This window comes from Dermochelys coriacea, chromosome 10 (genome assembly GCF_009764565.3).
Source record: "Dermochelys coriacea isolate rDerCor1 chromosome 10, rDerCor1.pri.v4, whole genome shotgun sequence".
NCBI lineage: Eukaryota > Metazoa > Chordata > Testudines > Dermochelyidae > Dermochelys > Dermochelys coriacea.
The window spans coordinates 85,698,254-85,820,149 of NC_050077.1; the positions used below are offsets into that span (position 1 = coordinate 85,698,254).

At 56.0% G+C, this 121,896-nt stretch overlaps 7 protein-coding genes across 13 annotated transcripts; 3 read left to right on the forward strand and 4 right to left on the reverse strand.

The window, feature by feature from the left end:
* The first annotated feature begins 12,826 nt into the window (after positions 1–12,826).
* On the forward strand, positions 12,827–39,310 carry SERINC4 (serine incorporator 4). The gene is made up of 12 exons (XM_038420797.2): positions 12,827–13,120; positions 20,419–20,586; positions 20,794–20,972; positions 21,093–21,172; positions 21,909–22,002; positions 22,230–22,441; positions 24,173–24,268; positions 25,308–25,434; positions 34,514–34,586; positions 35,180–35,231; positions 36,055–36,205; positions 38,256–39,310. Exons 1-12 carry the CDS (start codon positions 13,094–13,096, stop codon positions 38,470–38,472), a joined length of 1,476 nt encoding a protein of 491 aa, XP_038276725.1. The 5' UTR covers positions 12,827–13,093; the 3' UTR covers positions 38,473–39,310.
* Positions 39,311–41,101: 1,791 nt separating this feature from the next.
* On the reverse strand, positions 41,102–43,667 carry SERF2 (small EDRK-rich factor 2). 2 transcript variants are annotated; one of them, XM_038420799.2, is made up of 3 exons: positions 43,512–43,667; positions 42,354–42,462; positions 41,102–41,476 (listed from the first exon to the last, which is right to left on the reverse strand). In XM_038420799.2, the coding sequence occupies exons 1-3, from the start codon at positions 43,582–43,584 to the stop codon at positions 41,413–41,415; spliced, it is 246 nt and encodes an 81-aa protein (XP_038276727.1). In that variant the 5' UTR covers positions 43,585–43,667; the 3' UTR covers positions 41,102–41,412. The 2 variants fall into 2 exon arrangements, with proteins under 2 accessions (XP_038276727.1, XP_043350086.1); XM_043494151.1 differs by having other exon boundaries at positions 42,354–42,566; positions 43,512–43,658.
* A 4,164-nt stretch (positions 43,668–47,831) lies between these two features.
* Positions 47,832–58,181, reverse strand: LOC119862025 (peptidyl-prolyl cis-trans isomerase FKBP8-like). Of its 6 annotated transcripts, none has more exons than XM_038417870.2 (8): positions 57,363–58,181; positions 56,011–56,180; positions 52,524–52,612; positions 52,022–52,239; positions 51,216–51,388; positions 50,481–50,558; positions 49,890–50,003; positions 47,832–48,327 (listed from the first exon to the last, which is right to left on the reverse strand). In XM_038417870.2, exons 1-8 carry the CDS (start codon positions 57,841–57,843, stop codon positions 48,241–48,243), a joined length of 1,410 nt encoding a protein of 469 aa, XP_038273798.1. In that variant the 5' UTR covers positions 57,844–58,181; the 3' UTR covers positions 47,832–48,240. The 6 variants fall into 6 exon arrangements, with proteins under 6 accessions (XP_038273798.1, XP_038273799.1, XP_038273800.1 ...); XM_038417871.2 differs by having other exon boundaries at positions 47,832–48,390; XM_038417872.2 differs by lacking the exon at positions 49,890–50,003.
* A 232-nt stretch (positions 58,182–58,413) lies between these two features.
* Positions 58,414–75,116, forward strand: ELL3 (elongation factor for RNA polymerase II 3). The gene is made up of 13 exons (XM_038419750.2): positions 58,414–58,577; positions 59,276–59,317; positions 61,065–61,192; positions 69,011–69,174; positions 69,834–70,078; positions 70,157–70,281; positions 70,630–70,720; positions 71,765–72,035; positions 72,555–72,612; positions 73,075–73,246; positions 73,317–73,361; positions 73,442–73,646; positions 73,829–75,116. Exons 1-12 carry the CDS (start codon positions 58,443–58,445, stop codon positions 73,547–73,549), a joined length of 1,584 nt encoding a protein of 527 aa, XP_038275678.1. The 5' UTR covers positions 58,414–58,442; the 3' UTR covers positions 73,550–73,646; positions 73,829–75,116.
* A 1,257-nt stretch (positions 75,117–76,373) lies between these two features.
* Positions 76,374–90,082, reverse strand: PDIA3 (protein disulfide isomerase family A member 3). The gene is made up of 13 exons (XM_038418976.2): positions 89,812–90,082; positions 87,371–87,449; positions 85,811–85,928; positions 84,487–84,594; positions 82,779–82,908; positions 81,997–82,113; positions 81,265–81,390; positions 80,238–80,420; positions 79,527–79,635; positions 79,167–79,295; positions 77,870–77,949; positions 77,172–77,229; positions 76,374–76,796 (listed from the first exon to the last, which is right to left on the reverse strand). The coding sequence occupies exons 1-13, from the start codon at positions 89,958–89,960 to the stop codon at positions 76,680–76,682; spliced, it is 1,503 nt and encodes a 500-aa protein (XP_038274904.1). The 5' UTR covers positions 89,961–90,082; the 3' UTR covers positions 76,374–76,679.
* Positions 90,083–90,200: 118 nt separating this feature from the next.
* Positions 90,201–106,205, forward strand: CATSPER2 (cation channel sperm associated 2). Its single transcript, XM_043494157.1, has 11 exons — positions 90,201–93,199; positions 93,793–94,006; positions 94,668–94,736; positions 95,828–96,000; positions 96,693–96,848; positions 97,350–97,474; positions 98,228–98,406; positions 99,119–99,218; positions 103,461–103,564; positions 103,935–104,096; positions 105,123–106,205. The coding sequence occupies exons 1-11, from the start codon at positions 93,053–93,055 to the stop codon at positions 105,152–105,154; spliced, it is 1,461 nt and encodes a 486-aa protein (XP_043350092.1). The 5' UTR covers positions 90,201–93,052; the 3' UTR covers positions 105,155–106,205.
* A 435-nt stretch (positions 106,206–106,640) lies between these two features.
* Positions 106,641–108,761, reverse strand: LOC119862357 (zinc transporter ZIP1-like). Its single transcript, XM_038418987.2, has 3 exons — positions 108,629–108,761; positions 107,891–108,021; positions 106,641–107,713 (listed from the first exon to the last, which is right to left on the reverse strand). The coding sequence occupies exons 1-3, from the start codon at positions 108,723–108,725 to the stop codon at positions 107,057–107,059; spliced, it is 885 nt and encodes a 294-aa protein (XP_038274915.1). The 5' UTR covers positions 108,726–108,761; the 3' UTR covers positions 106,641–107,056.
* Between the last annotated feature and the right edge of the window lie 13,135 nt (positions 108,762–121,896).

A 121,896-nucleotide genomic window follows, 5' to 3' on the forward strand; every position in this document is an offset into this window, starting at 1 on the left:
CCACCGCTTCCAGCCGGTCTCCCAACCGGTCTCCCAACGCTCCCAACCGCTCTCCCACCGCTCCCAGCCTCTCCCACCGCTCCGACTCGGTCTCCCACCGCTCCCAGCCGCTCCCACCGCTCCGACTCGGTCTCCCACCGCTCCCACCGCTCCCACTGCTCCGACTCGGTCTCCCACCGCTCCCAGCCGCTCCCACCGCTCCGACTCGGTCCCCCACCGCACCGAGCCAGTCTCCCACCGCTCCGACTCTGTCTCCCACCGCTCCCAGCGGCTCCCACCGCTCCGACTCGGTCTCCCACCGCTCCCACCGCTCCAACTCGGTCTCCCACCGCTCCCAGCCTCTCCCACCGCTCTGACTCGGTCTCCCACCGCTCCCAGCCGCTCCCACCGCTCCGACTCGGTCTCCCACCGCACCGAGCCAGTCTCCCACCGCTCCGACTCGGTCTCCCACCGCTCCCAGCCGCTCCGACTTGGTCTCCCACTGCTCCGACTCGGTCTCCCACCGCTCCCACGGCTCCCAGCTGCTCTCCCACCGCTCCGACTCGGTCTCCCACCGCTCCCAGCCGCTCTCCCACCGCTCCGACTCGGTCTGCCACCGCTCCCAGCCGCTCTCACTCGGTCTCCCACCGCACCGAGCCGGGCTCCCACCGCTCCGACTCGGTCTCCCACCGCTCCCACGGCTCCCAGCCGCTCTCCCACCGCTCCCTCCGATCCGACTCGGTCTCCCACCGCACCGAGCCAGTCTCCGACCGCTCCGACTCGGTCTCCCACCGCTCCCACCGCTCCAGCCGCTCTCCCACCACTCCGACTCGGTCTCCCACCGCTCCCACCGCTCCCACCGCTCCGACTCGGTCTCCCACTGCTCCCAGCCACTCCCACCACTGCGACTCGGTCTCCCACCGCTCCCACCGCTCGCACCGCTCCGACTCGGTCTCCCACCGCACCGAGCCAGTCTCCCACCGCTCCGACTCGGTCTCCCACCGCTCCCAGCCGCTCCCACTCGGTCTCCCACCGCTCCGACTCGGTCTCCCACTGCTCCCAGCCGCTCTCCAACCGCTCCAACTGCTCCCAGCCGGTCTCCCACCGCTCCCAGCCGGTCTCCCAGCCGGTCTCCCACCGCTCCCAGCTGGTCTCCCAACACTCCCAACGCTCCCAGCCGGTCTCCCACCACTCCGAGCCGGTCGTCCACCACTCCCACCGCTCCGAGCCTGTCTCCCACCGCTCCCACCGCTCCCAGCCGGTCTCCCACCACTCCGAGCCGGTCGTCCACTGCTCCCACCGCTCTGACTCGGTCTCCCACCGCTCCCACAGCTCCCACCGCTCCGAGCCGGTACCCACCCCTCCCAGCCGGTCTCCCACCGCTCCCACCGCTCCGATCCGGTCTCCCAGCGCTCCGAGCCATTCTCCCACCGCTCCCACGGCTCTGAGCTGGTCTCCACCTCTCCCACCGCTCTGAAACGGTCTCCCACCACTCCCACCGCTCCCAGCTGGTCTCCGACCGCTTCCGAGCCGGTCTCCCACCGCTCCAACCGCTCCCAGCCGGTCTCCCAACCGGTCTCCCAACGCTCCCAACCGCTCTCCCACCGCTCCCAGCCTCTCCCACCGCTCCGACTCGGTCTCCCACCGCTCCCAGCCGCTCCCACCGCTCCGACTCGGTCTCCCACCGCTCCCACCACTCCCACTGCTCCGACTCGGTCTCCCACCGCTCCCAGCCGCTCCCACCGCTCCGACTCGGTCCCCCACCGCACCGAGCCAGTCTCCCACCGCTCCGACTCTGTCTCCCACCGCTCCCAGCCGCTCCCACCGCTCCGACTCGGTCTCCCACCGCTCCCACCGCTCCAACTCGGTCTCCCACCGCTCCCAGCCTCTCCCACCGCTCTGACTCGGTCTCCCACCGCTCCCAGCCGCTCCCACCGCTCCGACTCGGTCTCCCACCGCACCGAGCCAGTCTCCCACCGCTCCGACTCGGTCTCCCACCGCTCCCAGCCGCTCCGACTTGGTCTCCCACTGCTCCGACTCGGTCTCCCACCGCTCCCACGGCTCCCAGCTGCTCTCCCACCGCTCCGACTCGGTCTCCCACCGCACCGAGCCAGTCTCCCACCGCTCCGACTCGGTCTCCCACCGCTCCCAGCCGCTCTCCCACCGCTCCGACTCGGTCTGCCACCGCTCCCAGCCGCTCCCACTCGGTCTCCCACCGCACCGAGCCGGGCTCCCACCGCTCCGACTCGGTCTCCCACCGCTCCCACGGCTCCCAGCCGCTCTCCCACCGCTCCCTCCGATCCGACTCGGTCTCCCACCGCACCGAGCCAGTCTCCGACCGCTCCGACTCGGTCTCCCACCGCTCCCAGCCGCTCCCACTCGGTCTCCCACCGCACCAAGCTGGGCTCCCACCGCTCCGACTCGGTCTCCCACCGCTCCCACCGCTCCCAGCCGCTCTCCCACCACTCCGACTCGGTCTCCCACCGCTCCCACCGCTCCCACCGCTCCGACTCGGTCTCCCACTGCTCCCAGCCACTCCCACCGCTGCGACTCGGTCTCCCACCGCTCCCACCGCTCCCACCGCTCCGACTCGGTCTCCCACCGCACCGAGCCAGTCTCCCACCGCTCCGACTCGGTCTCCCACCGCTCCCAGCCGCTCCCACTCGGTCTCCCACTGCTCCCAGCCGCTCTCCAACCGCTCCAACTGCTCCCAGCCGGTCTCCCACCGCTCCCAGCCGGTCTCCCAGCCGGTCTCCCACCGCTCCCAGCTGGTCTCCCAACACTCCCAACGCTCCCAGCCGGTCTCCCACCACTCCGAGCCGGTCGTCCACCACTCCCACCGCTCCGAGCCTGTCTCCCACCGCTCCCACCGCTCCCAGCCGGTCTCCCACCACTCCGAGCCGGTCGTCCACTGCTCCCACCGCTCTGACTCGGTCTCCCACCCCTCCCACAGCTCCCACCGCTCCGAGCCGGTACCCACCCCTCCCAGCCGGTCTCCCACCGCTCCCACCGCTCCGATCTGGTCTCCCAGCGCTCCGAGCCATTCTCCCACCGCTCCCACGGCTCTGAGCTGGTCTCCCACCTCTCCCACCGCTCTGAAACGGTCTCCCACCACTCCCACCGCTCCCAGCTGGTCTCCGACCGCTTCCAGCCGTTCTCCCACCGCTCCTACCGTTCCGAGCCGGTCTCCCACCGCTCCAACCGCTCCCAGCCGGTCTCCCAACCGGTCTCCCAACACTCCCAGCCGGTCTCCCACCGCTCCCAGCCGCTCTCCCACCGCTTCCACCGCTCCGAATCAGTCTCGCACTGCTCCCAACGCTCTGACTCGATCTCCCACCGCTCCCAGCCGCTCTCCCACCGCTCCGACTCGGTCTCCCACCGCTCCCAGCCGCTCCCACTCGGTCTCCCACCGCACCGAGCCGGGCTCCCACCGCTCCAACTCGGTCTCCCACCGCTCCCACCGCTCCCAGCTGCTCCCACCGCTCCGACTCGGTCTCCCACCGCACCGAGCCGGTCTCCCACCGCTCCCACCGCTCCGAGCCGGTCTCCCACCGCTCTGACTCGGTCTACCACTGATCCCACCACTCCGAGCCGGTCTCCCACCGCTCCCAGCCAGTCTCTCACTGCTCCCAGACGGTCGCCCACCGCTCCCACCGCTCCGAGCCAGTCTCCCACCGCTCCCACAGCTCCCAGCCGGTCTCCCACCACTCCGAGCCGGTTGCCCACCGCTCCCACCTCTCTGACTCGGTCTCCCACCGCTCCCATAGCTCCCACCGCTCCGAGCCGGTACCCACCGCTCCCAGCCGGTCTCCCAGAGCTGCCACCGCTCCCAGCTGGTCTCCCACCGCTCCCACCGCTCCCAGCTGGTCTCCCACCCGGTCTCCCAACGCTCCCAGCCGGTCTGCCAACACTCCCACGGCTCCCAGCCGCTCTCCCACCGCTCCGAATTAGTCTCGCACTGCTCCCACCGCTCTGACTCAATCTCCCACCGCTCCCAGCCGGTCTCCCACCGCTCCCAGCGCTCCAAGCCGCTCTCCCACTGCTCCCACCGCTCCCAGCCGGTCTCCCACCACTCTGACTTGGTCTCCCACCACTCCCACCGCTCCCACCACTCCGACTCGATCTCCCACCGCACCGAGCCGGTCTCCCACCACTCCCAGCCCGTCTCCCACCACTCCCAGCTGGTCTCCCAGCGCTCCCACTGCTCCCAGCCGGTCGCCCACCGCTCCCAGCGCTCCCCGCCGGTCTCCCACCGCTCCCAGCTGGTCTACCACCGCTCTCAACCGCTCTCCCACTGCTCCCACCGCTCCGAGCCGGTCTCCCACCGCTCCCAACGCTCCCAGCCGGTCTCCCAACGCTCCCAGCCGGTGTCCCACCGCTCCCAGCCGGTCTCCAAACACTCCCACCGCTCCCAGCCGCTCTCCCACCGCTCCCACCGCTCCCACCAATCCGAATCAGTCTCGCACTACTCCTACCGCTCTGACTCGATCTCCCACCGCTCCCAGCCAGTCTCCCACTGCTCCCAGCGCTCCGAGCCGTTCTCCCACCGCTCCCACTGCTCCCAGCCGGTCTCCCACTGCTCCGAGCCAGTCTCCCACCGCTCCCACCGCTCCCAGCGATCCGACTCGATCTCCCACCGCTCCGAGCTGGTCTCCCACCACTCCCAGCCAGTCTCCAACCGCTCCCACCGCTCCCAGCCGGTCTCCCACCGCTCCCAGCTGGTCTCCCACTGCTCCCAGCCGCTCTCCCACCGCTCCCACCACTCTGACTCGGTCTCCCACCGCTCCCACCGCTCCCAGCCGGTCTCCCACCGCTCCCAGCCGCTCTCCCACCACTCCCACCACACAGAGCCGGTCTCCCACCGCTCCCACCACTCCCACCGCTCCCAGCCGGTCTCCCACCGCTCCCACCGCTCCCAGCCGGTCTCCCACCACTCCCACTGCTCCGAGCCGGTCTCCCACCGCTCCCACTGCTCCGAACCGGTCTCCCACCACTCCCACCGCTCCGACTCGGTCTCCCACTGCTCCCAGCCGCTCTCCAACCGCTCCAACTGCTCCCAGCCGGTCTCCCACCGCTCCCAGCCGGTCTCCCAGCCAGGCTCCCACCGCTCCCAGCTGGTCTCCCAACACTCCCACCGCTCCCAGCCGGTCTCCCACCGCTCCGAACTCCCCCAGCCGGTCTCCCACCACTCCGAGCCGGTCGTCCACCACTCCCACCGCTCCGAGCCGGTCTCCCACCGCTCCCATCGCTCCCAGCCGGTCTCCCACCACTCCGAGCCGGTCGTCCACCGCTCTGACTCGGTCTCCCACTGCTCCCACAGCTCCCACCGCTCCGAGTCGGTACCCACCCCTCCCAGCCGGTCTCCCACCGCTCCCACCGCTCCGAGCCGTTCTCCCACCGCTCCCAGCAGATCTCCCACCGCTCCCATGGCTCCGATCTGGTCTCCCACCGCTCCCACCGCTCTGACACGGTCTCCCACCACTCCCACCGCTCCGAGCTGGTCTTCCACCGCTCCCAGCTGGTCTCTGACCGCTTCCAGCCGGTCTCCCACCGCTCCCATCGTTCCGAGCCGGTCTCCCACCGCTCCCACCACTCCCAGCCGGTCTCCCAACCGGTCTCCCAACACTCCCAGCCGGTCTCCCACCACTCCCAGTCGCTCTCCCACCGCTTCCACCGCTCCGAATCAGTCTCGCACTGCTCCCAACGCTCTGACTCGATCTGCCACCGTTCCCAGCCGGTCTCCCACTGCGCCCAGCCGCTCTCCCACGGCTCCCACCGCTCCGAGCCGCTCTCCCACCGCTCCCACAACTCCCACCGCTCCGACTCAGTCTCCCACCACTCCCAGCCGGTCTCCCACTGCTCCCACCACTCAGAGCCGGTCTCCCACCGCTCCCACCACTCCCACCACTCTGACTCGGTCTCCCACCGCTCCCACTGCTCCAAGCCGTTCTCCCACCGCTCCGAGCCGGTCTCTCACCGCTCCCACTCAGTCTCCCAGCGCTCCCAGTGCTCCCACCGCTGCGAGTCGGTCTCCCACCTATTTGACTCGGTCTCCCAATGCTCCGTACCGGTCTCCCAGTGCTCCCACCACTCCCACCGCTCCGAGCCGGTCTCCCACCACTCCCACCGCTCCAAGCCGGTCTTCCACCGCTCCCACCACTCAGAGCCAGTCTCCCAGCGCTCCCACCACTCCGAGCCAGTCTCCGACCACTCCCAGCGCTCCCACCACTCCGTACTGGTCTCCCAGCGCTCCTACCGCTCCTTATCGGTCTCCCACCGCTCCCACCGCTCCCACCACTCTGAATCAGTCTCCCACCGCTCCGACTGCTCCGACTCGGTCTCCCACTGATCCCACCGCTCTGTACCGGTCTCCAGTGCTCCCACCGCTCCCACCGCTCCGAGCCGGCCTCCCACCGCTCCGAGCCGGTCTCTCACTGCTCCCACTCAGTCTCCCAGCGCTCCCAGTGCTCCCACCGCTGCGAGTCGGTCTCCCACCTATCTGACTCGGTCTCCCAATGCTCCGTACCGGTCTCCCAGCGCTCCCACCACTCCCACCACTCCGAGCCGGTCTCCCACGGCTCCCACCGCTCCGAGACGGTCTTCCACCGCTCCCACCACTCCGAGCCGGTCTCCCACCGCTCCCACCACTCCAAGCCGGTCTCCCACCGCTACGTACTGGTCTCCCACTGCTCCCACTGCTCCCACCGTTCCGAGCCGGTCTCCCGCTGCTCCCACCGCTCCGAGCCGGTCTTCCACTGCTCTGACTCAGTCTCCCAGCGCTCCCACCACTCCGTAATGGTCTCCCAGCACTCCCAGCACACCCACCACTCTGAGCCGGTCTCCCACCGCTCCGAATCAGTCTCCCACCGCTCCCACAGCTCCAACTCGGTCTCCCACCGCTCCCACCGCTCCGTACCGGTCTCCCAGCTTTCTGACCACTCCGAGCCGCTATCCCAGCGCTCCCACCGCTCCGTACTGGTCTCCCAGTGCTCCCACCGCTCCGAGCTGGTTTTCCACCGCTCCGTACCTGTCTCCCACCACTCCCACCACTCCGAGCCAGTCTCCCACCACTCCGAGCCGGTCTCCCACCTCTCCCACTGCTCCGACTCGGTCTCCCAGTGCTTCCACCACTCCAAGCTGGTCTCCCACCGCTCCCACCGCTCCGACTTGGTCTCCCACCACTCCGAGCCGGTCTCCCACCACTCCCACTGCTCCGACTCGGTCTCCCACTACTCCCACCGCTCCGAGCCCGTCTCCCACCACTCCCACTGCTCCGACTCAGTCTCCCACCGTTCCCACCGCTCCGAGCCGGTCTCCCACCGCTCCCACTGCTCGAACTCGGTCTCCCTTTACTCCCACCACTCCAACTCAGTCTCCCACCAATCCTACCACTCCGAGCCGGTCTCCCTCTACTCCCACTGCTGCGACTCAGTCTCCCACCGCTCCCACTACTCCAAGACGGTCTCACACCACTCCTACCACTGCGACTCGGTCTGCCACTGCTCCCACTACTCCGAGCCTGGCTCGTACGACTCCTACCACTCCCTCCACTCCGAGCCGGTTTCCACCACTCTCACACTGCAACTTGGTATCCCACCTTTCCCACCACTGCGACTAGGTATCCCACCTCTGCCACCACTCCCACTGCTCCGACTCAGTCTCCCACCACTCCCACTGCTCTGAGCCGGTCTCCCACTGCTCCATGCCGGTCTTTTGCTGCTCCCACCACTCCGACCGCTGCTACTCGGTCTCCCACCACTGCGACTCGGTCTTCCCTGGCTCCCACCACGCCGAGCCAGGCTCCCACCACTCCCACCGCTGCGACTCGGTCTCCCACCACTCCCACCACTCTGAGCCGGTTTCCCACTGCTGCATGCCAGTCTTTCTCTACTCCATGCCGGTCTCCCACCACTCTGTGCGAGCATCCCACTGCTCCGTTCTGGTCTCCCACTGCTCTATTCCATTCTCCCACTGTTCCATGCCGGGCCTTGTTCCTCTCCCAGGGTATGACTGAGGCTACGACTTGTTCATGGAGGTCATGGAATCCATGACTTCCAAAGACCTCCTTGACTTCAGCCCCAGTGGCTGAGAACTGTGAGGTACCCCTCCACCTGAGGCAGTGGGCCCCCAAGCTCCCAGCTGCCATTGGCAATGGGTGTACCTCGCAGTTCCCAGCCCCCACAGATGGGGGTGTGCCCCACAACTCCTGGCCGCTGCTGCAGGGCAGGTGGATCCCAGCAGCTCCCTAGCCACAGCCACATGGCAGAGGGACCCTGGCAGCTCCCCACCAGCACTGTGGGGCAGTGGGACCCGGCAGCTCCCCTCTGGGGTGTGGGGCTGGAGACACTGGAGCTCTGAGACCCCATGGATGGTGGGGACCCCAGAGCTCTCAGGTGCCCCACAGCTGCCCAGTCCCTTCCCATTTTATCATGGATAATTTTAGTAAAAGTTAGAGACAGATCACAGGCTTCCATGAATTTTTCTTTATTGCCTGTGACATGTCCCTGACCTTTATTAAAAATATCCATGGCAAAATCGTAGCCTTAGCTATGACCAGTGTGTTGCCAGTAATTACAAGTTACCACATGGCTCTTTGTAAGCAAGCACCTTTATTCTTAAAGTAAAAGCATCACATATCAAAACACAAACCAGATTTAAACACACCAGGAATTACCCATCCTCCTGAGGAGTCTCATAGGCCAGTGTCCCTTCCAACCCTTCAGCAAGGACTGGGCCCTCCCAAGGGACGCAGTTGTAGTAAGATGAAGCCCTGAAACATAAACGCTTATATCAGAGGCCTGGTATGAAGCCTAAAGCCTGAGCTAAAGTAATGGTCAAGACTTTGCTAACAAAGCAAAGTTAAGCTGTGGGCCAGAGGCAGGCCCTGCTCGCAGAAGCTAGCAAGGAAAGGGCTGATGTTGCATAAATATATGCTGTTGCACAAACATATCTAAAGTGTATTGGATACCAGAGCCGTACACAAATGGTACAAGAACATTCTTATACCATCCGCATAGATAACAAGGACAGGGGCAAAAGGCTAGGATGAGGGATAGAGTTGTTTTGTTCGAACCAACATGTACAAGGTGAGAGGCGGCACTTTACTGTGTAGAGGGGTTGCACCTCAATACGTCAGGAGTGATGTGTAACTTGTTTATACCTGTGTATAAGATGCATCCCTGGGGCGGTGTCTCTGTCTGGCCTAGGGGGCAATGGAGTGTCCCGCCAGTGACTGAGCCGGTCCATTGCCGGGGGCACATATTGGTAGTACGTCCTGTAGAGTCAGTGGGAAACTATTAGTGTGCTTTGTTTGACAATAAACCTGGCCGGGTGCCTTTGTACCTTACTAGAGTCTGTGGTCTTTGGGGTTCTCTTGGGGTCTGCTCTGTCGGCTATCTGCGCAGAGCCAGGGCAGCACACAGAGGAAACACACAGGCAGCCAACTGTTATTAACTTTGGATAGAGCAGAGCACCACACCGGTAGTTCTGACAAAAGCAGTCACGTCCATATGCTGAATCAAAATGAAGGCCCCATCCCGTGTCAGTTCAAGCTCATCCTTTTATACTGTCACACTGTCTGGAGTGGGAGTGCCAACCTCAGGGCAGACTGGCAAAAAGCAGCACAGACTCCCCAAACTGGTGGTGTGTTCTATCATTAGATGTGAATTCCTGAATCACTGTGACAGTCTTACCACGGAGTCCCAGTCCCAGTCCCCATGGACACTCCAGTCTGTCTTGCCACCCAGGTGAGCCCATCTTTGTTATAAATGGTCATTTACACCAAAAATCACAAAATATTCAGGTTGTTCCCAGTCCCAAGAGACCAGTCACTTATCCCAGGTCAATTTATACCTTAGATTTCACACCAAAGGCAATGCTGGTAGCCTATCCTATAATAAACTAATTAAGGATTTATTAACTATGAAAAATAAATAAAAGTTTATTTACAGATTAAAGCAGTCAACATATATACCCAAATGAGTTCAGTCTATAGTCCTAAGAGATAACAGAGATGTAGCAATCTGTCAACACTGAGTCTCTTTAGGGCTGGGGATCTCTGCTTTTTGTTTCTTAGCTCCAACGCTTGTAAGCATTAAAACAGAAAAGAGATGAAAATTCTTCATGTCCACTATCTTTATTTCCTTCTTCCGAACTCAAGCTGGTGGGACATGATCTCTCGCACATAGCACCTTGGTGGGTGTAAGAGGGCCATTAAGCCAGCCTTTGTGTTGTGATGTTCCAGAGTGGCCCATTTAGTCTCGATACAGAGTAGCAGCCGTGTTAGTCTGTATTCGCAAAAAGAAAAGGAGTACTTGTGGCATCTTAGAGACTAACAAATTTATTAGAGCATAAGCTTTCGTGAGCTACAGCTCACTTCATCGGATGGATTTGAAGTGAGCTGTAGCTCACGAAAGCTTATGCTCTAATAAATTTGTTAGTCTCTAAGGTGCCACAAGTACTCCTTTTCTTTTAGTCTTGATAGTTATGGATGGGCAGAGGAACCACTTTTCCTGCCTGGATTCACAAGTTCAGAGCAGGCACTTTTTACCAATGTGATATATGCCATCATGAGCCAGCAATGCCCCTCTGCCATGTACATTGGTCAAACTGGACAGTCTCTACGTAAAAGAATAAATGGACACAAATCAGACGTCAAGAATTATAACATTCAAAAACCAATTGGAGAACACTTCAATCTCTCTGGTCACTCGATTACAGACCTGAGGGTGGCTCTACTTCAACAAAAAAACTTCAAAAACAGACTCCAACAAGAGACTGCTGAATTGGAATTAATTTGCAAACTGGATACAATTAACTTAGGCTTGAATAGAGACTGGGAATGGATGAGTCATTACACAAAGTAAAACTATTTCCCCATGTTATTTCTCCCCCACACCCCAACCCCCACTGTTCCTCAGATGTTCTTGTTAACTGCTGGAAATAGCCTACCTTGCTTGTCACCATGAAAGGTTTTCTTCCCTCCCCCCTGCTGCTGGTGATGGCTCATCTTAAGTGATCACTCTCCTTACAGTGTGTATGATAAAACCCATTGTTTCATGTTCTCTATGTGTGTATATAAATCTCCCCTCTGTATTTTCCACCAAATGCATCCGATGAAGTGAGCTGTAGCTCACGAAAGCTTATGCTCAAATAAATTTGTTAGTCTCTAAGGTGCCACAAGTACTCCTTTTCTTTTTGCACTTTTTATAGTTATTTAAAGCAAACCTTACATGTTACCTTGTAGCGCAGGATACAGACATTACAAGTAAGATTAATGCATGCAGCAATTTACAAGCAGTCTAAATACTAAACACATTCTTACAAGTTCAACACTCATCTTGAACAATATATGAACTACTCTGGTCTCCAGCTATGAATTTGTCAGTGCTCAGCGGATGCCTACAGCCTTGGCAAGGGCTGGCCCCTGGTTTACTAACCTCATATATACCAAAAGCCCTTTGTCTCCTACTCTCTGGCAAATCCAGCTTGCACCAGTGTATGCAACCCAGCCTGGGGGTGGAACTTCCAGGCTCAGGTGTAATCAGCCCTGATGTTATTTCCTGGAGGAGCAATGCTAGCCCTCCCCCATTGGGTAGAACACAACCCTACATAAACTGTCATCAGTTTCATACTGTGGTTCCAATATTGGTCCCCCGCATAGATCCAGTCTGATCCTTAATAGGTGGAGACTGGCTTAAGCCTTGGAGCAGGACGTGTACCGCTTAGTATTCCCTTTGGTTGCATTAACTAGGGTAACTGAATATTCTTGTTCTCCATAGAAATGCCCAACCCCTTCTTAGCCACAATGACTTCCTGTGGCCATGAGTTCCTCAATCTAATTACAGGTTAGGTGACATAAGTTGTTTCCTTGCCTGGGTTTTAAATTACTCACCTTTCAGTGTCACTAGGGTGTCCCCTCTTTGTTGTGTTACAAGATAGGAGAACAGATGCTCCCAATCTGTCTGCTATGAACTTTTATCACAGCCTTTCTTATTGGTCTCCTCTCTGTATCAGTCCAGTCTCTTCAATCTGCATTTATAGGGCAATTTCTCCAGGCCCCAAATGTTCTCACCACCCTTCTCTGAGCCCCTCTAGTTCTGCTAGACCCTTTCTGTAATGGGGTGACTCAGGATGTGCACAGGATCCAAATGAGGCTGGTCCAGAGAGATATATATATAAAAGTATTAGAATATTCTCTGTATTATTTTCCATCCCATTCCATCCAAACATCTTTGCTCTTCTGACTGCAGCTACACACTGAGCAAGGTGCTTAGACCCCAGGTCTCTTTCTTGCATTGATACTGGTAATTTAGAACCCGGTCAGGTGTAAGCCTGAGTAAGTAACCTCTGGGTACTTTACTTTGCACTGATCACTGTGGCTTTGTGTGCCTGGTGCTGTCCGTTTCCCAGGCTGGAGGGGCACAGGGAGGGGAGAGCTGGCACTGCTAAAACGATTGTTGTAACGGGTTGAAATGGCAGCTGCTGACCCTGGGTTCAGGGCTGTTGGTCCTTGACCCACGGAGCTGACTTAGTGACTATTTCTCTAGTGCTGATGTGGGACTGGGACCTCCATCGGCAGCTCTCAGATGGGCAGCATATGCGTCCCTGTTCCACAGGGCTCAGCCAGGCACAGCGCAGGGGGAGGCCAAAAGAGGCTCTGTTCTCCCTGCCTGCACTGGGCATCTCATATGGTCCTTTGCATTCTTCGCACTTTCTGGAGGTGACAAAATGCCTCCCGCGCTCGCTGTCTGTGCTGGCAGGAGCAGACTCCTTTCCCGGATTGCTAATCTCTCTATTTCTGCTGGGTAAGAGGGTTAAAGAGACTGGTTTGGTTCCCAATTTAATCACTCTTGATGGAAAGACAAGAGTCATCCAGAGATCATGGAAGGGGGAGGGTCTACCAAGCCTCAGCCAATCACAGGCTGCTCTCTAATTGGCTTCCACTTTGGATAGTTTTTCAGAAGCAGGGAGGGGCTGGGGGCATTTGCCAGTCTCCACCTGTTTTACAGGGATGTGCTGTTAGCAGGATAGTCAGGCCCAGGACTGATGACCTGGGGGCTAGAGCAGCACATTTGGCATCTGGGGAGCTGGTGGCTTCAGGCCTGCAGAGGGGATGGTAGCCAGCTGCTGTAAGGCACAGGTAAGCTGGAGTGTGGCCCCCTTCCAGGAGCCACAAGGAATACCCTGCTGGTATTTACAGGGCTTGTCTCTGAACCACCCCAGGGATCACTGCTCTCAATGAATTGCAGCCACTTCTGGGGTGTGATGTGGCAACTGTTTTAACAGCCATGCAGCACCATTGCTTAGCCAGTTAGGACTCACACAAATGGGGTTCTGGCCTGGATGCCAGATTAAACAAAGACTGTGACTGTCTCGCCAACTACAAAAGCAGTTTTTCCTCCCTTGGTGTTCACACCTCAGCTGCTAGAAGAGGGCTTCATCCTCCCTGATTGAACTAACCTTGTTATCCCTAGCCTGATTCTTGCTTGCCCATTTATATCTGCCTCTGGAAATTTCCACGCCATGCATCTGATGAAGTGGGTGTTCACCCACGAAAGCTCCTGGTCCAATACGTCTGTTAGTCTCTAAGGTGCCACAGGACTCTCTGCCGTTTCTATTGTCTGGTGGTTTATTCTTAATCCCATTACCCCAGCCCTCCCCATGGTGTGTGCCTGCTTCCCTGACCCTGCCCCAGTTTGTGCCCCTCTCCTCCCCATGTGGTGCCCCAGGAGCCCACCATTGGCTCTCTCTGCCCTGAGGCGCCAGGTGCTCTGCCTGCCCCAGTGCCAGCTGATACCTCGTGTGGTGAGGCTGGTGCCTGTGCCCCAGGGCTGTTTCAGACCCAGAGCCCCAGCACATTAGGGACCTGCCTGTGCTCCTTCCCTGTTGGCCCTTGGGAGCCTGAGCCCTATGCCTGCGGCTAGCAAGCCGGGCTGAGAACCAATCGCCTCCTTTCCCAGATGTGACCAGCGTGTCCCCGCCCAGCCGTGCCCTGTGCCCTGGGTGGCCCAACAGCTTTGGGGTGGGCAGCCAGTTCCATGACTCCTTGGATGCAGTGTGTGTAGGAGGATGCAGGTGCCACAGGCAGCCAGGATATGCTGCTGGGGATGACCATTGTTGCTATGTGTGGGCACACATCCTTTCCCCAGGGCATCCTGCCCAACACCCACTCCCCACCTGTCCTGCTCTACCACTCAACCTGCCTTTCTGCTTAGAGCCATCCAGGCCAGCCACCGTGTAGATGCTCCCAGTGCAATGTGCTGAGAAGGGGGCCATGTTCGGCGCAAAGGGGGAGCGCTGCATGCAGCCGGAGGTGTGGGAGTTTAGTGCTCTCCAACTCTGCCGCCCGCCCTAGAGACTGATCTTCCTATCACAGCCTGGACTCAGGCCCTCTTGTGCATGGTCAGCAGCCTGATGCAATTGGCTCCCACACACTCCCAAGCTGGCTAGGTCTGTGCAGCGTTCAGGCCCCGTCTCTGGCTTTGCTCATGTGCAGACTCCCTGTCTGAAACCCTTCCCTGGGATGTGAGCCTCTGCAGTGCAGCTGCCCCAACCCCACGACCTGTGCGGAGACTTCCCCAGCCTTCCCACTGCGCGTGCCTGGCGCCTAGGTTCACCCTTCGGGGACACCTGGAAGGTAAGTCAGGAACGTGGGCTTTGCATGGGAACGTCTCATGTATGCATGTACTGTGAGACAGCACAGGGATGGCCAAGCACTGCTTGTGAAAGTGACTCACCGCATTCCCTCCTGAGAGCCCTCCTGCCCTCTCCTCTAGCTGGGTCCCCTCCTTCAGGTGCTGGAGAGCACCAGCCCGCAGTCTCTTCTGTTCAGTTCCTGCTTCCAGCCAGCTGGCTGTTGAGCAGAACCACCAGACGTCCATGGCTCTCTGGTGAAGTCAGGGGTTACTACCAGTGCAGAGCTACTTAGTGGGGATGCCCCTTGATGGTCTTGTTTCAGCTGCTGCTTGTCACTTTGTGGCCCTGTCTGTCCCTCTGTGTGTCTGTCCTGGCTGTCTCTTGTCCTATGCTCTGGCTGTAGCTCTGTGGGGCAGAGCAGTCTCTTGTCTCTACAGTGCCCAACACAGTGAGGCCCTGGGACTGCAGCCAGGCATAGAGTACAGAGCAATGAAAAGAGCCCTTGGCAGCCTGGAGGGCAAGGTTGTGTCTTACTGCACCGTTTCACTTTGGCTCAGCATGGACAGCGGCTGGTTTGAGTTTGGCTGAGTAGCTGCCAGCCATCGGTCTGGTTCTATCCTTCACCGCTGGGTCAAACAGCCTTATAGCAGCTGGTATGTTCTGAGTCGCCTCCCTCCTCAGCTGTTTATATATCCAAAGCATCACATTGGCTGTGTTGCTACTGCCTCGCCTTGGGAGAGCCTGTGGATGTCCTCACCCACTACCCCACCTACCATCAGTACATTTCTTCCCCCATTACTGGAGTGGCTGAGCACCTGGCAGTCCTTGATGTGTTCATCCTCACAACCCCTGTGCAGCAAGGCCAGGCTGTCAGCCCCCTGCACAGATGCCAAGTGACTGTCCCAGGGTCACACTCGGAATCTATGGCACAGCCAGGAACTGAACCCAGGTCTCCCTAGTCTGAGGCTAGCACCTGAACAGCGGGACCATCCTCTGTCACCCCACAAGCCTTCTTGGAGACCCATCTTCCCAGGAGACAGCTCCCCATCCTGCAGGCACAGCTGGCAGTCCTTCCTGGATGCGTTCTCTTGTATTCGGCTGGATTAAGATGCAATTAGTTTGAATGGGCCCAGGTTACCAAGCAATCCCGATGGCTCTGTCCTCCCTGTTCATTACCACTCCACCAACCCTTGTTCATCCGCAGATGTGATCAGCAGGGATTTTATATTTACGTCCCGATCACTGATCAACATGTGGAGCCCCATCAGGCTGAGTACTTACCCCTGTGGAGCCTCCCTAAAAACTCCCAGTTAGCCAGTTCTTCATGCATTTACCACATGATAGATTAATATTGTGTAGAGCTCGTTATTTAATCAGAGTAGCATGAAGGCAGTATGAAATGCCTCACTAAAGTTGAAGTACATTTGCTTGATAAAGGTAACCATGGTGATGTGATGTAATCTCATCAAAGAAAGAAATCGGGTTTGTTGGACATGACCAGTTTTTCATAAAACCATGTTGACTGACATTAATTCTATTTCTATACTTTAATTCTTTATTGATTGAATCCCATATCAGCGTTTCCATTATTTTGCCTAGGATTGATGTCAAGCTAACTGGCCGTTGGTTATCCAGGTCATCCCATTTTCCCCTCTTGAATATTGGCACCACATTAGCACTCTTCTAATCTTCCGGAATTTCCCCAGTATTCCAAGATGTATTAAACATTAACATCAGCAGGCCAGAGATCTCCTCAGCCACCGCTTTTAGGACTCTTAGGTGTAAGTTATCTTAGCTTGATAACGTCTACTGGGTATAAATATTTTAAATTATTTGAAATCCACATATAATTACAAATGGACTGGAAAATACTTAATCATCCTCACATGATATGAGTGTCATTCTGCTGCTTTCCAGATACAGAATAGAAATTCTTACAACTAGAATACCCACCTGCTGAAGTGAAGAAACAGATTGACAGAGCCAGAAGAGTACCCAGAAGTCACCTACTACAGGACAGGCCCAACAAAGAAAATAACAGAACGTCACTAGCCATCACCTTCAGCCCCCAACTAAAACCTCTCCAACGCATCATCAAGGATCTACAACCTATCCTGAAGGATGACCCATCACTGTCAAAGATCTTGGGAGACAGGCCAGTCCTTGCTTATTGACAGACCCCCAATCTGAAGCAAATACTCACCAGCAACCACACACCACACAACAGAACCACTAACCCAGGAACCTATCCTTGCAACAAAGCCCGTTGCCAACTCTGTCCACATATCTATTCAGGGGACATCATCATAGGGCCTAATCACATCAGCCACACTATCAGAGGCTCGTTCACCTGCACATCTACCAATGTGATATATGCCATCATGTGCCAGCAATGCCCCTCTGCCATGTACATTGGTCAAACTGGACAGTCTCTACATAAAAGAATAAATGGACACAAATCAGAGGACAAGAATTATAACATTCAAAAACCAGTTGGAGAACCCTTCAATCTCTCTGGTCACTCGATTACAGACCTAAGAGTGGCAATTCTTCAACAAAAAAACCTTCAAAAACAGACTCCAAGGAGAGACTGCTGAATTGGAATTAATTTGCAAACTGGACACCATTAATTTAGGCTTAGAGACTGGAAGTGGATGGGTCATTACACAAAGTAAAACTATTTCTCCCCCCCCCCGCACTGTTCCTCAGATGTACTTGTCAACTGCTGGAAATGGCCCACCTTGATTATCACTACTAAAGGTTTTCTTCCTCCCCCTCTTTCCCTCCCCCCCCCCCCCCCGCTGGTAATAGCTCATCTTAAGTGATCATTCTCCTTACAGTGTGTATGGTAACACCCATTGTTTCATGTTCTCTGTGTATATAAATCTCCCCACTGTATTTTTCACTGAATGCATCTGATGAAGTGAGCTGTAGCTCACGAAAGCTTTATGCTCAAATAAATTTGTTAGTCTCTAAGGTGCCACAAGTACTCCTTTTTCTGTTTTGAGAATAGAAATATGTATTGAACACTTCTGCCTTTGCGGTATCATTAACTAATTTACCATCTCCGTCTAGTGATGGGCCTATGCCATTATTTGGATTTTACTTTTTCTGATATAGTTTAAAAAAGACCTAGTTGTCTTTAGCCTGCCAGACATAGATTTTTCTCCCCCATGATGTCTTCTTCTTCCCTTAGAAATTTTCTATACTGAATTTCTTTTAGTTTATATAGATTGCTATTTACTTCCCATTTTTCCATTTGTTACATTTTGCTTTGTTTCTAATTGCTACCTTCACTTCCCCTCTGAACGAGGATGGGTTTTTAACCAAAGTTGTCCTCTTTCTCTATTGTGGAATCGTGTCTTTTCGGCCATGTAATAAACTCTTTTTAAAGAGCTCTCTATGTTCATTCACATTTTTCCTCTCAATTAATTTCACATACATACAATATTCCTCAGCTTGGGGAAAGCACCATGTATGTATGTATGTGTATGTATATGTATAATTTTTATGAGTTCATTCAATACGGCCAAATGGAGCACAGTCCCAACTGAGGATAGATAGATATAGATTAGATTATTGAATGTAATCAAATTATGATCACTGGTCCCTAGGCAACCACCAACTTCCAGTCCAGTGATTGATTCATATTTATCCAAAGGTCCAAAATTGGGTTGCTCTGCATTGGCTGCACTACCATTTGTGTTACCATCATTTATAAAAACTCCAGTGATGTTTACTAATGGCTGCATGAGCTCTCTGACATGTCTCCCTGACTGAAGTCCTCTGCCATAACAGAGCATTTATTTCCCCACATTACAGATGTGTTTAAGCAGCATCCTGGTCTCTGGTTTGATTCCATGATCTGTAACAGATGTCCACCAGTATGGCCAGCTGGGCTTTATTAGTTAGCACATTGATCCATATGCATTAGAGATGCTGTGGTCAGATTATCAGTAAATCTGAACAGCAAATGGTGTTTGAGGCTGAGTGCCCCCCACCCCGTTACCCACTCTTGCCTTCCTGAGCAGGTCAGAACCAGTGATTTTTTGAATGTTCCAATCATGCAGACATCCTACCAGGTTTCAGTGATGCCAGCTGAGTCATGGGCATACACATCACTCATCCAAATCCCACTGCATCCCAGAGCTGTCCCAGCCGCCTAGAAGGCTGATCCTGCTTGCCCCAAACCCATCTGTGGAGCTTCGGCAAAGACAAACCAGCAGCAGAGCCTGTTGTGTGTCACAGCTCAAGAACCTGGTTTGCTGCTCTGGCCAGCTGGAAGAGCTCTCTGAAGTATAGCTAGGAGCTCACTGCATCCCAGCGCTGCTACACCTTTAGGGTCCAGGAAGCCAAGGAGGTGGCCCCCTAGGGTGGGGCATACAGCCCGATGACTAGCAAACACATCAAAGCTCCAGGTAGGAGCCAAAGGGTGCCCATGCCCTCTGCCTGGCCCAACTGCATTGCAGGGGCTGGGTGATGTAACCTCTCCCTTCCCCTCCCCTAGACCACACTGCCTGGGCCTTCTGGTGGGGTCCATGTGGCCAGCCCTGGGGAGGTCCAGCCCATTCTGTATGCCCTGCCCTTCCAGGTGAGAGCATTGGGCACAAGAGGGGCTCTGAGGAGCTGCAGCTTGTAGTGTGGCCTGAACGAATCTGGGTTTGCTGTCCATGCCCCTTGTGGCCAGGGCTTGGGCTACTGGGAGAGGTAGTTCTCAGCTACCTGGCCTGGACTTCTCCATGAGGAGGCTGGGGGCAGGGCCTTTCCCATCTCCTGGGCTCTGGCCACCCACTAGGAGGTGAGTCTGGAAATCCTGAGCCAATTAGCAGCCCTAATCCCTCCCAGAGCAGGGGCTGCCTCCCCCCTGGAAGGCCTGGGGCAGTCAGTGGCACTTGGGATGGGGAGGGGGCTGTGTTCTGCTGGAGAGGCACGGTGGGGAGCTGTCCAGGGCAGCAGGTTGGATCAGCTGCGGATGGGCCCGGGGCAGCTCTGTGTCTCTGTCTGGCATCAGCTGGGGACAAGGAGCCTGTGCAGGCTGGGTATCCCATCAGGAGAGTCTTGGGCTTGGCCCTGCCCTGCAGCGCTGCCCCCGGCCCGCCGGCAGGAACAGATGGCCAGGGCTGGCCAGAGCCTCCCAATCCCCCACTAATCCCATTGAGGAGCAGCTCAGCTCAGCTCCCCCTTCGCGCTGGCCATTCGACAGGGACCTGTCCAGGAAAGACACAGGAGGTAGCTGCCTCAGTGCAGCCCTTTGGGCCTCCTCTGGGGCAGGAAAGCCCCTTCCCCTGGCGCTGGTGCCAACATGAGGCGTCCCTGAGCCTGCCTCCTTGCCACCGCCGGAGGCGCAGAGCCCCTTGATGCTGCCAGCCATGTTCTTCCCCCAAATGCTGAGGCGCAGCCACCTCTGCAGCTGCCTCATGAACTCGCTCTTCAACCAGGTGAGCCTGGCCCCAGCACCCCTTTCCAGGCCCCTTGCTATGCCTGGCACAGCCCCATGGCCTCCCTCCGAGACGGTCTGGCTGTGGAACCCCCTCCCACTGGGGTCGCTTCCTGTAGGGCAGGGGCCTGCTACCAGTGGGGCCCAGCTCCCCCCTTGAAGGTGGCTGGGCCGGTGAGTCAGTGTCCGCACAGTGCTGCCCAATAATCCCCAGGCCTGTGGCACAGCTCAGCGGCCTCTTGGCTCACACCCTCTTCTGCCCCATCACCCCAGCCAGCATCGCGGTGACCCCCAGCCCCTACACCTCGCCCTGGGCAGCCGGGATGCAGGCCCACGGTGTGACTCCGCTGTCTTTCATCCCTCAGATCTGCTGCTGTTGCGGCCCAGCCCCCTGCGGCTTCTGCTGCTCCTGCTGCCCCAGCATTAAGGTCTCCACGGGAAGCCGCATCCTCTACACCCTCTTCCACGTCCTGGCCTCCACGGTGTGCTGCCTCATGCTCTCCCGCACCATCTCCGAAGCCGTCAAGGAGAACGTGAGTGGAGCCTGGCTGCTGGCCCCCGTGCTGGCGTCTGGCTCTGCGACTCGTAGGTCTGCTCTCTCCAGCTCCCCGGAGTATCGCCCTGGCTGTGGGCCAGGCAGAGTGAACCCCAAGGGGCAGGTGTGGCCCTGCATTGTCCCAGGCTGTCTCAGGCAGGTGGCAGCGCCGGCTGATCTGTCCCTGTGATTCCCACCTCTGCAGGTGCCTTTCTACGCCCTGCTCTGTGAGCACCTCCCCCGGGGCATGGACTGTGACCTCCTGGTGGGCTACTCGGCAGTCTACAGGGTCTGCTTCGGCACCGCCTGCTTCTACCTGATGCAGGCTGTCTTCCTGATCAACGTGAAATCCAGCAGCAGCTTCCGCGCCCTGCTGCACAATGGGTAAGAGACCCCCACGCCCATGGGCCTGGCTCTGCGCACTGAGCTGGAGCTGGCCCCAGCTGGAAGGAGCTGGGGCTTGGGCTGGGCCAGGGGCTCCCTGACTTCTGACCTTCATTGCAGGTTCTGGTTCCTGAAGCTGCTGATTCTGGTTGGGCTTTGTGCAGCAGCCTTCTTCATCCCTGATGACCGCTTCCTGCAAGGTACCAGCCCATGGACACGAACCCAGCCCCACCCTGGATTGGGGCCATAGGGACTGCCCCAGCAGCACGCCCAGGAAAGCAGCCGCCTTCAGTTACTACGGACCTGGGGCCGGGTGGGAGCCAGCGCCCGCTAGCAGGGAAGGGCCCCAGGTCCCATTCTCCACCCCCCTGAGCCAGCCAGTCCCTGCCCTGGGACTGGATTGGAGTCGATACTCCCAGAGGAGAAAGCCCCTAGGGCCACTGCTGGTCCCAGCTCCTGGGCCTGGCTTGGGGCTAGAGCCCTCAAGGCGAGGGGTCAAGCGCAGAGAACTGGGGCCTGGCACATAGCCCCACTTTCTCCAGGTCAGCGGCTTGAGCTCACTCCCCTTTGTTTAGGAATTAGAGATGGGAAAGGCCTAACAGCCATCCCAGAGCCAGTGCCTGGCCAGACCCTGTTGACTGCTCTGCAAAGCTGGGCAGGTGTCCTGTGTGCCCCTCGGCTCCACCTTGCCCCAGTGAGCTAGTCTCCCACCCCATGAAGTTCACCACCTCACTCAGCTGCTCAGGCCCCTCCTCCTGGCGGGGAGGGGGTGTTATCTGCCCGTGGGTAGGGACTGGGTGAGGTGGAGCACAGTTGGGCTGGCTATGTGGCATGGCCGGGTCCTGGTGGATCTGTACGACAGGCAGGGATGGGCTCGGCCATGGCCAGGCGTGTGTCTGACCTTGCTCCCTCTCTCACTGCTTCACCTACTGATAGCCTGGCACTATGTGGGCATCTGTGGCGGTTTTGCCTTCATCCTCATCCAGCTGGTGCTGATCACAGCCTTTGCCCATACCTGGAACAAGAACTGGTGAGTCCGCTCCCCCGGCGCACGGTGGGGTATCCTGGGGCTGGGCCATGGGGACTCTTCCAGGTACCTTTTTCTAGCTCCTCTGCAGCTGTGGTTTCTCCCATTGCCTCTGGGAGTCTGTGCCCTGCAGGGAGACTCTGTATGCCAGGCTTGCTGGCCCTGTGCCCTTCCCAAGCTGCTAAAGATTTGCATTAGCCCCTCACTCAGCTTGTTCCCTCTCTCTGCAGGCTGCTGGGCGCGTCCCAGGACAAGCGCTGGTACCTGGCCGTGCTGCTGGCCACGCTCGGATTCTACGCCATCGCCTCCATCGCCGTCTCCTTCCTGTACAAGTACTACACCCACCCAGCTGGCTGCCTGCTCAACAAGGCCCTGCTCACCCTCAATGTCAGCCTGTGTGGGCTCCTGTCCTTCCTCTCCATCACACCCTGCGTGCGGCTCAGTGAGTGCCTCGGGTGGGGTTCCTCCCCGCTGAGACGCTGCCTGCCATGTGGGCTGCCACTCAGATTTCTAACACCTCTCTGGGTGGGTGGCTGTAAGCTGGGCCTGGAATGTCCACCTGCCCCCGGGCTGCGCTGGGTGGGGTGCTTTTCACTGCACCCCCAAGGGGGAGGTGGTAGCTCCAGGACCCAGGATTGGGACTGAAACAGAACTGTCAGCCGTAACTCTGGATTGTTCTGTGTGTGCGATGCCGTGTGTGTGCAAATCACACTCTGTGAGTGCAGCCATGTGTGTGCGTGTGTGTGTGTATGCAAACAATGACTTGTGTGCCTGTGCAAGTGACAATGTGTGCTGTCAAAACAGATCTTTTATGGCCCACAGCTGGGCAGATGTTTATCGGTACCAGTGAAGACCTGGCTACAGTATGGTTAATGCACAGTTCATTTATTTGAGAGAGAATCACACAAGCAATTAAGGTTACATGGTCTACATCCTTTCCTACAAGCCTTAGCTTCCCAAGGATAAACCCTCAGTAACTGTTACTGACAAAGCAGACGTATCTACCACTTCTAGATGAAGACTTCTTCTCTTCTTTCCTCTCTCAGGTACTTGTCTGTCCCCCGAAGCAGAGTCTTGGTCACTCTGAGCCCTCTGATTCTAGGATGACACAAACGTCCCCCGAGGCAGGGTCTCCGTTACCCCGACAACTTCTGTCTCCGTCTCAAACCTCTTCAGATGTTAAATGGGGAAATTAGTCTTGACTCATTTACTTTGCTTAGCACTTATACTGTTTTATTCTCCAAGAAGTCACATGTCTCAGAAATATGCCTCGTAGGCATTTATTACTGGTATATTCTCATTAATATTTTGGAAGGGATTGCAAAGCAGACACACAGACCAATGCTCAGCCATCGTTTACCCTCTCATAAATCATTCACTTAAGCTCTTAGCGTGATGTTATCCAAAAAGGGTCATTTTGACCCATGTCAACTTGCGCTAAACCCACTGATCACATGATTTTATGTGTTCTTTACTTTGTGAGCTAATGTTCTGCTGTTTTCCAAAATTCAGGGTTAAAACATACACACCTATTGAGCTGTTATTAACCATTCCAGTGCAGTTTCAGCACCTCCAGTAAATTTGCACTCCATTTATCTAATGCTTAGAGAATCCTGCTCCCAGAATCCTCTCACACATTCAGACATGCCAAGCTATACCAAACTCATGCTTGTCACATTTATTCATATCAGTCACAGCAATTCATAATCATTTGGCACCGTCTCAACATGTGCGGGTGTGAAGCCATGTACATGTGTGAGCAATACCATGTGTGAGTGACACTGTGTGCAAGTGAGTGTGTGAAGCTACGTGTGTGTGTGTGTGCGCGCTAGTGATGTTGTGTATGTTTGCAAATGACACCAGGCACATGTGTGCGAGTGACTGTGTGAAGTCATGCATGTGTGATCAACACTGTATGTACATGTGCAAGCAACAGTGTACGCAAGTGAAGCCACGTGTGTGTGCGAGCATAGCATGTGTGCATGCAAGAGATGCTGTGTGTCCTGCATGCCCAACCTCTCCCAGCCTGCCTGAGCCCTGCATGGGGGGCTGGGCAGTGGGTTCTGGGGCTGCTGGAGGACTGGTGTAAGAGGGAGGGCTGCTCTGGCCAGTTTTGGGCTGTAGTTGGCCTCTGACCTGTGGGAAAGCAGCTGACTCTCCCTTCTCCATGCAGAACAGCCCCGCTCGGGTCTCCTGCAAGCATCTATCATCAGCTGCTATGTCATGTACCTCACCTTCTCGGCCCTGTCCAGCCGCCCACCCGAAAAAGGTCAGTGCAGCCTAGGGCTGCCAACTTTCTACTCACACTAAACCAAACACCCTTGCCCTGCCCCTCCGCTGAGGCCTCACCCCTGCTCACTCCACTCTCCCATCGCTCGCTCTCCCCCACCCTCACTCACTTTCATGGGGCTGGGGCAGGGGGGTGAGTGCGGGAGGGGGTGAGGGCTCCAGCTGGGGGTATGGGCTCTGGGGTGGGGTCAGAAATGAGGAGTTCAGAGTGTGTGTGGGAGCTTCAGGCTGGGGCAGGGGGTTGGGATGCGCGAGGGGGTGAGGACTCTGGCTGAGAGTGCGGGTTCTGGGGTGGGGCCAGGGATGAGGAGTTTAGGATGCAGGAGGGCTCTTGGGGTTGGGGTGTGAGGGCTCTGGCTGGGGGGCAGACTCTGGGGCTCAGGAGGGTGCTCCGGACTGGGACTGAGGGGTTCAGAGGGTGGGAAGGGGAACAGGGTTGGGGTGTGTGGAGGTGGAGCGAGGACTCCAGTTGGGGGTGAGGGCTTTGGGGTGTGGAACCTTTTTTTTTTTTTTTTTTTTTTTTTTTTTTTTTTTTTTCCTGCCATAGGCTATTGACCCACAGAAAAAAATCAATTGCGGGCCACTCACCCGCCCGGAGGGATGCGGAGGCTCAGGGCTTCCCCCTGCAGCGGGATGAACTGGCACTCGCAGCTCCTGCCCCAGAGGGGGGTGCCATGAGCTGGATGAAATTAATCACGGGCCCGGATCTGGCCCATGGGCCTTAGGTTCCCCGCCCCTGCCCTATGCGTCGGAGCCAGAGGAGGGACATGCCAGCTGCTTCCTGGGAACTGTGTGGAGTGGAGGCTAGCAAGGAGTCTGCCAGCCCTGCTGCACCACCAACCAGATAGTCAATGGCCTGGCCAGCCAGGATCCCTTTTCGACTGGATGTCGGGAACTGGACACCTGGTCATCATAGTGCAGCCCCATGCGCCTGCCTTGGCAAGGCAGCTGGGAGCCCAGCCAGGGATCCAGGCCTGCAGCTCCCTCACTACCTGTCTTGCTGTCTCCCCACCCTGCAGTGCTGTACAAGGGGCAGAACCTCACCATCTGTTTCCCTAGCGTCAGCAAGGACGGGCTGCAGACAGAAGACACCACAGTTGCCATCCTGGGAGCCACCATCATGTACGCCTGTGTTCTCTTGGCGTGGTGCGTATGCTCATCTACTGTTCTGGTCAGCTGTAGGGGCCGCCTGAGGCAGGCTGTCAGGGGAGGTTCCCACAGACCCTGGGGCTCCATTTCCACTTCAGAGCTTCTGGAGTGTTTGTCACGGTGTCCCTGGGCGATGCTCTGGAGCTGCTCCCCATGACGCCAGGCAGGACTCTGGGGAAGTCTCCTTTCTGTGAGCAGCCTGTCTGCAGGACACAGCTCACCCGGCTTCCCCCTTCCTGGGTCTGACTTTGGAGCATTCAGCATCCTCTGCCCCTCCGTGCGCTTTCCACAGCGAGTCCGCCCAGGCGGGGTCCTGGGGAAGCCAGAGGGTCCTGCACCCCAACTTTGCAGTCAGCCAGTAAAACAGAGGTTTATTAGATGACAGGAACATGGTCTAACACAGAGCTTGTAGGTACAGAGAACAGGACCCCTCAGCTGGGTCCATTTTGGGGGCAGTGAGCCAGACAACCACGTCTGCACTTCACTCCGTGTCCCCAGCCAGCCCCAAACTGAAACTCTCTCCAGCCCCCCCTCCTCTGGGCTTTGTCCCTTTCCCGGGCCAGGAAGTCACCGGATTCCTTTGTTCTCCAACCCTTTAGCTCTCACCTTGCAGGGGGGAAGGGCCCAGGCCATCAGTGGCCAGGAGACAGAGTGTCGCCATTTATGTACCCTGGCCCTTTGCTCTGCAACAATTACATCCCCTATCCCACCACCTAGATACTTAAGACCTGCACAGGGGAAACTGAAAAAAGAAAAGGAGTACTTGTGGCACCTTAGAGACTAACAAATTTATTAGAGCATAAGCTTTCGTGAGCTACAGCTCACTTCATCGGATGCATTTGGTGGAAAAAACAGAGGAGAGATTTATATACACACACACAGAGAACATGAAACAATGGGTTTATCATACACACTGTAAGGAGAGTGATCACTTAAGATAAGCCATCACCAACAGCAGGGGGGGGAAGGAGGAAAACCTTTCATGGTGACAAGCAAGGTAGGCTAATTCCAGCAGTTAACAAGAATATCAGAGGAACAGTGGGGGGTGGGGTGGGAGGGAGAAATACCATGGGGAAATAGTTTTACTTTGTGTAATGACTCATCCATTCCCAGTCTCTATTCAAGCCTAAGTTAATTGTATCCAGTTTGCAAATTAATTCCAATTCAGCAGTCTCTCGTTGGAGTCTGTTTTTGAAGCTTTTTTGTTGAAGTATAGCCACTCTTAGGTCTGTGATCGAGTGACCAGAGAGATTGAAGTGTTCTCCAACTGGTTTTTGAATGTTATAATTCTTGACGTCTGATTTGTGTCCATTCATTCTTTTACGTAGAGACTGTCCAGTTTGGCCAATGTACATGGCTGAGGGGCATTGCTGGCACATGATGGCATATATCACATTGGTAGATGCGCAGGTGAACGAGCCTCTGATAGTGTGGCTGATGTGATTAGGCCCTATGATGGTATCCCCTGAATAGATATGTGGACAGAGTTGGCAACGGGCTTTGTTGCAAGGATAGGTTCCTGGGTTAGTGGTTCTGTTGTGTGGTGTGTGGTTGCTGGTGAGTATTTGCTTCAGATTGGGGGGCTGTCTGTAAGCAAGGACTGGTCTGTCTCCCAAGATCTGAGAGAGCGATGGCTCGTCCTTCAGGATAGGTTGTAGATCCTTGATGATGCGTTGGAGGGGTTTTAGTTGGGGGCTGAAGGTGATGGCTAGTGGCGTTCTGTTGTTTTCTTTGTTGGGCCTGTCCTGTAGTAGGTGACTTCTGGGTACTCTTCTGGCTCTGCCAATCTGTTTCTTCACTTCAGCAGGTGGGTACTGTAGTTGTAGGAATGCATGATAGAGATCTTGTAGGTGTTTGTCTCTGTCTGAGGGGTTGGAGCAAATGCGGTTATATCGTAGCGCTTGGCTGTAGACAATGGATCGAGTGGTATGATCTGGATGAAAGCTAGAGGCATGTAGGTAGGAATAGCGGTCAGTAGGTTTCCGATATAGGGTGGTGTTTATGTGACCATCGCTTATTAGCACCGTAGTGTCCAGGAAGTGGATCTCTTGTGTGGACTGGTCCAGGCTGAGGTTGATGGTGGGATGGAAATTGTTGAAATCATGGTGGAATTCCTCAAGAGCTTCTTTTCCATGGGTCCAGATGATGAAGATGTCATCAATGTAGCGCAAGTAGAGTAGGGGCATTAGGGAACGAGAGCTGAGGAAGCGTTGTTCTAAGTCAGCCATAAAAATGTTGGCATACTGTGGGGCCATGCGGGTACCCATCGCAGTGCCGCTGATTTGAAGGTATACATTGTCACCAAATGTGAAATAGTTATGGGTCAGGACAAAGTCACAAAGTTCTGCCACCAGGTTAGCCGTGACAGTATCGGGGATACTGTTCCTGACGGCTTGTAGTCCATCTTTGTGTGGAATGTTGGTGTAGAGGGCTTCTACATCCATAGTGGCTAGGATGGTGTTTTTAGGAAGATCACCAATGGACTGTAGTTTCCTCAGGAAATCGGTGGTGTCTCGAAGATAGCTGGGAGTGCTGGTAACGAAGGGCCTGAGGAGGGAGTCTACATAGCCAGACAATCCTGCTGTCAGGGTGCCAATGCCTGAGATGATGGGGCGTCCAGGATTTCCAGGTTTATGGATCTTGGGTAGCAGATAGAATACCCCAGGTCCTGGCTCCAGGGGTGTGTCTGTGCGGATTTGTTCTTGTGCTTTTTCAGGGAGTTTCTTGAGCAAATGCTGTAGTTTCTTTTGGTAACTCTCAGTGGGATCAGAGGGTAATGGCTTGTAGAAAGTGGTGTTGGAGAGCTGCCTAGTAGCCTCTTGTTCATACTCTGACCTATTCATGATGACGACAGCACCTCCTTTGTCAGCCTTTTTGATTATGATGTCAGAGTTGTTTCTGAGGCTGTGGATGGCACTGTGTTCTGCATGGCTGAGGTTATGGGGTAAGCGATGCTGCTTTTCCACAATTTCAGCTCGTGCACGTCGGCGGAAGCAGTCTATGTAGAAATCCAGGCTGCTGTTTCGACCTTCAGGAGGAGTCCACCTAGAATCCTTCTTTTTGTAGTGTTGGCAGGAAGGTCTCTGTGGGTTAATATGTTGGTCAGAGGTGTGTTGGAAATATTCCTTGAGTCTGAGACGTCGAAAATAGGATTCTAGGTCACCACAGAACTGTATCATGTTCGTGGGGGTGGAGGGGCAAAAGGAGAGGCCCCGAGATAGGACAGATTCTTCCGCTGGGCTAAGAGTATAGTTGGATAGATTAACAATATTGCTGGGTGGGTTACGGGAACCATTGTTGTGGCCCCTTGTGGCATATAGTAGTTTAGATAGCTTAGTGTCCTTTTTCTTTTGTAGAGAATCAAAGTGTGTTTTGTAAATGGCTTGTCTAGTTTTTGTAAAGTCCAGCCACGAGGAAGTTTGTGTGGAAGGTTGGTTCTTTATGAGAGTATCCAGTTTTGAGAGCTCATTCTTAATCTTTCCCTGTTTGCTGTAGAGGATGTTGATCAGGTGGTTCCGCAGTTTCCTTGAGAGTGTGTGGCACAAGCTGTCAGCATAGTCTGTAAAAAATCCATTACAATCTACATACCACACAGACTATGCTGACAGCTTGTGCCACACACTCTCAAGGAAACTGCGGAACCACCTGATCAACATCCTCTACAGCAAACAGGGAAAGATTAAGAATGAGCTCTCAAAACTGGATACTCTCATAAAGAACCAACCTTCCACACAAACTTCCTCGTGGCTGGACTTTACAAAAACTAGACAAGCCATTTACAAAACACACTTTGATTCTCTACAAAAGAAAAAGGACACTAAGCTATCTAAACTACTATATGCCACAAGGGGCCACAACAATGGTTCCCGTAACCCACCCAGCAATATTGTTAATCTATCCAACTATACTCTTAGCCCAGCGGAAGAATCTGTCCTATCTCGGGGCCTCTCCTTTTGCCCCTCCACCCCCACGAACATGATACAGTTCTGTGGTGACCTAGAATCCTATTTTCGACGTCTCAGACTCAAGGAATATTTCCAACACACCTCTGACCAACATATTAACCCACAGAGACCTTCCTGCCAACACTACAAAAAGAAGGATTCTAGGTGGACTCCTCCTGAAGGTCGAAACAGCAGCCTGGATTTCTACATAGACTGCTTCCGCCGACGTGCACGAGCTGAAATTGTGGAAAAGCAGCATCGCTTACCCCATAACCTCAGCCATGCAGAACACAGTGCCATCCACAGCCTCAGAAACAACTCTGACATCATAATCAAAAAGGCTGACAAAGGAGGTGCTGTCGTCATCATGAATAGGTCAGAGTATGAACAAGAGGCTACTAGGCAGCTCTCCAACACCACTTTCTACAAGCCATTACCCTCTGATCCCACTGAGAGTTACCAAAAGAAACTACAGCATTTGCTCAAGAAACTCCCTGAAAAAGCACAAGAACAAATCCGCACAGACACACCCCTGGAGCCAGGACCTGGGGTATTCTATCTGCTACCCAAGATCCATAAACCTGGAAATCCTGGACGCCCCATCATCTCAGGCATTGGCACCCTGACAGCAGGATTGTCTGGCTATGTAGACTCCCTCCTCAGGCCCTTCGTTACCAGCACTCCCAGCTATCTTCGAGACACCACCGATTTCCTGAGGAAACTACAGTCCATTGGTGATCTTCCTAAAAACACCATCCTAGCCACTATGGATGTAGAAGCCCTCTACACCAACATTCCACACAAAGATGGACTACAAGCCGTCAGGAACAGTATCCCCGATACTGTCACGGCTAACCTGGTGGCAGAACTTTGTGACTTTGTCCTGACCCATAACTATTTCACATTTGGTGACAATGTATACCTTCAAATCAGCGGCACTGCGATGGGTACCCGCATGGCCCCACAGTATGCCAACATTTTTATGGCTGACTTAGAACAACGCTTCCTCAGCTCTCGTTCCCTAATGCCCCTACTCTACTTGCGCTACATTGATGACATCTTCATCATCTGGACCCATGGAAAAGAAGCTCTTGAGGAATTCCACCATGATTTCAACAATTTCCATCCCACCATCAACCTCAGCCTGGACCAGTCCACACAAGAGATCCACTTCCTGGACACTACGGTGCTAATAAGCGATGGTCACATAAACACCACCCTATATCGGAAACCTACTGACCGCTATTCCTACCTACATGCCTCTAGCTTTCATCCAGATCATACCACTCGATCCATTGTCTACAGCCAAGCGCTACGATATAACCGCATTTGCTCCAACCCCTCAGACAGAGACAAACACCTACAAGATCTCTATCATGCATTCCTACAACTACAGTACCCACCTGCTGAAGTGAAGAAACAGATTGGCAGAGCCAGAAGAGTACCCAGAAGTCACCTACTACAGGACAGGCCCAACAAAGAAAACAACAGAACGCCACTAGCCATCACCTTCAGCCCCCAACTAAAACCCCTCCAACGCATCATCAAGGATCTACAACCTATCCTGAAGGACGAGCCATCGCTCTCTCAGATCTTGGGAGACAGACCAGTCCTTGCTTACAGACAGCCCCCCAATCTGAAGCAAATACTCACCAGCAACCACACACCACACAACAGAACCACTAACCCAGGAACCTATCCTTGCAACAAAGCCCGTTGCCAACTCTGTCCACATATCTATTCAGGGGATACCATCATAGGGCCTAATCACATCAGCCACACTATCAGAGGCTCGTTCACCTGCGCATCTACCAATGTGATATATGCCATCATGTGCCAGCAATGCCCCTCTGCCATGTACATTGGCCAAACTGGACAGTCTCTACGTAAAAGAATGAATGGACACAAATCAGACGTCAAGAATTATAACATTCAAAAACCAGTTGGAGAACACTTCAATCTCTCTGGTCACTCGATCACAGACCTAAGAGTGGCTATACTTCAACAAAAAAGCTTCAAAAACAGACTCCAACGAGAGACTGCTGAATTGGAATTAATTTGCAAACTGGATACAATTAACTTAGGCTTGAATAGAGACTGGGAATGGATGAGTCATTACACAAAGTAAAACTATTTCCCCATGGTATTTCTCCCTCCCACCCCACCCCCCACTGTTCCTCTGATATTCTTGTTAACTGCTGGAATTAGCCTACCTTGCTTGTCACCATGAAAGGTTTTCCTCCTTCCCCCCCCTGCTGTTGGTGATGGCTTATCTTAAGTGATCACTCTCCTTACAGTGTGTATGATAAACCCATTGTTTCATGTTCTCTGTGTGTGTGTATATAAATCTCTCCTCTGTTTTTTCCACCAAATGCATCCGATGAAGTGAGCTGTAGCTCACGAAAGCTTATGCTCTAATAAATTTGTTAGTCTCTAAGGTGCCACAAGTACTCCTTTTCTTTTTGCGAATACAGACTAACACGGCTGCTACTCTGAAACAGGGGAAACTGAGACACCCCCACAATATTCAGAGGAAACATTAAGAACAGTCCCACTTTGTCAGTGTCACAGATTGTAAGGCCAGAAGGGACCCCCTGTGACCTCCAATCTGCCCCACTCAGCACAGCCCAGAGGCCCTCCCCTCACTGCCAGTTGGACTACAGAGAGACACCTAGTCAGGACTGTGAGACTCCAAGTGAGGGAGAATTCACCACATTCCCAGGGACCTTGTTCCTCCCTGGCACCTCTTCTCTAGCCTGGCTTCAGCTTCCAGCCGCTGGATCTTGTTTTGCCTTGGACATTAAATTAAACAGCTCTCAGAAACCTCTTTGTGTGAGGGTTCTTCTAGACCAGGAGCACATCACCTCGTAATCATCTCTTGGGCAAATGAAACCCATTAGTGCCACTGGGGCTGTCTTTGTCAGACCTTCCAGACTAACCCTGGCGATGTGAGTCAGTCCTGGAGGGGAACCGGCCAAGCAATGGCCAGGGGCTCCATGGAGCGTGGGTGACGTAGTCGTGGTGCTGGCACCATGCCCAGGGAGTGCTGCTGCCTCTCAGGTTAGGAGATAGAAGGGGACCCCCCGCCCACCCAATTAAACTGCTGTGCAGACAGCTAGGGAATAGCTGTAAGCCCTGGTCTTCTGGCCTGATTCCATTCTGCCGTGTGTTTGTTCGAAGCCAGTGGGATACGTGCAATGACGCTGCATGCTGTTAAGTGTAGGGTGGCCAACAGCCCCTTAGTACAAGGGACGTCCCTTATTTCTTCCTTTCTGGACAACAAGTTGGGGAGTTGCTGAGCGCTACAAAAAGCGGCAAGAAATACCCCAGCAAATGGAGGGGAGTCCTGATTAGTATTAATGTTGACTATAACAACAGTAATAATAGTATTAGGAGATGGCAGGGGGTGGGGGTGCAAGGAAAACAGTCCCTTATTTTTGAAATACAGTGTTGGCAGCCCTAGTTAAGCTGGTCTTGTGTTCCACCCCAGAGGCAGGTGCATTGCAGTGGAGGACGAAGGGATCCCTGTTACAGGCTTATGGAAAACAGATCTTGTCACGCTGATTTGAAATCTTTTTTGCTGAGATTACAAGTTTTGGTTCATAGATTCTATGATTCTATTCTATGGTCTTTAAGGGTTGGAAGAGCGCTCAGGAGGTCATCTAGTCCAACCCCCTGCTCAAAGCAGGACCAATCCCAACTAAATCATCCTAGCCAGGGTTTTGTCAAGCCTGACCTTAAAAACCTCTGAGGAAGGAGATTCCACCACCTCCCTAGGTAACCCATTCCAGTGCTTCACCACCCTCCCAGTGAAAACGTTTTTCCTAATTTCCAACCTAAACCTCCCCCACTGCAACTTGAGACCATTACTCCTCGTTCTGTCATCTGCTTCCACTGAGAACAGTTAGATCCATCCTCTTTGGAACCCCCTTTCAGGTAGTTGAAAGCAGCTATCAAATCCCCCCCCATTTTTCTCTTCTGCAGACTAAATATTCCCAGTTCCCTCAGCCTCTCCTCATAAATCATGTGCTCCAGTCCCCTAATCATTTTTGTTGCCCTTTGCTGGACTCTTTCCAATTTTTCCACATCCTTCTTGTAGTGTGGGGCCCAAAACTGGACACAGTACTCCAGATGAGACCTCACCATATTGAATAGAGGGGAACAATCAAGTCCCTCGATTGCTGGCAACACTCCTACTTATTCAGCCCAAAATGCCATTAGCCTTCTTGGCAACAAGGGCACAATGCTGACTCATATCCAGCTTCTTGTCCACTGTAACCCTTAGGTCCTTTTCTGCAGAACTGCTGCCTAGCCGCTCGGTCCCTCTTCTGTAGCAGTGCATAGTAGTACATAGTGCTGATGTAATAGTTTTTTGTAAGACTTTTTGATTAAAAATTAAAACAGTACAAAATTAGCATGGCACAGTGAAAAGGGATTAAAAACTGGCTAACTGCTACACTGACTTTTTAAGACTTATGTGGGGAATCATCACTGAGTGGGAGTGTTTCTAGCGGTGTGCTGCAGGGACTGGGACATGACCCTATACTGTTTAACCTTTTTTTAATGACCTGGAAGAAAACTTCACCCTGATAACATTTGCAGAAGCCACAAAGGCTGTGGGCGTGGGAAATAATGGCAAGGACAGGGCACTGTTCAGAGCCATCTGGATTGCTTGATGAGTGCAAGCAAATAATAAGTATTGAGCTGCAGCTAAAGGTAAATGTAGACATCTAGGAACACCGAATGCAGGCCACAGGTGCCGGATGGGGACTCTATCCTGGGAAGCAGGAACTGAAAAAGATTTGGGCGGAGGTGATGTGTGGGGGGACATGCAGGGTGACTTGCTCCCCCAGATTTCTGCCTTCCATTTCGCAATAGCTTTGGCTCGAGCCAGGCCTGTGCAGCGGGGCCTGGGGAATGAGTGACGCTTCTACCCCCTGACTCAATGCTGGCCCAAGCCTGGCAGCAGCACAGTGGCCCCGGTGGTAAGTGGGATGCTACATCCCTGGCAGCAGCAGAGCGCCCCATAGCAGTAGGTGGTGGTGGCGGCGCATCCCTGAGGGCTGAGTAGACCATACAGGAGAATGAATTGCTACTGAGTTACAGATTCTACCTCTCTATTGATGCTGCAGTAACGAGGCCTCCTACCTTGCCGAGATGTTTGGGCCCCTGTGGATGATCAAAGTCTATAGCTTTGAGTTCAAAGTGAGTAGGAATTCTACCTGCACCTGTCTGGGGTCCTTGTCCCCGTACCTCATCTCATCCCCCTCTCATCCTCACACCCATTTCAGCTTTGCACCTAGCCTTGTCCCTCATCTTCTGCCTGTCTGCGGGCTGTGGATGGGCTATCCACCCCAAGACAATCCTGTCTGAAACCCTAGGAACCTGCCCGGCACCCTGCAGCTGCTTGTACCATGGTGGTTACATTGCTATTTTTAGCATGCTAGCACGCTAGGCCTACCCAAGCTGGAAAGTACCCACCAGCTCCCATGCAGTCTGAGTACAGCTAGCCGACAGCAGGCAGGGGACGCAGACTGTGTCTAGGCCTGGCCAAGGGGCTTCTGTTTTCTTTGCATGACCCACTATTAGAAATGAAATGTTCTTTTGGAGGTGAACCCCCGGCTCTGCCTCTGAAGCCGTTCTGTCCCAGACAGCCCAGCCTAGTCCAGATGAAGTTCCACCCTGGTCTGGTTCTGATTCCAATTCCAGCCCTGTAGCAATGTGGCTCCAGCCCAGTCCCTGTGCTCTGATAACTGTTCCCCTTCCAGCTGCCACAAACCTTCTGTTTTTCTTTACAGAAACCCTCCTGTTGCTTCTGTTGTTCTGACAAGACAGGGGAAGAGCTGGAAGGTGAGTGCCTGGGCTAGGGGAGGTGGGACAGGCCTGGGGAAGGTGAGTGTGAGCCCTTAAGGAGCATGGCCTGGAGCAGGGGGCATGGGCTCTAAGGAAGCATGGCTTTGGGAGGTGGGCCCTCGGGATGCAGGCCCTAGGGTGTAATCTAGGAGTGTCCTGTCCTCCAAAGGGGGAAGCCTCGGATATGGAAATGTGCGTAAAGAGCATATGAGGGCCTTGACAAAAAAGCCCTGAAAGATTTGTGCTGCAGGGGACAGGTTCTGTTGTACGGCAAGCGTCCCTGTCACCAGAGTGCATGCATCACTCACATGTAGGTATCGTGGTGTTGGTCCCACTCACAGTATGTGTAACAGCAGCAGCGCTTTCCTGTTGATGAGAACAGCAGGAAAGCTCATTTCCTTGGGGGGGGGGGCAGACCTGTGGCCCCCACAGAACCTGAACCAGCCCCTTAGTAAATAGTGAGATGGGGCTGAGCAGAAAAGGAACCTCTATCCCTGACAGAATCCCTGGGTCTGGAGTTAGGGGTGTGGGTATCCAAGGCTCCTGCACCCCCACCTCATCAGCCTGGTAGCTCCCTGGTAACCGGGTGCTCTCATTGGACGCAGAGCGGGTATGTGAGCGGGAAGGGTCACTGGGGGGCAGAGTTGTAGGTAACCGGGCGCTCTCATTGGACAAAGAGCGGGTTTGTGAGCGGGAAGGGTCACTGGGGGGTAGAGTTGTAGGTAACCGGGCGCTCTCATTGGACAAAGAGTGGGTTTGTGAGCGGGAAGGGTCACTGGGGGCAGGGCTGTAGGTAACCAGGCGTTCTCATTGGACGCAGAGCAGGTACGTGAGCAGGAGGAGGGGCCTGCAGGGGGGCAGAGGATCATCTACAATGAGCATCAGCATGTCGTTTACAGCTACTCGACCTTCCACTTAGTCTTCTTCCTCGCCTCGCTCTACGTCATGATGACCCTCACCAACTGGTTCAGGTAAGGCCCTTGCCCTGCTGCGTGGCCCCAGCCAGCCTGGCACATCCAACAGCAAGGACCCTGGGTCTCCAGGGCATCTACCTTCAGGGGATGGACCTGCCTCTCCTTTCCCCATTCTCGGCCTGTTATGGCTCCAGGCTGTGATCTCAGCAGTGCTGCCAGCAGACAGGGTCTGGCCTGCCCTTCATGTGCCCTCCCAAGTCTGCTGGCCCCAGCGCGGTGCCAGGGCATGCTGTGTCGTAGGAAGAGGGCTGGGGACTCGTTAGCCATTCTCCTGAGTTCATGCTGACTCCAGTGCCCCAGCGTCATGCGGTGAGGGACTGCTGAATTGCACAAAGATCCAGCTTTTGAAGGCTTGTAACAGGTCCTATGACTGATGATCCCCAGTCGCTGCCATGCATCGGGGCGTCAGTCCTTCTGCCCTCATCAAATCCAGGGACAAGGACTCCATGGTGCGTCAGATGTGGATCCTTCACCTCCTGCCCTGCCTGGAAACCTCAGTGCATGTATGCCCATGACAATGGATGCAGCTCAGTTAGTGGTGGGACTTTCCACTGCCTCCTGGGCTGGCCAAAGAGGCTCCCTCTGAGATACCTCTTTATACACAGATAGAAACAAGTTACGTACTGCCCCTCTGACATGGCTAGTTACTGCCCCCTGATGTACCTAGATACCACCCTCTGAGGTAGCTAACCATCACCCCCTGCCTTGTACCTGTTGGTTCGATCAAAACCTCTCAATCCATCATGCTGTTGTCCTGACCTTCTCTCTAGGATGGGTCAACGTGTTCCTATTCTCTATTGAGCATGTGCTGGTATCGGGGTGTTCTGGCACCACCCTTCTGGAGTGTGTTTGCGTCTATATTCTTGTACTTTGCCGTACTTAGGAATGTGTGTGTTCTGCAATATCAGCCCTGTTCTTGCCAGGTTCTGTGAGCAGGGCCTGCCTCTAGCTCACAGCCTGACTTTGCTTTATATCAGCAAAGCTTTGACCACTACTTTAGTTCAGGCCTCACACCAGGCCTCTGATACAAGGGCTTATGTCTCAGGCTCTCTTCCTACTACACCCCAGTTGTGGATTAACACACAGGCCCACGGGCGCCATGCCTAGGAGCCCTGGCCAATTTGGGCCCCCCCTCCAGGAGTGCTGGAATCTGGGTAGAAGGGGGGGGCATTGGCACTCTGGCCCTGGCCCCTGCTCCTCCTCCTCTCCCTCGCCCCGATTCTGCCCCCTGTCAGGCCAGAAATTGTATCTGGGCAGTAGTAAGAGCTGCCCTGGACACTGGGCCTCTCCTGGGTCTGCACCTCCCCTGCATCTGGTTGCTGCCAGTGGGACCCAGGGGTGGGGGCTCTGGTCTGGCCACCTGCCCCCTCCCCAGGGCCTGTAGATGTGCTCTGCAGGGAGTGGAGGCCCTGCCCTGGCCTGGCAGGTGGCAGGGAGCAGAGGTGGATTAAGGTCTCCTGGGGCTCTGGACCAGAGCAAGTGCAGGGACCCCTTCCGCCTGCAGCCCTGCCCCCATTCTGCCCCTTCTGCTGCGGCCCCACCCACGGCCCCACCCTGTTCTGCCCCTTCCCCCTTGACCCCACCCCATTCCATGCCTTCCCCTGCGGCCCTGCCCATTTCACCCACAGTCCCACCCCATTCTGTAGTGTCCCCCCCATGACCCCACAACCTGTTTGCTCCTTTCTGCCCCTCCCACACTGCAGCCCCAAGACCAGAGAAGCTCTGTCCCCTGACCACAGCAGGGAATGAGAGCTACTCCCGTCCCAGACCCTCCTCCCCCTGGCTTCTGCGAGGGGTTCGGGCTTCTGCCACCCCATGGCAGATTTCTGCTGGGGTGCCCATTTTTCTGGAGCCCCTGGGCACAGGGGCCCATTGGATAATCCTCCACTGTCAGGGAGTCTCAGGAAGGTCACAGGCAGCGAGGAGCCGGGCAGGGAGGGCTCCTCCAGTGCAGCTCCAGAGTGTGGGGGGCCAAATGTTCTCTGTGCCAGGGTTAATCCCCTTTGGGCTCCCCCCGTCTCAGTGTCTCTTCTCTCCCACCCACCAGCTACGAGAATGCGGAGCTGGAAACGACCTTCACGCACGGCAGCTGGTCGACATTCTGGGTGAAGATGGCCTCGTGCTGGGCCTGCATCCTGCTGTACTTCTGGCTCCTCCGGGGCCCCCTGTGCTGCTCCAACTTCCGCCAGCGCCGGAGGGGCAGCCCGCCCCTGCGCATGCTGCAACGCCGGCACCCACTCCAGCCGATCAGCGTCTCCACGTAGCCCCTGCTGCTGGGACCGGACAAGGTGCTGCAAGTCCAGGGCAAGCGCTGGGCCGGGCAGCTGGCTGCAGGCTATGGAGATGGAGGGACTGGGGCCAGGGCCCAAGCAGCCAGTTCAGGATTGGGGGGCAGGACTGCCCTCCCTGCCTGCCAGACATGGCTCTGGACTGGCTCCATGTACCGAAGAGCCCCCAGGTGGAGCTGTGGACTCCGGCAAGTGCAGCACCCACCAGTCCTGCTCTGCCCACTGGCCTCAGCCTCGAGGATGACGCACACTGGCTCGCCCAAACCACTGCCATTGGGGGGTAGGAAACTGCCGAGAAATCCAAGCCAGAGCCCAGATTGGGTCCAGGGCTGCCCCTGGGCAGGAACTCCTGCAGCGCCAGCGGTCCAGGGACATCGCCTCAGCATGGAGTCATACAACCATCATCACGGAAGCCTAGGCTGGAAAGCTGGCCTTCTGGGACCTCGCACAGGACTGGCTTGTCTCTAGCAGCTTCTGCTAGTCAGACCTGCCCCTCTCCGCTCCAGCCGGGGGCTCCTCAGGCAGGATGTCTTTCACGTGCGGAGTGTAAGCCCCAGAGCACAGGGCAGTGGCTGGGCTGGACACTCACCATACCCCTCACACAGCTCCTGCTATCTTGGCCTTGAGAGGGCATCTGTAAGGCTCTGCCCCAGCCTGCCTGGAGGCCTGCAGGTGCTATGGCCTGGCTGCCCCACTTTGGTGACTGTCCTGCTTTCTGGAGGCACACCAGCCTGCACTCCGGTCATGCAGTGCAAGGCAAGTGGGCCTGTAAATAGCTCCTGGGTGACTGTTTCTACATAAAGCCTTGAGCTGAGCCTGTGTGAGTGTGTGTAGGCCTGCAGGCCCTGGGTCAGGGGCCAGCCCCACTACAGCCCGCCAGTTCCTGAATGGGCCCAGGCAGCTGCACCAGCACCCATCCCCACTCCACTGCCGTTTGCCTCTGGGACACTGGAGCTCAGGCTGCAGCTGCTGAGGGTGACTGGGGAGGCTGGGCAGGCAGGGTCAGCCCCTTTGCAGAGGGGCTCAGGCGTTGAAGAATGGGCTGGCTGGGCTGATCACAGGGCACTGAGGAGTGGGGAAGGGCCAGGTGCTAGTGGCAGGGCATGGGCGGGGGGAGCACAGGTGCCGACTCCGTGGGTGCTCTGGGGCTGAAGCAGCCATGGGGAAAAATTAGTGGGTGCTTTGCACCCACCAGCAGCCAAGATCCTCTCACCCCTCCCCCTGCACCTCCTCCCCCACTAAGGGCACGCTAAGGAGAGGAGGCAGGGCCAGGGCCAGGATGTGGGGAAGGAGTTGGAATAGGGGCAGGGAAGGGGTGGAGTTGGGTTGGGGGGGACTTGGGGGAAGAGGTGGGGCAGAGGCCAGGCCTCAATGAAGGGGTGGAGTGGGGGCAGAGGCAGAGAGTGGGGTTGAGCACCCACAGGAAAGAGGGGAAGTTGGTACCTGTGAGTGGGAGCTGAGGTCTGTGCTAACGAAGCTCTGTCTTGTGGGGGCAGGTGGCCTTGGCGCACTCCTGGTTCAGGCCTCACCCAAGCTGGCCCTCTTTGGGCCTGTTGGGTGCACAGCACTGTGGGGCTCCAGCAGGATCCTGCCCAGGGTGCGTTGGGAGCTGATCTGCCTCCCTCCCCTGGAGCAGGGTAGGGTGCCTACAGTGCCCTGGGCTCACACGTGCTCCTGCCCCAGCGCGGGGAGCTGCTCTTATAGGCTGCCATCACTTGGCTGTCACAACAGCTCCCTGAGGACCCTGCCCCAGAACACTCCAGGGAAGACACCACAGGCACGTCACAGGCTGCTCCTGGCAACAGCGCATTGCCAGGCCCCAGCCCTGGGCAGCCCCCAGGCCTCCCCAAAGCCCTCACAGAACTGCTTGATTTTGTTCTGCCTCCCACACGTTCTGTAGTGGGCAGGAGATGCAGAGGTGGTGCCCACACACCCTGCTCCACCCAAACTGGGAGCCCTAACTTAATGCAGCTCGGCCCTTCCTGGATCCTAGGCATTGCATCAGCTCCCCTCCCTCAGCAGCCAGCATGAGCCCCATGGTTGGGAACTGAGGCTCTGGGCACTGGCTGGTGTCTCATGCTCAGAGCCGGCCTGAGGGGGCTGGTGAACCATTCCTGGCCCATGGTGCAGGGGTGTGTGCTGGGGGGCAGGGGACTCCTGAGCAGTCCCAGTCCTTGAGGGTGGTGTTGAAGTCCCCACCCAGGACCAGGCACTCGTGAGGATCCAGGGTGCCAAGGAAGGCAGATGCCTGCCAATAGAAACACACTCATTCCGGGCCCGCGTTCAGGGCGTAAATGTTGACCAGGTTTAATCTTGGCCCCTCCACGCAGGCCCGGACGTGCTTGCATGGCTCAAAAGCTTGGCGCTCACCTCCAGAAGTTATTTCTTATTGGACATTACCTCCCCATTTGGTTCTGAGATACTGAGTTGGAGTGGGAGAGTCCAGGACCATGCTTTTCAACTTGGGAGGGCTTGAGCCCTTCCAGACTCCCCTGAGTAAGGGCAAGCAGCTCCCAACCCCTCAGTGGCAGGAGCAGGGAGGGAATGGCACAGCAAGGGGGAGGCTCTGCGGGGCCACAAACACCTACAAATAATCCAGCACCCCGAGGAATCCAAAAGCTATTTTAATACATGGAAGTGGGTCTGATGTGAATAAGAAGGGTGAGGGGCTCCTGCAGCTGCTTGGCTATGCAGCCCCAGGCCAGCCCCTCTGGGCCAACACTGGCTGCACATTGTAGAGAGTGGGGAGAAAATACGTCAGGGGCGGACAATCCCGGCAGGGCTACACGCTTTGTATTCTACCAGCAAGAGGGCCAGGAGGCTGTGGTGGGCTGGAAATGAGGGCAGGGCAAGCACAAAGGTGAACGGCAGGGATGCTGCCTCACTTCTCCTGGGACAGACCAAGTTCCCCACACATTATTTTGGTTGCTCCTTCTTCTCACTGGCCTTTTTCTGCTTCTGCTGCATTATCTCAGAGTCTCTATTGGGAGAAAAGGAGCCTGTCAGTGGGTGGACCAGGAGGGAGCAGGAAGAAGAGCATCTCAGTTTTTCTGATAGCAAAAGTATTAGTTTCTGGAAGCAGAGGATTTCAGCACATGAGGGAGCTACTGGCCAGAGCAGGAGTGGTAGATCCAGGGCCCCCAAACTGCAGATTCAGGAGAACTGAATTTGGAAACTTTGGGTGGGTGGGTGGGTGGATTTGGGGGGGTTGGGGGCAGGACACAATTAGTTGGGGGAGGTGGGGATACAACAGGGCCTTCTCAAAGCAGTAAGAAGAAACACAGAACAAAAACCTCTGCTGGGGAACATAGGTGGTGGGGTGGGTGCATCCTGCTCTACGACAGGGAGAGCAAGTTACTGAGCATGCCAGAGAAATCTGACTGACGAAAGAGACATCATCCCAGAGAAGGGAAGACACTGCAGGAGGAAGGGGAAATGAGAAGACAGGGAGGCAGGACACCCATTCATCGTCATTTCATAGAAAGCTGATGTTCTGCCCAGGGTCCAGCTCTATACACATTGCAGGTGAGAATGCTGGGCTGTGACCCCCAATGCTAGGCCTGGTTCCTGGCAGAGGATGGTACTTCCATGTCTAGACCATGGACTGACACAGCATGCAGGAGCCCAGGGCCCTTTGAGCATGAACCTCACTATAAGAAGGGAGCCAAGACCCTGCTTTGTAGGAGCCCTCCAGAAGCAGCTCTGGCAGGTGGAGTTGCTGCAGGGAGCATGGGGTTGCAGCCCCAATCAGGAACCTAGGGCCTGGTTCAGTCAGATGCTGTGTTCCAGAGTCACAGGCCAAGAGGGGGAGAGAAAAAGCCAGCCTCTTTCCTCTTCCTCTCATCACGGACAGTTACCTCTGTTTCCGGGCAGCAGCCGACAGGCCGTCATCGCGCCGCTTCCCCTTGCCCGAGTCAGTCTGCTTCTTCATGTTCTTCTGACGGGCCAGTTCACGCTGGTTACCGCCTGCAACGACACCAGCAGAAGACTGACTCGCTGCACCCTGGACGAGATAAGGCCCCACGACCCAGCCCCATCGGACATCAGCTGCCCTCCTGTCTGAGGTACTTCTGGAAGCAAGGAACACAAGCCTGAGATGAGAGGTTACTGGGAGTTCCACAGAGAATGGTCACCTGACCACCTGTCTTGAAGAACAAACTTCTCAGTATCCAAGGGGCAGCAGCACTGCACTCTCAAAGCAGGCCGTCCCCATGGAGCCCCAGGGAAGGGCTGTGTGCAGGATTAAGGAGCCTGACTCAGAGTGGGGCAGCTGGGTGAGTGCCCTGAAGAGCCCGGTTAATTAAACAGCCAAGGCAGCAGCCGCTGGAGGAGGTGTGCCGAGAACAGCAGCTTGGGCAAGTGCGAGAAGAGCTCAAACTAGAAGCCCTACTGAGCTCTGACAATGGCGCTGCCAGCCTGCAAGCAGAGGGAGCTCTCGGGTGTCCTGGCATGGGGATGGGCGCTGCCTCCAACAGGCCTGGATACAAAACCCAGGCCATTCATGCAACCTTTAAGCCAGCACTGAGAGGGTGACCCCTTGACCCCACAGCCTCTGGCTCGCACAAGTGGGGCTGCCTACTCCCAACCCCTGCTCCCCACCTAACCCCCCAGAAACCTCCCCCCAGGTTCCCCCCCTCCCCACAGAGCGCCCGGGACAGCCCCGCCCCACATCCCTCTGCTCCCCACATAATCCCCCAGGCTCCCCTCTTCTCCAGAAACCTCCTTCCCACAGGCTCCCCCCAGAGAGCCCTGGGCAGCCCCTGCCCCCCCGGCTCCCCCCACAGAGCCCTGGGCAGCCCCTGCCCCCCGCATAACCCCCCCGGCTCCCCCCAGAGAGCCCTGGGCAGCCCCTGCCCCCCGCATAACCCCCCCGGCTCCCCACACAGAGCCCTGGGCAGCCCCTGCCCCCCCGGCTCCCCCCAGAGAGCCCTGGGCAGCCCCTGCCCCCCACGTAACCCCCCCGGCTCCGCATAAGCCAAGCCCCGCCCGGCAGAGCAGGAGCCGCCGCCACCTACGGGTCATGGCTCCGCTCGGCTGCGTCTCCTCGGCGGCCACGTCCCGGGCCCCGCCCCCAGGGCCCTTCCCCATTGGCCCGGAAATGCGTCAAGAAGACCCCAAACTGCCCAACCGCCACATAGACCACGCCCACTGGACGCTCCTCATTGGCTGAACTCGACGGGACAGATTCGTGAATCCCTTTATGATTGGCTGCAGGAAGGGGTGGAGTCCAGGCGCTCGGGGGGGGGGGTGGAGGTGAGGTCCAGGTCCAGGTCCCGGCGCTCCGAGGGGGGTGCTGTGTTGGGGGGGCGCTCTGAGGGGGCTGCTGTGTTTGGGGGGGGGGTGCGGTCCCGGCGCTCTGAGGAAGGTCCTGTCTTGGGGGGGGGGTGAGGTCCAGGTGCTCCGAGGGGGGTGCTGTGTTGGGGGGGGGGTGAGGTCCAGGTGCTCCGAGGGGGGTGCTGTGTTGGGGGGGGGTGAGGTCCAGGTGCTCCGAGGGGGGTGCTGTGTTGGGGGGGTGCGGTCCCGGCGCTCTGAGGGGGGTGCTGTGTTGGGGGGGCGCTCTGAGGGGGGTGCTGTGTTGGGGGGTGAGGTCCAGGCGCTCCGAGGGGGCTGCTGTGTTTGGGGGGGGGGGTGCGGTCCCGGCGCTCTGAGGAAGGTCCTGTCTTGGGGGGGGGGTGAGGTCCAGGTGCTCCGAGGGGGGTGCTGTGTTGGGGGGGGGTGAGGTCCAGGTGCTCCGAGGGGGGTGCTGTGTTGGGGGGGGGTGCGGTCCCGGCGCTCTGAGGGGGGTGCTGTGTTGGGGGGGCGCTCTGAGGGGGGTGCTGTGTTGGGGGGTGAGGTCCAGGCGCTCCGAGGGGGCTGCTGTGTTTGGGGGGGGTGCGGTCCCGGCGCTCTGAGGAAGGTCCTGTCTTGGGGGGGGGTGAGGTCCAGGTGCTCCGAGGGGGGTGCTGTGTTGGGGGGGGGTGAGGTCCAGGTGCTCCGAGGGGGGTGCTGTGTTGGGGGGGGGTGAGGTCCAGGTGCTCCGAGGGGGGTGCTGTGTTGGGGGGGGTGCGGTCCCGGCGCTCTGAGGGGGGTGCTGTGGTGGGGGGGGCGCTCTGAGGGGGGTGCTGTGTTGGGGGGTGAGGTCCAGGCGCTCCGAGGGGGCTGCTGTGTTTGGGGGGGGGTGCGGTCCCGGCGCTCTGAGGAAGGTCCTGTCTTGGGGGGGGGGTGAGGTCCAGGTGCTCCGAGGGGGGTGCTGTGTTGGGGGGGGGGGTGAGGTCCAGGTGCTCCGAGGGGGGTGCTGTGTTGGGGGGGGTGAGGTCCAGGTGCTCCGAGGGGGGTGCTGTGTTGGGGGGGGTGCGGTCCCGGCGCTCTGAGGGGGGTGCTGTGTTGGGGGGGCGCTCTGAGGGGGGTGCTGTGTTGGGGGGTGAGGTCCAGGCGCTCCGAGGGGGCTGCTGTGTTTGGGGGGGGGTGCGGTCCCGGCGCTCTGAGGAAGGTCCTGTCTTGGGGGGGGGGGGTGAGGTCCAGGTGCTCCGAGGGGGGTGCTGTGTTGGGGGGGGGTGCGGTCCCGGCGCTCTGAGGGGGGTGCTGTGTTGGGGGGGGCGCTCTGAGGGGGGTGCTGTGTTGGGGGGTGAGGTCCAGGCGCTCCGAGGGGGCTGCTGTGTTTGGGGGGGGGGTGCGGTCCCGGCGCTCTGAGGAAGGTCCTGTCTTGGGGGGGGGGGGTGAGGTCCAGGCACTCCGAGGGGGGTGCTGTGTTGGGGGGGGTGAGGTCCAGGTGCTCCGAGGGGGGTGCTGTGTTGGGGGGGGGTGAGGTCCAGGTGCTCCGAGGGGGGTGCTGTGTTGGGGGGGGTGCGGTCCCGGCGCTCTGAGGGGGGTGCTGTGTTGGGGGGGCGCTCTGAGGGGGGTGCTGTGTTGGGGGGGGTGCGGTCCCGGCGCTCTGAGGAAGGTCCTGTCTTGGGGGGGGGGGTGAGGTCCAGGTGCTCCGAGGGGGGTGCTGTGTTGGGGGGGGGTGAGGTCCAGGTGCTCCGAGGGGGGTGCTGTGTTGGGGGGCGGTGAGGTCCAGGTGCTCCGAGGGGGGTGCTGTGTTGGGGGGGGTGCGGTCCCGGCGCTCTGAGGGGGGTGCTGTGTTGGGGGGGCGCTCTGAGGGGGGTGCTGTGTTGGGGGGTGAGGTCCAGGCGCTCCGAGGGGGCTGCTGTGTTTGGGGGGGGGTGCGGTCCCGGCGCTCTGAGGAAGGTCCTGTCTTGGGGGGGGGTGAGGTCCAGGTGCTCCGAGGGGGGTGCTGTGTTGGGGGGGGGGTGAGGTCCAGGTGCTCCGAGGGGGGTGCTGTGTTGGGGGGGGGTGCGGTCCCGGCGCTCTGAGGGGGGTGCTGTGTTGGGGGGGCGCTCTGAGGGGGGTGCTGTGTTGGGGGGTGAGGTCCAGGCGCTCCGAGGGGGGTGCTGTGTTGGGGGGGGGTGCGGTCCCGGCGCTCTGAGGAAGGTCCTGTCTTGGGGGGGGGTGAGGTCCAGGTGCTCCGAGGGGGGGTGCTGTGTTGGGGGGGGGTGAGGTCCAGGTGCTCCGAGGGGGGTGCTGTGTTGGGGGGGGGGTGAGGTCCAGGTGCTCCGAGGGGGGTGCTGTGTTGGGGGGGGTGCGGTCCCGGCGCTCTGAGGGGGGGTGCTGTGTTGGGGGGGCGCTCTGAGGGGGGTGCTGTGTTGGGGGGTGAGGTCCAGGCGCTCCGAGGGGGCTGCTGTGTTTGGGGGGGGGTGCGGTCCCGGCGCTCTGAGGAAGGTCCTGTCTTGGGGGGGGGGGTGAGGTCCAGGTGCTCCGAGGGGGGGTGCTGTGTTGGGGGGGGGGTGAGGTCCAGGTGCTCTGAGGGGGGTGCTGTGTTGGGGGGGGGTGAGGTCCAGGTGCTCCGAGGGGGGTGCTGTGTTGGGGGGGGTGCGGTCCCGGCGCTCTGAGGGGGGTGCTGTGTTGGGGGGGCGCTCTGAGGGGGGTGCTGTGTTGGGGGGTGAGGTCAGGCGCTCCGAGGGGGCTGCTGTGTTTGGGGGGGGGTGCTGGTCCCGGCGCTCTGAGGAAGGTCCTGTCTTGGGGGGGGGGTGAGGTCCAGGTGCTCCGAGGGGGGTGCTGTGTTGGGGGGGGGTGAGGTCCAGGTGCTCCGAGGGGGGTGCTGTGTTGGGGGGGGGTGCGGTCCCGGCGCTCTGAGGGGGGTGCTGTGGTGGGGGGGCGCTCTGAGGGGGTGCTGTGTTGGGGGGTGAGGTCCAGGCGCTCCGAGGGGGCTGCTGTGTTTGGGGGGGGTGCGGTCCCGGCGCTCTGAGGAAGGTCCTGTCTTGGGGGGGGGGTGAGGTCCAGGCACTCCGAGGGGGGTGCTGTGTTGGGGGGGGGTGAGGTCCAGGTGCTCCGAGGGGGGTGCTGTGTTGGGGGGGGTGAGGTCCAGGTGCTCCGAGGGGGGTGCTGTGTTGGGGGGGGTGCGGTCCCGGCGCTCTGAGGGGGGTGCTGTGTTGGGGGGCGCTCTGAGGGGGGTGCTGTGTTGGGGGGTGAGGTCCAGGCGCTCCGAGGGGGCTGCTGTGTTTGGGGGGGGTGCGGTCCCGGCGCTCTGAGGAAGGTCCTGTCTTGGGGGGGGGGGTGAGGTCCAGGCACTCCGAGGGGGGTGCTGTGTTGGGGGGGGGGTGAGGTCCAGGTGCTCCGAGGGGGGGTGCTGTGTTGGGGGGGTGAGGTCCAGGTGCTCCGAGGGGGGTGCTGTGTTGGGGGGGGGTGCGGTCCCGGCGCTCTGAGGGGGGTGCTGTGTTGGGGGGGCGCTCTGAGGGGGGTGCTGTGTTGGGGGGTGAGGTCCAGGCGCTCCGAGGGGGGCTGCTGTGTTTGGGGGGGGGGTGCGGTCCCGGCGCTCTGAGGAAGGTCCTGTCTTGGGGGGGGGTGAGGTCCAGGCACTCCGAGGGGGGTGCTGTGTTGGGGGGGGGGTGAGGTCCAGGTGCTCCGAGGGGGGTGCTGTGTTGGGGGGGGGTGAGGTCCAGGTGCTCCGAGGGGGGTGCTGTGTTGCGTGAGGTCCAGGTGCTCCGAGGGGGGTGCTGTGTTGGGGGGGGGGTGAGGTCCAGGTGCTCCGAGGGGGGTGCTGTGTTGGGGGGGGGGGTGCGGTCCAGGTGCTCCGAGGGGGGTGCTGTGTTGGGGGGGGGGTGAGGTCCAGGTGCTCCGAGGGGGGTGCTGTGTTGGGGGGGGTGAGGTCCAGGTGCTCCGAGGGGGGTGCTGTGTTGGGGGGGCGCTCTGAGGGGGGTGCTGTGTTGGGTGAGGTCCAGGTGCTCCGAGGGGGGTGCTGTGTTGGGGGGGGGTGAGGTCCAGGCGCTCCGAGGGGGGTGCTGTGTTGGGCAGGGCGCTCTGAGGGGGGGGGTGCTGTGGTGGGTGCAAGGATGAGGTTCAGGCGCTCAGGGCTGGGGTTCCGTATTCACTCCCTCAGCTGGAAGGCCCCGTTCCTTCCCAGCTCCGTGTCTGGGGCCTGACAGCAAGGCAGCAGCCAGAGAGCAGGTCCCACGAGCCCTCTGCAGACCCCAATCCCCAGCGCTGAGATCAGGCCTGGCTGCAGGGCGCTGGCTAAATAACAGCCACATTTATTTACGAAGACACAAAGGTCACTGCTAAGTCCTGTCAGCTGGAGATCCTGGCTTCACTGGGAACGGGGTCTGCGTTCTGTGCTGGACAACCCAAGGCTCGCACAGGAGGAGCCAACAGGATGGTACCTCCCTGGCCCCCCTGTTTGCCGATGGAGGGGCTGTAAACCCCCTGCATCTCTGGTGTCCTTGGCTAGTCTCAGTTCCGTGTTGTCAGAAAGATGGAGGTCACCATGCTGCCCAGAGCCACAGCCACAGCACCAAAAAGCAACTTCCAGGGGGTGACCTGGAAAAGACAGGAGGCAACTCAGCTAGTGTCCTTAAATGGCTTTGGGTCATTAGGGTCCATCTGCAAGAGGAGAAGGGAGAGATGGAGAGAATGAGCTTCACAACAGCTATCTGCACTGCAAGATCCCCACAAAGCAGCCCGGGGCCATGCCGTGTGCAAGCTGGCCATGGGCAGGGGTCACCAAGCCCGTTGCCTTGGGACGAGAGCGTAGCCCCTGTACCTAAGAGATGGAGGTTATCTTTCCATTTCTGACTCCGCAGGTCATCTGACTGGCCTGTGGTCTTGCTACTTGTGATTCAGGGACAGTGATGCTGACCTGCCTCGTGGGGAGAGAGTGTAGCTAAGGTTATTATTGTGTGTCAAGAGCTTTGAGATGATAGGGGTGGGCCAAAGAATGCTCTGATTCATCTCCCCTCTACCCCCCCCCAACCTGACTGCCAGCCAGGCTGCTTGTTCCTGCCTTAGTTTCTGGGTTTCATTGCTGGGTTGGGGGCAGTTCTTCTCATGCCCAAATGGAGCCTCTGCAGCCGTCCAATCCATCCCTGCACAATGCCAGATGGGGCTGGGAGTATCTCTGCATGGGCCCTAGCTAGGCAGGGACCTTGTGAATGGGTGTGATGGGATGTGCAAGCCCCACACTGGTAAGGTAAGGGCTAAGGAACAGCCCTGTGCCCAGAAAGTTCTGCCCAGCGGCCCTTGCTGGGTGTGCTCTCGGTGGAGGCTGAGCTCAAAGGGGACAGCTCAGCTCATTCTGGGGGGCAGTTGTGTGTTGCAGGCTCCTGCCGAGAAGCTACTGGGGCCTGGGTGGCTGGGCCCAGGCCCTGCTGCCAAGCCACCACAGAGGATGGCATTGCTGAGCCACGATGGAGAGAGAGAGAGAGAGAGACTCTCCAGTTGGGACTTGAAAGGACTCCAGGGAGAACACAAGATGGCACCAGCAGAGGAACTGAAGCCAGGAGAGGAAGTGGCCCAGGGAGCAGGTGTACACCATACATTTTTTAACTACCATTTGATGTGCCCTGGGTTGGAACCTGGTAGAGCAGGAAGGTCCTGGGTTCCTCTACCCAGGCCCTGGCCTCTTGCCACCTGATCAGACACCACCTCCCTGCCAGTCCCCCAACAAGGAGGACCTAGGTTCTGCACCATCAGCGTCAGCCCCGGAGAGAACGTGGAGAATTATAAGAGCCTCACGCCTCCTTTCCGCAGTGCTAGCATCCACCCGTCAGCTTTCTGCTCACATACACTAAACCAGCAGGCAGCCCCGTGTGTAGACCATGCTCTCCTGTTCATGGGCAACAGGAGAAGTGTCTTCACCCACGAAGAGGTGACATAGCCTCTATCTGAGCCTTCCAGCTGGGAATGAATCCCTCTTTGATAAAACTCAGGGCCTTGGGCCAGGAGGACAGGAGTTCCAGCTAGGCAGGCAGGTTGGGCAGGGCCCTAGGTGATTATATTTTGGATGCAGACATGGGCGTAACTGCGACCAGGGACTGTAATGGGGAGGCAGAGTTCTGGTGCAGGAGCAGCACCAGTGTCCCGGTTGGGCCAAGCCTATGTACCCATGTGCTCTGGCACGCTGCTGGCTGCACCAGGTCGTCCACGTCTGTGGGGGCAGGGCGTTCTGGCTGCCCTTTCTGACGCTTCGCTAGCTTTGAGAGCTCAGCGTGAATTGCCTGGAAGAGACCAAGAGAGGACAGCAGGTCATTAATCCTGGAGCGCTCCACCTGCTTCCTTCTGGAGCATGGAGAGAGTGCTTTTTGTCCTGCAATTGTCATTCCTCCTGCCTCTCCACCCTTTTATATGGCAGCAGCTTTAGTAGGAAGTCTCCTTGAGTTCACTCCTGGTTAGTCAAGGCTCCTGGCTACTATTTCCTGTTCTGCCATTGACCCGTATAACCTTGGGTAGGTCACTGCCCCCTGGGCCTGTAACATGGGGGGAACAACACTGAGCTCCTGGCTAAAGCTCTTTGGGATCTTTGCGTGAAATAAGTAGGATATTGGCCACCTCTGTAAATGTGCTGCTTGCCTACTGTGCAAGGTGAGCCTCCCCTTAGAGCCAGGAGGGACAGCGCCTCGCTGCCCACCTACTCCAGTGCGAGTGGATAATTCAGGAACTAGCCCCTGGAGGGGGGCCCTTGCTCTGCTCTTTACCTTCGCGGTGGGCTCAAGCTGCAGGGCTCTCTTTAGGATATTCATGGCTTCCTGGTCCTCTCCTCGTTCTGACAGCAGCTACGAGACAGAGGAGACAGTAAAGAAAAGAAGGAAGACAGATCAGGAGGCATAGAGCTGTGGGGAATGGGACACAGTGATAAGGGGTAGGGCTCACAGAGAGAGAGCGGGAGTGTAGGGACATGGAGAGAGCTTCAGATACACCCAGAGGAAGAGCTATTTGGTTACTTACTCCTAGTACTTTCCTCTTTGCTCATTTTCCTTCTCTCCTGCTGTCTATTCTCCCCCTGTCCCCTTCTCTCTAGCTCTGACCTTGCTTTCTCATACAGTCCCTTTGGTGTAAGGCAGACGTTTGTGACTCAGTCGGTCATGAGCGGTCAGCCTCCACCGCCAAGGCCTACTTCGCCTCCTGAATTTATAACAGTGTTAAATATTAAAAAAGTGTTTTTAATTTATAAGGTGGGTCGCATTCAGAGGCTTGCTTTGTGAAAGGGGTCACCAGTACAAAAGTTTGAGAACCACTGGTGTAAGGGTCTCCAACCCAGACTCTGACAAGTTGGAGAAAGAGGACCTGACTGGTGAGATCTCTTCCTGGAACCTGCAGATCCAATGCTTCTAGTCTTCTCCCTCCCCTCCCTCTCCTACCAGCCTTTTCCCTCATCTCCCGGGCTGTGCCCCTTTCTCCTGGGTTCCCTTGGTGTGAGTGCTGGGCTGTACCTTTCCTTTCCTGTAGAGAGCCTTCACGTTGTCGGGGTCGATGTGCAGTACTGCACTGCATGATGTCAACACCTCCTCAAACAGCTGCAGCTTCAGCTGGGAAGCTGCACAGTTATTAAGACATTTCACTTGATGCTCTTGCAGCTCCTCTTCCTCCTCGGGGCTTGGAGGGACTGGGAATGAGCCCAACAACAAGGTGGTCAAAGCCAGCTGGGACAAGTGTGCTCTGCAGCTCACTCAGAGCTGCTAGGGAGAGGAGAATGTGCAACCCCAGTCCTGTGCCAGCCTCTTATCTCTGACTCTCTCCCTGCTAATCCCAGACCCTTTTAGGGTGAAGCCCCCAGTCTCCCCTCAACTCATGTGCCCTGAGCCCAGGTGGCCTCTTATTTTACCTGCACCAGGTGAGTCCAGGATGCCCAGGGCCAGCTGGTAGGATTGCTTCTAGTCTTCTCCCTCCCCTCCCTCTCCTACCAGCCTTTTCCCTCATCTCCCGGGCTGTGCCCCTTTCTCCTGGGTTCCCTTGGTGTGAGTGCTGGGCTGTACCTTTCCTTTCCTGTAGAGAGCCTTCACGTTGTCGGGGTCGATGTGCAGTACTGCACTGCATGATGTCAACACCTCCTCAAACAGCTGCAGCTTCAGCTGGGAAGCTGCACAGTTATTAAGACATTTCACTTGATGCTCTTGCAGCTCCTCTGCCAGCCTCTTATCTCTGACTCTCTCCCTGCTAATCCCAGACCCTTTTAGGGTGAAGCCCCCAGTCTCCCCTCAACTCATGTGCCCTGAGCCCAGGTGGCCTCTTATTTTACCTGCACCAGGTGAGTCCAGGATGCCCAGGGCCAGCTGGTAGGATTGCATGGCCCGCTGGTACTCCTCCCGCTCAAAATGGAAGTTCCCTCGCTCCCTCTTCTGCTTGCTGAGGCTGATTCGCGTGGAGGGTGGCAGGAGCCCCAGATCGGAGCTGTCCCGGATCTGTAGCAGGGTCACCTCATACAGTAATGAGGCATCCGATGGGATATCAGGGTCCCTGGACGGAGGAAGTGAGATTTTTGCCTTTCCCCAGTACTCCCTTCCCTGGGCTCCTGCACTCTGGGAATCAGGGTGCAGAGCCCCTTGGCTTCTGGAACCCCAGAATCACAAACAGTGCAGGTAGCTGTGATTTTACTAGGGACAGCTGGGCCAGGATGAAAGGACCCATTCAGGCAATCAGCACCAGGATTACTCTGTCCCTTTTGCCAAAGGAACAGTGAGAGGTGGGCAGCACCTCCCTGCTCTAAGCCTAGAGCAGGGAAAGGATCAAGCCCAGCCTACCTGCCCAGGTGACCGTAAGCATACTGGAAGCTGGTGAGAAGGAAGGACACCTCTCCTAGCTGCATGGACTGGACACCGAGCTCCAGGGCCTGTAGAGAGGGGGACAGAGTAGAGTGATTTATTCCTGCCCCAAGACTTGCACCCATTACACTGCATGGAGGCTCCCCTTGGCCCGGCATGTTTGACATGGCATGCTGCAGAGAAGTTAGAGCTCAGCAGTGCCAATGCTGAGTTCCACCATCTGCCCCCTGGCATTGGAGGGAGGTGGCTGGCTCCTGGTGCTGGGCATTCTCTAGGGAGTGGGACTAGGGTCTCTAGTCCTCTCCCTGTCGCTGTTGAATGCCAAAGTCGGGAGGAATCTACCCCACAGAGCCCCATTTTTGTGGCATCTGTTCCCTTCCTGCTGCAGATATGGGGTGGAACAGCGAGGGGGTGTGGTAAAGAGGGGTCAGATCAGGTTCTGAATTACAGCTGAGTTGCTGGACCTTGCACCAATAGCAGGACTTGGGGTGGTTGTGGTTCTCTTCCCTCTGACCTGGGGTCTCACCTCTGGGCAGAGGAGATGTGAAACTGGGAGTGTCTCTCTTCTGAGGAACCCTGGGGTCAGGATGGGATGGGAAATCTCATCTACTTCCCCCCACCCCCACCTTGCCCCAGAAGTGTCGATTCTAGCCGGACCCAGAGGGGCTTCTTGGCAAGAATCGTTTTCTGTAGCTGTCCTCACAGTCTTCGAGGTGTTGGCTGAGCCACAAGCAGGGTGTGGGGTGGGAGCAGCAGTGCTGCAGGATAGGTGTGCAAGCAGGGTGTAAGCCAGAGACCCCTGGGTGGGTCTGGCAGCAAATCTTGTCACTACACCTCACATGTTTGTCATGATAGATCCCCAAAGGTGGCATGTGAGCTATCACTGGGAAACGAATAACTCACTGCTCATTAATATTCTCGTGTGATGTCTGTCTGGGGGATGTTTGAACAGTTACGTATGTGCGAGACTTATGTTCTCAGCAATGCACAGGCCTGGTTTGACCTAGGCACTGCAAGGTATTTGCTTGGCTGACCAGCCTTGGCATCAGGCAGGGACAATGAAGGTGCATTTACAATTAAAGGTAAACAGAGCCGTCTGGCTACTAAGGGGAGGTGGTAAGAAGTCAACTATCACCAGCGGGCAGGGGAGGAACCAGCATGACATCTTATCTGAGAATGCATTTCAGTGGTTTACAGCCAGGGCGTAAGTAGTTGAATCAGCACATTGAGTTATACATGTATATCAAGTACGAAAGCTGATGACACACTGGTGATTACCATCTTTGTAAGGTATCTCTACTAACACTGTATGAAGAACTGTGGACACTCACTGATATTCTGCTTTGTAGTCTGTGACCAAACAAAGGGAAAACAGCCTACAAGGTGTGACCAAAACCAATGGAAGCCCCAGTTATATATGGCTCAATGGGATGGGAAGTACACAGCAGGGAAGACCAGCCTGGGGTCAGCTGAGTCTAGGGACAAAGCAGTGAGTTTGGAGAGAGAAAAGAAGCCATCCTGGCATCCATCACTGGCCAGACACAAGGGGCTAGCACTCTGCAAGCTGAGAAAGACAGGTCCTTCAGCTAACGGGGTTGGAGTCTCTAGGCACTGAATATAGGTGAAAAAGCTGCTTAGTCAAGGGTCTTTCATCTAGGAAGCCAAGGGAAACCACCCCCTTCTGTGGAAGGTGACTGAGGGACAGTTGGCCATGGCTGAAAAGAAAAAGATTGGTAAGAAATCTATCTTGAACCAAGACTGGAGCTGGCTGAGTTAAGTCTTGGCCACTAGAAAGCATATTTTACTTGAATCTGCTCGTAATCACTTTGGCTTTATCCCTTGTACTTGAACTCACATAAAACCTCTCTCTTTTGTTAATAAACATACTTTACTTTTAATCTAAACCAGCCCTGTGCTGGGTTTGAAGTGAAGTAATCGTTAGCAGCTTGTTGCCTTAACTGGAGTTGTGTTTTTGTCTCTTTAAAGGAGCAATGGAGCTTATTACTCCTCTGAATGTTCCAAGAGAGGGCTGGATGCTTCAGGGCAGACGGTTTGGGGAAATTTGGGACTGGGGTGTGTTGGGGCACTTGGTGAACAGTCACCAAGGCTGGTGGAGACCTGAGTGTGGCTGGGGTGTAACAAACCAGCTGCTGGAGTTAGTTGCTGACCCCGGGCTGCTCAAGGCACAGACACCCTGTGCAGGCTTGTCTGCTGGGTGGGAGAGTCGAGACAGACACCTACAGCAGCAGAGTGTTTTAAGGCCCTCAGGGTTACAGGAGAAGTGGTAAGAGAACCTGGGACGAGTCCGAATTGCACCCCAAACTGTGACCTGGGACCCACGGCATTAACATGGCCTGAGGGGCAGATGGGTCAGCCCTCCCATTGCTATGGCATGTGTTATACACCAGTAACATACTTGGCTCTGCAGAAAACACCAAAAGGCAATCAGTCCCTGTGCCTGGGAAGGACTCCCAATATGGGGAGCCCACAGGGCAGGGGCACCCTGAGGAGCAGCTGTTGGGCTTTGGGTCGGTCTCCTCCACAGCTCTGACTTTGCCTTGCGGCTCTCTCGCATTTACCCTGGGGCTGCTGGTAGGAAGCAAGAGCCAACCCAAAGTGCACATCCCCTCTGGGCATCCCAATACATCTTGCATCTGTGTGGGGCAGGGACTGGCTCCATTTTGATCCCTGCACAGTCAGCTTTTAGCAAGTGATCAGAAGAACAGGGCCTTGGTGGGGCCTGCAAGCCACTGTGTGAGGCTGGATCCTGTGCAACCCCACAGCTGTCTCGCTCCCCCGTCCCAAGTTCTCTAGGAACTGAATGTAGGTGAATACTGACTGGGACCCATTGCAGATGTGTGCATGTGTGGGTGTTTTAATAGGATTCTAGAGCCTGCAGTTGGCTGCTACTTCAGTTGCCACTTAGGCATGCACCATAAATGCCTGGGTTACACACCTGTGGGCGTGCTGAGCTCAGGGACTGGAAGGGCCCAGGAATGATTTTTAGATGCAACAAATTGTGCACTTGGCAAGGGTTCAACTGGATGACTCTTGTAGATGGTCCCTTGTTACTCTGTTGATCTGTGATTCTCGTTGGCTGGTCTGGCCCCCTGGGCAGCTTTCCAACCAGTCAGCCCTTCCCATGGGCTGAACCCAAAAGCTGGGAAGTAACATCAGGATTTTATTTGCCTCCCTGTTTATGCCCCAGCTCTGTAAGGGGCCAGCACAGCCTGGAAGAGATTTTGTTACTGCCTTGCAAAGCCAGCAGGGGGAGCACAAGTGTGTTGTGTAGGTTTCACACAGCCTATTTCTTTGCAACAGCAAGATGAGATCGGACGAACATGGCCACTGATGCCTATGGCTAGAGTCGGGCATTTCAAAACTGGCAAATGCCAACCTCCAGGGGCACCAAACCATCCAGCCTTGATGGTAGACTCTGTCCTTAGGGTGCAGGAGGAGACCAAACCTGTATGACGTCCCCCTGCTCCAGGGTGAAAGTCAGTGCTGGATCCTTCTCCACCAAGCTACCATCCTCCAGAACCCCCAGCAGCTTCACCGTCACCTCCTGGCCTGGCTGGGGCCTGCTTGCCTCTCCTTGGCCTTCTCTCACCAGCAACTTCCTCAGGAATCTGTCCTCTGGGGGAAGCAAACAGGGAGAGGGGAATCAGCCCAGGGAGCAGGAGCCCCTGCAGCAGGACCTGTGGGACTCACCTGGGCAGAGAGGGACCCGTTCTTCCCTCTCCAGCCAGGGGCACTCCTCGCTCTTGCTCCGCCTCCCCCTCCCCTTAGGGGGCTCCTTCATATTAGACCTCTTGTTTTAGTACTTCCGCTCCTGGCTCTGCAGCATTGGGGGACCTCAAGGAGGTGACTGCACTTCCCTAAGGGCAGTTGTGCTTTATTATGTGTATTTCGGTAGCATCAAGATCAGTGCCCCAAAGGGCCAGGCGCTGCACAGGCACCAGGAGAGATGGGCCCTTCCCACAGAATCCACAGTCTGTTTACTCCAGGCAGAGCCAGGCTGTGAGGAGAGACAGGCCAGGAGAGGGAAAGTGACCTGCCCAAGGTCACCCAGCAGCTCAGTGGCTTAGCCAGGACTTGCATCCGATGAAGTGAGCTGTAGTTCACGAAAGCTTATGCTCAAATAAATTTGTTAGTCTCCAAGGTGCCACAAGTACTCCTTTTCTTTTTGCGAATACAGACTAACACGGCTGCTACTCTGAAACCTAGCCAGGACTAGAACCCAGCTCTCCCGAGTCCCAGCCCCATACCCAACCCACCGGCCCACACGGTTTTAAACGCATGTTTCTCTTGGCAGCAGTGTTGTGGCCTGGAAACCGGCCCAGTGCCTCTGAAGTTCAGCTGCTGGAGTTCGGGCCACACACCCTCTGCCCAGCACGCTGCTCAGCAGCTGTGAAGGGGCTGAAAATGTCCCATGCTCAACACTGGGTGTCTGTGCACCCAGCAGATGCCATGCTGGGGGCTCATCCATGCCATGCTGCCCCGGACTGGCCAGCCAAATGGCACTGTGCCAGGCATAGCTGGCAGGCCAGAGACCCACCATCTAGCAGGGCCGTGCCCCCATGATGCACTGCAATCCAGTTCCAGTCGGGGGGCAGCCAAGCAAAATGTGGCAGTGACAATGCCAGTGTGGGTGCTCCGGGAGTCCCTCAACTCTCTGCCTTGCTCTCAAGAGTAACTCAGGGGTGGTGCAACAGAGAGGATGGGGGGGCAGATGGGAGCTTCCCCAGAAGTGGCTCTGGGGTCTTGTTTTCCAGTCACCCCTTCCTGCCTTCCCTCCCCCTAGTCTTGCTGACTCACCTGTGACATCTGCCCAGCCAGCGGCTGCGAACAGCTGCCCGAAGCGGCCATACTTTGGTCCCAGCAGGCGCTCCAGCCCCTGGTAGAATTGCTGCTCCTCCTCCTGGGGCAGGGGGGCCTCAATTGTAGTGTGAGGCAGGAGGAACTTGACCACCCTCCCCAGACAAGGGCTTCCCTCCAGCTCCAGGGCCGCTGCTGGCCCAGCTGACGCGGGCTGGTTGGCCCGCTGGCTCGCCTCTGCTCCCTCCTTCCCCGCCTGCCGCATCTCCAGAGGCTCGTGGGCTTTGGCCCTGGCAGAGGGGTCCTCTAGCTGCGGGCTCGGCTGCGGTCCGATCATCCCCGCGGGCCCCTCCGCAAGTCCCAGGCCAGCCACGCGGCAGACTCGCAGCCCAGCTCCCAGGGGCTCTGCCGAGCCAGCGACCCGGGGAGGCTGCGGCGGGGGTGTCTGGGCAGCGACGCCCTGCCCCGGCTCTAATTCCATTCCTGCGCTCGCCAGGCGATTAGCCGCTTAAGCCCCCTGCAGCCTAGGGCCTGGCTGCGCTGCCCCGCTGAGCCGCCGGGCTCGGCCGCGGGGGGCCCAGCAGCGGGCATGGGCAGGGGCACTGGCCCGGCTCCCACCTGCCGGGAGGGGTCGGGCGGCTCCTGCGGACACGGAGCCTGTGTCCGGGGCCCGATCCCGGCCCCTCAGGCCCAGCCGTCAATGAAAGAGGACGGGGGGGGCAGCCCAGCCCCCCGGCCAGGACTGCACAGCGCGGGGACCCGGCTAATGCGCTTAGGGGATTTGCTCAGGCTGCCGCAAAAATAGCCCCGGCGGGCGGCTGCCCCGCTCCCGCCCCGCTCCCACCCCAGCTCCGCCCCGGCCCGCCCCGTTCGGCCACGCCCCACCCGCCCCAGCCCGCCCGGCTCGGCCACGCCCGGCCCGCTCCAGCCCCGCCCCCCTCCCGCCCCACCCCAGCTCCGCCCCGGCCCGCCTCGCTCGGCCACGCCCCTCCCGGCCCCAGCTCCGCCCAGACCCCGCCCTCGGCCCGCCAAGCGTCGGGGGTTCCCGCCGCCCAGCCCGGCTCTGCCCCACTCCCAGCCATGCCGTGGCCGCGAGCGGAGCTGTCCGGGCGGCTCCGGTACCGGGGCGGCTCCCGCGGGCCCTGCCTCAGTCTCCTGCACCTGAAACTCACCGACCCGGCGCTGCGGGCGCTGCGGGACTGTCAGCGGCTGCAGGTGAGGGCGGGTCGGCCCCCCCCCCGCGCCGGGACGGGGTCAGCGCCGGCAACCCCCCCCCCTCCCGCGCCGGGACGGGGTCAGCGCCGGCAACCCCCCCCCCTCCCGCGCCGGGACGGGGGTCAGCGCCGGCAACCCGCCCCCTCCCCCTCCCGCGCCGGGACGGGGTCAGCGCCGGCAACCCGCCCCCTCCCCCTCCCGCGCCGGGACGGGGGTCAGCGCCGGCAACCCGCCCCCTCCCCCTCCCGCGCCGGGACGGGGGTCAGCGCCGGCAACCCGCCCCCTCCCCCTCCCGCGCCGGGACGGGGGTCAGCGCCGGCAACCCGCCCCCTCCCCCTCCCGCGCCGGGACGGGGGTCAGCGCCGGCAACCCGCCCCCTCCCCCTCCCGCGCCGGGACGGGGGTCAGCGCCGGCAACCCGCCCCCCCCCTCCCGCGCCGGGACCGGGCTGGAGGTGCGCTGTCTGCTCTTGCAGGTGGGTCGGTGACCATCGCAACAGTGTCTGAGGGGCCTGGTGGGTTCCCTGTTGCTGGCCCTGGCCCCGGAGCGCTGCTGCAGAGCAGCCAGGGCAGTCCCCGGCCGGTGCGATGCAGGGCCGGGCTCTGTGCTCCCCAGGGGCAGGGCTGTTGGATGTGGGGGCGTCTGAGTCACAGGGGTCTAGACAGGTGCAGCCACTAATTGTTCTTGTTCTGTTTGCAGGGCTCAGCCCGGCCTGTCATCGCCTTCCAAGGGAGCCAGGGGGTGAGTGGGGCGGGGCTCCCCGGGGAGCGTCAGACCCCCCTGGGGAGGTTTGAGGATGGGGCCACTGGGCTTCCCGAACACTGAGTAAGTGTGAGACGGACGCCAGCCCAGTCCCCGCTGGCTTTCCACGGCCATGTCTCCACTCCCGTTTCCAGCCTGGGTCTGCTAGCTCCAGCCATGTTCTGGGCCTGTCCCCAGATGCAGCCCAGCACCATTGGCAGTGCCCATGGAGCAGCGCCTCCCTCACAACCCCTTGGGCTGGGCTTGGGTGAGGGCAGCACTTGCTCTTCCTCACTCTGCTTCCTTGTCTACCGCTGGGGCAGGGGCAGCTGCCCCGCAGGAGGCGGGGGCCTGGGAGCTGAGCTGTGCTGAAGGAGAGACAATGGGGCAGTTCAGCAGCAAGGGTGAGCACAGCAAAGCCCTGCTCTGGGGGAGATGCAGTGTGCAGCCAGTGGGTCCTGGGCTGAGCGCTCATCCAGGGCAGGTGGAAGCTCTCTTGCTTGGGACAGCTAAAGCTGGACACGGCCTTAGCACTGCGAGCGGATTGGTCTCTAGCCCTGGCAGCAGAAGCTGTAGATGGGATCCATGGGATTTCCCCACCTCCGTCACCTGTGAGCCTCCTTCCAGAACGTTGGGGCCAGGGCTGCTCGACAGACAGGGCCCCTTAGAGGCTGGGGAGCAGTTAGGCTGCGGCGGAGAGGGGCCCTTTGATCTGTAGCCAGGGGAGAGGCCCACGACACTGCCTGGGGGGTGTCACGGCCTGTTCATGCCCGACTGACTCTCGGCAGCCCGGGGGTGGGGGTGGGGAGTGGTTGTGCTCTTGCCACCCGTTGCCTTCCTTGGCAGCTCAGGGCCCTGCAAGCTGCCTGCCCTGTGCTGGGACTGGCCGAGTCTCTTCTCTGCTGTTTTCTGGGGGCTCTGGGGTCAGGGATTTGCTTCCCTCCCCTTTGGCTCCAGGCTGCTGCAGCACCTCAGCTGTGCCATGCTCGCTAACTAGCTCTGCAGGGGATTCCTGCAGGGAGCTGCTGCCTGAAGCTCAGATAAGGGTCCCTCTGGCCTTTGCCTGCAAACACATTAACAGTCCCCTCGCAGGGGGGCCGGAGGGGCAGGTGTTGGGCTGCGAGCTCAGCAGAGGCAGCTGGAATGAGAATAGGTAAAGCGCTGGTTACCCCCATGGACCCCCCTGCCTGAGCTGGGGCTGGTGTCTGGGGGTGCCTGCCCCATGTATGCCCCCCACCTGAGCTGGGGCACAGAGCCCCTGGCTTGGCCAACAGTTCCCGGCCCAGGACACCAGCCCTCCCTTCTGCTAATCCCCTTTCTGTCCTTCCACTCAGAGACCCAGCACCCTGGCTATGTACCCCACTGCTAGGAGTAAAGCCATTCCAAGTCTCCCATTGGCTCCCCCAAATCTGGAAACGGCCCAGCATTGTAAGGGTTAAACCTCTCCTGGTGATCTGCTCCCTGGAGAACTGCTGCTAAAAGCAGACTGTAGCCTCTGGGGGGATCCTGAACCAGACAATTAGATGGCAGTGCTGCTGGGGTCCTTGTCTGTAAACATGGGGTCTGGGGAGCCCCCAGTCTCCCTCCCTGGGAGAGCCTGGAGCGTGTGCAGCTGAGCCCGCGGAGAGCTGCCAAGCCCCAGGCAGAGATGGGGATGTGGGGCAGGAGGAGGACACAGAGGAGCAGGGACAATGCAGTGCCCCACTGCACTGGGAATGGTCCCATGCGCTCCCTCTCTCCTGGACAGTACATCAAGATCCCCTGTGCCCTGGGCAGTCTTGGGGAAGGAGCTCGCCTCTTCACCTTCTACCTGTCCCGCTACAGCAAGGACAAGCCGCAGGCCAGCTTCGACTGCATCCGGCAGTACATCTCCAGGTGAGCGAGTGGGCAGTGCCCAGCCTGGGGCCGGTCTGTGCCCCAGAGGCCCCGTCCTGGATACTTCCCGGAACTGGAGGCTTGTTTCCTGCCCTGAAGCTGTAGGCAGGTAACCAGATTCCTGGCCCCGGCCCAGCTTGTGGCTGGGGGCAGGGCCAAGGGCTTGCGGGAACCTGACCTGGCTGAGTAGGGGCTTGGCCAGCACCTGACTCCAAGACAGTTCTGAGGGGGGGGGTGTGAGAGAGAGAGGCTGGAGTTGGGGCGCAAGTGGTGAGGAAGAGGCTGTGTGCTCTGGGTCAGGGAGGGAGCTGGCTCTTTGCAGATGCACCTGCCTGGCCATGCTGTCCAGTGACAGTTCTGTATAGTGCTGCAGCCTCTGCCCACCCCAGATCCATTGGGGCACCGTGTGCCAGGAGCTCCCTGACTGTGCAGCCTTTCTTCTCCCCTCCCTGCCCCCGAAGACCGTCTCCTTCAGGACAGTAGAGGGAGGTAGCAGTGACCAGGACGGGGCTGCTGTCCCCACACAGGCATTGGAGCTGCTCCTGAGCAGTGGGCAGTGCTGAGTGAAGGGGTGACAAACACCCTCCAGCTGTTCAGCAGGGCAGGAGGTGGCTGGGAGTTGCCTCAGCATGGAAGGAGCAGGCTGTGTGAGTTGCTCGATGAGAGCTGCCGCAGTCTCAGAGTAGCCCGATCCACTAACTCTTCCCACTGACCCCTGCTAACTTGCGCGGGGGGGGAGGGGTGCTGCCCTGCTCTGGGGGCAGTTGCTGTTTGTTCAGGGTCAGGGAGGAGTCATTGGTCCCACTTCAGAGCCACGAGCCAGCCTAGTGCCCCTAAGGTGGAGAGGGCCTGCCAGCCTCACCATCCGGAGCCTGCCAGAGAGGCGGGGAGGGAGGGAAGCAGGCAGCAGGGCTCTGAGACCTACTGGCCTGTGGGAGTGTGGGGGGTCCGAGCCCTGCACCCTTCTTCCTGGGATTCACTGAGACTCTCAGCCAGCCAGTAAAATGGAAGGTTTATTGGACAATAGGAACACAGTCTAAAACAGAGCTTGTGGGTACAACCAGGACCCCTCAGTCAAGTCCTTCTGGGGGGCAGGGAGCTTAGACCCCAGCCCTGGGGTTCCCTGCGTTCCACCACCCAGCACCAAACTGAAACTACATCCCCCCCAGCAGGCTCCCTCCTGCAGCCTTTGGCAATGTTCCTGGGCAGAGGTATTACCTCCCCCTCCCTCTCCTGCCTCAGGTTACAGGCTCTCTGGTATCCCATCCCCAGTGAAACTCCCCTGCCACCTTCCCAGGTCAACACTCCCCCCTCCCTGCTGCGTCACATCTCTCCCCCCTTCGAGACTCAACTGAGCAGGGTCACTCTGACTAGTGACCTGGGGAAGTTCAGGGCCCCCTCTCCGGTACAACGTATCTGCTATGAGGTTGGCACTTCCTATCAGGTTGTCACTTCCCTTCACAGGGACCACGTCCATGTCGTAATCCTGCAGGAGCAGGCTCTACCTCAGGAGTTTGGCGTTGGCTCCTTTAATCTGGTACAGCCAGGTCAGGGGAGAGTGGTCGGTGTACACGGTGAAGTGTCGCCCGAAGAGATATGACTCTAGTTTCATGAGGGCCCACACCATGGCCAGGCACTCCTTCTCAGTGGCCGTGTAGTGTTGCTCCCGGGGTAGCAACTTCTTGCTCAGGTACACGATGGGGTGTCTCTCCCCCGTTTCATCCTCCTGCATTAACACCACCCCCAGTCCCGTGTCTGCGGTGTTGGTGAACACCATAAAGGGCTTGTCAAAGTCTGGGTTTGCCGGAACTGGACCACTGACCAGAGCCTCCTTCAGTGCCCGGAAAGCCTCCTGGCACTGCTCGGTCCAGACCACCGTGTCTGGCTTCCCCTTCTTGCATAGCTCGGTGATGGGGGTGGCTATGGTGCTAAGGCAGGGCACAAACCTTCAATAGTATCCTGCCAACCCAATAAAGGCTTGGACCTGCTTTTTGGTGTGGGGAGCAGGCCAGTCTCTGATCACCTCCACCTTAGCTGGTTCCGGCTTTAGGTGGCCGCTCCCCACCCAATGGCCCAGGTAAGATACTTCAGCCATCCCCACCTTGCACTTCTCCGCTTTTACAGTCAGCCCAGCCTCCTGGAGTCGGTCCAGCACTTGAAAAACCTGGGACACATGGTCCTCCCAGGTCTGGCTAAAGACACAGATGTCATCAATATATGCCACGGCAAAACTCCATCCCCCTCAGTAGCTGATCCACCAGGCGCTGGAAGGTGGCCGGTGCTCCCTTGAGGCTGAAAGGCAGGGTCAGGAACTCAGAGCCCCAAAGGGGCGATAAAGGCCGATTTCAGCCAGGCATCTGCATCCAGCGGCACTTGCCTGTAGCCCTTTGTAAGGTCCATGGTGGTGAGGTACCAGGCTCCTCCCAGTTTGTCTAGGAGCTCATCAGGCCTGGGCATGGAGTAGGCATCAGATACAGTGATGGCACTGAGCTTCCGATAGTCCACACAGAACCGGATCGACCCGTCCTTTTTGGGGACCAGGACCACCAGCGAGGCCCAAGGGCTGGCAGATGGCTGGATCATCCCCAAAGCCAGCATGTCCCCGACCTCTCTTTCCAGGTCCTGAGCAGTTTTCCCTGTGACTCGGAAGAGGAAGCATCTTATTGGCGGGTGCGACCCTGTCTGCACCCGGTGGACAGTCAGATTAGTGCGTCCAGGCTGGTTGGAAAACAGCTGTCGGTACGGATGCAGCACCCCTCTGATCTCAGCTTCCTGGTCAGGGGTTACTGATCTGAGAGGGGAATTGTTTCCAGGGGTGAACCAGTTCTGGTCCCAGGGAACAGATCTACTAAAAGGTCATCTCCCTGCTCCTCCCAATGTCCACACACGGCCAACACCACATTCCCCGTGGCATAATATGGCTTCATCATATTCACATGGTACACCCAGCGGTGGTGGGCCCAGTTCGACAGCTCCACCACATAGTTTACCTCATTTAGCTGCTTGACAACCTTGAACGGGCCCTCCCAGGCGGCCTGTAGTTTGTTCTTTCTCACGGGGATGAGAACCATCACCTGATCCCCGGTGGTGTGGGCGCGGGCCCGCGCCGTGCGGTCATACCAGACCACCTGCTTCTTCTGGGCTCTGGCCAGATTCTCCCTGGCCAGGCCCATGAGTTCAGCAAGTCTCTCTCGGAAGGTCAGGACATACTCCACCACTGACTCTCCATCGGGAGTGGCCTTCCCCTCCCAGGTCCAGGGGGCCCCTTACCCTCCTTCCATATAGCAGTTCGAAAGGCGAAAATCCGGTAGACTCCTGGGGTACCTCCCTGTACGCAAACAGCAGGTGAGGTAAGTACTTGTCCCAATCCTGCGGGTGCTGGTTCATAAAGGTTTTCAGCATTATCTTTAGCGTCCTATTGAACCTCTCCACCAGCCCATTGGACTGGGGGTGATATGCTGAGGCCCAGCTGTGGCGGACCCCACATTTCTCCCACAAGCACCGGAGCAGGGCCGACATGAAGTTGGATCCTTGGTCTGTCAAGACTTCCTTGGGAAACCCCACTTGGCTGAAAATGGTCAGGAGCGCATCTGCCACGGTGTCTGCTTCAATGGAAGCTCAAGGCACTGCCTCGGGGTAGCAGGTGGCGAAATCTACCACCACCAGAATGTATTTCTTCCCCGACTGGGTCGTCTTGCTGAGAGGCCCCACTATGTCCATGGCCACCTTCTGGAAAGGCTCCTCTATGATGGGCAAAGGTCTCAAAGCCGCTTTCCACTTGTCCCAGGCCTTCCCCACCCTCTGACAGGGGTCACAGGGTCAGCAATACTGCCGGACAGTAGTAAAGACCCCAGGCCAGTAAAAGTTCTGTAGCAGCCTCTGCCAGGTGCGCCGGATTCCCTGGTGCCCTGAGAGGGGGATGTCATGGGCCAGGTACAGGAGCTTGCGGCAATACTTCTGGGGGACCACCAGCTGCCTCCTGACCCCACAGGACTCCACTTCCCCTGGGGGAGCCCATTCTTGGTACAGGAACCCCTCCTCCCACAGGAACTTCTCCTGGCAACCCTCCTCATGGTCCGTCCCACACTGAGGTTGGCCAGGTCCCTGGGCTTCCGCCAGGAGGGATCTTTCTGCAACTTGGCCTGGAACTCAGCGGCTGGGGAAGGGATGGGGCCCGGTTCCCTCTCACTGGCCAGGTCTGAGGCCACAGCCTCTCTGAGCCGTGCCCCTCGGCGCTCCCTCCCCACCAGGGAAGGGTCCTGCACCTCCAGTGTGGTACCCTCCCCAAGATCAGGGAGCAGTGCTCCTCGCTGGTTCTGGCTACGGGTCACAACCAGGGCAGTCTGGGGCAGTCCTTTAGGTCCCCCCCATCAAAACCTCAGTGGGCAAATGGTGGTGCACCCCCATGTCCTTGGGGCCCTCCTTGGCCCCCCATTTCAGGTGTACCCTTGCCACGGGCACCTTGAATGGGGTCCTGCCCACCCCCCTCAGGGTCAGGTAGGTGTTGGGCATCACCCGCTCTGGGGCCACCACCTCAGACCGGGCCAGCATCACCTCCGTACCCATATCCCAGTATCCATTGACCTTCCTTCCATCCACCTCCAGGGGAACAAGGCCCTCTTTCCGGAGGGACATCCCCGCGCCCACCCTGTAAACCGAGAACCCTGAGTCCAGAGCCTCCAGCCCTCTCGTGGAGCTGCCCTGGGGTCCTCTTCCCTCCTGAGCAGGTGGTAAGCTGGCAGCCCCCCTTGCCTGGGCCGTCTGCCCCTTGTCCAGCTGGGTCCCTACCCAGTTAACCCTGGGTAGGTTGGGTCTGCTCAGTCTGTTCTGAGGCACTGGGTCCGTATATGGCCTCTCTGGCCACAGTGATAGCAGCTCAGGTCATGTTGGTCCCCTCGAGCGGTCGGATGGTCCTGATGCCAGGTGTTCCCCTTGGGGGGGGTTCTCCATATTTCCCTGCTGGGGAGGTCCCATGGTGACTCTCTCCCTGCATCGTGGGGGGCCTGTTCTTTTGGGACTCCTCCCTGCTACCCCCAGAACGACTGTTCACAAACTCGTTGGCCAGCTGCCCTGCATGCTGCGGGTTCTCTAGCTTTTTGTCCACCAACCATAGCCTCCAGTCGGAAGGGCACTGTTCATACAGTTGCTCCAGTACGATTAGGTCAAGCAGGTCCTCTTTACCTTGGGCTCCAGCTGTCCACTTGCGGGCATATCCCTGCATTCGGTTGACCAGTTGTAGGTATGTGACCTCAGGCATTTTACGCTGACTCTGGAACCTTTTCCGGTACATCTCGGAGGTCAGTCCAAACTCACGGAGCAGGGCCTTTTTGAACAGTTCGTAGTCCCCTGCCTCCGCCCCTGTCATTTGGCTGTACATCTCCATGGCTTTGGGGTCCGGTAAAGGGGTGAGAAACTGGAGCCTGTCTGCAGGGTCAACCCTGTGCATCTCGCAGGCATTCTCAAAGGCAGTCAGGAAGCTATCTATGTCCTCCCCCTCCTTACGCTCTGCCAGGAAACACTTATCAAAGCTCCTTGCAGTCTTGGGTCCCCCTCTCGCTCACCGCAGCTGGGGCCCCACTGCTCCTCAGCCTGGCCAGCTCCAGTTCATGCTGACGTTGCCTCTCCTTCTCCTCCCGCTCATGCTGATGTTGCTTTTCATGATCCTCCAGCTCCATCGTTTTCATCTCCCTCTCCCATTCCAGCCGCCGTTGCTCCAGGGATGGGGAGTTCCGCTGGGAGGATCCCCTGCCGGCTGCCGGGGTCAGGGTGCACTCGGTATTCGCTGGGCTTCCCCCAAGCCCTCCCCCAGGCATGGATAGGAAGGGTCTCGGGATGTCCCCGGCAGCAGTCTGACCCCTCCCAGCCCAGTCAGGCCCTGGGGCCCATGCTGCGTCCACCGGGCAGCTTCCCTCAGGGACAGGGATCGGGTCATCCAAGCGATCCCTCTCCTCCAACTGGGCAATCAGCTGTTCCTTGGTGGACCTCCCAATGTGCAGCCCCCTCTGCCTGCACAGCTCCACCAGGTCACTCTTAAGGCGTTTAGCAAACATCTCCCCGCTGGCCACTCGCAGGCCTGGGCAGCTTTCCACGGTTTCCAGGAAGAACCCCGAGGGTGCCAGTCCTTCTTGAGGTCACCACCTCTTTTCCAGGGTCGAGCTGCAGAGTCCTCCGCCCCTGGGACCACTCGCTGCAATCCCCCAGGGAACCCTGTTACTGCAAAAGTCCTTCTCTCTGGTCACACACTCCCAGGGGTTAACCACCCCCGGAAACCGTCTCTCTCTGAATATTCAGCACACCTGGTCCCCGTCAATCCCCCTTCGTTTTACTGCTCCCCAGTCACTTACTGCAGGAAGCACCGTCCATGGGGTGCAGTAGATCCCACTGCTGACACCAGTTGTCACGGTGTGTGTGGGGGGGTCCTAGCCCTGCACCCCTCTTCCTGGGATTCACTGAGACTCTCAGCCAGCAAGTAAAACAGAAGGTTTATTGGACAACAGGAACACAGTCTAGTCCTTCTGGGGGGCAGGGAGCTTAGACCCCAGCCCTGGGGTTCCCTGCGTTCCACCACCCAGCCTCAAACTGAAACTAAACCCCCCCAACAGGCTCTCTCCTGCAGCCTTTGTCCACGTTCCAGGGCAGAGGTGTTACTGCCCCCTCCCCCTCCTGCCTCAGGTTACAGGCTTTCAGGTCTCCCATCCCCAGTGAAACTCCCCTGCCACATTCCCAGGTCAACACTCCCCACACCCTGCTGTGTCACAGAGGGGCAGCCCCACATCCCTGCTGACTCCCCAGTGGGGTGTCTGCAGAGAAGGTGCTTCCATTCCAGAATGTGTAGGAGTCACACACCCACCGAACTGGTGCTGTGACCCCAGCTTTGGAACAATCTCTGGGAGGGCCGTTCAGTGATTCAGACCCCCGAGGGGTCTCACTCTTCCTCCAGGATAAGCCACGCAGCATCACCACCTCCTTAGGCTGCGTCTCTGGCCCTTCAGCCACTCTGTTTTCCACCATGAGCTCCAGTCAGCGAGTCCCTCTGAGGCAGACCCCTGAGGGAGACTTGTACCATCTTAGGGAGCAATGCAGCCCCACCAGCATCTGCAGGGGCACTCATACAGTGCTGAGAAATTTGGTTTATAGTCGGCTGGCACACAGCATAGGGAGGTCTTCGGTAGCATAGAAAACAGACAGTTACAGCACAGTCTGTCCTGGTCAGCCTGAAGCCTAAAGTCCTGTCCCTCTGACCCCTCTTTGTCCCAGGTCAGGTGAGCCCTGACTGCTTCCCACTGCCCACAGTCACTTCCACCTCCACACCGCAGCCCTTTGTTCTCCAGCTGGGCAAACTCGACTTGGCTTCCAGCAGAGAGGTGGAGCCATCCATGGTCCTTAGTTGTTAGGTATCGAAGTCCGAAGTCCTCGTGACTGGATTTGCTGTTGTCTTCATGGACTCTATTGATGAGGTGCCAGCCCAGTGCCATTCACACCTGTGCCAAAACCTGCCTGCGGGCTAACAACCTTTTCCCACCACCTCGTTAGCAATGCAGCCTAGAGGCAGGCAAACTAGTCATACGCAATGTGACAGAAAATCTCCACTCCACCACAGCAGGAGGCTGCCCTGGGGAGTGGCCGTGTTGGGCAAGGACTGGGGATGAGACAAGAGAAGGGCATACCACTGTCTCTGACCCCTGCCCCTGCTGTGTGGTAGCAAGTGCCCTCCCGGTCTGAGGGTGTGTCTAGGCTCCCTCTCCTAGGCATGCTTCTCAGGGTGGGGCTAGCAGAGAGCAAGGGCCAGGCCAGTGACACAGGTTTTTGTGCTCTTAGGCTGGGTCGGAACCAGCTGGACTGTGTGGGCAGCATCCAGGAGAAAATCACCATCTGTGCCTCTGAGGACTCGTACCAGCTGACGCGGGAGCGTGTGTCCCAGGTGGAGAAGGAGGCATGGAGCAGAGCTGCTATCGAGATCAAGCCAGCAGCCCCAGGCCATGGTAAGGCAGGATCCTGCCAGGGACAGGGCATGGCTCAGGAGTGGGGCTGACCTTGGGAAGTGGGAGGAAGCACTGAGAGCAGAGCAGCCCCTCCCGCTCTGCGCATGGGCACGGAGCAGCATGTGGCCTGTGGGAGAGCTGGCTCTGTGCCATTCATGGGAGAGTGAGCAGAGCTGGGCTCCCATGGCCAACTCTCTCTGTCCCACACCGCGCATAGCTGTTCTGTGCCCAAGATGTGGGGCCCTGAGACTCGGTCTGCACCCTGCTGGCTGCACTGGTTCTGCTGGGTGGGGCTGGCAAGGCTGGGTTCAGGAAGTAGCTGGGGGCTGAGCTGGGGCTGCAACAGCTACTGGGTGAGCCCAGCCTCTCTCTCTGGGTGCCGTCTCACCTCCACAACCCCTGTTCAGTCCCCCTGAGCTGCACGTTGGCTGCAGCAGAAGTGTCAGACCTTGGCTCGTCAGGATTTAGCCCAAACTCACAATGAAGTGGAGGGACCCAGGGGCTGTGGAGGAGAAGGTTTTTGCGCCAAGGAGGCCAGCTATGGGCAGGCAGAGAGGAGTCTGGTGCCAGCTGTGAGATCCGGGATGAGAGGCCTTAGGGGCATAACTGGAGGGGTCAGTTCTTTATTAGCAGCCATTTGTGCATTGATTCCTCTGCAGGTAAATGTGTTACCGTCCCAAAGAAGCTGGGCATGAGCACCCCATTGGGGAAGTGCCCTGCTGGGAGCCCTGCTCCAGGGGGCAGGAAATGCAGCCCCATGGGGACAGATCGCAGGGTTCTTGTGAAATGCCTAGTGCAGCTTCTGGCCCTGCGGCCCCACTGCAAACATGAGCTCCTGGAGCGGCTGGACAGGGCACAGATCAGCCTGAAGGACAGGGCCCAGCTGCTGCCCGTGCTGGAGGAGGTGAGTGCGGGTCAAGGGGGCAGTGTGCGTCTGCTGCCCCCTGAGCTCTCGCTTACTCTGCTGCTCTCATCCATGCAGGTGGGGCAGCTGAACCCCTGGGAAAGCAGCTACAGTCTGAAGGAGGAGCTCTTTGGGCAAGTGCAGGAGGACTGGCTGGGCTACACGGCTGAGGAGCGGCAGCAAGTCAGGCAGCTCCTGCGCAGGTGCAGCCCTGGGGCAAGGGGCAGAGAGCTGCCCTGGTGCCGCCAGGGTTAATGCAGAAGTCCCAGCTATCTGTGGGAGGGGGCCGGATGTTTCAGAGCAGGGAGGGTTGCAGAGCACTCCTGTGTGTACAGTTGGCTTCGGGCACAGAACGCCTCACAGCCAGATGGTGGGTTCACACCTGGTTCCCCTCCTGTGAGCTCAGTGCCATCCCCATGCCAAGGCCCTGACCACAGCCTGCCTGGCCCCATGGCCTAGGTGCTGGCAGGGCATGTCCTCTCTTGTTCTTGGGTGACTCTCAGCCTTGGCCCATGGTAGCTGCCCCAGATCTCTTCTCTCTTTTGCTCCAGGAAACAGGCCCACGGAGCCTTGACCAGGCCCTTCTTGGTGCCTCTGGAGTGCCCGTCTTGCCAAGGTGCCAGCAAAAGGCCCTTGGGTGGGGTAAGTATTGGTGGTATGAAGCCTTAGGCGGATGGATGCCCCAGCGCAGGGACCAGAACTAGGCAAGGGCAGGAGAACAAGAGCTGAAAACCTGCTAAGGCTAAACATCCAGAAATCTGGAGATCATCAGCATGACTTAATATCCCGATCTGCATATTTGAATATGCATGGATTTATTTGCAGATGTCCTGATTATGAGAACTGAGCTGATTTGCAGATATGTTGGTGCCACTTCTTGAAGCCACTGTGCCCCCCATCCGCCCTGGGGCAAGATTAACTCCCCGCAAAATCCAGAGCTCCAGCATCCTCCTCCACTAACCCTGGGCAGGCTGGACACCTCCCCCTTGTTCAGGGCCACTGTGGCTGCCCAGCCACCCCGGGCAGCTTCCACTCACCATCCTACTGCTTAAAAGTGCAGCACAATTCCCCAAGGTCCCAGCTGCAGCAGGGAAGGAGCTGTAGGGTCATGGGAATGACTGTGCCCAGGCCACTGGCTGGGCAGCTCCTTGAGGCTCTGCCTTAGGCTGAGTCTTTCCTGGGCTGCGAGGGGTCTGGTCCCAGCTGCGTGCTGGGCCTGGCCCTTGCTGCTGAGCTATGGCTACTGCCCGGTGTCACTAGCCATAGCACCAAGTCTCTGGCCTTGGGTGGGTTGGGGGAGAAGGCTCTAGGCTCCAGCTGGGGGGCTGGAGTCCTGGTGGGCAGCGGTTGCAGGGGGCTGGAACAGTTTGTACTATGGGTTGCTGAGAGCCATTGAACCAAACGGTAACCCTGTGGGATGGAAACCATGGGATGGAACCACTGCAAGCCAGGGGGTGTAGCAGCCTCCTAGCATCCTGGTTCCAGCACCTGTGCCTGGCTGGCCTAGAGCATCACCTCTGCCCTCCAGAGCGGGGAGTGAGAGCGCTGAATGTGGGGAGGGGTAGCCCCATGGGCCATGATGAAAGAGGTGGATCCCTCCTTGCTCACCTGTTTCCTGCAACAAGGACTCCAGCCTGGAAGGTGAATCCAGGGCAGCCCCCTCCCCTGGGTGGGTTTGTCTTTCAGAAGCGGCTGGCACTGCTGGATGCCTCGGACCCACAAGGGCGGAAGAAACCCTGTGCCCCAGAGCACCACCCCAGCTCTCTGGGTTCCCACCACAGACTGCAGGAGCCTGTCCTGGAGCATCGGAGAGCCCAGAGCCAGCAGCAGCCATGCCAGCTTCCCAGGCCCAGCGCAGAGCTGCGGAGCTCAGAGGAGGAGCCGAGCGAGGGGGAGGGAGGCGATGACTGGGAAGAGGGAGCTCTGCGCCTGGAGCAGCACCTTTCTGCCCTGCAAGGTGAGGGGCTGCGCTGCTCCCGGCTCACCTCAGGGATGTGCTGCTGCCTGCCAGGCTCTAACCCACCTTGTCAGCCGTAAGTGCCCCTAGCCAGAGCTGTCTGCCACATAGGGCTGCACGGTCCCTAGGCAGAGAGACTTGGGGAGAGCAGCCCAGAAGCCCGGGGGGGGGCTGAAAAAGGACTTGGGGTGAGTCCGAAGTGAGGCTCACATCTGCTTCCCTGGGGCAAGTCACAGCAGTGCTGGGCAGAGCCGCACCTACCACTCACATGCCACCTGGTAACCTCCCGGAGCACCTTTGGGCTGCGCAACATCAGGGCACCCGTCCCTTCCACACACCAGCATGGCTGAGGGGCCCCGATGGGGGCAGCGCAGGTGTCTGGAGCTCACGACTTTTCAGGCAGTTCCTGCTGGGCTTGTCGGTGTCAATTCTCCAAGGAATTGAAGGACAGAGGCTGGGAGTGGAGGGGAAATTACTTTGAATCAATTTTCTGCCCAAATTCTTTTGCTTCCTCCCCAGACAGCAGCTCCCAGGCAAGTCTCCCGGTCTCCTTCGCTGAGCTCCCAGATTACTGCCGGTAAGCATGGCCAGGCGGGCAGTCCTTGCCAGGCACATTGCTCCTCCTCACCTGCGTGACAGGCTAGCCGCTCTGCAGGTACCATGCGGGGGTCCCTGTCCCAGCTCCCACAGCCTGGGGAGAGGACTGGAGCGTGGAGCCAGGCTGAGCTGCAGCTTCCCAGCCTGTAAAGTCCAAGTTGTAAATGGACTCTCAAAGCTGGACAAAAAGCAGACCAGGCCCCACTCCCTTAGGCTCTGGAGCTACCGTGTGGGCAGTGATGTGACAGCACTACCCACTTCTGGGCAGTGCCCACCTTTTCTCTTCCTCACGCACAGGGAAGCTGCAGTGGTGCGGGTCAGAGAGATGGAGTTGCTCCTACAAAGCAGCATTCTGGCATGTGCACCTCGTGCAGAGCCCCTGCTGCTCAGCTCACCTGGCCTGATGGAGGAACTAGTCAGTAGTTTCTCCTGGTTGTGCTAGGAAATACAGAGCCATCTGCTCCGTGGAGCAGCATCACGCCTACGTAGAGGCATTCAGTGCGGATTACGCAGAGTACCGGCGCCTCCACACCAGGATCGGGCATGTGAGCAGGACATTCATCCAGCTGGGAGCTAAAATCAAAACGCTGCCGCGTGGGACGCAGGAGCATAAGGTGAGGCTGGGCTGGGTGGCAGGGCAAGCATGCCTAGGCTGAGTGCTGAGTCAGCTCTCTTGGTTTGCAGGCAGTGGAAGACAGGATCTTACAGGAATACCGGAGGTTCAAGCAGGTGAGGCTGGTGGAGGGGGGGGGGGCTGGGGCTGATGCTCCCTGGCAGGAGCTGACCTAGGCTCTCTCTTCCTCTTACAGACGTACCCCAGCTACAGGAATGAGAAGAACCGCTGCGAGTATCTTCACCAAAAGCTGTCCCACATCAAGGGCCTCATCCTAGAGTTTGAGAAGACAGGGGCTGCCTAGGGGAGCCTCTGGTGCTCTGAGCCTGCAGGAAGTGCTCCCTGTTCTCCTTTCCCTTTGCAGGGGAGGAAGGGGTGGGGGTTAGTGAACTCTCCTATAGTAAAAAGAAAAGGAGTACTTGTGGCACCTTAGAGACTAACATTTATTAGAGCATAAGCTTTCGTGAGCTACAGCTCACTTCATCAATGCATCCGATGAAGTGAGCTGTAGCTCACAAAAGCTTATGCTCTAATAAATTTGTTAGTCTCTAAGGTGCCACAAGTACTCCTTTTCTTTCTCCTATAGTAGTAGTTGCAGTCCCCCAGCCTAGTGTCCAATGCAGCTATTTGATCTGATCTGGGTTGGGGAGGGGTTTACAGGACAGAGCATGTGGCTGCCCTAAAGTACAGAGAGTGGGTGATGGTCTTAGTGAATTGTCCCCTGTGAGCTGCTGTCCTACTTGTACTAGCTCCCAAGGGGCATCTGGGGCTAGTAATGCAGCTCCAGGTTAGGGGCAGCCTGTACCACAGAGCTCTGCCTGGGAAGGAAGGCTGCTCAGTCAGGGCAGGCTCCCTGGCTTCAGGCTTATAACAGCCAGTGTGGATCATGCCAGCTCCATGCATTAGCCCAGCCTATGCTGCCTGCTGGAGAAATAGGCTTTTGCCATCAAGTGGGACCTGCCACCTTCCAGCACTGGCTCCTTCCCCCCAGGAGCTTAGAGCATGGCAGACCCTTGCCCAGCAGGGGCAATTTCAATCACTGGAGCTAAGGGTACCATGCCCCTGGGGCAATAGGAGGAAAGGGGTCGGTCTGTGCTGGGGTTTTATGACTGACACCTGCTTGAGCAGTGTGTTGTAACAGGAGTTGAGGGGACAGGGAAGTGCCTCACCTTTCTTGACTGTGCATGTGTATCTCAACTATCTATCCCTGCTGCCATCAGAACTGCCCTGGGAACCTGCTGACATTGCTACATGGAACTGCAAAGTAGGGGATGGGGAGAGACGGTAATGATTGCAGGAGGAAATGAGCAGGAGGAGTGGAGGCTCCGGAAGTTCTGCCTTGTTCCTGGGTTAAACGGTTCATTGTACAATGTGGAGGCATGGGTGGCTGTGCCCTTCAGCCCTCTCCCAGCACCTGCCCGAGTTCCTCCTGCTTTCAAAGTAACTAGCCTACCCCAACCCAGCAGGAGAAACTGATGTGTCAGGGCCTAACTGTGGGGCTGTAAGCGATGAAACCCTTTGCCTTAATTACCAGCTGGCCTCAGTGGAGAGGATGGAGCCCTCATGTACAGGCTCTGTTGCCTTGTCTAAGGAAGTATGTGCACAGCACCATGGGACTGTGCTGAGGGTTCCTAGGTGCTATATCTAATACAATCATTTCTAAGCCCCTTAACCGAACTGCCTTGCTGCCAGGGATGGGCCTAGGGTAGGTTAGCTGAAGGATGTGCCTAGCTTGAGCAAACAGGAGTATTAATATGAATGCTCTACTGGCTTGATGGATAACAAGTCATGGCTGACAAAGGCAAAGCCAGTGTGGGAGGTGGGAAGACCTTGTAAATGCTATTGTGCAAGCTACTGTATCTAGAGCGTGCCCCAGTAATAAAGGCATAGATACCCAGCCATGGTGTTTTGTAAAACACAAGTTACAGGGGAGCGCTGCTGGAGTGGTCTGAGTGCTGAGCCAGAACACAGCAGTACTCAGATTTACCAACCCTCCCCTGCAGCTCTCTGCCTCCATGACTAGGAAACCACTCATCTCTCTTTCCTGCTGCCCAGCACAGTGGCTCCTACCTGCACCAAGATAAATACAGAAGGCCATCCGTTCATGGCAGTTCAAACACCTGTGCACAAAAACCTTGAAAGGGATGTAGGCTTGGAGCAGCCAGCCAGCAGGAGACAGGACAGCAGGCTACAGTCAAAGGCTAGCTCCTTAGCTGCAGGGTTAGGAGCCCTGTGGCCAGCAGAACTCTCTCTTAAGGAGGCCCTTGAGTGAGAAGTAAGAGGAACCTAGAGGCTGGCTCAGCTGCAGTCTCAGCTCTGGCCTGCCCACGAGGCCCTCAAAACAAGGAAGCTGAGCACCAAGCAAAGTGCCCTGCCCTTCTATCTGGCTGGGGGATGCTTTCATGGCTGGTCCTAGCCTCTTGTGGCACAGCAGGGTTTGCTCACACCATTGCCACAGCTCTGGCTACTTGCCAGGGAGAGGTGCTGTGCCTGCCAGGCCCAGGGCCAAGTGAAACCCACTCAATGTTTGGCACAGCTTGAGCAGCTCCCATGCAAAGACCAGACTCAAGCCCTGGAGATGGCTGCAGGAATACCAGAAGCAGCCCACAGCTAGGTCAGTTAGTGCAGAATGCTACCAGGTCTCCTGCAGCCCTAGACTCTAGCAGACCAGGCCTGAAGCTCAGGCAGGCTTCTTGCCACTTCACCACTGCCCTCTGGGGCATTCACAATGGCAGCTGTGCCCTGCCGCAGAGCCTGTGTTCTGTACACAAAGGGGTGAAGGGGTCTCATCTGCACCTCCTGCCCCTAAGCATCAGGCAGTCCTGCCAACTTCCTCCTGCACACCCACAGGCCCCATTCTAGGCCAAGTTCCCACAGAAGCATAGCAGTGGCCAGTTCCCCACCAGCCTCTTGTACTGGACCTCATGGACCACAGGATGGAGCACAAGGTCAGGTGGGATTTGTTCCCTATGCATTCCCACAGCTGTCAGGAAAGAGCCAGGCAAAGCTTTCAGCTGGGAGCAGGGCAGCATGCCATAAGCCATGATCTCCTAGCCAGTGCATGGATGCTGGGGCCACTTACACAGGGCTCTCAGCAGCAGCCAGTTGCAGCACTGGGCACAGATGTGTGGTTTAAAGGGGTCCATTTTATTGCCTCACTTCTCCAAATGTACAAAAAAATTAGAAAACACGTCTCCCCCTGCCCCATCCCCCTTCCCCACCCCCCAATCACCACCCAAGTCTGGGGCAGCCCCATAAGAATGCAGCAAAGAGACGGCAGGAAATTAAACACAACTAGGTACAGCAGTTGGGTCCCTTCAGCCCACATTGCATTGGGCACGGTTTCTTCACTCCCCACAGCTGGCCCCAGGACACCCAGGGCTTCCCCAATGCCCACACAATTCCTCCTCTGACACACTGGTAAGTTGGGTGCTTTACAGATCCTCCTGGGCCTTCTTCCTTTTCTTGGGCTTTTCCTCCTCCAGCAGCACAGGGGGGCTGGTCGCCTCCCTCTTCAAGTAGCTAATGAAGTCGCTCACCTCCCGGCCCCCCTGCAAACAGTACAAAAGCATGAGGCCAGGGCTGAGCACTAGGATCCTGGCTCTGACACTCCCTGTGGTCTTGGGAATATCTGCACCTGTTGGCCCAAAATGGGGAATGTTCACTGCCTCAAGAGAGACTAAACTTCCCCAGACCATTTTCCTGAGAGTCCTTTAAGGCTCTCCCGTAGGATGCACCAACGTGTCCTAGAGGTGCAGCTACAGTGCAGACATCCCTCAATGTGCAGGGCAGCGTTCCTGGGGGCCTGCGCAGCCCCACTGCACTCTTCAGCTGCAGGGATGCAGCTGGATGTGTGCTGCCCACAGCTATAGCAGCAAGGAGGAAACCTGCATACAGAGCTCCCAGGGCAGGAAGCAGACACTCACCTCATATTTCTTTGGATTCTGCTTGTTACCAGCTGGAGCAAAATAGAGAGTGGGGAAGCTGGAGAGAGAAGAGACATGTCAGCTCCACTGTGTTTTGCATTCTTCAGGTCCCAACCCCTCAGGAGCGAGTCTAGCACTCACCGCGCAGGACACCAGGTTTGCCTGGATCCACAGAAGGGGGAGAATCACTGTTGCATGGTGTCTATCGCCATGCAAGTCAAGGGACAAGCAGTTCAAGGCACCATCAGCCAGAGGAAGCCCAGAGCAATAGCAAGCCATGCCCCAGCAGGAGATATGAACGCCTTCTGTTTGGCCCTGGGAGCAGAGCTGACTGAGCACCTGGATTCAGGTTTGCAGAAAGACAGGTGCCCAGTGCAGTTCTTCATCCTCCAGAACAGTCTCAGAAGTAGAAGGAAGGGCCAGAGACATTCAGCAAGTTGTGTGCAGGTATGGCTGGGATACACTACACCTTGCACAGGAGCAAGGGCAGATGCTTTTGTTTGAGTTACTCCAAGTCTGAATTTCTGCTGACAGCTGCTCAGAAGCAAGACAAGCAAGTTCCCGGTGACTACAACAACAAGCACATCAGCCTCCAGCTGCCATCAGAGCCAGTCTCTCCACCTGCAAAAAAACCCAGAGATTCCCTAGCCCTTCTGTAGCACAGTCACTGGCTAGAGGCAGTAAGCTGAAGTTCTTACCCTCGAACTTCATATGGAGAAGGCACATCATTGGCTGTAGCATCCATCTTGGCTATGACAATGTTGGGGTCTTTGCTGAGCTGTTGGTAGGACAGCACATTATTGAACAGATCACTAGGTGTATTGTGGACACTGGGGGAAGATGCTGACCCCCCCCATGTTCCACTAGACCAGGAATGTGTGTTCCAAGGCCAAGGGGAGACAGGGAAGCCACGGGGGCTCTTGGCTAGATGTCTGTCAGAACAGCCGGGGGAGGCTGGGGCAGGATCTCAGACGGCAGCATTCATTTGTACAGCGCCTAGCACAAAGGCCCCTAGGTGCTATGGTAATACATATAATCTAGTGAGTCCAAGCTTTGTCCTGGTGAGAGACTGGGCAGTGCCAGTTCAGGCTGGTATGGGCAGTAAGGAAGGCACAAGCTTGCTGTCTGATATCCAGGCTAGCACTAGATACACATAGGCAGGTACAACATTCAGGCCCTCTCCAAAGAGTACCCCTGTGGGTCTGGGAACCAGGTTTCACAACTCTGACTCAGGTCTCCTTTAGGAGGCTATCCTTCCAACGTACACCCTTACTCATTGCCTGTAGGAGAGAAGGCCAAGGCTTCCTGGGTGAGCAGGGGGAGTTGCTGCCTCTAACAATTTATAACAAGTTCACAAACCCCTGCCATATAAATATCAGAAATAAAATCCTTACAACAGGAAACTTCTGTTTAAAGTGACATTATACAGGAATAGATTCCTCAGATTTTTCTATTTAAAACAGGATGTTACCATATTACAGAATGGGAGCATCATTACACCACCCTGTCACTTCTAGTGCTTTGATTAAACTGGTTGCTGCCTATGCTTGTCCCCATGCGCCTTCGCCCTGTCCCAGAGAACTAAGAACTGAGGACTACAGGAGCCAAGGGACCAGACCTGAGCCAAACACAGCCAACTCTTCCCTCAGGCAGGCATCTCTCTAGGAAGGATTCCCTGGGGACCAGCTCTCAGCAATGTTTGGACAGAGGACAGTAACCTGGAAAGACATGCAGCCACTGACCAGGGAATACTGGTGTGCCCTGGCCAGAGCCAAAGGAGAGGCTCCCAGTGCTGCCCAACCTCAAATGTAACTAGAGGGCAGAAGTAGCCAGCTGCTTACTGACCAGTGCCAGTTTAGAGAGCAGTCAGAGGAAGCCCCTTAGGCACATTCATGCCACCTTATGGCTTGGTCAGCTGAGCACGGCCCTGGGACACTGCAGTTTTGGGGGATGCCTGCTGCATTCAAAGCTGACAGGCAAGAGCTCCCAGCCTACCTTCTCTCCAAGTTCCTTGTACTTGGGCTCCAGGTTCTTGCAGTGGCCACACCATGGGGCATAGAACTCAATCAGGACGTCTTTGTCCTCTGCATTAACAAGGTCATCAAAGTTTTCAGCAACCACCACCTGGAAAGATCAAATTCTCCAGATTAGCAGCACTTCTGCATGTTAATAACCACATGCTCACTCTCCAGGCTCTGACCTGAGAAGTCTGATCCTCATGCAGCAAACTGCAGGCAGTGCTCCTTGAAGCCTGCACAGAACACTTCTGTCAGTTCAACATGCAGTGTTCTAGCTGAAGAGAGGCAACAGCCACATACAGCCTTTGGCTGAACGGCACGTCTCAGCTGCACTTACCTTCACAGGGCCATCATTGTTCTCGGGGATGGGCTCAGATTTCAGGTATTTCTTCAGGTTACCATCAAAGTAATCCTGCAAGAATCTCTCCAGAGCTTTCCCATCCCGGCTACAAATCAAATACAGGTGACATTTCAGAGCCATCTGGCACACAAAACTAGCAAGTGCACTCTACAAATCCCGAGGGAGTTTTATTCTACCCACAGACAGCAGCACACTGAAGAAAACCACTCAGATCCTCAGTGTTAACCCAGGGCTCTAACTCCCCCAGATGACCCAGGGCACAAGAGCCACGTGGCCACCTCCAGGATTTTGGGAAAGTCTGCCTGATGCACATGTTCACCCTGGTAAGTCAGGCTTCCTGCCGCCCACGCTCCTCCCACCCAGGAGATAGGCTGAAGCACGTCTCCCATGCCCTTTATTTTAGGTATTCTCTCTTTCTGCTGTTCAGTCTCATGTTATTTTCTACCCCGGTCTCTACTTTTTAGGTATCCTGGAATTAAACCCTCAAACCTTAGAGCTTGCAGCTCCTAATGCAATCCTTCCATAGTGTGTAACTACCAAGTGACAGGCTTGGCCTACAGGCACAGCTACTCCTCTGCCCCATACATCCAGCTCAGGTGTCCTCCCAATGAGCCCAGATGGGTAGCAATTATCTGAAAGGCTTTGCCTGTGACTGGACCAGGAGGGGGCACCACGCCCAGGACTTACGAGAATTCCTCCTGCATGACGTATTTCTCTCCCTTGGCAGTTCTGATGGCAACGACAGGAACCTCCCCTGTGCTGCTGTCCAGGCCAAACTCTGAAAGCTCATGGCCAAAGGTTTTTCTACTAGCAACAGCAAAGTAGAGCTTGTGTCCAGCATCCAGGAACTTCTGTGCCACCATCATCACTCTGAGTAAAGCAGAGGAAACGTGCTGTTACGCTTACGAACATTAAACAGTTTCTCCAAGAGAATAGAGCACTTGGGGAGAGGAAGAGAACCACCTCTTTCAAGCTGAAACGGAGAACAGCTAGAAACATGAATTAGTGGGGGGATCTGCTGGTTAGGAGGTTCTGCAAAGAGAAGTAACATGAAAATGCAGTTGGAGAAACAGGAAAGAACATGCTACTAAACTGGATGTAACTTAGGGATCTCCCAATGCATAGCTTCAACAAGTCTACATTTTGCACTGAATACCCCATAAACCCTCAGTCAGCTCTGATCAACCAGGTCTCCTGTGGCTGCAGCACTGCATAGGGAATCAAGTCCCAGTAAGGTGGAGTACAAAAAATGGAATTGAGCATAAGCCTCCTCAGCAAGATTAGTTGTTCTGGGCCTCAGTCAAGCAACTTTGGTATGGACAGATAAAGGAATCAGAGCTCCTGATAAGCATGCCAAATGCACTGTCTACACCTGATGCTGAATTAATGCTCCAGGCATGTTAGCTGGCTGCCTGCAACCTATGGAAACACCAACTGCTTGCTACAGAAGCATAAGCTGGGAGAGTCAGTTTTCCAGAATCAGAAGCAACATTTCAAAGAACAGGATGGTGGCCTGCAATGCCTCTCTACTTGTAGTGACAACATACCCTGTAGACAGAGCCAAGTGAAGGGAGAATTTACTATAGTCCCAGAAATGATTTCCGAGTTTGCACACTGGAGACAGCGTTCTGCCAGATAAACCACAGGAATCCACCAAAACAGTGCACTGCAGAAAGGAGGAAGACTGGATTAGGATCTACCTTCCTCTGCTTACCTGTTGCGCCAATAGTTGGAGCCCTTGGCATTCTTCTCATAGTCCACGTCATAATAAGCCACCAGCAAGTCCTTCCCTTGGATCAAGTCTTTGTTATCTTCTGTCATATGTGGACAGATGCCAAAACTATCAACAAAGTAGTAGTTAGCAACCTGCATCTCACCATCTGAGCCCTTCCTCCCCACCCAGAAATAACCTTGTCCTAGCACAGTCTCATTCTCATCCAAGATCAGAATCCATAAAATTGCCGATATACAGCAGGCCTATTTGAAAAGTATTTTCTTCAAATAGCTCATTCATGCATCAGGCCAGTTTGTGGAGTTCTGCTACTGTAGCTGGACATACAGTTACACACAGGTTTTGATGAAATTAGGGACTTTCTTTTATTTGTGAAAAAAACTGACCTAAAATCAAATGGGCAAACCAGGTTATTGGAATGCTAGATCAAGTGCCCAGCAGCCATGGTTAGTGCAGAGGAAAAGCCCACAGAGAAATCTCATTCTTGAGAATGAATGATGGACATGCAGTGCACTAAGTGCCCACAAGCCAACTATTCTGTGTTCCATTAGAAGAGAAGAACCCCTAAGATCAGCTAGAATTTAGTAACCCAGAGGCAGTGCTACTAGCCATGCCCAGCCAATAGGGCTGAAGCCAGACTGCTCACAGTCTAGGGAATTTAGCTGAACTCTATCACCCACCCTAGCCCTGAGATGGAAGTGAGACGTCACTCACATGTTCTCCTGGAGAAACTTCTTGATCTTGCCGCTGGTGATTTTGTCCTCTGTGTACCTCAAAGTGCTGTCCTCGAATTTATTTGCCAGGCGTTGAGGACGGAATAAGATAACACCCCTAGACAGAGGTGGAGAGCACAACATGAAACAGTTGAAGGAACTAGCAGTATGGGGATAAGTGGGCAAGTAGACTGGTAAACACCTTTCCAAGTACACAGTGGGATCATCCAGGTCCTGAACAAAGCTACTTGTACCTCAGCCACCTGGCCAAGCCTTATGCTACTAGCCAGAACAAGTAGCAAAATTTCTGGCAATTAACAAGTAAACAATCCCCACCCCGTGGTGACAAGGGAAGAACAGGAGGGCAATAAGGGAACAAACAGCCAGGCTTGAAAAGCCAATTTATGTCCTCCTGGTACAGTGCTTTCCATGTGAGGCAGGAGTTTGACACGCATACACTAGCCCAGCAGGCCAGGGAGACTTTAGAAGTGTTTATAGGTCAGCTTCTCTCCCCTGCCCCTCCACAAGAACCATGACCCACTCACTGTAGTTTATGGCTCAAGGGTCTCAAGTGCCCAACAGCAAGACGTAGGCAGGCTGGTCTGAAGGGATTTCCAGCTGGACCCAACAGTACTGATTTTAGAAAGATTAACCTCATGTGGTCTTGGCCCACATGGGAAGCTATGAAAGGAATTCACTTTCCAAAGCACAGCTGTCCGAGAGGGGTCTTTGAGGTTGTCCCTGCTGCCCCAACAAGAACCACATGTACACTGAGCCACTTACTCTCCATCTGCCTCATACTTCTGTATCAGCTCCTCCTCACTGGTATGAGCAAAGCGGTAGCTCTCTCTTAGGTTGCTGGCTGCTTTCATGAACTCTGAATAAGCATCACCAAATGCATCTTTGAAGAAGCCTGCAACAGAGAGACACGGGGACCCTACAGAATCTCTGCCTCAACACATGCCGTTTCACGGTTTGACTCAACTCTTCTGTATTTACTCTGCCTGAGAATCCATCACTTCCGAATGGGCTCTTCTCTACCCAGCTCAACTCCTTCTGTTTAGCAAGGTTCAATTTTCCTGTGTTCCTTTAGAAATACACCAGCATTTCCTTCCTTCTTTCTGCCCCAGCAGGAGCCAAGCAACTTTCTTTGGGAGTACATCCGGCTCAATCCCCAGCCCAGAAGACTGCAGCCCTCTGGACACCAAGTTTGCCACTTGCAGCCAGAGATGGAGCTGCATGCTGGGCAGCTGGGACCTGGACAGAGGCAGTGCCCTATAGCAGTGGTTCTCAAACTGTGGGTCGGGATCCCAAAATGGGTTACGACCCCATTTTAATCAGGTCACCAGGGCTGGCTTAGACTTATTGGGGCTCAGGGCTGAAGTCTGGAGCCCCACAGCCTTGGGTGGGTGGTGGGACTCGGGCTTCGGTCCCCATCCCAGGTCATGTAGTAATTTTTGTTGTCAGAAGAGGGTTGCAGTGCCACAAAGTTTGAGAACCCCTGCCCTATAGCATTACACCAAAGGAGTCAGAGGGCAGTTTTTCCACTGAGTTCTGGTCTCCTTCAAGCTCCCATTTGAAATGTTCCTAGGATTAGCAGAGCTGCTGTCGCGATGACCTGAGTCAGGCTAATGTGGCAAGACTGTTGAGCGCTACAAGGCTTATGTGACAGCCATCCCTGCATGTGTCAGGTATGGCTGGGTACAGTATATTGCCCCCAGAGGATGAAGTCAGAACAGGGTCCTTGGAGAGACCTGGCTATTTCTTCACATTTTAAATACATCTGTAGGTGCCTATCCAGTGCTCTAGCACTAACCTTATCCCGAAAGAAAAAGCAAAGCCTTGTGATGTATCATCCAGAACTGTTCACAAGGCATTATTCTCAGCTAAGCGGGCTGCTTGCCTTGTTAACCTTAATAGCCCAGCACCAGCAGTTCTGAGGCTATTTCACTGGCTATACTGGTGACTCATCCAGATATTTTTTGGACACCACTGTCTAAGGCAGGCTCTCTCAACAACCGTTCCGTGGATCACATCCTGGGACCCTGACACAGTTTATCAAGGCAACAAGCCATTCCCTGGTATCACAAAGGTTGAGAAATACTGGTCTAAGATACTTACCCAGTTAGAGTGGGTGTCAGTGGATCTGCATGAGTGATGGGGAAGGATGTTTTGATATCATCCATATGCCATCGTCAGATCATGACTTGAAATCAGGATACTCTAGAGGCATCTTGATATAATCCTTGATGTTCATGTTTGGCTCCAAGAGCCCAAGGCAATCAGATTCCAGCAAGCAAGGAGAGATGGGAGAGAAGGAGTGGGATGGGGACTGGATGCGTAAGTTCAAGGAGAGATCTCCAGCTATTTACAAGTTTCTGAGAGCAGTAGCAACATGCTTTGTAGGTGCTCAGAGGACTTGAAAGACGGACTTCCCCCAGGACAAAGTATCCAATGTAGTTTAAAGGCTGTGTTGGCTTGTACTACTCACCCACCACAGAAGCATCTTTATCACTGATGAATTTTTCAAAATCTGCCACTGAGTGGAGAGCCACTGAGGCAGGTCCTGCCTGTTTCTTGAGGTGACTGACAATCCCATCTGAGGAAGAAGGAAGAGAAGCATACAGCCGTGTTAGAGTGATGGTTTTATGGAGTTCTAGGAGACCGATTCTATGCTTTTAGGAGAGGGATTGTTTCTGCACCATATGCCTGTTCAAGACTTAGCTAAATGGGACCCCAGCCAAGTCTCTAAGCACTACTGCAATACAAACACGTATGCATCCCAGCCCCACAATGGAACTTCCATGGAAGCATGTTGAGCTGGAAGAGATCCACAGAGGATTTCCAGAGCATCAACATCCCAGCAGGACCGATTCACCCCCAATTTTTCCTCAAGAATTGCAAAGTTTACCATGCAAATGTAAAGCCTTCCTCCCCCTAGCTACTAGTGCAGTAACATAAGGAGTCAAGAGACTTGCAAGTTTCAAGAGACCAGTGCACAATGCTCATCGCAAGGTGTTACATAAACAGAGTGTCTTTGTGTCTACTCTGAAACCTGACCTTGGAGCACTAAACCAGTGGCTCTCAACCTTTCCAGACTATTATACCCCTTTCAGGAGTCTGATTTGTCTTGTGTACCCCAAGTTTCACCTTGCTTAAAAAAATCAAACCTAAATACAGAAAAATGTCACAGCACACTTACTGAAAAATTGCTGACTCATTTTTACCCTACAATTACAAAATAAATCAATTGGAATAGAAATATTGCACTTGCATTTCAGTGTATGGTACATAGAGCAGTATAAACAGGTATAGTCTTCAGAAAATTTTAGTTTCTACTGATTTTGCTAGTGCTTTTTATGTAACTTGTTATAAAACTAGGCAAATATCTAGGTGAGTTGATATACCTCCTGGAAGACCTCTGCATACCACTGGCTGAGATCACTGCACTAAGCAACGAGCCCTGGGCAACAGCTACACTTCAGTAGAATTTCAGAGATAGGCAGATACATTCAGCAATCTGGTACACTCAACATGCAACAATATTCTCTCCTTTCCGTGTCTTTTGGCCACTGGATCTCTCCCACTGCTGATCAGATGTTGTGGACAAGGCAGACTTGCAGTGCCTCATCTTTACCAGGAACCAATTATACACTCAAGTATCCAGGGCTTCTACTCCCATCCCTCCCACCACCAGGCAGACAAGTAAGTTGAGGCTAATACTGCCATGCAGCCAGGACGCTCCCATCTCCATGGCAACAAGTCAAATTCAATCCAGATGGGAAAGTGCTGCAGCACCATGCCAGGATCCTTACCTGCTGTCCTGGGCCCATCATAGGCACCTGCCTCTTCACCATCCCTGAAAACCTTCAGGGTGGGATAGCCGCTGACTCCATATTTGTTACAGGTGTTTGAGTTTGCTGTACAGTCAACCTGAAGAAGAGAAATACTGCTCCTTAACACATTCATGCAGTGCTAGCACGCAGCACAAACTCCTCTGCTGCAAAAATCAGAAGCAGCACAAGGCACCTTCCCCATAGAGGTCCCACCACATAATTCTATGAAGCAGAGAAATGCAACCTCAACAGGGCATTAAAAGGCAAAGTGTCTATCCACAGGGAGGGGACTTCTGGCAGAAAGTTACAGGAACAAAAGCAAGCTTCAACTAGCACCCTGTATTCCTTTATTCGCGGAACATGCAATCAGTGCTCTAAAAATATGGAGCAGACTATCCGTGCCCATGGCAGCTTATAGGCCAGATCTAGTGCACCCACAGGGTGGCTGGGACATGGACTTTGGGAGATCTGAAGACTTAACCTGGCTAACAAGGCTAGGGAAGTACATGCTGGGACACTACAGGAGAGACTAAAGTGCACCAGATGCAATGTGAGAGACTCCACTGATAACTCTAAAATTCCTTTCATCACCTAATGTAACAGTGCCTAGAGATGGCTGAAACAGAAGAACGCTTCCCATGCCAAGAGGGACTGATAAGAGTAAACTGGGACTGGATGGTATGAAGAGATTGCAATGAGGCACTGGCTTAGTGGAGTTGTACAAGTCAAACAGCGATAGGGTTCCCGTACTTCTTGACCTCCTCACAAGAAAGCTTCCATTTATAGCAGCCCTCTGCCTCAAGGCAGTGCTGCAAGGCACATCCCTACATTGGCACCCTGTAGTGAGCTGAGTATGGCCTAGGAGAGCTTCTCCATCACGACTTAATGAGGAAGGAGTTTGTTTGCATGCAGGGATACAGACTCTTTTCTAGTGTTCTGCACACTGCAGAGGGAGAGGCAGGAGATGCAAGTGCATTAGGTCTCAAAATCCCCTAAACCCAGGGTTTGAGAGTCATTTACTGCATATAACACCTGCAGATACATGTCCTTTGTTTTTTCCAAGCCCTGAGTACTAGTGTACAAAAAAGGGTATTTCATTGCAGCAGTAAAGGGACGGGTTCTCTAGCTTGCCCTGTACAGGAATAGACCAATCCTCTTACCAGCAAGGAATGCCTAGCGCTCCAGAGGTAGACAGCACACTACTTGCACAATACTGCCTCCAGTGGAGGAACTCTGCTTAAGGTCTAGGGCAGGAGGACTCGGAGCTCTGTAGACTATTCCCTCAAAATGGAGCAGAACAGAAACCCACCCCCTCACATTTATGAAACACAGGAAATTAAATCTTACACTAAATCGCCATGGAAATACTGGATGCACTAGTCAGGGTACAGCCCCAAACACAAACTTTTAGTAAGTGGACTGTAAGTGTAAAAATCTGCTGCCCGCCCACTTCCCGGATCCCAATAAGACAAAGATGATTCCAGCCCAGTCAGAGCAGGTAACTTGTCACAGAACCATGAACTCAGGCTAGGTCCATACCTTTACTAGAGAGACAATTCCTTTCAGTCTGGTAGCAGCAGCCTCGTACTCCGGGGCTAGTCGTTTGCAGTGCCCACACCTGAAGGGGAAATGACAGTTCGATTACAAGGAAAAGCCTCCCTGCAATTGGATAGATGCCATGTTTCCATTTACCAAGGATCTCCACACCATCACACACAACCAACCCAAACAGCCTTCATAGAAACAAAGAGGCTAACTGGAAAGATTTTCAACTCGGAGCTCAGACAAGGGCTGAGGGAAAGAGATGGGATAAGTCACACTGACATTCCTTCCCAACATTTTGGAGTTCCCCTACTTGACCAGGGTGGGAAGAAAAAGTGCTGATCTTCCCAGAGACTTTACTCTATTTGCTAGAATACATGCCAGTGCACTATTGTCTCCTACAGATGCCCAACAAACATTAACACTAAGCACTGTGATTTAACTCCTGCCCACTGAGATGAGTGGAATTAAGTCTGAAACCTAATATTCATGAATCATCCAGTCAACATATTTACCTACTGTGAATGAACTTGCCATCTCCTGATTTTCTATCCATTGCAGTAGAAGATACACAGGAACAAGACTTAAGGTAAATGTAAAAATACCTGAAGATTCCATAACTTAATTCTCACACTAACCACGGAACCATGATATAATTTCATGCTTAATACATGCCTGAAACACAACTATGCGGCTTTGTCACCCAGTGACCTGCTGTCTACTTTACAAAGATCCGAAGTTTTTTCAGCAGCAGGTAAGTTAAATTCATTTTAATAATCCTGAAAGTTGAGTAACTCCTTATAGATCTTAACGTAAAAATAAACCACTATTTTAATCATCCCAGCTAATCAGTAACCCAAACAAACAAAATGGCAACATTAGTCAAACATCTTCTGGTGCCAATAGCATTATCCACCACACACTGTAGCTTTCCATCCTCTGGCAACATGTAGCGAGATAGATATTGCAAAAATCTAGTAGCACAAAATGAAGGGGACTATATCCAAGACATCCAGTTCCAAAGTTCCTAGAAATCCTAAATTTCTTTTGCTCTGCCTCCCTCAAGCAATTTAACTAATGAAAGCTTGTCCATAAATTAGTATTTCCTCCTTAATTCAAAAGGATCTGTGTAAGTGACCAAGATTTGCTGTTCCATTTGTCACAAACAAGGTGTTAATACATTTGTCTAGCCAAACTAATGTACTCAGTGAGTTGCTGACTTATTCACTATTCCATAGAGTGGAGGGGATGTTTTAGGAAGTCCTGCATATTTTTGAAGCTGGATACTAATTCAGAAGTATAAGATGATGCATCAAAATGGGACCACTCCTATTTCACCAATGACTTGCAAACAAAAACCCATTTTCTAACCAATTAAAAGCAGACACCACAGCAGAGATCCTACTCATCTTCCTGCAACCTAATGCATGATGGAAGTTATAGTTCTCATTCTATACCAGGCAGTTCAATTAGAAAATTGTGTCAAGTCCATAAGTAAAGCAAGCAGTTAGTACTTCCTAGAAATGCAGAACACAGTCCCTTATCTTAAGCTAGAGAACACAGACCCTTATCTTAAGGTGTCCAATTTCCAACTAAAAATTGTTTTGATATCACAGAACCCAGTGTTTTATCATATTAAGTTGGAAATAGTCTACCATCATATACTGCAAACACCCTGTTTAAAGTAAGTTGCGAGTACACTGAACTTACCACTTACTGTTGTTTTGTATTTTGGAAAAAGACAAGGCAACAAGCAGCAAAGAGTCTGCCAGAGTAAACCTTGATTGCCTCTCCTAGGGTCCCTGTGCTGGAGCCCAGTGTAGAGGGAAGGCCTGGGGGTCCCCCACCAGCCACTTCAAAGCATGAAGCCCTTGAGAAAGGAATAAAGATGCCCAGAAAGAAGGATGGACTCGCCACTGGGCCCAGAATCAAGGGCTGCACACTGGACATTCATTTTTGCTGGATTCCCACAAGGGGGGGGGGGGACTAAAAGACAACCAGGCGGGAGGTCTGAATGCCAAAAAGCGGCAGCCCGCCACAGGGCGTTCAGCAAGGGGGGCTAAAGGAGGAGACAAGGACTAACACGGCTGCTACTCTGAAACCTAAAGGAGGCGAGGCTGCTATGCCACACCCAGCTTCGCAGCCAGGAAGATCCGTTTCCCCACAGAGAGGCGGAGATACTGGGGCTCGTCTACACGAGGCAGTTTGCTGCCCTGAGGCTACAGCACAGAATAGGGCCCTCGGCGCTGGTCTGCCGGTCCTGGCGCCCCCGGGCAGCGGCGTCACCCCTCCCAGCGCACTTAGGCCACCACGAGTTGCGGGCTCCAGCCGGACGCTCGCCCACGTGCGAGGCCAGCGGGGCTCCCGCCAAAGGCGCAGAGCACCGGGAACCGCGGCCCCGGCGTAGGGGCGACAGGCCCAGGCCCGGCCCCGCTCACCAGGGCGCGTAGAACTCCACCAGCGCCAGCCCCGGGCGCTCGGCCAGGCCGCTCTCGAAGTCCGAGTCCCCAAGCTCCAGCACGTCGGAGGCGCGGCCCGCCCAGGGGCCGAGGGCCAGGAGCAGCAGCAGCGACCCAGCTAGAGCCATGGCGGGCAGCAGCGAGTCGCTCCCGGCGCTTCCTGCTTCGCTCCCTCCGCGGCGGCGGCCGGACTCCACTCGAGCGGCCGCTGCAGGGCCGGAAGTCCCGCCCCCGCACCGGATCTATAGTGTGGCAGCTCCCCATTGGCACCCGAGTAGCGCGTCACGAAGCGTGGGCGGGGCTTGGGGACCTCAGCGCCGCCTCCCCCGCCCGTGCCCTATAAATGGGCTGGGTCCCCGGCCCAGGGGCTGAGAGGAGGCCGGGCCCCGCCCCGGTCCGGTCGCCACGGCAACGGCTGGGGCCCGGCCCGGCGCTGAGCGAGACACGGGCACCATGGGGACAGTCCCAGGGCTTTACAGCTCCTGCCAATTCGCCTTCTCCTCGGGGCTCCCCGGGCGGGCCCCGCCGGCGTCCCGGGGGAGAAGGCTGCGCCCGCCCCGCCCCGCCCCGGCGTCCATTCCTGGGCCTGCTCCCCAGGTGAGAGCCGGGGCCGAGCCAGGCCCGGGTGCGCTGCTCGGCCTGGGGGGCCCGGCCCGGCCCCGCTCGTCGCCCGCGCGTGAGGCGAGCCTGACTCGGCCTCGGGCGGAGGGACGCGCTCGGAGAGCCCGGCCGCTCCACGCTGCCCCGCGAGCAGACGCGGCGAAGTCCCGCCTCGGGAGAGACGCGTCCGGGGGCGCCGCCGGGCGAGGGGGCGTTTCCCCGGGCCGCGGCTGTCTGCTGGCGCGGCCCCGGGGCTGCGGTCGCACAGCCTGGCTTGGAGCGGCAACGGCACCGGCCACACGCAGGGCTTCTGTCAGCAGCACCCCGAGCACATAGCGCTGCCGCACCCCAGAGCAGGGCGAGACGCGACAGAGGCCCGTATCTAAACGCTAAAAGAACAGGAGGACTTGTGGCACCTAACGCGTTTCTCCGAGCATAAGCTTTCGGGAGCTACCGCTCACTGCATCGGACAGCAAGGAGCTCACGCTGCTTGGCTGCGGCTCTGGGCTAACCGTAATGGAGCATGCTGTAACTTTCTTTTCTCTGTGCTAGCCAAGGCCTTCCGATGCTGTGTTCCAAGTGATAATAAACCCAACCGTTTCTTAGCACTGTGTGAGTGCCCCTGCAGATGCTGGTGGGGCTGCATCGCTCTCTAAGACAGTACAAGTCTCCCTCAGGGGTCTGCCTTCGTGGGACTTGCTGACTGGAGCTCATGGTGGGAAGCAGAGTGGCTGAAGGGCCTAAGGAGGTGGGGATGCTGCGTGGCTTATACTGGAGGAAGCGTGAGACCTTCAGGGGCTCTGGCTCACTGAAGGGGTCCTCGCAGACATCGTTCCAAAGCTGGGGCCATAGCACTGATCCTGGGGATCCGTGATAGGGTGCTCTGAGGAGAGGTAAAGGCAGGAGGACTTAAGGGGTGCGCCAAGATCAGAAAAGGGACAGAGGTACAACTGACCTTGTAACCATGACAACTTGTTTTGTGAAACAGCTGCATGGCAGTTCCTTCACAGCTCCCTTCCTGCTCAGGAGTGACTCAAAGAGAAAAGCAGCCCTCATGATTCACAAGCAGCACTTCTAGGTGCAGGCTTGAGTCCCAGAGAGCCACAACTGGTGGCTCAAGTGTCACCTGAGTTGCTGGAGCGTGTACCTCGCCAGTGGTGCTTCACACACTTTCAAACTGAAGGTTGCTTCTTTATCTGAGACCTTCTTGGATGCTCCCTACTGCACCTTCCCTACTGCAACAATAGCACCTGGGTCCATGAAAAAGCCCTTTGTGCAGGATGAGGAAAGGCTTAGCCCACACAAGCTGAGTAGGGTCAAAACTCACCCTGCCTGGGCTCTGACCTCATTAACAAACAAATCAACAATAAGACACATCTAGCCCAAGCATCACTGCTCCTAGGGACCTGGCTCAGCCCATGCCCTAGGACAGGGGTAGCCAACCTGAGCCTGGGAAGGAGCCAGAATTTACCAATATACATTGCCAAAGAGCCACAGAAATATGTCAATAGCCCCCCATCAGTTCCCCTGCTCCTACTCTCCCAGGGCCTCCCACCCACTGGCAGCCCCGCCAATCAGCGCCTGCCTCTCCTGGGAACGTAAAAGATGTTAACAGAGTCCAGGACCCGAGTCAGACAGAGGTATAGAAAGAACTCTGCTTGGAACCTTTGCCCGCAGGACATTTTCTCCCTATCCCTCAGAGTGCAGCTTTCTATGAAGACTGCCGAGGCACAGCAGAAGCTTTTTAGATGGCCAGGCTATCTCTGATTTCAGGAGCACATGCTCAGGCTTAGAAGGATTCAATTTTTGTTATCAGTAAATGTTGGCAAACATCGATGTCACCGCACACAGACAAACCGGCAAACAAATATTTCCAGTGGCGATAACAGAAATTTAAAGATAGGCAAAGTAAGACAAATGCTGCTTGGGAACTTCAGAGTCAGCTTGAAGGATATTTACTCTGTATGTTCTGACATATGATGCTGACAATTTGTGCTTTGATATAACATTTTAACTTTTTGAATATCAGGGGCTACTGTCATGAAATAACAATTGTCTGACCCCCCTCAACTTCCCACAACTGTGAAACTTTAAATAGATGAAAGTAAAAAAAACAAACAACAAAATAAATATTGATCCTATCCATCAAAACTGTTAAAAAAAGAAATGAACTTCTGCCAAGCTGCTCATGCTCCACTGAGCACTTGCCAGCTGTGTCCCCTTCCTTTAGTCCAGACTGTGAGGTCACTGCAGAGTTCTGTGATGATACAGCAAAGAACCTTCTGAGCCATGCAGGGAACAAGGAGAAGCCAAGCTGGACTCATGAATCCTCAGGTAACAGCTCTCTTTGTGGGGGTCTCCATTTCAGACTGACTTCACGCTGCTGCTTTCTCTCTCTTTTCAGAGCCCAGAGAGTGCTTCCCAAACCAAAGTCAGCTCCCCATTTACACTGCTTCCCCGAGCTGATGCCATTCGCTCCAAGCTGATCTACACCTTCTACTTGATCGACCACCTTCAGGGACTTAGCCATGCCATCCCACGGCACAATATCAAGGATTTCCTTGGTAACAAGCCACTCTCACTATGCCAACAGCTGGGGTCCTGTGAGAGGGTGGAATGAATGAGGAGCTCAGACACCTCTCAGCATCTCACCTTGAGTGCCTCTCTTTCCCCACAAACCACATGCAGGGACCCCCACCCCCCAGCAACATGCCCTATGCTTCTCGCTCTGCTGGGCAGGCCTGCCAAGTTTCTCCATGCTGACTGGGTAAGCTGAGGTCACTGGAGAGAGCTCTGGGCACTGAGGGTGGAGAGCCCATCTTTCTCCTAGGGTTTGACACAGTGCCCACACTGTGGAATCAGAACATACAGGAGTTTCTCTCCCCAGGAGCAGGATTGCTGACATTAACCTAGCATTGACTCCGGAGGTGGCGTGGGCTTCACAGGTGGGGTTCCTGGAGGTGCCAGCCTGATTCGCTTCCCTCCACATCCTAGCTGCTAAGGGCTGTGTGACGTGGCTGGGGCTGCAGCTGGGCCATGGCTCTATACTGGGGTTTGGGTGAGTTGTCTAAGCTGCTCTCCTACCTGTATTTATTCTCCACAACTGAGGCAGGAAAGGCCTAGATCCTCAAAATGAATGGAAATGGATGGATGTTAGAAGCCTACATACCTTTGAGGATCTGGGCCAAAATGTGTGTTTTTCTGCACCCATGCAGCTCCCTCAGGGGTATCACACAGCAGTGCAGGCAGGGGACAGGCATTTTCACCCCCCCTCCTTACTGACTGAAACGCTCTCCTGCTGGGGACAGGTCTAGCTGTGCTGGACTCTCTGGCTCCTCTTCCTCCCTGCATGTCCTCCAGGAACCCCCTGGGAGGAGTTCTGTGTCACTGTTCCCTACAGACCCCAAGAAGCAGAGGAAACTGATGCTCACAGACCATAACCAGCTGGTTCGTTTCAACATCACCCCAGTCAGGAACACCATCATCACCCCAGAGAAACGCCTACGTAATCGCATCCAAGTGCGCTGCAGCCGCTGGCCTCCCCTGCCCATGTGGGCATCCTGGGTCCTGAACAGTATCCTTTGACAAATCAGGACTGATGTTGCCATCAGGCGAGTAAGGAGGTCTGGTATGAAAAGGAAAAAATAGTTCCCAAGTGTGATAGACAAAATCAGCTGCAAGAGAAGTGATGGAATCCCAGTAGCTTGGAACTGGACAAAGCGGAGAGTTGACCAGCAGGGGGCTGGATAAATTTTTCCATCTCTGTATTCTGTGGTTCTAGTTGTCAGTGCTTCCCACCTGTACATAAGGTCCAATTTAGTGGATGAAATCTGAATTGTTGCCTAATGAGGAATGGAGTAAGTGCCGTGAGGAGGGTGGTCAGGGTAGAGAAGGGACAGAGGTAAAGGCCAGGAAATGGGCACTTTGAGGCTCCAAGCTATTGATGGATGGTTGTTTCTCCACATGCCTTTCTCTGACATGGGTAAACAGCTCATGACCTCCTGTCTACCGGTTCAGTGGCTGAGGCACATTGTTGAGGGTGTGTTAGGATGCTTGTGCTGGTATTTGGGCTTGATGGGATGCTGTATTCCTTTGGGGGTTGTGTGTGGAGCACTGTTACTTCAGCAGTAGAGCTGCTCTGGATACTATCCATTGTCTTATGAGTTCTCAAGTGTGCCCCAGCCCCTGTAGAATAACACAGAGTTTCCCGCATATTTCTCAGCGAGAAACCCCAGGTACCATCTTCAAAAGCTTCATCATCTGTCTCATCTTCCTGAACATGCTGGTTCTTATGATCAAGAGCGGTGAGAGGGAGACAGGGCCTCTGTGTGTGCAAGTAGTGCCAGCCTGGCAGCCTTGGGGGCAGAACCCCTCTGTGCCTAAGCATATATAGTGTTTGTGGGCTCAGGCCCCTGCAGCCTGCCTCCAGAGGCAAGACTGGGCTCCTGGGGCAGTCTATAATTGGAGCAAGGAGGCTGCCAATGAGAACCAAGTTATGGTGGTTTTGTGGTGTAGACACCTGTCCATGATGCATTGAATTCAGAGCACCATCTAATTTCAGCTAAGCCATCAACTAGTCATCAGATGGTGACTGCTCTCCATTACCGCTGCCCTGACCTAGAGCCAGTGACATAAAGGTGGAGAGCTCAGAGCCCATCCCCAGTCTCTGGGCATCTCAGCCCTCGTTACTGGACACCAATTCCTTCCTCAGGCTCATTCCCCTGCTCAAAATCTCACCTCTCCCAGCTCTTCCACTCCTGGCTGGTGCTGTCTCCCCTCCACGTCCCTATCTCCCACAGGGCTTAGGCACTCAGCCCCCACTGTTCTTTTCACTAGGGCTATGTCCTTCTACAGTGCTCCACTTGTTATAGAGTCTCTTGTGCCTGGTAGAGATTGAAGTCCCTGGTCCAAGGAGGCACAATCCAAGCTTGGGATGCCTGAGAAAGGATGTGGGGGAGGGAATTGCTAAGGCCTCCCCTGTGCCACTTCCCCCAAGAGTCCTAACATCTCCAGTCTCCACTAGCCAGAAGCCACTTCCAGGGCCAGAGGAGGAGGACTTGACTATGCTAAACATTAACTAGCACCTTAGGAGTGTATGTACCAGCAACACGTGTCCTGAACAGTCTGCCCCACAGGGCACAGCCATCAAATGCCTGCGAGTTCCCAGAGACCAGTTACTCAGTGCTTCTCAACTGGTGACCTCCCTGCAGCCTTCTGACTCCAGGTCTAGCTTTGCCTCTGAGCATGGCACGATCCTCAGCTGGGGCTGGACATATTGAATAGTCAGTGATACACAAGGAGTTTCTGCCCATCCCCCCCCCTTCATGCTGTTTCCCTTCCCCAGTCAACACTTTGCTGGAGCCAGGCTTCAGCAACTGTCTCTTGTGCTTCCCAGAGGTGATGGACAAGATGGATGTCAGCCTGATGAACCTGAAGCTCACCTTAGAGGTGACTGTCTGGGTCATCCTCCTCATTTTTATCATGGAGATTTTGCTGAATTGGATTGTTAGTTTCAGAGGCTTCTGGAAAAGCAGCTGGAATGTCTTTGACTTCAGCATTACCATAGTGGTGAGAGACACGGGGGAGTCTACAGGGGAGGGGAAGCAAAGGGCAATGCATGGACCACAAGACTAGCTCCCTATTGCTTCATCACCTCGGGTAGTCTTGTGCCCAGAAAGTTCTGGTGGGACTCACAGTTCAGGGGGTTTTCTCAAGGGGTCCCAAAGCAGGACAGAGACTGCTCCTTTTTGGCTACTCAGGCTCATTATTGGTCATGTATTGTGGTGCCCAAATGCCTCAGAACTACCAGTAGTTTTGTGATGCTTACATCTGCCCTGTAGGGAGTTCCAGTCCATCACCCAGTTCCAGCATCACCACTTTGGGCTATGGGGTGTCTCTTCTGGCCCCAGCTCCCGGAGTCATGTGATTGTGAAGCTCAACTTTCATTATAGGCAAAAAAATGTAAAAGGGAAGTTTCTGGTTAGGATGAAAAGCTGGAAAATATGACCCCTAAAGGCTCAGAACTTAGAAAGCAAAGACAAGACCCAGAATTTATTATTTTTAAAGCCATGATTCTGGGGGCACTGACTCATGCTTTCCAAACCTTGAGAGAAGAAGGCTGCAACGCAGAGGGGCGGTAGCGGGTTGATGCCCTGTTAAGTGGCTGTGTGGGGGGCAGGTGGGGTGTGGCTTGGCCTGACTGTACTGGGCAGCATAACCTGAACATGGTCATCTTGCTGCTCTGTTCCCTTGGCTCATAGTCCGTGATCCCTGAGTTCCTGGACATCGTTGGCGTAACCAACAAGATAGCTGCCATGAGACTCATCAGGGCCTTCCGCATCCTCCGCACCTTAAAGCTCTTCTCCAAATTTCGGCAAGTTCGGGTGATCATCCTGGCAATAGCAAAGACCTTGAAGGTACAAAACCAGTGAGGTGGGGGCATGCTGAGACAGGTGCCAGAGCTGGGGGGGGAGGGGGGGTCTGCATGTGTGCCAAACTCCTTCCTTCCTCCGATGAAGTGAGCTGTAGCTCATGAAAGCTTATGCTCAAATAAATTTGTTAGTCTCTAAGGTGCCACAAGTCCTCCTTTTCTTCCTTCCTGTTGGTTAGTCTCCCAGCACTCAGCCTTGCCCTGGGTACATAGCACTGGCCTCCCAGCACTGCCATCTGCCCCTTGCCCCCATTTACGGAACCCCAGCCCCTATTGCTTACACACTGATAATTTTTAACAGCCCGCCACAAGCCCTTGGCTGTATCTGCCCCATTTTGCTCCTCGCTACTGCAGGCCTTGGCCTAGCCCACCCCGTTGCTGAATAGCATCCTTGTTCTATGTCTAATCTAGACTGTAAACTCCCTGGGCAGCATCAGCCCCCAAGCTCCCCTCAGCCCTGGCTCCTCTCTGCTTCTCCCCTGCCCAGGCCATGACCTTCATCCTGCTGCTCTTGCTGGTTTTTTTCTATGTGTTTGCCGTATCTGGCATCTTCTTCTTTGAGAGCTACAGTCGGTCAGACCGCACCGACCTGGAGTTCAGCATGTATTTCAGGTACATCTCCTTCCTTACGTTGGTACAATGCCCCATCACCCAGCAGCGAGACACCCTCCTCCCTCTGGCCACGGGGGGGAAGGGGAGAGCACTGTTCTACTTTCACCTTTCTGCTCCTGTTCCTCAGCTGGATGATCTCACAACCTCTGGGAGGACATGGGGCTGCAGAGCCAGGTGGAAGGAGTGGAGCAGTGGGGATGCAGGTGGCCCTGGGCTGGGAATACATTGACACTTTACAGCTTGACACTGATGGGTGCTGGGCTCCAGGGGGACACCCCAAGGCCTAGCAGCTGCCAAAAGCTGGGCTTTGTGCTTGATGACATGGCCCTCCGTCGGACTCCAGTGCCTTCTCTTTGATGTACCTATGTGGTCTAACTCTGGAACTGCTGAGGACAGTCGTAGTGCCATGTAGCAGTGATACAAGGCTGCAGCTCACAAGCCCTGGCCAGTGTCCGAGTTGGACCATGTTAGTCTAGACCTCCATCTGACGGGGGCCTGCCCGTTGTGCATGGCAGAATGCTGGGGCCAAGCAAACTGCTTACCTGAGTGTCATGCTGTTACCTTCCCAGCATAAGGGCCACAACTAACTGATGCCAGCCCCCTCCTGTACAGCATCACCACTGCCTCTGCGCTTAGACTCAGCCGAGAGATCACTAGCAAAGCAGCGGGTGGCCCTGAGCCAACTTGGACCCCGCAGGCTCAATAGGCCTCAAGATCAAAGCAGCATGCCCTGAAGCTGTTCTCTGCCCGCAGAGATATCCCCAACACCTTGGTGACACTGTTCATTCTCTTCACCATGGATCACTGGTACGCCTTGCTCCAGGACACCTGGAAGATACCCGAGATGAACAAGGTCATCAGCAGCCTCTATATCATCCTCTGGCTGCTGATTGGATCCTTCATGTTCAGGAACATCTTTGTGGCAATTATGGGTAAGTGCCTGGGCCCCACACACTGCCCAGGCCGCAGGAACACTACAGCCTCCCATGCTGGCACACGGTGGGGCTCTGGTGGTCCCCATGCAAAGCCCTCTGCCCACAGTGGCTCCCTATTGCTACATCTAGTTCCCCTGCAAAGCAAAGTTTGGGCCCTTCTCAGCTTCTGGTGGCACCTGCTTCAGGCTAGTGTGGGAGGCTTCCACCTTATAAACTCAGGACAGGTCTTGCCCGTGTCCTTGCAGACTCTCTGGACTACTAGAAATCTCCTAGAATCACAGCAGGACAGGGACTACGCATGGGAAAGCAGAGTAACTGGTGGGTGGGGATTGTGATTTGGTCACAGCTGTTTAACTGAAACATCTGACAAACAAGGAGGATGGGTGCCAAAGGTTCAACACCAAAGGGCTGAGGTTTGGGGTTGAAGGAATCCCAGCTCTCTGGTACTCCAAGGAGACCGCAAGCAAAAAGAAGGTACAATTTGATGTTCCTATGATAAAAGACAAGCAGAAATAAACCCTGTTTTGAAAAATAACCTTCTGGCTGCTGCCCTAGATCCCAGCTCACCACGTATAAAGTCTAGTGGGTTCTGTACAGCAGTAGCACACAGAAGGGTAATAGTCTGTAGGGAAGCCTTCACCCCCCTGCACTACTCCTTCTAAGAACCTCAGGACCCCCCCAGGCCTAATGGGGGCTCTGGGTTTGTCAGTGACTAATTTCCAGATGATCCGGAGTGACCTGGCTGAAGAGGTGAAGCAGATAGAGGCCCAGAAGAAAGCAGATTTATTTAAAACACAGATTATAGAGAGGTGAGTGAGTACAGCACCCACCACACCTCGGGCTGGTCTGGGGACTATCACACCATCTAGTCTGCAGCCCAGGTCACTGCCCCACTACCATCACACCAAAGTATGACAGCCCCCAGATGATGCAGCTATCCTGTACCCTAGCAGAGACTGATGGGCGCCAGTGCCCAAGGCCCCTGCAGTAGTGACAGATGATTATGTGAGATGGTTGAGGGTGCAATCCAGACCAACAAGGGATTGAGTCACCACCTGCCCTGTAACTCTGGTCTCTCATTCTTTGCTACTTTAACTCCCTGCCCAGCATGTTCACAGTCAGCAACAAGCAGGCAGGTCCCATCCCGAGTGTCTGTGTGCTTCATAGCCCTGGTCCAGCAGGTCTGACCCCAGCATCCTGCCAGCCACAGTCCCTGCTCTCTACCAGCCTTGGGTGCTACTTGCAGCGTGATGTCAATAAACACCCAGTCCTAAATCTTCCCACATTCATGTGCTCTAATGTCCAGTGCTCAACTGGACAGGTCAGACATAATATGGCTTTTTTGTTCCTCAAGACACAAAGCATCACAGCACATTTACTGGGATAAATACACACATTGCTACATGCACAGCATTGAGTTGGTTTACAGTAAAAAAAAAAAGGAGTACTTGTGGCACCTTAGAGACTAACAAATTTATTAGAGCATAAGCTTTCGTGAGCTACAGCTCACTTCATCGCTGTAGCTCACGAAAGCTTATGCTCTAATAAATTTGTTAGTCTCTAAGGTGCCACAAGTACTCCTTTTCTTTTTGCGAATACAGACTAACACGGCTGCTACTCTGAAACCAGTAAAAAAAAAAAAAAAAAAAAAATCTATAATAGGTCCTAGGGTTAAGGATGCCAACAAACAGGAATAAAAGGTTACAACACATCTAAAAGTCTCAGACTTAATCTAGATTTCAGAGTAGTAGCCGTGTTAGTCTGTATTCGCAAAAAAGAAAAGGAGTACTTGTGGCACCTTAGAGACATTTATTTGAGCATAAGCTTTTGTGAGCTACAGCTCACTTCATCGGATGCATTCAGTGGAAAATACAGTGGGGAGATTTATACACACTATATAAATCTCCCCACTGTATTTTCCACCGAATGCATCTGATGAAGTGAGCTGTAGCTCACGAAAACTTATGCTCAAATAAATGTTAGTCTCTAAGGTGCCACAAGTACTCCTTTTCTTTTGAGTATCTAGCAAGATGCAGGCTTTGTTCAAGCTTTTATCTCTGACCAGTCATTCATCTTTGCAACCATGGCTAGCTTTCCCTGTCAGGACCTTCCACAGAAGTACCAGGTGCTGGTTTTCCTTGTCTTCCTAGGTAAAAGATCTTTGCCTAAGAAGGTTTATCACCTACACTTAACTGCCAGTGTAGACATAGCCTGACAGATAAAACTTTTGTCTTTCAGAGGTGTTAACTCTCCCTCTGCCTGAAAGAAATTTTGGCATGACAAGCACCCGTGAGAACAGCACGATTTTGGTAGGAGTGCTCCTGCCAACAACAGAAACGCTGCTGGTTGGGGGTGGAAGTTTGTCAGCAGGAGAGCCGATAAACAGCAGCAACACTGCACGACTTACAGCGATACAGCTGTAATGACAGCCATGTTGCTAAAAGCTCTGGAGTGTAGACACAACCTCAGTTCCCAGAGACTTCAATCCCTGCTTGGCTGAAGGGCCTGTCTTTCTAAGCTTGCACAAGTTCTGTTCCCCTGAGTCTGTCCAGTGACATGCCAAATATGGCATCTGTCCATGCTTTCTAGCTCCTGAAGTCCAAAGTCTTTGTTTCAAGAAGCTGATTGTCTCATGCTACTTCCCCCTTCCTGTGAGCTTCCCACCCCCTGCATGTAAATGGGGCTGCCATTGTTTTGAGACAGGTGCCTTTCCTTGGTCTGGGAGGGACCCTTTTTCTCCCTGGTTGAACAGACTTAAAGCACAATATCATTAAGTATCCAGATTCCTCATACAGGATTAATACAGACATCTCTCAATGATATTACTCACCAGTTTGGCATTAGCTTCCAGAAAAGCCCTCACTTGAGACACTTTTGTAATACAGTGATACTGCATTCAACCAGCCGATTCCATTGCTGATCATTCAGGCTCTTTATAGACCAGTAAATCTTTGCACTGGACACTTCTGAGGTCACCCCTCAAAGTGATGTTCATTCAAGCTGAGTAAGGCAACAGGGAGTCTGGTGGTGAAGGAAGCACCATGTTCTTTCTTCCTCCAGGGGTTTAGCATAATAGTTTTGTCTACCTAATGTGTAAAAATGGACCTTTGTTCTCCTTGCCTGAAGACCAGGCTGACACATTCCTCTGTTTAGGGCAGACTCCCCCAGCATGCCCAGTTTAGTCATAATTGCAGCACATATCCATAACTCTCAATCCACACCATATACATACTGATCAATAGCATTCTTGTGATGCAAGTTAGTAGTTCTCAAAGGATAGTGAACAAAATGTGCCTTGTGAGATATTACAATAGCGTGTAGGCTTTGAATACTGGGGAGTTACGGTCACAGAGATATACCCAGATAATCTGGGCAAGTGACCCACACTCTCACACTGCAGAAGGCAAAAGCCCCTTGTCACAGATCCACCAGATTGGTGCTATGCCCCAGCTTTGGAACAGTCTCTTGGAGGGGCCCCTTTGGTGAGCCAGACCCCTTGGGGGTTTCACTCTGCTTTCAGGGTCAGCCACATACTCTCACCACCTCCAGAGACTGAACCTCTGGGGCTCCATCCCTCCTGCTTCACAGTATGAGCTCTGCACAGCAAATCCAACTGCAACAGCCTGGCAGAGACTTGCCCACTCTGCAGGGACTAAGCACCTCACTCAATGGCTGCAGGGAGACATGCTGTGAAAAGAGTTTGGTTTATAGTCACCTGGACACAGCCTAAGAAGGCCTTTGGGCAGCACAGAGAAATAAAGGTCCATGCTGGTCAGCCTAGAGCACTTCATCAGCCCCATTGCTGTGAAGCCCAGTTCATGCTTGGTCTCTTCCTGACTGCCTTCCTTAGTTCCTAAGAGAAAAGCCCAGTCCTTATTACCCCACTTTCCCTCTCCACATCCTTTGTTCCCTCTAATGGGTTAGCAACCACCTTCTAATTTCCAGCCTGAATTTGTTCTTGTGCCAACATTGTCCTTTAGCTTCAATAGCCCTTCACCCTCCCTGGTGCTTATCTCCCTGTGTATTTATAGCTAGCAGTCATAGCCCCTCTCTGCCTTCATTGTGCCAGGCTAAACAAGACCAGCTCTTCCAGTCTCTTCTCATAAGGCAGGACCTCCGTTCCCCTAGTAGCTCTTCTTTGCATCTGTTCCTTGCATCTGTTCCAGTCTAAATTCACTTTTCTTGCCCATGGGTGACCAGAACTGTACACAGTGTCTCATACACTGGCATGAATACTTCTCTCTGCTGGAAACATCTTGCTTGCTAGGAGCAGATTTGCATTTTTTGCAGTGCATCACTGGTAGCTGATACTTGATCACAGGATGACTAACACACCCAGCTCTCTCTCTCCTGCTGTTGCTTCCAACTGAGGTTTGCAAAACTTAGACTCTAAGTGCATGACCTTGAACTTTGTGCAAGGCAGTGACCTCCCCTCACAACCAAGGCCACTGCCCTATGGCTTACATCCCTTCTGCTGCGGGGCAGGGATAGGGATCTCCTGACACAGCCAACATCCATGCCATGCACCCTTCCGCTCCCTGCTGGGAGCAACTGTACAGCCAGTGCTCTCCCAGGGCAGTCCCATGTGGGTTCTCTCACTCCTTGGGTTTGGAACCTCATTAATATCCACTTTTTGACTATGTAGGAGACACAGTCAGCCCATCTCAGCAGACAGCCCACAGATGCCCTTAGTGAGCATAGGCATCCATAAGCATTAAGGGATGGCAATGATGGGTAAGAACCTGAGGAACCTGTCCCGCAGAGCAGTGGGTACAGCCCCCACTGCATTCACCAGAGCACCCTGTCCTCAGAAGGGCAAGGAGTGCTGGGTTTGGCCTTAACTCAGAGAAGTCAGCCCTGGGCACAGGCACCTGCCTACACTACAGGACTCTGTCCCTGCACCCATGCCCACCCTAGCTGGACCTGGACAGCTTGCCTGCCAGGCCCTTTATTCCAGGCCATGCTGTGGCTGACCTGGATCGCCATCTGTGGCAGGGTTTAGAACCAGCAGTGTTTCTCTCCAGTGATATGTTGAGTTCCTCTCTCTTCAGCAGGTCTCAGGCCTCAGGCTTGGAGGTTTGCCCAGGAGCAGAGGCAGCCCCTAGTGCGCAGCAGCCAGAGTACAAGGTGGTAGCGAAGCAGAGTGTGAAGGACTGTAAGTGACATGTCCCACATAGGGCAGGGGGAGTATCCACCTAGCTGCAGGAGCCTGAGCAGAGCTATGCTGAGCTAACTCGGCTCCTGCTCTGCATCTCATTGTGCGGGGGGGAGACTAAAGTCCAGGGATACCCCTTCCTGGGAGCACCAAACTCAAGGCATTGGGTGCAGGGGCAGAGAGCAGCAGAAGGGAGGACCACAGCAAGCCATGCTCCTTTCCCCAGCAGCAGGAGCCCCTGTTCCATGTGCAAGGGGAGGGGGCATTAGAAACAGAAGGGCCCTTTACCTCCCCTCACAGCAGGGCAGGAATCTCATACCACCATGCAGAAGGTTCACGTAAATCATGGGGGGGCCTTTGCCTTTGCTAGTGGACTGGGAGACGTACATCCACCAGAACCTGCAGAGCCTGGTGGAGGTCAATGAGGATGGGTGGGTGGTGTGGCCCAGCGACTCCCTCTTCCGCTACTTTGAACTGCTGGAGCAGCTGCAGCACAACCTTGAAGAGCGCAAGAGGCTGCAGCATTATGCAGGTGAGTAGGAGGCAAACAGCGGGGTAGGGGGCAGGTTCCTGAGCACACAAGGGAAGACATGCTCCTTCCCCTCCTTTGGGACACTGCCTGGCCTTCTTTCTGCCTTCAGCATTTCATTCTTCTCAGCCCCTCTCCCACCAGTGAAGCAACCCCCCAGCTAGGGAACAGGGCTCCCTGCAAGGCAATTTCCATGCCCCAGGCCTGCTCCCTCCCCAGTTTGCTCTTGCGGCAGGGCATGCTCATTGCTATTGACCAGGAAGGCTAGTTGTCCCCCATTCGTAACTAGGTGCCCAGAATGGAAAAGACTGTTCCAGGGGCAGTCACCTCAGGGCAGGGTCTGCTGTGCACTAGAGCCCTGTCTTTGCCCCATGTCCTGGTACCAGCACCCCAGCATTCTCCTAGGCTGTACTGCATTGGATTGCCTACCCCTTCCATTTATTTCTCTGACCTCCCTGGGATGTGTAGGTCCTCCCAACTTGGCACAGTGATTACATGCTCAGACGATGCTATCTAGCCTCAGCTTCCCATCATGCTGGTAGATCAGCACCTCTCCACCCCTGCTGCTCAGCACAGCTGCACGAGTGGCTGAGTGGCTCATGCCCCCCCAGGACCACAGCAGCTCCCTACCAGCAGAAAGCTGCTAGCTGCAGAGATCTGAGCACAGGAGTGTTAGGCCCTTGCCATTCTGCAGGACTGTCTCCTCCATTCATCAGAGTAGCAGTCGTGTTAGTCTGTATTTGCAAAAAGAAAAGAAGTCTAAGGTGCCACAAGTCCTAACAAATTTATTTGAGCATAAGCTTTCGTGAGCTACAGCTCACTTCATCGGATGCATCTGATGAAGTGAGCTGCAGCTCACGAAAGCTTATGCTCAAATAAATTTTTTAGTCTCTAAGGAGCCACAAGTTCTCCTTTTCTTCCTCCACTTATGTAATTCACTACAAGCTGATCAGCCCCTATGGTTGGGGGACAGGGGCATTACTTTACCAGCAGCAAACAGCCAGACCTCTTCTACCTTTCTTCTTACAGTCATGGCCTTATTAAACATGGAGGACAAGTAGGGAGCCATGTCCAAGGGACTCTGTGCAGCAGGAGAGCCCTTCCCGCAAGGGGAGAAGTCAGCACCACTACGCTACAGAAAGAACTACAGAACTGCCAGCAGGAACAGCTGCCCCAACCCCTCCCTCCCCTGGATTTCCACATTCCCCCTCCAATACCCACACCAATCCTGTTTCAGGTTTAAGGCAGCTGGCCTTAGAGGCAGTCTAAGACCTGGGCTAGATTAAATAGGAAGTAGCTGACCTTTGTATTCTTGGCAGCATGGGCTGATTACACAGCTGATTCAGCCGTCCTCCCCAGGGGTCAGCCCTCCATTCCCTTCCCTTAGCTGTGGCTGTCCCCCCTGCACTGCACAGCACAAGTGCCCCACAAACCTGCCTCCCTTTTCCCTTGGGGTGCTGATGCAGGCTAACTGCACCATGGTTGGCATGCTGGAGCTGCCGACCTTCTCCAACAAGGATACTGGGTCTGGGGCAACTCAAGAACCAGCCTCCAACCTGCAGGCCTTGCCCAGCCTGTGCTACGTAGTAGTGCTTTGGGGAGGGTGAGGAAGTGCTTCCCCTCAGCTCTCTGCAGGAAGTGGCCAGCAGTGGCAGACAGGGAAGGGATGGCAGAGCCTAGATTCTTTATAGATCCAGTTTACAGGATTCCCATCTGCTCTTGCCCACGGCAGCAGTTCCTTTGGGGTCCTCCATTACTGGTGCCACCCCCGTCTGCTAGCATCAGGAGAGCTAAGAGGCATGGGCTAGAGGTCAGCACTGCTATTGTGGGAAGTGGGGCTCTGTTCCCAGTTCCTCCAGGACAGGCTGCAAGATCACAGGGAAGTCTCCCCATCCATAGAACAGGGATAAGGCCCAGCTCACAGGAACACACAAATTGATTCTTTAGCCGGAGACTAGGCTTGTCTCAGCAAACTCAACCCGGGCACTGCATTCCCTGCAGCACCTGGGTTGTGAGCCTGGGTACTGCCCAGTGCCACCAGTGGTTGCCTGGGGGAAGCATCTCCTCCTCTGGGGGATGAGCCATTGTGCCTGAAGAGCAGTCCTCTGTCCTGGGCACAGCCCCTGCCACCTAGGTCCACAGCCTGGGCTGCCCTCTCCTAAGCCTGCAAGGAGCTGGCACTTCACTCTCCATTGCTCACCAGAGGGCACTGCAGCACCAAGCAAGCCTGGCCTGAGACAGGGCTGTTCCCATCCCCTGCCCCAGGCTGCTGCCCACAGGGCCATAACAGAGTATTGTCCTGCCCTCCCTCACACCAGGCCCCTTCTCCCTGCATTTCTTTCCTCCGTTCTCTGCGCCAGGCTGGTGCAGCATTTTCAGGGCTGACTCTGGCCCTGCTCAGCCACCACACTCCAGGGCATCTCACAGGATCAGCTCTCTGCCTTTCCCATGCAGTGGAGATGCACCCCCCACACAAGGGCACACCCCATGGAGCCTGTCTCCTGCCAGAACCTGGACCTCCCCCAGCAGGGAGTAGAGGAAGCTGGCTTTCCTGGGCGCAGCAGAGTCTTTAATATAAGCCATACAATTTCCACTTGTAAAATCAGTTCAATAGCCATTTAAAAGGATAAAATGGAGGGGCTGCTGTGGTGACAGGGGTGTTCACAAAACAATGGAGTGGTCACGATCAGGCATTTACACTTCACATCACCTGCTGGCCCAAGTGCAGGCATTACACTCATGAACAGCATGCTGCTAAACTAAGCCAGACCCTCCTCTGACTCCAGAGCAAAAACCAGGCTGCCCTGAACCCACCCCTAAAACTCCACCCAAGAGGCATCCCAGTCCATCGCCAGGAGACACTGGTAGCAGGGGCTGAACCTGCAGCTGATGGTTCCCCAGGCCAGTGCCTGCCTCAGTACATGTGAGCGCAGCCAGCAGCTGCCCAAGCAGGTCCAATGGCATCAGCCCAGGAAGCGCAAGGCAGCCATGACTGAGAAGCCCAGCAGCATGGAGAGCACTTTGGGCAGGCGGCACTTCGGGGAGTTCAGTTCATGAGGCAGGATCTCAAGGAAGGTGATATAGACAAAGGTCCCTGCAGCGATCCCTTCCAGCAGGCACTGGGCCATGGTGCTGCTGGGACCTGGGTTCTGCATCATCACAATCCCCACCGCAATGCCAAGGGGAGACATGAGGGCAAAGGTGCCAATCAGAGCCACAAACCAGCGGTCAGGGACCTGGCTCTGGAGCAGCAGGAGGGAGAGGCTGACAGCAATCACGCTTTTGTGTGCCAGGATGGCGATGCAGATCTGCAGCACCTTGGACTCCGTGTCCTGCAGCCCCACGGCCAGGCCCTCAAACAGGGAGTGCACCGACAGAGATAGGAAGAGGACAAAGGAGCGGAAGGACGAGTGGGCCCGGAAGTCTGCAGGCAAGTGAGGTGCACCCGTCTCCACCACCCACTCACCAGTGTCTGCTGGCTGAGGGGTGGCCTCCCCACAGGAGAGGAGAGGGGTGGCCTCCCCTGACCTCCGCTCACTGCAGTCCAGGACCATGTGCTCGATTATGAGAACCAGCAGGAAGCCAAGAGTCAGGACAAATTCAGGAAAGGGAAAATCCACCTGGGAAGCAGAGAGAGCATTAGCCCGAGCAGACGGCTCCGGACCCCCAACCCAGCAGAGACAGTGGAGATGACCCCAGGGACAGCTGGTGGGGCTGCAGCTGGGAACCGGGAGGAACAGTAAACTTAGCTGGCCCATCGCAGCGCTATTCGGGAAGGGGGCTGCGGGGTACCCTACCGTGATCCGCTGGCTCCGCAGCGCCTCCCGCATGTCAGACAGGGAGTCAGGGACGATGTCCAGCAGGCAGGTGGCCAGGAAGATGCCTCCGGCCACGCAGCCAACAAAGCTGCGCCATCGCCCGCAGATCCCTGCTCCGGAGAGGGAACAGTCAGCATGTCAGCCCCCCACTGGGAGACCCCGGCCCGCGGGGGGGGCAGGGTCCCGTCGTCCTCCCTCCCCCTCCGCCACTGGGAGACCCCGGCCCGCGGGGGGGCAGGGTCCCGTCGTCCTCCCTCCCCCTCCGCCACTGGGAGACTCCGGCCCGCGGGGGGGCAGGGTCCCGTCGTCCTCCCTCCCCCTCCGCCACTGGGAGACCCCGGCCCGCGGGGGGGCAGGGTCCCGTCGTCCTCCCTCCCCCTCCGCCACTGGGAGACTCCGGCCCGCGGGGGGGCAGGGTCCCGTCGTCCTCCCTCCCCCTCCGCCACTGGGAGACCCCGGCCCGCGGGGGGGCAGGGTCCCGTCGTCCTCCCTCCCCCTCCGCCACTGGGAGACCCCGGCCCGCGGGGGGGCAGGGTCCCGTCGTCCTCCCTCCCCCTCCGCCACTGGGAGACCCCGGCCCGCGGGGGGGCAGGGTCCCGTCGTCCTCCCTCCCCCTCCGCCACTGGGAGACCCCGGCCCGCGGGGGGGGCAGGGTCCCGTCGTCGTCGTCGTCGTCCTCCTCCTCCTCCTCCCCGGGGAGATCCCGCCCGCACCCACCCGCGCCCCGCAGCCGCACAGGGAGCACCCCGCAGAGCAGCGGCAGGAGCAGCAGCCCGAGCAGGCAGCCCAGCTTGGCCGCCAGCAGGGACCGCATGACGCCACCTCGGGGCTCGCCGGCCGCCCGCGCGAGCTTTAAAGCCGCTCTTCGCGGGACAGGCCCCGCCCACAGGTGCACGCGGATTGGCCAGAGCTACAGAAAGGGGCGGGGCTTGCGCGCAGGCGGGCGGGCGCGCCCCAGGCCAGCAGCTGGGCCGGTTCCACGTGGTCGGTGCGGAGCGCAGCGGGTGCGGCCTGAGGCCGGACTGGACCCGGGCCGGGCTCCCCCCTTCTCTGCGGGACCGGGCCGGGCTCCCCTCCCCTCGCTGCTCCGAACTCAGCTCCCTCCAGCCGGGGGGGACGAGGAGGGTGAAGGAGCCTCCTTGTCTGTTCTCCTGGGGGCTGGATCTGGCACCTCCCTGGGTGGGGGCCACCTCTGTCTGCTCCTGGGCTGGGGTGGGCTGCAGCGGTTCCTCTTCTGTCCCCGCCAGCCCTCTGAAGTGGAGACAGGAAGGGACGTGCTCCAGCAGCCAGGGGAGTGAGGGCTAATGGGCCTTGAGGACGGCGACTCTGGGTTCAGAACTTGACCATGGCTTCCTTTCAGTGCTCTCCAAGGGCTGGTCATGTGGGTGGGTTATTGGGCCATCTGGCAAAGAGGAGGGATGGGAGAATCTAGCAGCAAAAGTTTTAATGTCTGTCAATAAGTCTCACCCCCTTAGCTGCAATCTGCCTGTGAGGCCCACCCTCCTCTATCAGCAACAGTGTAGACAGAGGATTTGCGGCCAAGGTGTGTGTGCAGCATACCTCTGAAAGACCAGGACAGCAAGGCTCCCCCTCCCCTGTCACCGCCCCTGGGCTACTGCCCCAAACTGGTCAACACAGGGGGCTGCAGAGATGTTCTGAGCCTTCACAGGACACCTGTGTGCCATCCTGTTCCAGGGAGATGCCGTTCCTGGTCCCAGCTGGTGATACCATGTAATCCTGGTGCAGCAAGGCCTGCAGACTAGCTTGATGCTGCCAAAGCACCCGCGTTTCCCTCCAGTCAGCTTTGACGCCACAGCTTTTGGCTTTCACTCAGTGCTCTTTTGTTCTCAGATCCTGGGACAGGACTAAATAGGGGCCAAGCTGGCTCATTTTACATCCCCGTCGTAACCTGTTCTGTCTTGTTCTGCTTTCCCAGCTAAGCAGTTTTAGGGCTTGTCTACAAACGGGGGCTGCACCAATTAAAAATTATAGTGGAGTGTGACGCTGTGAGTGTAATATAATATCTCATTGAAAGGTGACAGGGTCAGAAAGAGTTAATTAACTCACAGACTGACATGAGCCATGGCTGAACTTTAGAGACTGGTTAGGAAGATATGTAAATGAAGAGAGCTTTGAAATGCAGCCTGCATTGTTCGAGATAGAAGAGTAGATAGAATAGGAGTACTTGTGGCACCTTGGAGACTAACACATTTATGGTGTTACCATACACACTGTAAAGAGACTAACAAATTTATTTGAGCATAAGTTTTTGTGAGCTACGAAGCTATGTAGCTCACGAAAGCTTATGCTCAAATAAATTTGTTAGTCTCTAAGGTGCCACGAGTACTTCTTTTCTTTTTGCAGATACAGACTAACACGGCTGCTACTCTGAAACCTATAAGGAGAGTGATCAAGTAAGGTGAGCTATTACCAGCAGGAGAGAAAAAAAACCATTTGTAATGATAATCAAGGTGTGTCATTTCCAGCAGTTGACGTGTGAGGAACAGTAGGGGGGAAATAAATATGGTGAAATAGTTTTACTTTGTGTAATGACCCATCCACTCCCAGTCTTTATTCAAGCCTATTTTAATAGTGTCCAGTTTGCAAATTAATTCCAATTCAGCAGTCTCTCATTGGAGTCTGTTTTTGAAGTTTTTTTCTTGAAGAATTGCCACTTTTAGGTCTGTGACCAGAGAGATTGAAGTGTTCTCCAACTGGTTTTTGAATGTTATAATTCTTGACGTCTGATTTGTGTCCATTTATTCTTTTACGTAGAGACTGTCCAGTTTGGCCAATGTACATGGCAGAGGGGCATTGCTGGCACATGATGGCATCTATCACATTGGTAGATTGATAGATGCCATCATGTGCCAGCAATGCCCCTCTGCCATGTACATTGGCCAAACTGGACAGTCTCTACGTAAAAGAATAAATGGACACAAATCAGACGTCAAGAATTATAACATTCAAAAACCAGTCGGAGAACACTTCGATCTCTCTGTTAGTCTCTAAGGTGCCACAAGTACTCCTTTTCTTTTTTCAATCTCTCTGATCACTCGATTACAGACCTAAAAGTGGCAATTCTTCAACAAAAAAACTTCAAAAACAGACTCCCAAAAGAGATTGCTGAATTGGAATTAATTTGCAAACTGGACACCATTAAATTAGGCTTGAATAAAGACTGGGAGTGGATATGTCATTACACAAAGTAAAACTATTCCCCTTCCTCGCCCCATTCCTCACACATTCTTGTCAACTGCTGGAAATGGCCCACCTTGATTATCGCTACAAAAGATTTTTTTCTCTCCTGCTGGTAATAGCTCACCTTATCTGATCACTCTCCTTACAGTGTGTATGGTAACACCCATTGTTTCATGTTCTCTGTGTATATAAAGTCTCCCCACTGTATTTTCCACTGCATGCATCCGATGAAGTGAGCTGCAGCTCATGAAAGCTTATGCTCAAAGAAATTTGTTAGTCTCTAAGGTGCCACAAGTCCTCCTTTTCTTTTTGTGGAAACAGACTAACTCGGCTGCTACTCTGAGAAAAGTAGATGTTTGCTCATGTCTTGTGATGTAAGCAAACAAGTCTTGTCTATGGCTATAGCTTTGATTCAAAGATCAAAAAAGGAATATTAACATTTAGGAAGAGACTTGAGTGAAATAGTATTATTGTCTGTATGTCTCTTTGAAGGTTGTGATAACATGTATCTGAACTGTTTTATGGATAAATTATCCTGTGCTAATTGCCATGATGTTTAGGAGAAGGAAAGTTAAGCCTATTGTTTTCTCAGGCCAAAAGGCTGCAGGAAATGTATAAAAACCCTGGGACACGATCCTTCTTCATCTCAGATCTGCTTTAGGTTTCAAGAGGGGGAACCTTAAGCCATAAGGACTGAGATCCCCAGTCACTGACTGGAGTCACCCTGAATATGGACATTGGACTATAACCTATGGACTATTTCTAAAAGGACTTTTGGCAACTACAAGCTCATCTCTGCCATGTATCTGAACCTCAAGAATTGAACTCAAGTCTGTCTGTATATTGATCTTTTAACCAACACACTCTTTCTTTTCTTTTTTAATAAATGTTAGTTTAGTTAATAAGAATCGACTATAAGCATGTATTTGGGGTAAGATTTAAGTTATCATTTGACCTGGGTCTGGGGCTTGGTCCTTTGGGATCAGGAGAACCTTTTCTTTTGTATGATGAAATAAGATTTTCAGAATTTATCATCCTATGTTTGACAGGTCTATCTGGATGGAGGCCTGTGGCTGGGCACTTTAAGGAAACTGTGTTGTTTGGACATCTGAGTACCCAGGGAGGTGCTATAGAAGCTGTTTTGTGCTGGCTGGGTAAATCTAAGTATTGGAATATCCACCAGCATTTGGGGTTTGTTTGCCCTGTTTTGTTTGCAGTTCACCCTAATTGAGTGATCTCAGCTGGCTCCCGCGGGCAGCACCATCACATGGTGCAAAAATTTTGTGTGGACAGGGCCTTAGTCTCACCTTGCACTGGCAACCCTGGCCACTGCCCCCTAGGCCTCCAATCACCTGTGTTGATGTTGACCTTATCTGGAGTTTCCTTTACTCTGTCTTTTTGTGAGAGATAGGTGATCTCATGCTGTATCCTTGAGTGGGATGTGGGGAGGAGTGTCTGCTGTCTGTGTGCACAGAGTTATGGGGAGCAGGGAAACTGAACCAGTGTATCTGCCTGTGGGTGTGTGGGGGAAGCTGAGTTATTTCTGCCTGCTGCATCCCTGGAGGACTGTGAGGGAGAAGCTGCCAGGGCTCTCTGCTCGTGATACTTTTGAGGTAAGGGTGAGCAATGGGAGCAGTTTTCATGTTAAGGAACATTTTGCTGCAGGGTTTGGCTTGAGAGAGTCACATGCAGAGCTGAAAGGAAAAACCACTGTGTCCTGTGAGCTGGGGAGGGGAGCAGTGAGAAGTCCCGTGGTGGGGTGCGTGGCAGAGGACCGGCAGGGGAAAGGAGCCAGAACCCCCAAGTTCTGGAGGGGCCATGCCCTGGACTCCTGGGTGAGACCAGTCAGTCCAAACTCTCAAGGTGCTGAGTCTCTTAAAGGTGAATGTCAAACACTTCAGGAAAACCAGTCTCCTCCTTTGCTCAGAATCCAGTATGTGGGATCTGAGTCCATTTCCTTGGAGTGACTGTGACTCACCTTAACCCTTCAGACTCTACAGACAAGAATCTTCCCTGAGCAGCTTCTGGCTCCAAACCTCCTAACCCTAGCCATGGGGCCCAGCCCTTCGCTGGGATATTTGTCAAGGTAAGAAATTCCTGCCCCTTGACCTGTTTGCCCATTGCCATTGCAGAGGGAACTATATGGTCACACAAACCCCAAACATGAAATCAAGCAAGCTAATTATGAGCTAGCTATAGGGTTGCCGGTTGTTTAATTGCACAAACCCAAACACCCGTGCCCTTCCCTGAGACCACGTCCCTGCTCATTCCATCCTCCCTCCCTCCCTGGCTTGCTGTCCCCTACCCTCACTCGTCGCTCCCTCTCCCCTACTCTCACTCACTTTCACTGGGGTGGAGTAGAGGGGATGTAGCTGCTTTTATTTACTTCCTTGCTTGTCCAAACAGCTGTTCACGTCACCTGCCCAGGAGGGAGCTGTGAAGCCTCAAGGCCTGCCCACATCACCTGGACTGAAGCTTGTCTCCCGTTTTGTGCCTACCCCTCTTGCTCCTGCTTGGCCTGGAAACAGGTGTTATCTCATTACCAGGCCACCAATGGGGGTTAGTATGTCAGATTCCTGACCAGGTTCTGCAGATGAAGGCAGGTTCCCATGGCCAAGTGGTCCAGAGTGTCTGCTGTCTGGAGCCTGGCTGCCTCCCCAGCTCGTCCTGCTGTTTAAACGTGCCACACCGTGAGCTCCTGCCCCTGAGCTCCTGCCCCGGGGCCTTTCCAGCATGCAGAACTGAGCTGAGATGTAAACACTCACCAGGGAGAAGCATGTGGGTGGGGCAGTGCATGCCCCAGCCTGGGCTGTAACCTACCATGTAGGACTCACAGCGCCAAGGCAGTGGGCAGGTGAAGATCCACTGGAATGCAGCACAGCTGTCCTCTGGGCCTGGAGGTGGAGGTTCCCTTTGTCCTGCAGGCCCCTGCTGTACCCCAGACTGCTGGCTGGGGCCCCCCAGTTGTCAGGGTGACAGGGTCTGGCCTGCTGGGAGAAGGCAGGCAGCTGCCCCCATCCCAGGATATTTCAGTCTCCACAATTATTTTGCTGGTGAATGGAGCCGAGCAGGCCATGGCCCAAGACATCAATAATGGAGCAGGCTGGCCATTGTTCATGGGCAGAGGCGTCCGGGCTGGCGGAGATCAGCCAGGCTATGCAGGGACAGGCCTCAGGATACAGGCTCGCGCCAGGGGTTGTCGGAGCAGAGACCCAGCACAGTGCCAGGTGTGGCGCCCCAACGCTTTGGTCAAATACATCGATTGTGCACAGCTTCTCCAAGTGCTGAGCCCAGTGAGGGGCTGGGCTGCCAGTACCGGGGCTGGGGGGCTGGGCTATGGGGACAGGAGAAGATGGGGGATGGGCTATGGGGACAGGGGATGGGCTATGGCTACAGGAGGGGCTGTGAGATGGGCAACTGGTACAGAGGTGGGGGAAAGGCTCGGTCTCCATCGGTGGGGGAGGGGAGCAGTCTCTATGGGAGGGTGGGGGTCAGTCTCTATCAGTGCGGGGAGGGGAGCAGTCTGTATGGGAAGGTGGGGGGGTTGGTCTCTATCAGTGGGGGAGGGAGCAGTCCGTATGGGAGGGTGGGGGGTCGGTCTCTGTTACTGGGGGAGGGGAGCAATCTGTATGGGAGGGTAGGGGCTCAGTCTCTATCGGGGGGGAGGGGAGCAGTCCGTATGGGAGAGTGGGGGCTCAGTCTCTATCAGTGGGGGAGGGAAGCAGTCCGTATGGGAGGGTGGGGGCTTGGTCTCTATCAGTGGGGGAGGGGAGCAGTCCGTATGGGAGGGTGGGGGCTTGGTCTCTATCAGTGGGGGAGGGGAGCAGTGAGTCCATATGGGAGGGTGGGGCATGGTTCCTCTCAGGAATGGCAGAGAAATGTCAATGGGGCACGGACCCTGCAGGCCATTCTTCCTCCAGGGGTCAGGAATTGGCTAATGGGGGTCACAGCCCTTATCCCTGGGGCTGTGCTGCTACCCTGGCTAGGAGCCAAGTTAGCACCTGCTGCTGTCCTGTGGTTGGCGCCAGGGGGCAGGAGTCAGGGCATGCTCACTCTTCCCCCTGCTGCTGAGCCGAAGGGGCGCTGGCGTCTCCCTGCCTTAGTCCTGCACTTCGAGTTCCATGCCAGGCTGTCAGATCCCCGTCTGGGCACAGAGCCGGAATGGCACTGGGCAGTCAGAGGAGGGCACTCCAGGAAGCAGATGCACCTTGCTCTCTCCTCCCCATCATCAGGTGAGGTGCGTCTGCCTCCTGCAATGTGCCCTCCTCCTGGTGCATATTGGCCCTTGGGCTGACTGGACACGCGGCATTAGCTATTATCATTAATGCCGGTAGTCCTAGAGCACCGAGATCCAGCAACCAAGACTGGGCCCATGTTGCCGGGGGCTGCATGGACTTGACCGAGATGGGTGCTCCCTGGTGCTGGGGGCTGCACAGTCCCTGACTGAGCTTGGGGTGCTGGGGGCTGCACAGAGATGTGGCCCCCATGGTGCTGAGGATCATATTGTGGCTCTTCACGTCTATTGATTTCAATGGATCTGGGCCCAAGTGACTTTCCGAAAGCTACAAGGGGAGTCTGTGGCAAAGCCAGGAAACAAACCCAGATCTCCTGAGTTCCAGCGCAGCCTCTGGCGCCTGCCCCTTTGCCCTCATGCCCCTGGCAGTCTCTGGCGTTCCTCCCCTCCTCTCCCTGTGAGTGGAAAGTGTAAGGTGAGCGCTGAGCTGGACTCGTCCTTCCTGGGTGTAAGTAATGCTCAGCCGGCAGAAAGAGATCAGGTGAGCCGGGGTTCGCCTGCCAGCCCCGCTGACAGTGTCTGGTGTCATGGTACAGGTCCTGTTCCCTGACAGCGAGCTCCCTGCTCCCCAGTCCAGCTGAACGCCCCTGTGACCACCAGCTTCCCCGGCCTCTGGCTTCTGGGGGCTCCTGCCCTGCATAAGAACACAGAAAAATGGCTTTGTCCCCCTGGTGCTTCTGGCTGCTGCTGCTGCAACCTCTGGCCCTGGCGGGTAAGTGTGGAGGCGCTTGGGGTATGGGGGGCATCGGCATGGAAAGCGTCTCTTCCTGGGGTACGTTCCTGAGGGGCAGCGGCTCAGCTTCACAAGGGAACCAGGGGACAGCAGGGAGCAGAAACCCAGGCTGCTGTCGCACAGGCGCTGAGGTGGCAGGGCAGGTCAGGCCAGCAGACCCACTAGCCTCACATCCCATCCCTGACAGGGGCCAAGTGCTAAAAACCCTGTCCCAGGACAGTTCCAAGTCAAAGCCCACCCAGCCCCCTTGCGCTGATCTCAGGTGGCTCGCTGGAGCCCCCCCCGTTCCCCAGTGGCCGTACTGCTATTTTTAGCATGCTACCTCAAGCAGAGGTAGAGTAAGCCTGTCTGCCCAGGCAGAGGTGCCGTAGTGTCTCCCAGCAGGATAGCCCCTGATAACAGGAAGATGTTGCCTGCCTGGGGCAATCAGTGATATCCTGTGGCAGTGAGTCCCACAGATGCACTGTGTGGCATGAAAAGGGGTTTCCTTGGATCAGATGTAAACGTGCCACCTGTCAGTGTTGCTGATGCCCCTTGCCTGTGCATTATGAGAGGGTGCCTAGTAACGCTGTGGGCAGCTCTCTGGGGAGTGGCATGTGCCTGGCTACAGCAATGACCCGTTTCTCGCGTCACAGGGCTGGGACAGGGAGGTGAACATGCAAAGGTGGGTGCTGAGAGCCCAGGCACTGTCACGGCAGCAGACCATGCACAGGTGGGCCCAGTGATTCCTGGTCAGCCAGGTCTGGAGTGACACTGAGCTGGGGCACGGGGAACTGCAGGTGCTCAGCCCCTCTCGAAGACCTGGGGAAGGCATGAGGCAGGTGTCACCAGTTGGTAGGGCTGGATGCCAGCATGGCTGGCGCTGTGCAAGCCCCGGCCCTGCAGCCTGCACACGCTGAAGCTGAAGGGGAGAGGGAGGGGAGTGCCCCTCACTCAGCCAGTTGCTGGGGGAGGTCCTGCCTTATGGAGCCCTGAAGGGCACCGTGCACTTGGCAGAGAGCTGAAAGACACCGGCCCTGCCCCAGCGTGCTCCCAGGTGCCCAGGCAGGGGGGTCCGAGCCAAAATTGCAGGTGGGCAGCTATGAAAGCCTATGTGCTGCACCTGATTGGCTGGGAATTGCTGCTTGATCAGTGGCTGCAGGGTGATGTGGACTCCCAGTCACTGAGCAGGTAGATGGGATCCTTGATGGATATGGGACCGGGTGACCCTTGTTCTCAGTCTGGGGCCTGCTCCAGGCCGTTTCAGCCAGCTTGGCTTTCCCTGCAGGAGTATCCCCACAAGGGCACAGGGTCCCAGTCCGGGACCTCATCTTTTCCTGATGTTGGAGGGCGGGCGGCGGTCTGGTGGCTCTGTCCTGTCCAGGCTTCCCGCAGGCCTGAGGCGGCAGGAGGATGTGCAGCCTCTGCTGAGGAGCGTGCTGTGGGGCTGGAGTCCCTGGGAATCCTGCCTACGGTTGGGAGTTCCCCCCTCCGGTCCTGTGGCAGAGCCGCAGCAGCAGGAGCTGGATTTCTGGCTTTCTCTAAAACATCTCCATGCACCTCAAGAAGCAGGAGCTGGAAGAGCTGGGGGGCAAGTCCTGGGGGAGCTTGTCGCAGCACCTCCTATCTCAGCCCTCCCCAACCCCCACTCTGCAGCTGAGGGACGTCCTGTTCTCGCTGAGGGACAGCCGTGACTGGGACACGCTCCTGAGCCTCATGCACAGCCAAGCAGCGTCTCCTGCAGAGGATGGGCCGATCACTCTACACCAGCTTCCGGAGGAAGTTCTCGTGTGTGACGAGTTTGCTAGTGGATGAGGTCTCGGTGGCCCTCGGTGGCCCTCAGTCAGCTTGAGGGGGAAAGTGCACTGCAGGTGAGTCGTTCCTTCCCAGGACTCATGGGGCACTGAAGCACCAGGCACGGGCCACACAGCCTGGCTCCAGACACTCACTCATTCCTTCCCTTCTCTTTTCTCAGGGACCCTGCAGCAGCTCCTACTGTGGTGAGTCATGGATGTGGGCCGGCACGTGGCCAGCAGTCAGACCCACGGGCTCCCAGCACTGCTAGATGGAAAGCCCCTGCTCATGCCAGGCTCCACGCAGGGTCATGCCAGTCCTGGGCTCAGGGGCTCCTGGGATTTCAGCAAAGAAGCCTCGGCCATAACCTTCCTCTGGCCCGCCCTAGGTCCAGAGCCAACTGCTCATCTGCCTGGGGAGAGTCACTGGAGGAGCTCTCGGAGGGGGGCCTGGCTGGCTCGGGGCAGAGGGGGAGCATGGCAGATACAGTGCTAGCTGCTGGGTCCACCTTGGGCCCATGAGCTCTGTGGCTGTGTCCCTGGCCTCTTGGGGGGAGGAGAGGAAGAGACATCCCTTTCCTTCCTCATGGACAGGGGCTGCAAAGGCAAGAGGAAGCTGTGCTAGCTGGGGGGTTGGGATATCACATGGCAGCCGTGGCTGTGACACCCCCTAACAAACAGGCTGTGTATGGAGCTGGTTCTCTCACAGGTGCTGATGCCCCCCATGGCCTTGCTGTGGGGCAGGCTGCGTTGCCTGGGAGAGGAGGGGGCTCTCCTGACCCAGGGGGACTGGGGTCAGGTGGGGAAGTTGTGGGACTCCATGTGAGAGGGGCCCTGGTCCCAGGCGGATGCTGAGTGCTGTACAGAGGAGGAGAACCCGCTGGGGCGGAGGCAGTTTATGCTGTGGGCGAGGAGCTGCGTGGCTAGGGGGTGGCTGAGGGGTATGCAGTGAGGCAGGGCCTGGGTGTGGGGGATGTGGTGGAGGACTGAGACGGCAGAGTGTGTCCCTGGGCCCTGGCCTGTGGAGTGTGGATTGCAAGGCCAGAGGGTTTGGGAAGAGAGCGAGCATGCGGGATTTCCCCAACCCATGCAGATGGGCTCCAGGGAGAGGTGATGGAGGCTCAGCGAGGTGTGTGACCAGCTCCTCTGTCTGCTGCTAACAGGGGATCAGGCACAACATCAGCTGGAACGCCTGGAACCTGGGGTTCAGCTCTAGGACCTTCCCATCTCCTCCACCAATCCTGAGCTGCATGCAGCCTGCCCGCAAGCCCCCCCAAGTCACAAAGAGGGCATCTGGAGACGCCTGGGGTGAGTGAGCCCTGGCCCTCAGCCGAGGTTATGGAGTCTGCCTGCAATGACACTATCCCAGGCCTGCCCGGCATCTCCAACTTCACTGCTTATCTTTACTGCAGCCCATTCAATGGCTCAGACAGCTCCAGCCAGCCGCCTTCAGACCTGGGGACTGCATGCTCCAGCTCCACCTGGTATTCCTCCTCCACCAGCGGGGACTCCACGTGGGTAAGGACGTGCAGGGAGTTCTTCCCTGGCCAGTTCAACACCACGGTCTGCAGCAATGCCTCCCTGCTGCAGCTGCCCTGTCCCAACCAGCCTCTCATGGAGCAGTTGTGTGTCAACCTCTCCCTGCCCCACAAAGCTGGCAGGTGTCTGGAGGGGCTGCCTGGGACCCCCTGGAGCCAGGAGGGTTTCTGGAGCTGCTTTCTGGGAAATCAGACTCTCTGGACACAGTGGCTGTGCACCAATGAGAGCCTGCAGGCGGTATCTGCAGATAGCGGTGCCTGGATCTCCAGACTCTGCCATGGCCACCAGCTCCAGACAAAGGCACTGATCTCCTCGCTGCTCAGGAACTCTGATCCCTGCAATTTCCATGCCTGGAGCCCCCAGGCGCTCAGGAACGCTAGCCTGATGGAGCAGTGCTGGGGGGTGAACCCCGCTAGCTTCCAGGAGCTGGTGTGTGAGAATTCCTCCCTCCTCCAGTCTTTGGTGTCTTCCCACCCCTGGCTCATGGATCACTGCCTGGACTCCCTGCAGAATGGGCAGTGCTTCCTGCAGCGCCTCCTGGATATCCTGCCTATTTCCTCTCATGTGGACACATCTCGGCTGTGCCGGGACCCTGTGTCCTACCTGCTGGGGCTGGTGTCCCAGCTCATGCACTGTGAGGAGGAGACTTCATGCTGGATCCTCAGCATGAACTATCTCCTGTGGCTGCTGGACTTCACCCTGCCCTTCTCCGAGCTGGACAAGTTGGGGCAGGCAGCCAGGGACCAGCTGAGTGAGGCCATCCTGCTCTCCAGCCTCCTGGACAACGGCTCCTTCTGGGTCTCACTGGAGGTGAACTCCTCCCTGAGCATCCTGCGGGCTGTGGGCCAGTACTTGAGGCAGGAGCATGACGCCCCGTTCAAGGGAGAGCTGCTGAGCTGCTTGAGTGTGAGTGGGGCCACTCCCTGCCCCTGGCTGGTGGGATGCTCCTGCTCCCTGCCCACCTCAGCCCCAGGGTCTGCTGCATGAGCCATGCTGGGGCTGACTCCAATCCTTGGTGCACCCCGAGGTGTGGAATCACTCAGGGCTGCAAGCCCCAACACAGCCACTTTGTGCACTTGTTTGTGCATGTGCCAGACAGATCCTGAACTGCTCTTGTCATCAGCTCTGCATGACAACCACAAGCCTCCCGTGGAGAGCAGGCCCCCCAGCACTGGATGCTGCACGGACACAATGTCCCAGCCCGGGGAGGCCAGAAACCCTGAGTCAGGCCCTAAACACCATGAGATCTGACAAGAGAATGAATTCCGTGTCTGCTGCTTGGCCACCGGCTTTCAGGGCCGTTCTGGGGCTTGTTTTCAAGGCTCCCTCTGCAGCCACATGCTTGGTTCACAATGAAAGCTGAGCTTCTCACGGAGCCTGACACCAGGTGCACGAGGGCTTGCAGCCCAGCAGTGGTGGGAACAGATCTGCAGTCTCCGGAATCCTAGCCCACTGCCCCTTCCCTCACCCATACTCCCGTCTCGTGTGCCTGGGCTAAACAAATCATAGACCCACAGGGACCACAAGTGCCATCTAGTCTAACCCCTGCCAAAGTGCAGGAGTGGTTGTGGTGGAACCATCCAAGGCAGATGCCATGTGCAGGGCAGGCTGGTGTGTGTCCATCGGGCATACCGAGGGCAGAGCTGTCTGGCATGGAAGGCAAACGTGCCGGGAGAGCAGGAGACCAAGCGCTTTGAGCAGCTGCAGACTGACGTCTGTGAATTGCTGCTGAACCCAGAACCCCCTTGAAGCCCCATGAGAACTGCCGGCCACCCAGCTAGCCCAGCACATCTTTCCAGAACGGGAGCCAGCAACGCCGGGCGAGCAGCGGCGCCCTCTGGCAGGGCCCGCGAGCTGCAGCGACTAGTGCTGCTTCATAGGGTTCATTGCTGGGGAGCCCTTCGACTAGGTTCCATGCCCTGTGGGGGAGGAGTGGCCCTTCAGCCTATAGCCATGTGCCGAGCTCCAGCAGACCCCCTCAGAGAGCCTGGGGCGAGGGCCATCAGCAAACCCTTGGCTGCGAGTTGCCCTTTTTGTGATGCTCCCCAGCAGCAACCCTGGGGGGCCAGCCCTGGAACTGGCTTAATGGGTAATTTAACAGCTAGCTGAGCAATTGCATAGTCCCCCCAAACCACCCCCTGAGATTCTGGGTCCCATCAGGCTTGGCAGCACTGGGCCTGGAGGCCTTTGCTTAACGCAGTTTCCTTTTGGTTTCACGGTGGCCCACTGCAGGGAGCACAGTCCCAGCTGCCCTGGCGTTCCCCTGCCCCATTTGCACCAGGCAGCCCAGTGACTCCTGCGCTGTGGGGAAGGGTCAGGCCCTGCACAGCCAGGGGCCTAGATTAACCCATCTCTGGAATAAGAGCTCCTTTTGGTCTGCCGGAATCCAGGACAGTCCTGGGGCCAGGAGAGAGACAGAGGGAAAGAGCCCAGACCTCTGGAGAAG

Coding starts and splice junctions, on each gene's coding strand:
- SERINC4 (XM_038420797.2), top strand. CDS start 13,094: ATGGTAGCCAGCTGCTGTAAGGCACAG. Junction 13,121..20,418: donor CCAGCTGCTGTAAGGCACAG/GTAAGCTGGAGT, acceptor TTCATCCCTCAG/ATCTGCTGCTGTTGCGGCCC. Junction 34,587..35,179: donor TCTATAGCTTTGAGTTCAAA/GTGAGTAGGAAT, acceptor TTTTCTTTACAG/AAACCCTCCTGTTGCTTCTG.
- SERF2 (XM_038420799.2), bottom strand. CDS start 43,584: ATGGGGAAGGGCCCTGGGGGCGGGGCCCGGGACGTGGCCGCCGAGGAG. Junction 42,463..43,511: donor GCCGAGCGGAGCCATGACCC/GTAGGTGGCGGC, acceptor GTGTCGTTGCAG/GCGGTAACCAGCGTGAACTG. Junction 41,477..42,353: donor GCTGCTGCCCGGAAACAGAG/GTAACTGTCCGT, acceptor TTCTCCCAATAG/AGACTCTGAGATAATGCAGC.
- LOC119862025 (XM_043494153.1), bottom strand. CDS start 57,843: ATGGAATTAGAGCCGGGGCAGGGCGTCGCTGCCCAGACACCCCCGCCG. Junction 52,240..52,523: donor GCTTACGGTCACCTGGGCAG/GTAGGCTGGGCT, acceptor TCCTCCGTCCAG/GGACCCTGATATCCCATCGG. Junction 50,004..50,480: donor AGCTTGAGCCCACCGCGAAG/GTAAAGAGCAGA, acceptor GGTCTCTTCCAG/GCAATTCACGCTGAGCTCTC.
- ELL3 (XM_038419750.2), top strand. CDS start 58,443: ATGCCGTGGCCGCGAGCGGAGCTGTCCGGGCGGCTCCGGTACCGGGGC. Junction 61,193..69,010: donor ATCCGGCAGTACATCTCCAG/GTGAGCGAGTGG, acceptor TTGTGCTCTTAG/GCTGGGTCGGAACCAGCTGG. Junction 70,079..70,156: donor TGCTGCCCGTGCTGGAGGAG/GTGAGTGCGGGT, acceptor TCATCCATGCAG/GTGGGGCAGCTGAACCCCTG.
- PDIA3 (XM_038418976.2), bottom strand. CDS start 89,960: ATGGCTCTAGCTGGGTCGCTGCTGCTGCTCCTGGCCCTCGGCCCCTGG. Junction 79,296..79,526: donor ACAATGATGGCCCTGTGAAG/GTAAGTGCAGCT, acceptor TGATCTTTCCAG/GTGGTGGTTGCTGAAAACTT. Junction 76,797..77,171: donor AGAATCCAAAGAAATATGAG/GTGAGTGTCTGC, acceptor TACTGTTTGCAG/GGGGGCCGGGAGGTGAGCGA.
- CATSPER2 (XM_043494157.1), top strand. CDS start 93,053: ATGAGGAGCTCAGACACCTCTCAGCATCTCACCTTGAGTGCCTCTCTT. Junction 96,849..97,349: donor CAATAGCAAAGACCTTGAAG/GTACAAAACCAG, acceptor TCCCCTGCCCAG/GCCATGACCTTCATCCTGCT. Junction 103,565..103,934: donor GAAGCAGAGTGTGAAGGACT/GTAAGTGACATG, acceptor TGCCTTTGCTAG/TGGACTGGGAGACGTACATC.
- LOC119862357 (XM_038418987.2), bottom strand. CDS start 108,725: ATGCGGTCCCTGCTGGCGGCCAAGCTGGGCTGCCTGCTCGGGCTGCTG. Junction 108,022..108,628: donor TGTGCGGCTGCGGGGCGCGG/GTGGGTGCGGGC, acceptor TCTCCGGAGCAG/GGATCTGCGGGCGATGGCGC. Junction 107,714..107,890: donor TGCGGAGCCAGCGGATCACG/GTAGGGTACCCC, acceptor TCTGCTTCCCAG/GTGGATTTTCCCTTTCCTGA.